This window comes from Peromyscus leucopus, chromosome 15, assembly GCF_004664715.2.
Source record: "Peromyscus leucopus breed LL Stock chromosome 15, UCI_PerLeu_2.1, whole genome shotgun sequence".
NCBI classification, from domain to species: domain Eukaryota; kingdom Metazoa; phylum Chordata; class Mammalia; order Rodentia; family Cricetidae; genus Peromyscus; species Peromyscus leucopus.
The window spans coordinates 31456024-31600202 of NC_051076.1; the positions used below are offsets into that span (position 1 = coordinate 31456024).

Here is a 144179-nt window from a genome sequence, read left to right on the forward strand (position 1 = left end):
AAATGTCTTGGATGTTTTTCACCCTCTGCAGTTAAAGCAATTTTTCACAGCTTTTTTCTCCCTATTTGCCTGCATTTCCGCAACCCCCCACCTCTTTTTTTATTCAAACAGACTTCAAGACATTTCTGTACGATCACTACTTCTGAATGCACACTACTTGGAGCATGTACCTGTGTGTCTGTGTGTGCCTTCAAAGCCTTCAGTCTTTGCTGTAGCCGGGAACACACATCAAATGGGGTTCTCCCTGTCCCTGGGCAGACAGAGAGCAAGCCCAGGTTGGCCATCTGGAGATTTTAGGGGACACATGGACCTTTCCCACCAGCCCATAAAACCAGTCCTCCACCTCTGAGCCTGGGATTGAGTAGGACAAGAGAACCCTTCCAGGTCGCCATGATTCTTCCAAATTATTCACAGGTGGGCTCGCACAGACTGTAATTGCTGGAAAATGTTCTAAGCACCACCACCCCTCAAAGAACCCTCAGCCCTGATGCTTGGGTCTGGTCTGTGGTATGCTGAGCATTCTTGCCTGATACTGACTTCTTTCGGATAGGTTTCATCGAGTAACATGTAAGGCAGCTCTCCATAATTACTTCCATTCACAAACAGGTCTCTATTGTTCCTCTAATTGACAGTGTGGCCCCGGAACACCCACATAAGCTAAGCCTGTCACTCGCCCATGCCACAATTCTCAACAGGGCTTCCACAGCACCGCACACCCCCCAGCCTCCACCCCCACCCCTGCCGGCTCGCCAGCCTAAAGCACATCTGTTTTATCATGGAACCCCTATTTCTGTGGTGAAAGCATATCTTTAGACCCTGCCTGAATCCAGCTAGGCCTGGCTGCTTCACAGGGTGCTAGAGGAAGTCCCTCATCACAGGACTTCCACATTCTAGGCCTGCAAACTGTGTCCAGAGTGGAGCTGAATCCAGTCCCAGATGGGTGCTCTCAATTGCCTCCAGAAGCCCATACATGCCTAAATGTAGGGACTGCTCTTTTCCAGAGCCCTCTGTCCTCCTGTGAAATGTCTATGTCCTATAGGGAACAAGATGCCATTGCCCTTTCTGTGGCAAAGGGAGCTAGCAGAGATGGAAAAGAGTCTGTCTGGCTTCCAGAGGTGAATGCCACCATGAACCCAAATCGTTCTGATCTCCAAATGACAGAGCCAAATGAAGTCTCATGTTTATATTTCACACACAGGTGAAGTTTGTACCACGTGACCTGCATCCAACACTGGCATGTGATACAGGTCACATCAAGTTAATGATCAAATTTTCACTAGGATGTCAGGGTGAACTCTTTTTCTCTTCCATTTACTTTTCAGTGAACACCAAATTTTCTCATATGTGCATGCTTGTCAGAGAGAAATTATTTAATAAAAGTAACGCATAGGTTTCAGGCTTGAAAGGAACAGATTCTTTATGCATTTTTTAAATTTAAATATTTTAATAATTTATTCCAAGTTTAAATTGCAGTAGCTATTCTTAACAAAGTGGTACCTCCCATCCAGGCCTTTTTCTATGTGTCTATACTCAGATATGTCTATCAGAGAGAAAGTGGAGTGAGGCCATCCTTCCCCTTCTTGACTGGCTGTCCATCAAAGGCAGAGTGGAAACACACAGACAGACCCAGCTTCTTCTCACCAAGTGCCTTCGAGAATTTTTTTTTGTATAAATTCCAACTTCCCTTACCCTGCAAGGGGCACAGAGGCCAGACACAGTAGTTCTGGTTTCGCAGGTGTGAAAGCCCAGCTGCTGGGAGTTAAAACCCGGTGGATTTCCCAGTTATGAGAACTGACAGTCTCATGATCTGTCCTTTAAGACTGATCCCTTGGGCTGTTAACCATCTGATAGATTTCCCAAACTCCCTTTCGAGCTTTCATGGGCGACTTCCAACCGGCCCCACAGGAAAGGAATTGAAAACACACTTCGCAGTTCTCAGTGTTAATCACCTTCCAAAAAGGAGTGCCCCTCCCCTCCAAATCCACTACAAGAGTTTCTCACTCCTCTGTAGCCCTTAACTGAAGAAGGGACCCCGTTCACTTGAGGTAAAAGATCCCCCCACCCTACTCCTCTAAAACCATGTTGGCCTCCAAGTGATCACCCTCCCCGCCCCCTTGCTCTGGCCACCTGAGCTCACTCAGCTATTTAGTAATTCAGTTGCTCTCCAGCACAGCCTGTGGTCCTAAAAGGTTGCCTAATGGGATGTACGGTTGCTTGGGATGAGCCCCACCCTTAAGTAGCTGGGATTCCAGGGCATTGTGACTGTGGTGTCAGGTAAAGCCAGGAATGACGGGAGCTAGCTCCACTCCTACTGAATGAGGCCCTTCACACTAGTCATGAGGTCCTGAAATCTTAAGCACTCTGAATACTAATAATTTATGCTACATATAAGCCCTTAGTTTATGAATATTAAATGCGGTCATTGCTGCATTTGCGACTGACAGCCAGCTAGCTAGTGAGTAGAGTGGGGGTCTATCAGTCACCTTTTACACATGAAGAAACTGAGACATGGCTAGGTGGGGCCATTAGTCTTTGGGCAGGCCAGCCCCGCCCACCTGCGCGCAAGGTAGGCGGAGTCGCCCCCTCAGCCCCGCCCAGTTTCTGGGACAGAGCCTGGTCCCTCAACCACACCCCAGGCCCTGGAGCGACCCAGCCTGGACCCAGGCGCTCCTGGCGCTGCAGCTGCAGCCAAGCACGTTCGATAAATATTCCCGGGACTGCCCAGGCGCTTTCTGTGCCAAACCACAGGGAGGGACGGGGGGCCCAGCACCGAGGGCGTTGAGAACTGTTTGTTGTTGCTTTTTCTGAATTACAAAGAAATCGGGGAATAAAGCGAGAACCAAAGTAAAGTTCAGGGGAGAATCTGGCGAGTCACCTTGGCAGACCCCAGGGCGGCCGCCAAGGCTCTCTCTTGGAAAGGGTAAGACTGCCGAGTGTGTGATGAGTGCCTGGTGAGGATTCATTGTGGATGATGGATGACTGGCTTGGAATCCGTCCACACCACAAATTTGTTCCTCCGTACACCCAGGCAACCAGGAAGCCAAAAGAGATGGGGGCGAGGGGGGCGCTTCAACTTGAGCTGCGCTGGACTGCTGGCACCAGCGGCAGCTCCGCAGCTCTCAGCCCGTCCCCACCCCATTGGCTCCGAGTCCCCTCCTTTTGGCTTCGCTGGTCCCCCAGAAGCAGAGCTCGGCCGAGGTACTGTTTCCCTGATGCACGCATTCTCAACCTCGGCCAAACGCGGTCTCTCCAGGCAGGGATTACTTACTGCAAAGCGTTTTGGCTGGAACTCGTGAGGGCAGTCTCCCCGCCTTCCCGCCTTCAACATCTTCCCCTCTGCCTCGCCTCTGACCCAACCATCTACCGGCACAGCTGCCAGAATCGCGTTTCCGTTCCATGGTTTTGATCATGTAACATCTCCCCCCTTGGAAGACCAAAGTGAGTCCCAGTGGCCTCGTATGTCAAATCTCAATTTCTAACCACGGAGCGTTAAGGTTCCTCCCATGGCCCCCCATCTTGCCGGCGGGATCAGTGGTCTTCTCCCAATACAAAAGATCTGCCGAAGGTGATGTGAAACTTTACAGCGCCCCCACCCTTTTAGTCATTCCACAAGTGTTTATTGAGCGGCTATAACGTGCCAGGCGTGGAGCTGTGGGCTGCAAATACAATCGCAAGCCCTTACTGACTTCACGCTCAAGTGAGGAAGACAGTTACATAGGAATGGAATTTCCTCGCTCTTATTTTAGACAGTTAAATAACAGAGCTCACATTTAAACCTGAACACACCCTTGTAGCATCAACCAAGGAACAGATAGATGAAAGACTGAACGGAAAGTTGCCAGAACAGTTATCCTGGGGCAACTGGGCAACAGAAATAGGGTTACTTCTTCATTTCTATTTTAAAGTAGTTGCCAAAATGTCTGACAAGGTATCAATTTTAGTGACAAAAAACAAATACTTAGAATACTTTTTTTTTTTTACTGGTTAACAAAAAGCAAGGCCATTTCTTCTAAGAAAATTCCAAAACTACAGAATGCATTAGTAAGAAAAATATCTACGAGCCAAATATTACTTTACTTCATGCCAACATTTTGTTTTATTAGCATCCAACCACTATATTTTAGGCTTACACTTTACATTTTTATGGATTGTTGTGAATAATTTTCCATGACACCGAAGTGTCCTACAACATTATTTTTCACACCTTTATGATATTTCACAGGGATGAGTCACCACCAGTTTAATCAGTGTTTATACATAAAATGTCATGCATATCCCTGAGAAGGAAGACAATTTTAAGAGTTAGGAAGAGACTATGGGATCACCTGGATTTAAATCTGACTCTACTACCCACTTGTTAGACACAGCTTGAGGCAAATTCACTACATTTCTCTAGGCCTTGCGGACAGGGCGATAATGATGTAAACCTGATAGGGTCATTAGGAGAATGAAATAAAGCAGCATAAATTATTTTTGTCATGCCTGGTTCACAGCCTTCAATCCGTGGTATTAGCCTTGATTACTTTCTGAGCATACATGTCTTTGGGGTAAAGAAATTCACCATTTTGAAAGGTGCTGCTGCTGCTACTGCTGCTGCTGCTGTTGTTGTTGTTGTTGTGAGGCACACTGCCAAGTCATACTGCCCAAAAAATATGTATGTTCCACTCAAAGGGGGACATCGAGTCAGGGGTTAACAGCCAAGCTCATTCTGGGTCCCATGTGGCCCAGGCTTATTCAGGAAAACAGGGTGAGACGATACCACCAATGTGGCCAGGCTATCATTTGCCTCTGCCTTCTGACTATAATACCCACCTCTTCACTCACTTCCACCCTCATCCCTCTGCCAACTGTGCCAGCCCCAGGGCTTCCTAAGAGTTTTCTCCTGGGTGGAGGCTCCCAGGTGGGTGCTCTGCACCTCCTTCAGGGAACCCCCCCCAAAGAGATTCTGAATACTTAAGTTGGACCTCCACATTGTGTCACCTGAAACACAATTGTGTGCCTGAGTACAGCAGGCCAGTACTTACAGATTCTCTTTCAGACTCAACCCCTCTGAACTCCAAGGGCTAAGACTGAGTAACAAAAATGAAGTGTGTGTGTGTGTGTGTGTGTGTGTGTGTGTGTGTGTGTGATAGATGTGGGTGCATGTGTGTGTGATAGATGGAGGTGCATGGGGGGTTGAGGTGTGTATGTGTGTATGGTGGATGTGGGTGCATGTGTGTGTGTGATAGATGTGGGTGCGTGTGTGTATGTGGTAGATGTGGATGCATGTGTGTGTAATAGATGTGTGTGTGTGTGTGTGTGTGTGTGTGGTAGATGTGGGTGCATGTGTGTGGTAGATGCGGGTACATGTATGTATGGTGGATGTGGGTGCATGTGTGTGTGGGTGGGTGGGTGCATGTGTGTGTGATAGATGTGGGTGCATGTGTGTGGGTGGGTACATGTGTGCATGGTGGATGTGCTGCATTCACCCATAGTGCATGTGTAAAGGACGGGGTGGATGTCACCTATTACTGACATTACTCTCCATCTTACTTTTTGAGACAGGGTCCCCCACTGAACCCCGAAGATGTCCCTTTTGAACAGATGAGCCGGCCATCCAACCCCTATGTCCTCCTGTTTCTGCCTCTGCCAGCGATGGGGTTACAGACAAGTGTCCATCCGACTTATATGGGTGTTGTGGACCCCGACCCAGGTCTACATGCTTACACTGCAAACACATTACCACTGGGCCGCTTCCCTCATTCCCCTTGACTCATTTTTAGTTGAATTGCTGGAGGTAGACTAAATCAAGTCGCAAGAATCCAGGGGAATCTAAAACGTGAAACACCGAGCAGACTTAGAGATGCCAGTCCCAGGAAGAGCGTGCAGACCTCAGAAGCCTTGTCCTTCCAGAAGGTCCTGCGTCAAGCACGCACTTCCCCGCCCCCACCCCTGCTGCACCCCGTCCCTCCACATCCCTTCTGTCTTATCAGGTCTCCTCCCCAACGCTGAATGCTTTATTGTCCTATCTAAGCCCTGTGTTATCCACCACGCTATCTCAACTTGAAAAATCTCACCCTTGACTCTTGCCTTTGTGCCGGCTGCTGCCCTATCAGTCCAGATCACTCCTGTGTTCGGACCCCACACTCCCACCCCACACTTCCGTGAACTGGGGGAGTCGGCGCCCACCCCAGCATTCCTCCACATCCTGGACATGAAAGCGATTGTGAAACCTGCGGATCCTCCCCGATTTATTTCTCTTTACCTTCCATCCCTTCCACTTTGATGTCAGCAGAATATTTGCAAGGAAAGAATCTAACCTGACCTACTACCCCAGGATGCCAAGAAAAACAATAACCGGGGTGATGGAGCACAGTGCGCAGATGCCGGCGCGGGTGAGCTCGGTTTGCAGTCTGAACTCCTGCTCCTCCACAGGTCCTGACCAGCAGGCCCTGCTTCTAGAAGCTGTTCAGCGCTCCCACTTACTGAATTAATCAGGGTCCCATGACTCATTCCTAAGAGGCAGGAGATCTTTCCCTTCCATCCCTTCCTTCAGGCTCCTAAAAGAGTTCAGTGGGAGCCCCAGACTCTTCCCAAGTCAGTGAATCCAAAACCATATAAAGGACTGGGTGGTGGTGTGGGCAGAAGTGAGTGGGGGTAGGACATGCAATCCGCCATCTTCCCAGGCCAGCTAGCCAGTGATGGTCTTAGAGAAGGACTCAGCTCCATCCTGCCCATCCCTCAGATCCCATGAGCACTAGGGTACCCAGCATCTCCTCTTACAACTTGCCCCTTTGTACAGCAGAATGGGAGTGTGGGCGATGAACATCACTAGGACAATGACTGAGACTGGTTACATCAGAATGTCCGTCCTACTGTACAGCTCGTGTCTCTGCCTTCTCCTCTTCTTGCGCACCAGGAACTAATTCCTCTTGCCTGCTCCTGGCTGCGCGTGCCTAGCTCTTTTCTGCCTCAGCAAAGAAGGAGAGGTGGAACAGGGGTTCAGAAAACAGTATGAAGTGTGTTACCTCGTTTATATGGCACGCTGGACTGAGCACTCCCAGTGTGTCCCAGCTTCACACCCATTGACTCTCTCTCTCTCTCTCTCTCTCTCTCTCTCTCTCTCTCTCTCTCTCTCTCTCCCTGCTATATTCTACATGCTCTATCACTGCGGACCTCATTTGGTTCATGCCACTCGTGAGTGGACTCCTCTTCAGAAACGTCTATCTAAAACAGCACCCCTCCCGCAGCCGGAGGCATCCTCTCCTCCCCCACCTTGCATTATTTTCCTCACCATTCGCTCTACCTAGAGAAGAATTCTCTCTCTATAGCGTGCCCTTGATTACTCTCTCCCTTCCCCACAATGTGTATGAAAGCAGGAGTGCTTTTATTGCCTGATCCCAAAGCCTGTACACCGCAGGTGAACATAGTATGTGTGTGTGTAATTAATCACCAGAAGTGCTCCAGGGCATGTTTTCCTAATTACATATAAAGGTGGTGTGTGTGTGTGTGTGTGTTTGTGTGTGTGTGGACTCACACGAGTGCACCACAGTGTGCAAGTGGAGGTCAAAGGGCAGCTCACGGGTTTCACTTCTCTCCTTCTACCCTGTGGGTCTCGGAGATTAACTCAGGTCACCAGGCTTAGAAGCAGGTGCCTTCACCTGCCACCTGCCGAGCTCTCTCCCTGGGTGGATACGTTTTGATTCCTAAGGCAGCATTTGGTGTGAGCTGAAGAGGTCTGCGGGCAAAGCCTTGCCCTCTTCCCACTGAGCTCCTCGACTTCATTACAGTGGGTAAGAGTTTCCGTGGACTTGCTGTCTAATGGGATACCCCCAAAAGCCAGGGCTCCCCCAGTGAAAATAATGAAGATGCTTCAGAAGGAGGTTGGTTGACAGACAGACTCTCTGCAAATGACACCACGGAGACCCACGAGGTAAACGTACACCCCCAAGTCACAGGCATGTATTGAAGAGCCATATATCTTCTGTAAGTCATGCCTCAGATTCCACTGTTTACAGAGGAAGTACTGCTGCTGACAAGCGTAAGCCACTTAGAAATATGACAGGCGTCATGAGCCCTGACCAAGGATCGATGCTCGGACTGGAAGGTTTTGATGTGGAATTCACTGTGAATGCTCAGACATTTTTAACCCATCAAAAAGGTTTCTTTTTCAGTATTTACCTAGAAAGGCAAATGACTCCAAAGGGAAAAGAGGCCATACAATCGAGAAGTGTCTCTTGGTAGTTGTGTAACTCGGGAGGTGAAACCTGTCCTCTGGTTTTACAGTGTGGATGTCCCTTGCTGCCACTTGTTTGGTGAGTCTTCACATACACTGTGATTTCTGGACCTCTTCTTCCCCTAAGCATATGTCTCTTGGAGTTATGAATGTCTAGTGATATGTGCATGGGATAAAGGGTGTCTTGGTGAGGGGCACATTTTAGAGCTGAGATGTGATGTGATTGTCTCTTCTTTCCTGTCACTGGAAACCTGGAGCCTGGTGTTGAGATGGTGGTAGTGACTGCAGCTTGAGCCTTAGAATGTCCTATCAGCAACCCTACCCTCCTCCTTTCTAATCCGTCCTTGATGATGTACTGTGGGGTTTCCATGATGTACTGAGACTGCCTGGCTTGTGTGTTACAGCAGTAAACCTAGCCTACCCTGACTGTACCACGCAGGCACTTTCCCCATCCATTCACACACTCCTGTGATCCCCACTGCAGCCATGCTTACTCTTGTGGGTGAAGACACATAGTCTGGGTTCACAGCTCAGACACAAAAGCAGATTCCAAAGCTCACATTCCTGGTTCCAAATCAGATTCTCGTTCTCACTCTACTGTGTTATCTTCCACTCTGGAAGATATTCAGCTCTTCTGTTTCCTACTCCTGCAAAGCCCACAGCCAGCCATCATTCTGAAACCATGGCTTGGAGTTTGATCTGTTGTGGTCCACAGCATCTAAGGCACGATGGTTTCATGAAAGATACAAAGAGATAAAAACACTTTACTTTTCCCCTGAAAAGAAGGCTAAAGAACAGGCCTGCTGTAGAGCTGGGAAGCTATGGAAGAATCAAACGTGTGTTTGATGATTGGTTGAGGTCAGGAGGGTTGACAGCACAGCCTGCTCAGCTAAGCCTAGTGCCAACAGGGTAAATGAGAGCGGGCCAGACCTTGTCAAACCTGGGTTCCAGTCTGGCTGGACCAACCTTGGTGAGTCACCTTTCCAGGCCTACCTCCCAGATATGGAGGCAGTATTGGGAATGTTGAGAGCTACTTTCTCATTACCTTCACCTTGGGAGCTTTAAAGAGACCGAGACCTGCCCGCCCACAGAGGTTCTGGTTCAACTGGCCAAGGGTAGGCACTCAGCCATTGAAAAGAACTGATACCGAGGCAGAGTTCTGTGCCATGTGCTACCACATCACAGGATACCCTTCTCTTGCTTCCATGTCTGATGCACACTGTCATGGTGGTCTGCTCCTTCCTGGAGTCCAGGAGAAATGTGTCTGAAGCCTCTGCCAAGACTGCGTGGCTCTGAAACAATAGATTCTGGGGGGGGGGCATCCTCTTCCTCCTCTCCAGCGATGCTATGAGAACCAGATCTTCCTCCCTAAGTATGAGGAGCTGGAGGAACTGGAAAGTCGTTGTGCTGAAGACCTCCCTAGGCATCAAGGCAGGCTGCACTTCCAGGCTGGGGGCGGGGGGTCTCATCACCCAGGGAGTCCTTATACTTCTGTGTTGGACCCTGTTCTTTCTCTCCATGATGCCACAAGACAGCATTCTTCTGGCTCCCACATACCTGTCCAGCCCATTGTCAAGGCTTCTTCTTAGCTCTCTCCATATAGACCTTCACTCCACAACCTCCCAGTCCTTTGGATCCATTCCCCTGCCATCAAAGGCATTATCCACAGTCTTGATGAGAAGAGAAACTGCAGCCACACAAGGAACCGGGAGAAAGACCTCCATCTTTCTCAGAAGCCTCCTGGCAGAACTCAGCTGGTGGGCTGTGGGCAGGCTGCTGGGTCCTTGCCCAGCCCGCATGCCAGACTCCACAGTAGAGGGGGTGTGGGGCTGTTTCATTTGGTGTGTGCATTCCAGTTCCTAGGAGTCTAATAAAATAGGTCGCAAATTAGCCACCCAATTAAAGCCATCAGAAAGCCCACCTTGTTACTAGGAGCACAGGGTGGCTTAACTGGGAATGACAAAGCCTCACCTGGTTATCACAAGATTCTGAGCCACACAGGGACATCCAGGGGAGTGGTAAGGCGGTGACCATTCTCTGCAGGCCTGAGGCTACTCAGTGTGTTCTCTGGCTGCCACTGCCCCTCTCACGGTGCAACCACTCCTCGAAGCCTCCAGGCTGTATCTTAATGCACAACGCCAGATGTTATGGTCCAAACTGAGATGTTCTCCACAGGCTCATGTGTTTGAACCCTTGGTCCTGTGCTGAGGGGACCATTTGGGAAGGCCACAGAAGCTGCAGGGATTGGAGCCACCTGGGGAAAGTGTCATGATGGACTGCATCCCTCGGGAACTGTAAGCCAGGATAAGCCCTTTCTCCCTTAAGTTGCGTTTGTCAGAGGATGTTCTCACAGCAATCAAAAAGTGACTAAGATAGCAAGGATGTTCAGTCTTGTGGAGCCCCACATCCGCACAGCCTTCCATGATCACCTCTCGCAGGAACTGTAGCCTTTCCCTTCATCCTTCAGTGTGTCTCTTTATTATGTCTTCTCATAGTTTGTTTTATAATATGCTTAAAAAATGTGAGTGTCTGGATTATATTAGGGCAGATCTCAATCATTAACGTTTCAATTTAAATTCATACAATAGGTATGTATCGCTGCTCCAGATACTCAAGAACTCCGATTGGAGCACAGATATTTTCCAAGTTTTTATTTGAGAACTAATTCACTCAATTAATCAACAGGTATCTATTGGACATTTACTCTGTGCCAGACACAAAGCATAAAATGATAAATAAAGCAGAAGCCCTGAGAATTTGATATCTCAAAAATAGTCCTCATCCTCATGGGCAATGCAGGAAATAAAAAAGGCTATCTACAATAACAAGTTGCCTGTGGGCCCTTCAGTTAACAATGAGGGTCCCATAAGACCATAACAGAGTAGAAAACTTCCCCCTGCCAACACTCCTTCACTGTTGGTGGGAGTGCAAAGAGCCACTTCGGAAATCAGTATGGCAGTTTCTCAGAAAATTGGGAATCAATCTACCTCAAGACCCAGCTATACCCCTTTTGGGCATATAACCAAGGCATGCTCAATCATACCACAAGGACACATGCTCAACTATGTTCATAGCAGCATTATTCATAATAACAGAACCTAGAAACAACCTAGATGCCCCTCAACCAAAGAGTGGATTAAGAAAATGTGATACATATACACAATGGAGTACTACTCAGCAGTAAAAAACAACGACATCATGAAATTTGCAGGTAAATGGATGGAACTAGAAAATATCATCCAGAAGGACAAACATGGTATGTACTCACTCATAAGTGGATACTAGATGTAAAGCAAAGGATAACTAGACTACAACCCACAGCTCCAGAGAAGCTAGCTCACAAGGAAGACCCAAAGAGGGATGAGAACTAATTCTTAAATAAAGGGGAAATAGATGAGATCTCCATGAGTAAACTAGGGATGAGGGGTGGGCAATGGAGGGTAAGGGATGAGGGATGAGAACATAAGGGAACGGGATGGTCAAGCTGGAACAGGGATGGAGTAGGAGAGCAATGAAAGAGATACTATGACAGAGGGAGACATCACAGGGATAGGGAGAAACTGGGTGGTAGGGAAGTTCTCAGGAATCCACAAGGATGACCCCAGCTTAGACTACTAGCCATAGTGGAGAGGGTGCCTGAACTGGCTTACCCCAGTAATCAGATCGGTGAATACATAGATCCTTTCTCCAGTAACTGATGGAAAGCAGATGCAGAGATCCACAGCCAAACATCAGGCCAAGCTCCAGGAGTCCAGTCGAAGAGAGAGAGAGAGGAGGGATTCTGTGAGCAAGGGCATCAAGATCATGCTGGGAAAACCTACAGAGACAACCAAACCAAATTAGTGGGAACTCATGAACTTCAGACCAACACCTGTGGAGCCTCCATGGGACTGGACTAGGCCCTCTGCATAAGCGAGACAGTTGTGTGGCTTGATCTGCTTAAGGGGCTTCCTCGCAGTAGGATCAGGATCCATCCCTGGTACATGAGCAGGCTTTTCGGAGCCCATTACCTATGGTGGGACACCTTGCATAGCCTTGGTGTATGGGGAGGGGCTTGAACCTGCCTCTACTGAATGTACCAGGCTCTGCTAACTCCCCATGGGAGGCCTTACCTGCTTGTAGGAGGGAATGGGGGTAGGTTGGGGGGGAAGGAGGCTGGAGGGGCGGGAGAAGGGAAGAGGGGGATCTGTGATTGGTATGTAAAATGAATAAAAAAAATTCTTAATTAAAAATAATTCCCCCTGCCCACATCATAGCCAGGTAATGTTGAAGCACAATGCATTTCTCACACATTTATGAAGGTGCTGGTGTGAACAAGCCCATGCATGGCCAGCTGTATAAAGGCACTGCGTATGCAGCTCCATGGTCATGCCACTGTTTGTGTATTTGCTACACTGCAGTTATTTACTAATGCTTTATTGTGTCCACTTCTACTTACAGAAAAGCTTCCTGCCTAGCAGCTTACATGTTACACTGGCAGCCTTGTGTGTTTACTGTGTGTCTGGATGGGATCACTTTCTCTGGTGCTTGGTTTAACCACCTGTTATTTGGTCCATCATGGTCCTAGCATGCATGATTTAGCAGCAGGCTAAATCATGGTTCTAACAGCAATGGAGGCTCACCATCTAGTCAGTGTGCGCACCAGGTCTGTGTAGTTGTCCTCTGTCATTGTTCACAGAACAACACAGTCACCCAAGGGTGCATTTCTCGGTGTATACCCTTTCGGTGCGTGCCTGTGTGTGATGATCAGAAGTGGTAGGTGTTTTAAAAGAGTCTCGAAATAATATATAAATATGTACTGTCCTGCTTATCTTTGTCAACTAGACATAAAGTCACCTGGAGGGATGGGGAAGAGTCTTATTTGAGTAACTGTCTTTATCAGGTTCGTCTGTGCACATGACTGTAAGTTGTCTTGATTGAAGCGATGGAGGAGGGCCCAACCCGCTGTAGGTGACACTTTCCTTCAGCAGGTGGTTCTGCACTGTGTAAGAATGCTAAGCTGGGCAGTAGTGGCGCACACCTTTAATCCCAGCACACAGAGGCAGAGGCAGGAGCTATCTGTGAATTCAAGGCCAGCCTGGTCTACAGAGTGAATTCCAGGACAGCCAGGGCTACACAGAGAAACCCTGTCTCAAAAAAAAAAAAAACACAAAACAAAACAAAACAAACAAACAAAAAAGCTAACTAAGTATGAGTCTGTGAATGAGCCAGCAAACAGTAGCCCTCCATGGTTTCTGCTTCACGATCCTGCTTGAGTTCCTTCCCAGACTCAATCAGTGATGAACTATGACCTGGGACATGTTAAGACAACACACCCTTTCCTCTCCAAATTGCTTCTGGTCAAGTGCTTTATCACAACAACAGAGATCAGATTAGGACACAGTCACTTTAAGAAGACAAAGAGAAGATGCTGGCGAACCGGTTCATCAATTAAGAGCACCTGCTCTGGCAGAGGACCTAGGTTCAGTTCCCAGCACCCACATGGCTGTTCACAAGCACTCACAACTCCGGTTCCAAGGAATCCACTGCTCACTTCTGGCCTCTGAGGGCACCAGGCACACACAGAGTGCACAGACATGCCAACGAGACCCTTAGACACATAAAATAAGTAAATAAGTCTTGGTTTAAAATTTTAAAAGACCGATAAGTAACAAGTGAAAGTACATTAGAGCACCAGCCTGAATTCCACTGCCCTCACAGAGATAACCATCACTAATAATGTATGTCCTCATATACTTTCCTAGGTGTTTATGTATATATGTAAATACCCCAGCAGCAGTTTTTTTTTTTTTTTTTGCAGAAATAAAGTCATACTTCATGTGTCCATTGACCTGTGACTCAGCATAGACTCTCAGCGTAATATCTGTTTTGCATGCGCAGTAAATGCTTGGTAACTGTTGAGTTTCTAGGCTTTCCTACAAAGCCCACCTCATGCTGAGCCCCAGGACAGGGGCAGGGGAGGGGAGTGGGGGGTGGGGGGCACACTCTCTGGCTCTCTCAGTTAATGCTTTGGTGCACTCCAGGTACAGAAAAGAGGTCTAAAAAAAAAAAAGCCCTGTTTGCCAGCAATGTGCCATTGTGAGTGTCCCCCTCCCCAGGGTACTGGGTATCCAATGTGTAGGTGACAGTCTTTATCCCCAGCTCTTGCATTTTATCACCTCCTCCTCTTTAGAGAGGCACACAGCTCCTTAGTGCCCAGAGCATGTATGTATTGAAGATTTGGTCAAGATCTGAGACAGTCTCAGGCTCTGTTCCTTATCCCTCATCTGAAAGGGAGTTTTAGCTCCTCGTGGGACGTAAGAGTAGACTCACATGCCAGACAGAAAGCCATGTCCCAGCCAGGTCCACCACCAGACTACTTCCAAGGGTGGAATAAAAACCAAGAGTCTGGCTCCCACCCACCATCTGGCTTTACCTGCCCTGGACACACTGTGATGTCCTAGGCTGCCTTGGTGGATGGATGCCTTGGTGGAGATTTCCTCTCTTCCCCAAGTCCAGCCCCTTCCCATGCTGTGAGAAATCCTATTTCCACCTTTGCCCCCTCTTCTTGCTTCTGCTGTATCCCAGCAGCCTCTTTGCCTCCAAAATCCCACGCTCTCCATATGTGCGAACACAGCCTCTCCATATGGTCCATGTTATCTCACCCATTGTAAGACCAAAGACAAAAGCCCCGAGAAACCACTGAGTAGACAGGGACACCCAAAAAGCTTGGTATCTGTCTCCAGGAAGCCCATGTCTCGGGCCTGGGCAATGGCTGGCTATTTTCCAGCTCTTAAATCTGTTTGAGGAAATTGGAAGATGACAGGTTTCCTTTTGCACCAAGTTTCAAAACATTTCTTTTCTTTTCTTTTCTTTTTTTTGGTTTTTGTTTTGTTTTGTTTTTCAGACAAAATGAACTTCCTAATTATGTCACCTGACTGACTCCTAAACCACACTGTCTCCTTCTATTGACTGTGTACTGTCCAAGAACAGATCGGGCCTGCTCGCCATTTATTATAAAGAGTTTGACTTTTCTTCCAGCTCCTTCCTCACACAAGAATTACTAATATTAGATATTAGACAATGAAGTTTGGAAAGAGAAATACAGTCACTTTAAAAACACACCTGACATGTTTTGTTGGGTTTTTATTTTTGCACGTTTCCAGCGTTTTCCTCCTGTTTCCCCCTTCTATACAGCAATGTTCCACAATGCGACGGACAGGCTCCTGAGTCCGCGTAGCTGTTTCTAATTACTGCACTTCTAGAAGCCGTTCCAGACAGCTGCTTAGCGTTGTGTTCCCACCACCAAAACCTGAGAGACGGAATTCTTGGTTGCAAAATGCTAAAAGTTAAGGGTTGAGAGACAACTTCCATTATAGCCTCCTGTTTTCACTCACTTATAATTGTCCAAAAATTGTCCTTTTGCTCCAAATCATTCCATGCTCTGTTTCCACCCCAGGGATGAAATTGCTTGGAAAGTTTGAACAAAAGTGGTTGAGCCAGCTTGAAATCAAGCAGCTTGGGGGAGAATATCCTTCTTCGGCTGAAAAACAAATAAGATGCATTTCTGTCTGTGGACACCCCAAAATAGACGCCCCCTTATTGTATCTGCCCCCCCCACACACACACCCATGTGGGTGGTCAGCTTCATCCGGGGAAGAAGGTATCAGTGCTGAGTGTGGAAATTGGGTTCAAGGACTAAGCCAGAGGCAATGGTAGCATTGGCGGTCCTGAGATGTCAGAGGGGGCGGAGGGACTCACATTGGAATAAAGTTCCCTTCCGGCACTAGCCATCGGATCTGTAACAGTGTGCTGTGGTTAAAAGTCAGTGAGTAACAAGAGGCATTTCCAAGTCTGACTGTGGGGTTTGCCTATGACTAGCTACGTGATCCTGAATAGCTAACTGAGTTAAACAGATGTCCGCATCATTGAAATGGGAATAGTAACAGTCCCCACCTCCCAGAAGGGTTTTGGGGTTAAAGTGGGATGTGCATACAGAACACTAGTCTCGGTGTGGGTAAGAGGTACAGCAGCATTGTCCACTGTGCCAGCCATCTTGGCGCTTTGTCTTCCACATCGGTCCTGTCTGTACTGGTGACCACACTTCTGATTCACTTTCAGGAAACCAGTCTCTCTCCACCTCAGCCTTGAGATTAAGTGTTCCCTCCCCACAGGTGTAGCTGGGATCTAATTCCAAGCAACTTGAGCTGTGATCGTGGCCAGTGGGTTCCTGCCAGAACTCAGGCACCTCTCCTTTTTTCCGGAGACGGTGACTGGCCCCACGATGTCAGCTCAGAGCTTGCGGTAGTTGGCAGGACTGTTTCCAACAGAGACAAAGCAGACCCAAGAAGTGGTAAAAACTAAGGGTGCTCACTCTAGCGTGGACCTGGCTTTGAACTTGGTGGGTTTTTTTTTTTGTTGTTGTTGTTGTTTGTTTGTTTGTTTGTTTGTTTTGTTTTGTTTTTTGTTTTTGAACTTCGTGGTTTTATAAGGCGGTGTGTTCCCTTTTTGGCCTGCGACCTTAGGGTTGCGTCTCTGCCTATCTGCACAGCTCCTTTCCAAACACCAGCTCAGAGTTCCACTCTGAAGCAGAAAATCAGGGCATGACGAGAAAGCACAGAGTCCTCACCTCTCACCTGCTGGCAGCTTTGAAGACCTCTGTTCTCTGGGTCTCTAGGACCTTAGCCGACAGCTCAGTCGGGTGCAAACTGTAGCCACTGAAGACCCTCGGGTGCAAACTGTAGCCACTGAAGACCCTCGGGTGCAAACTGTAGCCACTGAAGACCCTCGGGTGCAAACTGTAGCCACTGAAGACCCAGCATGTTGGGAGCCTTTGGGTTGAAGGAGAGAGAACACAGGTTGGTCTTTAGGTTTTAAGGGTGAGGAGTGTGAGTGAGGAACTTGTGTTAAGCAGAACTGTAGAGGCTGGTTATGAAATTTCATTGCACTACTTGCTCCATGACCATAGGAAAATGTCTCAACCTCTCTGAACCGTGTTCTTGTCACCTCTGATATGAAGCCACTGAGATAAGCTAATGGAAATAATTGTTACATTTTTCCTACTCTCACATTGCTATGTGAGTACAAAGTTGATGGACTCTGATCTTCCAAAGGAGTAAGAAGCACTTGGAGAAGCCCTCTGGCATCTCTGTCCAGTCTTCTACCTTGTAGAAGAGAGATGATTCATCTGGTTGGTGGTATGGGGAAAGAAAGGGACCATCTACTCCTGTGGTCAGCCAGATGAGTGAAGGTCAGGTATGCTGTGGGGACATGTGCGTGTCCCAGGTTAATAAGCTGGGGTTTCTGGAACCCACAGGATAGATCCTTGCCCAAGATGCCCCCTGCCACAGGAGGACCACAGCACACCTCGGGAGCATCATGGGAGCACATGCCACATACCAGGGAGGCCTTGCTATCAGGTCAGCATGCCTCAGACCCTGGCCATGTCTAAGTCCAGAAAGAAATGGCTCGAAGGCCTGTCCTGATCTCCAGCCTCAGATGTCTCTTAGAACTCCCATCACCGGGGCTCCTGAGTCTGTTGTTGGATTGATGAGAAAATGATTACGGGACATTGGGACATTATATGACTTCCCTCTAAGACTTCACAATCACAAACCACAAAGTGAGAAGTGAATGGATCTGACTGAATCAAAACAGAAGACCAAGCTCCAGCTGGTGGATGGTACTGGACTGGGAAAAGCTAATGCAGCATCTATTGCTTTGGGAGGTACAGTCTAGAGCCTGGTGGAGGAACCTCTGGCAGTTGGTGAGAATAAGTGGAAAAACACCACGGAACAACAGCACAGTCTTGTTCTTGTTAAATCCTTGTTTATGTGTGTGTGTGTGTGTGTGTGTGTGTGTGTGTGTGTGTGTGTGTGTACGTGAGTGTACACCACTTGCCTGCAGGCGCCTGTGGAAGCCAGAAGAGGGTGTGGGATTCCCTGGAGCTGGTGAGTTGTTTGCCATAGGTGCCAAGAACTAAACTCAAGTCTTCTACAAGAGCAACAAGCTCTTAACCTCTGAGCCATCTCCCCAGCTCCAAACGACAGTCTTTTTTTAAAAAGACTTTTTAACACAATATATTTTCATCATATTCTTTCCTCTCCCCCAACTCTTCCCATATCCTTCTCACCTCCCTTCCCGTCCAACTTCTCTTTCACTGTCTCTCTCAAAACAAGAAAAAAACAAACAAAAATCAAAACAGACGAAAGAATAAACACACACACACACACACACACACACACACACACAATTGGAGCCCATTTTGTATTCCTGGTCATGGAGCCTGTCCTGGAGTGAGATGATATACCCAGTGACACTCCTTTGGAGCAAAGTGAGGCTCCCTTTCCCATCAGATAGCAATTGCAAATAGCTTCCTGGTTGGGGGTGGGACTTTGTGTCCACTTCCTCTTCTCAAGTGCTGGGATTTTGTCTGGTCTGAACCTGCGCAGGTCTTGGGTGTGCTGTCACAGTCTCTGTGAGTTCATGTGTGCATCGGTCCAGTATCTGGAAGACGATGATGGAGTCGTCTATCATCTCTGGCTCTTACAGACTTTTTGCTTCCTCTTCTGCCTTGAGGGGAGGGGCTTGACAAAGACATCTCACTTATGGCTGAGCGTGGTAAAGAGTAGAGGACCGAGTGAGCAACCGCCATTTCATTCCCACGGCGTGTGAGCTGAAGGAGAATACCCCGTAGGCTCATATCTCTGCATGCTTAGTCCCTAGCTGGTGAACTGGTATAGGACTAGGGGAGTGGCCTTGTTGGAGGAGGTGTGGCCTTGTGAGGAGAGATGTGTCACTGGCCGTGGGCTTCAAAAGCCCATGACAGGCTGTGTCTCTCTCCCTCTCTGCCTGCTGCTTATGCATCAGGATGTAGAGCTCTCAGCTACTCCTCCACACCCGTGCCTATCTACTTGCCACCATAATGATTATGAACTAACTCTCTAAAACTGTAAGCAAGCCCCTAGGCAAATGCCTTCTTTTATAAGAGTTTCCGTGGTCATGGTGTCCCTTCACAGCAATGGAACAGTAACTAAGACATGTAGTTTTGGAGACTGAGAGGGCCATGAGCGACACTTTGACAGCCTCTGTATCTGGTGAAGGTTTCAAGGCTACTTCCTGCCTCTAGGTCCCATCTCACTGGTTCTCATGTGGCTTTAGGTTAGGTCTGGGAAGTCTCTGGAGTCTCCTTCCTAAGGGCAAAAATCCTACTCATGAGAGCAGAGCCGTCCTAAGGGCCCCAGGCAACCCCCAAAACCCCATATCCAAAACCAGCACTGTAGGAGTCAGGAAGTCCACACAGAGATCATTGAGGCTAGTCAGTGAGAATATTTAATGATTCACAAATATGTTATGTACTTACTCAGATAAGAAAATAATGGCTGGATAGCTCAATCAGTAGGGTGCTTGCCTGGCAAGCAGAAGGACCTATGTTCAATTGCTAGGACCCATGAAAAAGAAGGCAGGCCTGGTGGCACCCACTTGTAATCCCAGTTCTGGAGAGTAGGAGGCAGGTGGATTTCTTCGACTTGCTAGACAGCCAGCCCAACCTATTTTTAAGAAATCCTGTCTCAAAAAAAAAAAAAAAAAAAAAAGGACTGTGCCTGAGGAATGATACTGGAGGTTGTCCTTTGGCCTGCACAGGCATGTACACCACACACAACATGGGTACAGGAGAAGAAAAAAAAAGACCAATGCCCAGTTCCAGGCCATGTGTAATTCTTTAATCCTTTCAGGATAAGCAACCAAGAAGAAATGGCAATGGTGGCAAGGAGCCAAAAGGAGCTCAATGCTTCTAGAACTCATGGAAAGACACATCAGAGATGCAATTTTATATGTAGCACACAGACAAGATTAGGTGTTTGAATTACGTTCAGTGCTAAGAAGGTTGTGTATAAATGAAAGCTGGAGATGTAGATGTGTGTACACATATATAACACACTGTCTTAGTCACTGTTCTATTGCTGTGAAAAGACTCTGTAACCACGGCAATTCTTATAAAGAAAGGCGTTTAATTGGGGCTGGCTTATAGTTTCAGAGGGTGAATCCATGATCATCATGGCTGGCAGCATGGTGGCACACAGGCAGGCATGGTACTGGAGAAGTAGCTGAGAGCTTTACATCCTGATCTACAGGATCAGGCCTGACATGGATACAATCTCAAAGCTCACTCCCAATAACACACCTCTTCCAACAAGGCCACACCTCCAAACCCTTCTCAAACAGTTCATCAACTTGGGACTAAGCATGTAAATCTATGAACCCATAGGGGCCGTTTGTTAACATTGCCGCTCGAGTGGAGAGGTATCCTGGAGTCGGGAGCCTAGGGATACCACAAAGTCACTGTAAGCAAAGCACCTTACAGCCCTGCTCCAGGGAAAGGTTTCCCCAATGTAACAACTCTGCCCCAGCAGGGGTGGATTACCCCAGCGAAGTTGTTACAGATCTGCTGTACTATGGAGAAACGTTACAGCTCTGCTCTACTGAGGGAAAGTTTCCCCAGCTGAGAGCTTACAGCTCTGCTCCACTCCCCTCCGCTCTGGCTCCAGCAAAAGTTGTCACACCTGGCAAGAATGTCACACCACACTGCAAACTTCTCTCAAGAGATTTATTGGGAAGGAAGAATCCAGGAGGGTGGTGCTGTGGGATGTTCTGTATGTCCCGTGGGAGCCCATTCTCGGTTTCCTCATGGCTTTACCCAGCAGGTCCGCATAGAGGATGATTAGGACCACGGGCCTGAGTGCAGGTATCTGAGATGGTCTGCACTTGGCTGTGCTGGGGGATGGTCTGTATGTCAAGTTGCTCTGATTGGTCAATAAATAAAACTTGATTGGCCGTGGCTAGGCAGGAAGTATAGGTGGGACTAACAGAGAGGAGAAATAAAAGAACAGGAAGGCAGAAGGACTCACTGCCAGCCGCAACCCTGAGAAGCAGCACAAAAAGATGCCAGTAAGCCACGAGCCACATGGCAGGGTATAGATTTATAGAAATGGATTAATTTAAGCTATAAGAACAGTTAGCAAGAAGCCTGCCACAGCCATACAGTTTGTAAACAATATAAGTCTCTGTGTTTACTTGGTTGGGTCTGAGCGGCTGTGGAACTGGCGGGTGACAAAGATTTGTCCTGACTGTGGGCAAGGCAGGAAAACTCAAGCTACAGGGTGGCTTCCTCTAGGGTGAGAAACAGAACCACCCTGAACAAGGTACAGCGTTTATATAGGGTTTCTTGGCAGGTGGGGTGGAGGGTAGAACTTTCCAGGGTGGCTTGGGGTTTTTGTGGTCTGATTATGGGAGAAGCTCAGGAATTGGTGGGATTCTACAGTCTGATTCAGGGGCAAGCTCAGGGATTGGTGCACTTTCAAGCCCCCCACCCCGTCCTGGGGTCAAGTCAGGGTCAGGGTGTTTTTTTCCTTGGCCCTTTTCACCTACATCATTCTCAAACCACCACTCACAGAGAGGGAGAGATGTTTGGAGGACAGTGAGGTGATGATTGTGAGACTCTGTGGCTGTAGGCAAGGCCCGCTTCTTCCTGTGTGTCCCAAAGGAAAACCCATATAGGAAAGGAGGTTATCGGCAAGAATGTCTGCAAAGGCAAGGCACTGCGGGCCACCTACATGTACTATGCAAGCATAAAACCAATCAGCCAGTGCCACATACAGCGCCATTGATGGAACTCAAAGCACAGGACTGAGTCAAACAAAACCTCACTCCAGACAGATGACAAACTGTAGACAGATTTAAAATCACAAAGTTGTAGAAAGTGATTTCTACTCATGTCGTATATAGAGATAAATGTGTAAAGTACATTTTCAAGGACATACAAGAAAAAAAGTGAATACCTTAAGGGGATTTAAATATGAAACCGCAGGTGAGGAAGAAAGAGAAGAGGTGCCTTGAGTGTGCTGTATCATCAACACTGGCTCTCAACCTTCCTGATGTTGAGACCCTTTCATACAGTCCCTCATGTTGTGGTGACCCCAACCATAAAATTATTTCATTGCAATTTCATAACTATAATTTTACTACTGTTATGAATCATAATGTAAATATCTGATATGCAGGATATGTGATATGTGACCCCCAAAAGGGGTTGCTGATAGGTTTTTTTTTTTCTTTTTTGCATCCTAATAGGCCTCTGCTGCCAACGCAGCAATCCAAAGCAGGAAAAGCCCAAGTTTAAAGGGTAAAGCATTCCCAGGTGGTTCTCCTTGGCCCCTCAGAGAGGAGACCAGGAGGAGAGACCAGAAGAACCACGTGTCTGTTTTCCGGGATGCAGCTTATATACCCTGTGGGTGTGGTCTTGAGCCTCTCTGGGGGAGGAGCTGTGTTTGGGGGGCGTTGAAGGGGCAGGTTTGGGGAAAGAGATGGGGGAGGGGAGTTGAGGTGGATCTCCCACCAGAACATTCCAGACTCTTTGGGTATAGGGTTGCTGGGGTGCCAGGGGTTGAGGTGGAGCTCCCACCCAAACGGTCGCAACTGCTGGTTGAAAACCAGTGAACTAGAGGGATGCATTCAGTTCTTTTCTCCTGGGGCTAGCCAGCACTGTGATGCACATGGAGGCAGGAAGGCTGACTGGCCAGTGATGCTCCAGGATCTGCCCAGCTTGCTCCGTGCTGGGATTATAAGTGCCGACCACCACATCCTGATTTTACTTTTACATGGGTTCTGGGGATCAAGCTCAGGTCCTCATGTTCCCAAACAAACATTTTACTGATTGGGCTAACTCCCTAGCTCTAGGCGGCACCTTTAGAGCTGTGCCACTTAAAAGCATTGAACCCATAACATGTGTTCAATAATCTTATTTAATCTGTGTGTTTGATCTTTCAGAGTCTCTGCTAAGAAATGGGATCTTTCTGCTTTCTCCAGAACCAGTGTCCCAGGGCTGGGATTGGTCCCTTGCTTCCACGTGACATCATGGAACACAAACTCAGTTGATCTCTGGCAGACGTTATTGATTCACCAAGCTAACGATGTTTTAGGGGTGATTTGACCAGAATCTTCTATCATCCAACACAGGGCTCTCTGAAGCCTTGTGACATCCAGGACCTGTTCAAGGTGCCATCAGGCTGCCTATTTTCAGCATCTGCTCTTCCCGCCAGAACTCCGACCTTTGCTACCTGTTAGGTATGCTGTAAACGACTCCAGCTTCCTTGGAATTTCTGCCTTAGGCTCCTCAGAAGTGGGAAGCGCTGGTTCCGATACTTTTATACTCTGGTGGCTTCGGTTAAAGGGGGTGGGAGCTAAAGAAAACCGGATTCCCCTTGAAAATTAATTCAGCTACTCCCAAGTCCCCTGTTCTGGGAACAGCTTTGACTGTCAGTGACAATGGAGACATTTCTGTCAGAGTGGGATCCAGACTTGGAGAGCCAGGCTTACCTGTGAAGCACGGGTGGCTGGGCAGGTATAGTCTGTGTCCCCGTCAACTGCCCAGGAAGGGCTCACTCTCTCCCAACCTGCACTCATATTGCTGTGCCCGCTCCGTGGGCGTCTCCATGCTCTCGCCTTGGCTCCGCTTTGGGGCCCATTTCCGCAGAGTTTGAAAAAATATTCCACTGAATAACACAGGTTTCAAGAACTTCTGGTCAGGGTTGGAGACTCTGGAAGATGCTTTCCCGGACAAGCACGACTAATACCAAGAGCTAGCAGCAGAGGGAGCCCGTGCCTAACCATCACCATGCCGCAGCATCCAGCTGGGGGTGGGCAAGATCCTGGCTGCGCCGCAGCTGCACAGTCCAAGGAGTTTCCCTCGTGGGGATTCTGGGCCCAGGGCCAGTTCCTCTGTGGTCTATGGTCAGAGATGGCTGTGTGCGCCTAAATTGCCACGGAAGACATTTCCATGGAGTTTTCCAGGAGGGTCAGAGCGGCTCTCCTCTGGCTGGAGAAGTGTTGGGGGTTGGGGGGCAGGTCTCTTCTCAAGCTGGCAAAGGCCCTATACCCCTGATCGGCTTTTCCTGGGCACCTTAGGAAAAAGGGAAGAATTTAAGCTTCCCTTCCACTCCCCACTCAGCCCCTTCCAGCGACGCCCTAAATTAATCCTATGACAGGCCTGACTCTCCAAGTGAGACATTAGAGCCTAAAACTTTAGGTCAGTGTGAGGGAGGACCCTCCAGAAGCCGAACCGGCTGTTAGAAGCACAGTGATGGGGGCGTGATCACTCAGAGAAAAGATTTGATGTTTGGAAACAGTCAAACCCTACTCAATCCCAAATGTATTAAATACTGTAGGAAAGAAAGCTGGGAATATAAAAGAGCCAGCATGGTGCCAGTGGCGGCTGGGTAGGTGGGGATGCTAGGAAAATCTGGGTCACGTGGGGTTATTGTAGTTATTTGATGAGTTTTTAGTGGAGTATCATAAGATCACTTTTCTTCGGTGGCCTCTTAAGTGGTTTTAAAGACAAACGTCTAAAAGAGAATTAACCAAAGAAAATACCCTTAAGCAGAACGTTCTGAATATGTTGGCCAACTGTTGGTTTGTCTAAGTTCCACATTTATTTAAGAAGTGCCCTTCTTTTTCATGTTATATGTGCTCCTTGCATCTACTAGTGCCTCAATCCGCAGATCCTTCTTAGTCATAGAATAGAGATCTTGAAGATCAGCATCTGCAGTGGGAGTAGCCACACCCCTCATCCTGAGGTCCATGTGTGTGCCCTAGAATCAACACTGACCTCAGGAACCTTTGATTCTTCACATTTAGAATGAACAGATGTCTCATAAGTGCCGATATATATATCCAAGGCCAGGTTACAATCCCAGGTTTTTATGTGGGTTGTAAACTTAAGTGCTATAGACAAATCATTCTTTTTTTTAGGGGCTAGGGGTGGTGTGTGTGTGTGTGTGTGTGTGTGTGTGTGTGTGTGTGTGTGTGTTATGTGAATGAGTATGTGTGGGTGCACTTGTCCATGTGTGATGTGTGAAAGCCAGAGAGGTATCTTCCTCTATCCCAATTTACCTTTCTCTAGTCTATATCTATCTATCTATCTATCTATCTATCTATCTATCTATCTATCTATCTTTATCTCTCTCTCTCTGACTCTGTGTATCTCTCTCTCTGTTTCTCTCATCGTCACCCCCCCCCCCACACACACACACGCAAGAGACAGAGAGAGACAGAGACAGAGAGAGAGAGAGGGTCTCTTACTGAACCTGGAGCTACGCTGGCTGGCCTGTGAGCCCCTGGGATCCGCTGCCACACTCTGCATGGATTTATCTAACTAGGGCTATGAGAGAATGAAGAAAGGACAGACACACAGATGAACCTACAAAAAAGCTGGGGTCCAATGGGCCATGCGTGCTATGGTGGAGAATTAGCAACGGAGCACCCCAGAAATTCAACATGTTTATTTTATACATCTGAATCAAGGAGCTGGCTTGTATACAGTTGAATAAGAAGGTGGGTTCATCGTATCCAGCTGAACAAGGAGGCAAGTTTAGATAATCTTGGTAGGAAGTTTCTTGTAGGGGAGCAGTCTTGGGCTGCATTAATACTGGAGAGAAAGCTTTGTATACGGTTGAATAAGAAGGTGGGTTCATCATATCCAGCTGAACAAGGAAGCAAGTTTAGATAATCTTGGTAGGAAGAATCTTTTAGGGGAGCAGTCTTGGGCTGCATTAATACTGGAGAGAAAGCTTGGTTGACCATTTCCACACACTGTCATCATTTACATTGGGACCAGAGGAAGGCTTGGCCAGCTCCCTGAACCTGACCTGGGGAAGGCTTTGCCAGTTCCCACGGGTCTGAGATATTGGGGTCCTTAACATGGCATGTTACATATGTCAACAATATACATTCAGTCAGGACTTCATCTGCTCTCCACAATCCACTGGTATACCCCTCACCATGCTGGGGTCCAGAGGCACACTGCGGCCATGCCAGGCTTCTGTGTGGGTGCCGGGTGAGTAAAATCAGGTCTTCATGTTTGTGCAACAACCACTTCTTCCACCAAGTCATCTTCTGTTATTTCAGCCCCAGATAAGCAACTTTTCATTAGCTTTGATCTTAATGTTTCCTGCCTGTCTCGTGTATGAATTCCCCTAAGGCAAAGAACCTGCCTGAATTTATTCGGTCACAGCCCACCATGCCCCTGAATAGTAACTTGACTGCCAACGGTCTAGTTCTCTACCTCCTGGCCTGGTAATGGGGCTGCTCCATTTGCAGGGGAACGCCTTCTATTAAGAATGAAACCAGAGGTACCAACTGTGGGGGAAAAAAATATTGAATGCCGACTTTGAACTGGGTGCTTGGCTCCAGCCATTGCAGAAACACAGTTCAATCAGACATGATCTCTACTCAAGTTTACAAGTAAACAGAATATGTAAGTAGTTAATACACAATACACAGTATGGAGTGTGCTCAAATGGAGACACAAAATAATGTGTGAAACTACAGAGGTAGAGAGATCAGGAATGGTTGCATACAGATGTGGTGACAGCTGGCCTCAAAGGACAAACAGGTCTGGAATAGGAGTCACTAGAAAGAGTCATGCCAGACAGGGAAGAAAGGCAGAAACATGGGCAGCAGCTGATTGGTGGAAGGCTAGCCTGGCTGGAATGAGTGTACTGAGGATATATAAAGAAGAAAATTAGCGGGACATCGGTGGCACCTGCCTTTAATTCTCAGGAGGCAGGTGGATCTCTGAGATCAAAGCCAACCTGGTCTGTTGGGGATCTCTCTCTGGGGGTGGGGTTGGGGTATTCCACTCTCAGGATCTCACTCCTCCCATTCCAGACCCCGCCCCTCAGAAAGCCCACCAAGGGTCAGTCCTTCCCCCGAGGCTGCTCAAGACCACGCCTGCAGACAATTTAAGACCTGGTCGCAGGGCCTGCCAGGTGCTCTCTCTCTTTCTCGCCTTCCTGAGAGTCATCCGGAAGTAGCTCTGTTCTGCTCAGCTTAAACCTGGACTTATTAATTTGGCCTGATCTGGTTTACTGTGTTGGTAGAGTTACTCATTATCCGGGGATTTTTTCCCCCTATCATAGTCTACTTAGTGAATTCCAGGACAACCAGGGCTACACAGACAAACCCTGTCTTGCAAAAAAAAAAAAAAAAAAAAAAAAAAAAAAAAAAGAGAAGAGAGATATCCATGGACATTTTGACTGTCTTTGGCCTCCTATCAGAGGCAAAGCTAAGTCATTGTGCTGATGTTTTGGATAGAAGACTTCAGACAGGCCATCTGGGCTCCCTCAAGTGGGCAGTGGGAAGGATGTTGAGGTGAAAGGTGTGGAAGATACCCTAAGAAGGCCAAGTCAAGAGGTGGCTGCCTGGTATTTACTAGAGCAACTGATGTGGTGAGGCATCCAAAGCACACGGACTGTTGGGGGTCCCTGCCAACGTCACAGCTGGCAAGGACAGGATCCACGCGAGGTGAAGAACTGAACTCAGGTCAGCACCACTTTAGCAGGGGCTGGGTCAAAAACTTCCGGAGTCTGGCCAAGCGGTTAACGTTCCTTACATATTTAAACACAGTAAAACTTTGGGGAAAGGTTTCCACATGGCAATTATCACAATGCTTTAGACGGGGCTACGTAGAAACTCCCTTGCAAAGTCCATCTCTTTAGCTGAGCACCTGTGACCTTCACCATAAGAATGGGTCCTTATTTACAAAGAAACAGTGCTCAGGGTAAGGGCCTAGGAGCAAGGATTTGTAATACGCATAAAGATGGGTTCCATTGATTGAGAATGCGAAGTACGTGGGACCTTTCATAAGGATGGGTTCCAGTCACTGAGAGACAAAGCTCAGGATTAGGACCTGAACAACGCTCAGGATTTGGGTGGATTCAGGTGAAGGCTGGCTCCATAGAACAGCAAAGGATTGTTGTTGGACAACGTCCATGCCAGCCTTCAGGGTGAACAGGCATTAGTCACTTTCTCCCCTTGAAGAAAAATGCATGTTATACAATTCTGATTTTTCTAATTCTTTCTGTAAGTTGTGCCTCCTACGCATAGATTAAATTGGAAATTTTTTTTTTTTTTTTTTTACTTTGCCCTTCGGACAAGCTCTATTACATCCCTTCTCCTTGCCTGTTGACAGTACCCAGGATGATGCTCAAAATAGCTCGTATCATTCACTGAAGTGCCCAGTCCCATCCCAATTAGTGGTCCATTCTACTGATCTTTTCCCACTTCATTACATGCATCCTTTCTTTTTTGGCTCTTCCTTTCCTCTGTCCACTGGAGAACTGAGTGTTTGAGGAAGTGAGCTACATTCATTTCCTGCTGTTGTAATAAAACGCTCTCTGAGAAGAGAAACTTGAAGGAGAAAGGTTTATTTGGCTACAATTTAGGTTGCAGTCAGTCCATCACTGTGGGGAAGTCATAACAGGAACTTGAAGCAGCCAGTCGCATGGCAGTCAAGAGCAGAGAGAATAAATGCATGTCTACTATTCAGCTCACCTTCTCTATGCTTACACATTTCAGGACCCACAGTGGGCTGGGTCTTCCCACATCAGTTAGCACAATCAAGACAATCTCACCCACGAATGTGCCCACAGGTCAACCTGATCTAGACAATCCCTACTGAGACTCTGGTGACTCTGGATGGTGTCAAGTAGGCAACTGAAGTCAACCATCCCAACAGGGATGACAAGGAACAGGTTTAAGTGCATGGGCAGGTGACAACTTGTTCAGGAAGCCTCCAAAGACCTCTGCATCGCACAGAGGTTAAACAGTACTTGCTCAACATAGATGGGTGACATGTGCAATACTTCCCTCTTACCTAACCCCAAGGGCAAATTCAAGATGGAGCCCTGCCTTTGGAGGCCTCAAGAATGGCATCCGTCTCTGTGTTTAGATAGTTGAACCCCTCTCAAGAATTTCTTTCTGCCTGCTGTGTCTATGGGGGTCTGTGTTCCTGCTGCTTAGTGGGTAGCCAGCCCAGAAGGTCAGACCCCAGCCTCCTTATGCATAGGCAGGCACTCACTGAGTCTTTGCGTTCTCTCATTCAGCTTGGGGATAGACCCCTTTTTGCCCTCCTCCATCATAGGGGCCAGGAATCCCTAGCACTCCTCACCAGATGGTCCCCATTTCCTTTTCCATATCTGTGAATACAGGCTTGAGAAGGGTCAAAAGAGGAGGAGGATGAAGAGGAGGAGGGAGAGGGAGAAGAGGAGAGGCAAGCTGTCTGTAAAAGATGGTTTCTCCTCCTTCCCAGCAGCAACGTCCCAGCCAGCTGTGCCTCCAGCCCAACTCAGCTCCTAACTCCAGCCCCAGACCACAGAGGCCAGTGCTAGCTTATATCCTGGCCCCCATCCTCCACACTCCAGAGAACTTCCTTGCCACACAATAACACACCACACAGTCCAAGCAGTGCCAATATCATATTTATTTTCTTTTCCATTTGTTTGCTTTCCATGGCAAGTGAAAAAATAATTTAAACCAATTGTATGTACAGAGGCTGGGTTACTCTTCCCAAGAACTTCCAGAAAGACCACAGCCCCCTAAATAGCAAAGAAGGGTCACCTTTAACATCCATACAAAACTCCACCTAGAAAAGTCTCATGTGTAGAAAGGTTGTCTTTATTACAAGCATCACATTTTGGGGACAGAAAAGGGAGGTCAGAATGGGAGGTAAGGGACAGTGTGCAGGGTAGGGCTCCACACACATCAGCCCAGAGGTCACCCTGGGTGGGGAAGCTGCAGCTGAGCAGGTTCAGGTGATCTGCAGTGGGGTCTCCAACATCTCCATGAGGAAGGTGTCAATGGGGGTGTCCCCAATGAGCTTGAAGAAGAAGAGGTGCTCCAGGCATTTCAAGCCAATGGAGCGCAGAGCTGGGAGGCGCAGCAGCAGCTTGGCAAACCTGCAGGGAAGCCAAGGGGCATTGTGACTAGGGAATGGCAAGAAGAGGTGCCTAGTGGTGGTGGTAGAGACTGTCTGACCGGTCTCCGCCAAGCTGCCATAGAAAAGCCTAGAAGCAGAGACGAAGGAGTTGGAGGATTGCAACCCAGGGGGCCTCTAAGAACTTCAGAAATCAGCTAGAGGGCTGGTTCGTGTCAAAAGAAGAACTGGGATCCCACAGCACGTTGGCAGCCTTGAGTTCCAGGACATGTTCCAGAATAGCCCTTAGCCCTGCACAGATCACAGAACTGTATGGATGGCGTCGCCTACCTTGCCAGCCATTTCCCTGCATTCCTCAGGGTCCTCCAAGATTAGTGTGAGCCCTTGCAACAGCACGACACATGGGGTGTGCTGTTCCTGGGGCAGCTGCCACCACTACACCAACACAGGTGAGGACCTGCATGACCGCAGCCACGGCCCTGCTCTCAGGAGACCATGGCTCTCGCTTTTCCTCACCGTCTAGCTGGTCACTTAGGCTGTGTGACCTCAGTCTGCTTCCCAAAACCAAGTTTTCGCTTTCAATTAACCAGTCGCTGCTAACGTATATGGCCAGCTTCCTCCTCTGAGCTTCTCGCTAGCTAGGTTGGGAGGAGGGAGGAGCCTCTGAGGAGCCTCTGAGGAGCCAGTCTGTCTGGGGAGAAACCATACGCACACTCGCACACACTGGCCGGACATCCTCATGCACCCGAGATCCACATATGTGCTATCCCCACCCCCCTCACACATGCACACAACTCTCACGTCCACCATCCCCTCCCGCCACTGGGGGGTTGGAGTGTCTCCCATAGGCTCATGTATTTCACCTGCTGGTCCCCAGCTGGCAGCACTTGTCTGGAAAGTTGTGGAACTTTTAGGATGTGGAGCCTCACTAGATGAAATGAGTCATGGGGTGGGGGGGGGGCGGTGGGGGGCATGATAGGCTGGTCCCATTTCAGGTTTGCTCTCTGCTTCCTGAGCACGGTGCAGTGTGACCAGCTGCCCCCGGCTCCCACCACCAGGCTTCTCTGCCACCCACCGTGTCTTCACCGTGATAGACGGTATCTCTCAGGAACTGCCAGCCAAGGGAAATCCTTTTCCCCTAAGTTGCTTTTCCCAGAGTATTTCATCACAGCAACAAGAAAGACACCCCACACACACACATGGGCTTGCACGTACACCCTCACTTCCACATGCACACTTACATGCATACACGTGCACGCACACATGATTGCATATGCACACTCAGGCTGCCATACATGCACAATCTCGTGCGTGCGTGTGCGTGTGTGTGCGTGTGTGTGTGTGTGTGTGTGTGTGTGTGTGTGTGTGTGTACAAACATCCTTTCTCTTTCTCACACATACACTTTAACATTTGCCCATTCTTTCTATAATGGGGCTATTCACGGTGAGTCCAGAGAAAGGAGGAAGTGGCATGGGAAGAGTCTATGTGGCATCTGTGCAGTCCATTTGGTCCCCTGATTTGAAACGTCCTTCCGTTTCCCTATGGGACTTGAATTTTTCATTTCAAGGAAAAGTTCTGAATTGGAATTTCCATGTTCCTTGGAAGAGTGCACACTTCTATATTCGTGTCACATGACATTTAAAAATACAGCTGAGGAAATAGTTCCATTGGTAAACCATTCACCATATAAGCTCGAGGACATGAGTTTGATACTCAGTACTCACATTTTTAAAAAGCCAAACATTGTGGTGTGAGTTTATCATCACAGCTCTGAGGAGGAGGAGACAGGAGTGCCCCTGAGGCTCACTGGGCAGCTGGCCCCCCACATAATCAGTGAGGTTCAGAGCCATGAAAGGCCCTGTCTCAAAAAAAAAAAAAGGGAGAAAAGAAAAAATGGCCAGCACTTAGGGACTGACATCTGAGACTGACTTCTGGCTTCTACATGCACATGTATGCACATCTGGATACACAAACACACCTATACGGACATACACCCAAGTAAGACCAAAACAATCAGTGTAAGTATCAATATAAGAAAAACAAATTGGCGACATCTGAAAACACCAGGGAAAGCAGGGATCACTCTTTGCTCCATGAAAAAAAATTCAAGACCTATGCCACTGTGGACACAGACTTTAGAGCTCTTGTTGATAAAACACCTGTGTCCCCTGCAGCAAAGGGACAGTGAGGGGGAGGCTGCCCTCCTACCCAGCTGTCCTGGCAAAGGGCCAGCCTTTCAATGCAAGGCTAGACTGAGATTAATCCTAGCACCCTGTCAGTGTTCTCCAGTGGCTACCTATGCTGTCGGGGCTGGGCCTGGGAACTAAGGCCAGGGCTAATGGAATGAACCCATGCATCAACAGACGCTGTCACTGTATTGCTGGCTCACGTGTCAGCAGCAAGGCAGCCTTTGAAGGTGCTTGTTGTGTGTGCAAGATGAGTGTGAGTTCTGCACCCTGCTTCGATTTCCACTTCCAACTTTCTCACAGACCTTGGGCCTCATGACGGGCACTGCTTAACCCTATCCACAAGGTGGCAGCACTCCACCACTGTGACAAGTGCCCCGGCTGGGAGGTGCCAGCGCGCAAGTCAGAGGTGACCAGCCTACCTGCCTAACAAGCCAAGTGAGTCCCCTCATGCACTCCCCTCATGCACCTGACGAGCCACCTCCTGTGAGCTCAGACAGAGATATCACCCCTTGTTCAAGGTATGCTGCACAAGCCAGGACACACAGCGGACACAGCCTCTACCCGCTTCATGAACTCCCCAGTTGAGAGTTGGCTCCTCCTTCAGCTGCTAGAACAAGGGTTCTCACCCTGTGGGTCGTGACCCCCCTCAGATCCACTATTTGCATTATAATTCATAACAGTAGTAAAATTACAGCTATGAAGCAACAACAAAATAATTTTATGGTGGGGGGTCAGCACAACGTGGTGAGGACCTACATTAAAGGGCCACAGCATTAGGAAGGTTGAGAACCACTGGCCTAGAGGTAGCCAGGCCCTTGGCAGTCTCCTGCGGGAAAAACAGCAGTTCTAAAATGTTAAAGTGATATTTAGAAACAACTTAGATGCCAGCCACAGAGCAATGACTAAGCACCTGAAAATATGGGCCCACGGCAATATGACAAAACTATGGGAAATGATTTTTTTCTTTCAATCATCTGATAAAAATCCCTAGAATGGCAGAAAGGAGGAACACAGTGTAACAAAAGAAAGTGTCCCACATCTGTAGATAGAGCCTATGTGTGCACACAGGGGACCACATGGACACCGGAACAAAGCATACCCGAAACAGTTACAGTAAAAATTGGTCACCCGATTCTAACAACTATTTCTTCTAATAAAGCAGACGCTGCTGTTGTAATTGGGAGGAAAAGAGAGTCAGGTTATTCTGGGATATGCTTTTAGTCCTAATGATTAATAATAGGACCCAGAGTTAGTTCCGGAAAGAGGGCAGCATTGAGGACAGCAGGTCTAATAGTATCTGGGGGCTGGAAGCTTCGGTAGAAAACATCCTGCTCAGAGCTTCCTGTTAACGAGGCTTGCCCAGGGCTCGTAGCTGTCAGAGACAGAGCCAGGTCCCTTTCAACCTCTTCAATGGCTGGTGAAGAACAGGCTACCAAGTGGCCACTGAGCTCCCCTGGCTCTTTCTTGACGTTCCACAGTTGGCTAGATCGCAGGACTAAGTTTTAACCAATAGAAGTAAGACAGCAGAGGACCTGTGTCTAATCCACACAGCTCCTCTCTCCTCTCTGCCTTTCCCGCTCCATCACCTAGATGGCTCTGGAATGGAGCCACAATGAGGAATAAGCCGGGGTCCTTGAGTGTTGGCAAGGAAGAGCTGCTTCTGTATACTGGGTGTCCACCTAGACTGAGGGGTGAGAAAGAACTTCCACTGGGCTGAGTTACTGACTTTGATGGGTCTGTTATCACTACTGAATTTCCAATAATACAGTAGCCTGATTATGAATTGACCTAAGGGCTGAAACCCACCCACTTGATGTCTCTACAACCTCTGACAAAACAGTTTATTCTCTACTGAACATCTTGTAGATATCTGTGTATGATGCGGGATAAATGGAAATTTGACTTCACAGAGGAATAAGTCACTAGTGTGTGTTGGGGGGTATACAATGAATCCTAAAGACAAAACTAATGTGTCTTATGCAGTCTTCTGTTCTGTTTGTTTTTGAGATACAAGGATCACAGTTTCTCATTTTAGTGTGCAGAAAGGGGAAACTCTTTGCTTACCGTACTTTGGAGGGAACTTTTTAAACGGTTCGTTTAGACCAAAGAATAATGTTATAGATGGTATGACAAGGCCACACAGGTGGGTACCTGGGGACCAGCAGCTCTCAGAGCCTGTCCTTTGTACTGCATGAGAGTCCACGGGGCAGAGACTGTGAGAGAGATGCTGTCACTTCACAGAGACTGGGGTTCATATCTCACCTCCACCAGTGACCAGCTTCGCCAACTCGATTAAGTGACGTGTCCTTTCTGCGTCTGTTACTTGGTAGAATGGAGACCACACTCCCATAGCAATCCGTTCATTTCTCTGTTCATCCAATTTTTAAAAATATGCTCGCTAGTCCCCCTCCCCATCTGAGGAAGACCTGTCCCATTCCTGAAACTGAAGATACGACCAAATCTATACATAGATATAGAAAAATATGTATGCATGTGTACATATGTACACATGTACCAATGAAAAATTAAACCTACAAATTAGACACAGTAAGAGATGAACAGCAGTAACAAATCACAGCCATCATAACAATACATTGTAATAAAGACCACCGAAAGGTCATTAATTCACTTCTGGAACTTCCCATGTTCCATCTACAGCCATTGCTTTGCTCACTGATGCTCGGGGGGTGAAGGGTGATCTGGACAGCCCTTACCCTCACCCGAGCCTTTCTCTTCCTGTGCTGAGGTAAGGACAGCAGGTCTGTAGAGTCCCTGGGACACGGGCGGGCTCCTTCAACGGAATAAGAAGGAGTTGCACTGCTGTTCACACTGCCTTTCTCTCCTCACTCTCTCACCTGCCTGGTTGTTCCGGATACTTCTGCTTGGTGTAGGCCTCGAGCGTAGCATAAACCTTCTCTCGAAGAGTCTCTACCTCAGAGGGGTTGGACAAACCCTTGGCATCTGCAGAGGGCAACAGATTTAATTTCTGGTTAATGCCTCCCACAGGACACTCCTCCAGACAGCATCCCTGTCATACTGGCCACCTCCCCTAGCATTAGGAGAGACACATGGAACTAACTCAGGCCTGGTGACAGCTGGGAAGTAAGCAGATCACCTGTGCCCTTTCTGTGAATAACCCCCTCACAAACTCTCCATTTTAAGGATTTTCAACTGTTAATGGTGAAATGGACCCTCTGCAGACTTAAGGAGAGTTTAATTTTGTCCAAGCCTTTCTGGAAAAGTGCCATTCACACCCTTACCAGAAGCTAGTTCCATGTCGAGCATGGCTGAGTGATGACATGGGTATGAAAACTAAGCCTACCCATGGCCTGCGACAGAGCTACCCTCCCTAATCCCGGAGCTAAAGGGTGCACACATGTCACATGTCACATCACACTGCCCTGGAGGTGCACAGCAACATTCGATGAAGTTGGTCACTTCCTCCTCTTCAAGTACTTTGCACCTGGACCCCAAGATGCCACTCCCTTCCCGCTGACCACACGATAGGCTCCTTTGACAGTTCTGTCTTCCACCAGCTCGAGAGCGTCTCAGTCCCCAGCCCTCTTCTCTGGCCATCTTTGCTTACAACTGATCTCTCATCAGGTTTGTGGCTTCCTCCCAGTTCAGTGAGGTAGGCAGCTCTTGCCTTCGTCTTTATACATCTTTGGTCCTGGCTTCTCCTGAGAAGTCCCTTCTCTTGGATGTCTACTGTCCATCTCTAAGTTCATTGTCCAAAGACAACTCCTGGTTCCAACCCACTCACCCTTAGAACTTGCTTCCCCTGGAGTTTTACCCATGTCAGATGAATGGGAATTCCATTTCTGCAAGCGTTCTGGGGGAATGAAACACCCCTGAGACATAGTTGATGTCTGTCTTCCACACCCTACCTCTAATTCACCAGTAGATCCCAGCGACTTTACCTAGAGATGTACCCAGAATCTGACCACGTTTTACCTCCTCCTTCTCTGTCCCAGTGACCACTGTCACTTCTCACCTTGTCCAGCTGGAACCCCACACACGCACCTAATGAAACTCCACGCCCAGTTAAAATACTTTCAGGATGGCTCTGGAGAGCAAAGGTGATACAGAGAAGGCTCTATACTCTGATGGGTTCTGGGCTCCAGCTGCTCTGTTTCAGCTGAGCTGGGCGGTACGGGGTTCGGGCAACAACATCAGAGTTCTGAGGGTGAACCTTGGAAGAGGGGTGACCCCATACCTGGGTTGAAAAGCACAATGGCTCGCAGGCACCCCAGCTCCGACTTGTCCATCTGCATGTCTTTCATCTTGGAAACCAGCTCTGTGAGGACTCTGTTCGCAGGAAGCAAGGGCAGAGAAGGAGAGAAGAAGCATGAGTCCCAGGCCAAGGATCAGCAAAATGAATCCCACCCCTACTTGCGATGGCCTACGCTGTTTCTGGACACTGCTGAAGGTATTAGAGTACAGAGATGAAGACGATGAAGCCCCTCATCCTAAGGGACGTACAGTGCGGATGAAGAAACTGATGTGGGAACCACCAGCTACATGGCAAAGTCCAGTGAATAACTGCCTCCTGAGCTCACCGGGGAGGAAGGATGACCTCCCAGCAGGGAACAGAAAGGCATCTCAGCAGGGAACAGAAAGGCATCTCAAAGGAGGTGGAAAGGAGAATAGAGCAGGGAAAGCCAGCCCAGGGCACTGTGCATGTAGAAGAATCCACCAAAGGCAGGCCAGGTCAACTCCAGGTCAACCGGGAAGCATCTCCAGGAACTATGAGAGTGCTTGAGCACATCATGGAAAAGGACAGGGAAGAGGTAGACTCCTCTAAGGGGAGCATGTATGTCTCCCAAAGAGAACACTTATGGGGGAGGGTGGGGTCCTGGGTCCTGGAACTCAATAAAGCCTCTTCAGCTTCCTCTTCCTCTTTACCAGAAGACCAGTCTTTTAGCTCCAAGTCAGCAATCTACATATTACTTTATTTATTGCTTACTTTATATTATACATACTTTATACTGTATTTATATTATTATTTACTTTATTTTTTTAATGTACTTTAGTACATTTAAGGGAGAGAGTCTCTGTCATGATGTTACTTTCTGACTGAGCTCGTTTCTGCTGTAGCCTAGAGATCTGGGATCCAGAGAGAAAGAGTCCAGAAAAAAAAAAAAGCTTTAACCCAACATACCAGGCCTCTTGAAGATGCCATCTAGGCCCCTTCTCCATCCCTGGTGCCTGGGATATGCTATTCTCCTTCCTCACCTATGGCTTCCTAGCTGACATCAATGGTCCACCCAAGTTGAAAGCATGAGGGTAGGAGGCCCTTCCATCTGCCAGGCAATGATGCTGGCCTCTGACTGGCTCTATTTTATTGTAATCACCTTTGTCAAAACCCCTCTCTCAATCTCCAGATTTACATTTTCACCTACTCAATAGTCTGTGGAAACTGGGCTCACACCTATCATCCCAGCATTTGGGAGTCTGAGGCAGGAGGATTATCACGAGCTTGAGCCTGGCCCTTGAGCTATAGAATGAGACACTGTCTTGGTACAAAAAAAAATGGTTTTGATATAGTCATAGGCACCTCTATGAACTGCCTATTGTACATCAGCATTCTGCAGAAGGAGAGGAGGGAAGAAGAGGAGAGAGAGATATGTGTGTATACACAATGTGCATATATACGCCGTGTGCATATCCTGGAAGCGGAAGGGAATCACAACCTGTCAAAGATGGAGCCAACACCGGCACTGTGAGCACTGCTCCTGTGGACATGGAGGCCTGTGGCCAGCAGGATGCCATCTTGGACAGAAACCGAGCGGTGGGAGAAGGAGGCGATCAGCAATTCATTCCACCCTGCAAGCGGAGAGAGGAGACGTTGTGGGGAAAGCGACCACATTCCTACTTCCTCGACAGCCAGCAACGCACGGATTAATCTCCCTCGGAATGAGAGCAGAACTGAACATCCTGGGGGGGGGGGGTAAGACATAGCCCAAGGTGACACGTGTCATTAGTGACAGAAGAAAGAGCAGGGCTAGAGTTTCCTGACCTCATGGCTCGGCACAAACCCCTGCAGCTTCTTAGATGCACGCTAGAGTGACAGCTTGAGAATAGGGACTCTTTCCGTCACCCTTTGCCAGCAAATATGAATTAAAGCTTTCCGGACAGTCGTCACTATTGGCTGAATGACAGATACAGTGACTGTACCTCCTCGTCTCTGCCCCAGGACTTGACAACCTAAGTTGTATTTCTCTGGTGTCGCCTGTAGCAACGGCACAGTATGTAGCTCTCAGGGGACACTCGGTGACGGCTCAGTGTCTAACAGGGATGAGTGAGCGGACTGGTTCCCAACGCTCGGCCAGTCCTCGTGAAATCTCCCTGATGGCTCTGTGACAAAGAGGAGCTATGGCAGATGTCAACCAACTGCAGTGTCTCAGATATGGGCAGCGAGATTGTAGCGCGAAGAATCTTAAAATGGAAGAAACCTTGAACTCCAGGTAACACAGGCATAAATAAGCAGAGATTACTAGCTCGCTTGCTCTCTCTCTCTCTCTCTCTCTCTCTCTCTCTCTCTCTCTCTCTCTCTCTCTCTGTGTGTGTGTGTGTTGTGTGTGTGTGTGTGTGTGTGTGTGTGTGCGTGCGCGCGCGCGCGCAGGTGTGGAGGCCAGAGGAGGACACTTAGCGTTCCCATTCTATCCCTCTTTTCCCTTATTCTCAGGACACAGGGCCCCTCAGTGAACCTGCAGATTGCTATTTTTCAGCTAAGTGGACTGGACAGCAAGCTCCTGAAATCCTCCCCTCTCCATGCCACTCCTAACCCCTAGAGCTTGGGTGACATGCACACGCAACCTCATGCAGCTTTTCTGTTCACACATGTGTTGGGGATCCTGTCTCAGTTCCTTACGCTTGTCCAGCAAGCGCTTTCCCCTACCACGCCATCTCCTCAGCCCCCCCCCCCCCCCCCGCCAAATCTCTGCTTTTCTTACTTCACCTGTGAAGTGGGAAAAGTTTCACTTGCTAGTCTTATAGTTGTAAGATACTGCTTCAAATTATCCTCAATAAAGGTATTTGTGAGTCTCTGAAGTTAAATGTAAATTATAAAACTACAGAAACGTTTGTTTGCGTGGGGGGAAAGCCCTACTCCTCCATGAACGGGATTTCAGTTGGGAATGAAAATCCTACAGGAGGACCATTTAAATTTACAAGTCTGTACAGGGCATAGAATGAAGGCCAGCGCTTGGGAGCCAGAGGTAGGCGGATCTCTGTGAGTCCAGCCTGGTCTACACAGTGAGTTCAAGGAAAACATAGCAATTGTAAGTTGCTCCTTTTTGGGTCCCATGGGTCATTTCAAAATAGTAGCCCAGAGTGATTGTCTCAGGACAAGAGGAACCCCGATGTCTTACCTGCCCGGAGCAGAATGACCTGGTCCTCTAAACTGAGGTCTGAGAAGTGGGGGATGCGTTTGGCCCACTCAACAAGGGTGAAAAGTTGCTTGTCGGCAGCATGGCATATATTGGTAACGGGGTCATTTGTCTGAAAAGGGAACAATTTTCTATGAGGTCCTGGAACTCTAAATAACCCCTCTATGACCTCCAGCCCCAGCCAGGAAAATGGAAGCCGGGTGGAGAGCTAAGGCAGCGTACCGAGTTCTCCATGTTCATGTCACCGTAGGATTCTGTCTTTGGTTCCACAGCAAGTTCGGCTTCTAGAATCCTCTCCACGGGCATATCTTCGTGGCCACTGCTGGCACACTCTGCCTCACTCTCAGCTCGCTCCCGGCTCCTCTGCCTTTCTTCTTGCACAGCTGGCATGCGGCAAGACCAACAGAAGTTACCAAGTGCCGAGGTCCAGTGTGGGACAGTTACCTACCTCAAGTTTCTCCTGTATACAATGAGGGTCATCATGGTATTGGACCGGGGACATTGGAATGCTGACAGATGGAACCAATTCAGCAAAGCTGTTCCCTTGTCAGGGCAAAGATAGGTCTTTAGTCGTATTGTTCCCAAAGCACTGCAAAGACCCTCTCAATCGTGCTGTTTTAGCTTCACTAAGCTCCGGTTCCACCCTTCTTTGAAGGAGCTACCATCTCCCTGCTATCCCCATTGTGTCCATCACCCTTCCTATTCTGCTGCCTCTGGTAAGCTGTGAGCACGCAATGGTTAAGGAGCAAGGCCATTACTGCAAAAACTCCCCTTGTCAGATCCTATGCATCAGCCCTGGCATTCACGTCCCATTAGGTAGGCCCCCTGTGCACCAGCTTGAACACAACATCACCTGATCCGACTTGTCAGGGAAGATCTTCAGGGAGCCAGCTGTGGGGATTTAGTAAGTGAAGGGGTGGAGGGATGTCACCTAGAAGACATTTCAGAATGTGCACTGATTTCATGGGTGGGGGAGGGCACATGGGCAAAGGTGTAGGCTGGAGTTACTTCTGCATTCCCCAAACTTGGGATTTTCATCAAAGTTCACTCTAGCTCTCAGTACCCTTGGTCCACACATTGGGATGCAAGGCGGACCCCACACCTTACACTGCCCTCTCAAGGTGAAGAGTTTCTGTTGGGTTCCTTTCTATTACAAGGCTGCTGTTTCCAGTTTGGTCCCAGCAGCAATGAGCAGAATTCAACATTGGAAGATAGTTTGCATCTCCCAAAAGAGCAAATTCTAATCTAACTTGGTTGAACACCTTCACAAGAGCCTCCCGGTCTCTCCCTCACTGCTCCTAGCTTGTAGGCCCTGGAGCCCTTATCCTCTGAGGATATAACCAGCCACGGAGGCTGTCTGAAGGGCTGGAGCTGGGATGCTGCACACTGAGTCTCTCTTGTGAATGATGAGACTGATTTCTCAAGGCCAGAGAAGAGGCCTAAGAACAACTCGAATAATCCCCACCAGGGAGCCGTGTTATGTGGCCCAGAGAATTGGAGAGAGTATAGAAAGGAAGGAGAAAAGGGAGAATGGGAAGAGATAAGAAAACAAGGAAGTGGGAAGAGGAAATTGACACAGAACAGAGAGGAGGAAAGGCAGAGAAGAGCAAACACACAGCCAGAGTGTATCCCTGCCACGTGCATGAAGATGCTCTCAGATCTATCACTCAGCCTCCTCCCAAGCCTTGGTTTCCCCGTCCCTGGGGGCTGAAATTGCAGTGAATGACTGAGACGGATTTGTGGGGATTATCAAAACAACAGTAAAAGTTTCCACGGAGTATTTATTTCCCCTTTTCCTTTGTCTTCCTGCCCCGTGGGCTTGTGTCTCTCCTCCATTTCTCCTACCTGATCCCTTCCTCTCTCTGTTCCCTTCTCTCTCTTTCCCTCTCTCTGTTTCCCTCACTCTCTCATTCTTTTTCAGTTCACTCTGTCAGTCTTTTTGCTCAGTGACAACTGTGGGAACTATAGTGCATGGTTTTCTCTCAGTTGAATGCTCTTGTGCTTATCTTTAGGAAATTAATACATTTCTGTTTGTCCTGATTTTTAAAAACAGAGGCAAACTGAGTCAAGTTCTTTCTGTGATCGTCAATCATCTCTTCTAACGGACTTGTTAACACTTGAGGAAAATAACCCTGGAGCTTCAAAGGAAGCCTTGGCTTCAGGAAACTAGGTTCAATTCCAATTTGCCACTAATTGAGTAAGAATTGGCTACTCTCTCTGCTATTAGTACTGTAAACCTCAATGCTGTAATTGAAGCAACAGATTGCTATTGGAAGCTAATCTACACGACAGATAGCCTCAGCTCCCGCTACAACATACATCCCGATGTATCCGGGACACTAGCTGATCTAAAACAGTCCCAGACTCCAGCTTTTCAGGCTTCATCCGTCCACGTGGTAAATAGTTATTGCTTATTTCTCCGGCAGCCAATATTAATGGAGCACTTTCCAAGTCAGAAGCTATATTTTAAACTCAATACTTTACATAGATTATGATATCTCACTTAACCCCTTCCAATAACTCTCTGGGTTCCTATGAACCCCAGAGAAACTAGGTAACTTGTCTGAAGTCAAAAGCTAGGAAGTGGTGGCACCAGCGTAGGGACCCGGGCTAGCTGCCTCCAGAGCCCACCTACAGACCTTCCACACTGCCTCCAGGGCACTAAGACAGGCTGAGCTGAAGGGCGTGTATACCATATACAGCCTAGAAGCCATAGCAAGGATTTTATTCCTTTTTCTTAGCGAGATCTGGATGTGTGTGGGGGGAAATAGCTGGACTTGGCCATCTTGTTCACACTGGTGTCTCCCCTAAGGAAGCAGGGAGGCAGCTTGGGATGCCATTTGGCTCTCAGGGTCGTTTCCTCATCTGTGAGCTGATGCCTGTTGATTGGACGATTCTGAAACGTACCCTTATCCTGTCATTCCCTCTAAGCATGGGCTCAAGGGCCTGTTCCTTCTTTGGTTCTTTCTGGCAGACTTCCTCAATCCCACAACAAGAGGTGTTGAAGGAACCCACCCAGTGAGTTGTTCTACCTCTAAGGGGAGGACATCCTTCCTGCACAGCCGCAAAGATTCCCCAGGAACACCAGGCACCTGCACAAAGCCCTCTAGTTAATTAACCGCCTACTTCAATTTATTTGTGTTACTTAGCAGGATGACTTTCGATCTTTTAAAGCAAGAACACCAACAAGGAAAAAGCACTTTCAGATTTGTTACTCTCCGACGCAAGGATAGCCCACTAACTCACACTATAAATTAAAAGACGGGACCACCGAAATGCCCGGTGACACTCTCCGGGACTGAGAAGGCCAGTCGGCCAGGCCTGTAAACGCCAATAATCCACAAAGACGGAGGACTATGCCAACATGACAGGATTTATAGCGGGCCACGGTTATTAATCCTAGAGGACCTCAACCCACCCTCATCTTCCCCTGGAGTGAGACTAAGACTACAGCATGAAACCGGCTCCCCCTTGAAGGTAAGTCAGATGCTCCCTTGGGGCCACAGAGAACAAGGCCTCTCGCACCTCTGAGACCCACCTGTCCTGGGGCTCCCAGAGAAGAGGGATGACAGAGGGAGAGATGAACTCTGGAGGTAAGCCTTGAGAAGCTGTGGCACTTAGGCGTGTCTCAAGCGCCACATCAAACCTCCCCCTCCCACGGTGTCCAGGGCAGCCCGGCTCATGCGCATGCGTCTGTCTTCAGCGCTCTCTCAGCATGTGACCTGCTCTCCTTGGGTAGAGGGGAGCGGCGGGGCACCTCACCTTCCCTCTTCATGCCCATGACCAGGCACTTCTGGTAGCGGCAGTACTGGCAGCGGTTGCGCTGGCGCTTGTCGATGAGGCAGTCTTTGTTATCGCGACAGGTGTAGATGAGGTCTTTCCTTATGGTTCTTTTGAAGAAGCCTTTGCAGCCCTCACAGCTGTACACACCGTAATGCTTTCCTGGTGACAAGAGAACACTCCGTAGACTGTTCTTGTATCTGTTCAGGTTTCCCACCACAAAGAAGACCATGACTAACCGCCCCCCCCCCAAGGAAACATCTATAGCTCCTAAGCACAAATAAGGACTCCCAAAGAATGCAAGCTGTACCACAGGATCCAAAGGAAGCATAAAAAACCCCTTTTGTGTGTGTGTCTTCCCTCTGTATCTCCAACTCCAGACAGCAGCCTTAAAAAATTCCTGACCTCAGATTTTATTGACATTTATTTTATCGGAGCAACTCTTGGATTTGGATAAGGAAACACTCCACCTCATCTCAATATTTTAGTGTACATAACAAATAAAAAGATGTCTAATTGCTATGTATTATTCAGCAGGAGAAGAACCTTGGTTTATTTAACAGTTCTCAAAACTGAAGCCCAGGGTCTCAGGAAACCTACTAAAAAACTTAAAGTCTTGTACCATAAACTATGAACAATCCTGAGCTACTGCCTGTTATTGCAAAAAAAAAAAAAATGCTATAAAATCTTTACAGCATAACGTTATACTCAATCTTGAGCAGGGCATACAATTCTGATAGACAGTAATTTTGCTTCATCTAGAATAATTGGTTGTATGCTTCACTATCTCTGGGACCTATAGTTATCCCTGGCAAGAATGGTTAATTTGTGTCGAGAGAGCTGCCTGCCACACCTGTCTCCATACAGGTACCGTAAGTCAGTCACAGCGCTTGCTCTAAGGCAGTGATTCTCAGCCCGCGGGTCATGACCCCTTTGGAGGCCACAGGACTCTTTTACCAAGGCTATCAAATATCCTGCATATCAGATATTTACATTATAATTCACAACAGCACAATTACAGTTATAAAGTAGCAATGAAATCATTTTATGGTTGGGGGTCATCACAACATGAGGGTCACATTAAAGGGTCACAGCATTAGGAAGGTTGAAAACTACTGCCCTAAGGGAAGTCTCTATGCTGTACACTAGGCAGCTATGGTCACGTGGCTGGAGTCACAGAACTTAAAAATGTAACGAAGCAGATTGTTTAAAACACTTTTAGGTCTGATTCTAGAATGCAAAATGTGGTTCCTTGTCGCCACAGACCCAATTATCTAATTCTGTTTTATTTCCGTTGATGTGAAGTCCCTGAGAACTCACATCACCCCAGAGCTTACCTGTCAGTGGAGACCACCCTTTGAAGTGGTGGCTAGAGACAGCCTGCCTGAGAGTTGTGCCAAATTAGCTGGCTACACCCATTTTTGGAATTCACAGTAATGATAAATATGGCCTTCATCTTGGCCCCAGGTAACTTAGTACTTTCAGCTCTGAAATATTTAACTTTGAGAAGCAGGACCCTAATTTGACCATAGTGTGGTAGTCATCCCATGGCTTTACTATATATACAGGAAGGGACCAACCACCTTCCATTAAAACAACCAAAACAAGCCGGGCGGTGGTGGCGGCGCACGCCTTTAATCCCAGCACTCGGGAGGCAGAGCCAGGTGGATCTCTGTGAGTTCGAGGCCAGCCTGGGCTACCAAGTGAGTCCCAGGAAAGGCGCAAAGCTACACAGAGAAACCCTGTCTTGAAAAACAAAAAAACAAAACAAAAAAAAAAAAAAAAAAAAAAAAAAAAAAACAACCAAAACAAACCAAAGAACAAGCTTTGTCAGGCTGTGACTGACATTCTGTCATGGCAGCAGCCATGTCTTCGTGATTTGAAAACGAGTCATAAAAGCAAGTAACTGTTGGCCGCGAAGTGAAGAAGTCTGAGGCCCCTGTAGCCTTGATGAAAGGAAGGAGGAACATTCAGTCAGCCTTCGTGGTCCGCTATAGAAAGAACATGCTCTGTCTTCTCATTGTTTTAATTAATGGGGACACGGGGTCTCACTATGTAGCCCAGGCTCACTTCAAACTCACGATCCCCCTGCCTCAACATTGAGTGCTGCTATTACAAGCAGACACCTAGTAAACTTGCCATCCTCCTTCTCAGACTCAAATGTGTTAAAAACTGATGGAGGGAGAAGTCGGAGCAGAAAGAACGGAGAGGAAGGAAAAGAAGCAATTTTGGTAAACTGGAAGAGGATAAGCCAATGGAAACACACTTATGCCCATAAAAGCATGCTTTAAAAAACATCTAGCATGTTGTGAAAGGATAAAACAAAATATGCTCAAATATTAAAGAGCTTCTCTTTCATAGGGATACTATGGAAAAAATTTTATTCTCTCTTTGTACTTTTTATGGTTCTTCCAATTTTTTATTGGTTTTATAATTATGTATTTGGGACACTTTATGATCACAAGAAATAATTTTTTAAAAATTAAAGAAAATCTAGCATGGGACATTGGATCGTCACTTAAGGCCTCAGTCCCAGACATGTATGCATCTGTGTTGCTCCAGAGAGGAGTCGCCGAAACATTTCCACTGAAGCTGATCCTTCACATAGAAAATGTATTTTAGAATCATCAAGACTGCAAGCTTTGAACCCCACGAGCAAAATCTATAGGCGAGGCCTCCAGCTGGACCACTATCAAGGGTCTTTTGATTTCACTGGGTGCAGTATACACATGGAGCAGAGGGACCCCTTCTCTGGAACTCTGTCTCGTGGGACCCATCCATACCTGAGGATCTGTCCCCACAGATGGCACAGATGTGTTTCACCAGGGAACCGGGACTGGTGGATGGGTAGTTCATGTTTCCAATCCCAGGCAGACCTGGTAAGGGCTTGATGTCCTCAGAGCTGCTGACACTGTTGACCACATTTAGCTGCAAGAGATGCAAACAAAAACAAAGGCAGGGTAAGCCCAGCCTCAAGACCGTGCGCTTGAGATTAGCTCCATGTCAAGAATTAACTTCCAAGGACAGAGTTTCCCAACTGCTCCTCTGTGACCTGAATGCAAAGCCATGGGACAAGTGCACAAGACGGAAGCTAAAACACAAGCGGAGCACCACAGCCCACCTCTGTGGAGCTGTTTGTGTTCCTTCCTCTTACTCGTGTGTTTTACTTGAGCTAAACTGTACAGGACACACATACGATGACGACGTCAGAGGTGCAATTGTAAATCTTTTATCGACTACTGACAGCAGATTCAGCAGTGCACCAGGAGGAGCTGTAGCCCTAGGGCAAGACTTGCAGACTCTAAAAGCCAGCCACCTACCCCCAAATGCAAATCTATCCAAGTCAATCGCTGGACATTCCCCAGGGCTCTGAGACACAAAGGCAAATAAAAGTGCATATTTAGGGGTTCGTGAAAAAATGGAAGAGAAGGGCTGGTGTGCCGCTCCTCTCTAGGAGCTCACTGAAGATGCTAGTCCCAATGCTTTGTCTCTGCAGTGCCTAGTAAGCCCCTCCTCCCCCACCTCCCACAGCATGGAGCTGGTATATATGGATGTCTGAATAGGTCAGCTTGACTTCCCTGGTCCCCATCCCTTGTCAAAGGTCAACGTTTCCTCCCCACTTATCCTGATGCCCTTAAGGTGTCCAAGTAGTTGAAGCTCGGTGTTTGAGGTCACCAGAGAAAACAAGTTGAATAAATCTGAGGCAGTCATCCAGTCAGGGGTATGCAGCAGCATTCTCAGCTGGGCAAAGGGAGACACAAAACCTAAAAGGTCTGTCTCTTGGTCCTCAAAAATGTTTGGTGTCCTTGAGGAGTCAGAATATACACAAAAAGGGACTCGAGAGACAGCTCCGTCCGTGAAGGACTTCTTGTGCGAATGTGAGGCCTGAGGAGAAGCTATAGAATCTTCTTCTTTTTTAAAGCCAAAATGTAGTGGCATGTGCCCAGAATCCCAGCGCTTGGGAAGTGGAGACAAGTGGATCCCTGAGACTCTCTAAGATGGCCAGTCTAGACAAATCAATAGGTTCCAGGCCAGTGAACAACCAGCCTCAAAAAAAGGGAAGGAGGAGGAGGGGGAGGAGCGGGAGGAGGGAGGAAGAAGAATGCAAGGACAGACAGACATGTGAATGGCACTTAAAGAACCGAAGTTGTCCCCTGACCTCCGTAGGCAAGCTCACATGCATGTGCGTCTTCAAACACACACATACACAGGTGAACACACACACACACACACACACACACACACACACACACACACACAATGCACAAGCAGCTTGAAAGAAAGGGAAGTAGTATGAGGCTGTACCTGTGTTTCTGCTGGAACCATCAAGAAAATATCTGAGGGTTGACACTGATTTCCTGTGACCTTCATGAACTTTTAATAATGTTGTCTAACCATGTAGCTCTAAGTCCACACTGAAGCGGAGGTAGGATTTCTCTCCTATTCTGGGACTTTGGTGTAGGAAGAGAGACCAATAAAATGTAGCCTATAATAGCATCGAGTAAGGTTCCTCTTACAATCACTAGCCTTTCAATTCGCTAAGCAAATATTTATTGAGCATGGGAGACAGACAGAGGCTCTGGGCTAAAGGCTGTGAATATTTCATTAATTTGTATAAAGGATGAAAATGTGTGATGGAAGAAAGAATTCCTTTCCACTTTTTATGTGAGGTTAAGCCAGGCTCTCTGGAGCCCACGCCCAGTATCTCATCCTGCTTCTGCAGAGTATAGACAAGGTCTACACCTGGGAACTTCAAGAGAAAATGATGCCCACAGCCGGTGTCTGGAGGCTCTCACGCGGCGGGTCTAAGGACTGATCTTGCAGTAGGATTCCTATCACATCACTTATGACACTGATATACCTTTACAGGTAAGAATCACTGGCATAGGGCAGTGGTGGCACCCGCCTTTAATCCCAGCACTTGAGAGGCAGAGGCAGGCGGATCTCTGTGAGTTTGAGGCCAGCCTGGTCTACAGAAAAAGTTCTGGGACAGCCAGGGCTACACAGAGAAATTCTGCCTCCTAAAAAAAAAAGAAGAAGAAGAAGGTGCAGGGCTGGAGAGATGTCTCAGTTGTTATGAGCACTGGCTGCTCTTCCAGAGGACCCGGGTTCAATTCCTACCACCCAAATGGCAGCTCACAATTGTCTGCAGCTCCAGTTCCAGGGGATCCGACACCCCTCATACAAACACATATGCAGACAAAACACCTGTCGAGGATTGCTGTAGCACAGGTGTGTGGGTTCATGCAGATCCATGGAAAGAAGACTCAGAAGCACCTTAAGAATGATGCCGGGCGGTGGTGGCGCACGCCTTTAATCCCAGCACTCGGGAGGCAGAGCCAGGCAGATCTCTGTGAGTTCGAGGCCAGCCTGGGCTACCAAGTGAGTTCCAGGAAAGGCGCAAAGCTACACAGAGAAACCCTGTCTCGAAAAACAAAAAAAAAAAAAAAAAGAATGAATCTAGCCTTTCATGACTGCAGGGTGTCCAGCCTCTAAGGACTGAAGCACTTTCCCTTCACCCAGGGCATTTTTATTTTCTCTCTATTTACAGTTTAGCCAGTTAATTTCCATATCTTCAAAGCAACCTGAAAGGAGCTTCCTGAAGATGAAATGCCAAGTGCAAATTCCTCCATTTCCCAGGTACCACGGTTTTCCTGGTTTCCTGAACCAAGCTTTGTATAAGCCTTTGATCCTTGGGAGACTCTCAGACAAGATTCACAAGATTCACATAAGAGAAACAAAGGGTATTGGTTAAACAAAGGATGGATTAGGGCTAGGTGCTGCTCTCTGGAGCCAGGCCAGGAGAAGCTCAGCAAGATTGCAGCCACAAACACCAATGCACACAAAATAAAAATAAATAAAATTAAAAAAAAAAAGAATCACTGGCATGGAAAGAATCATGATAGCTTTTCCTAACTGCTTCAAGAGCGTATCAATCAACACTTGGATGCATAAAATGGAAGCTATTACATCAGATGAGCCCAAAGAGTGAGCCTTATAGCTGATCACAGCTCTGTCTTAAATCCTCAGGCGGACAAGAAAGATCCTAGGAGTAAGGATCATCCTCTCAAGAAGACACCACCATCCCTCTGCCTCCCACCTCATCCCTTAGCTCTGCAGCTGCATCCTGCAGTGACCACAGAAGAGTAATCAATGCACATGACCATCTCTGGGAAGCTAGATCAATGCTGACTACTACTGAAAGTCCTCACAACAACCCAAAGAGGTCTTCCTATTTTCATTCTGTGTAGGGATGAGAAGGTATACATATGTGAACTCTTCAGATGTGTACACCTGTGTGTATGTGTGTGTGTGTGTGTGTGTGTGTGTGTGTGTGTGTGTGTGTGTGTAGAGGCCAGAGAAAGATGCCAAGCATCCTGTCCTATTATTCACCTTTATTCTCTTGAGACAGGGTCTCTTGCTCAGCCTGGAGCTTGGCTGGTAGCAAGTAAGCCCCAGATCTCTTTCTTTCTCCATCTCACACAAGGCTGGGATTGCAGGCCCACGGGCAACCATACCTAGTTTTCATGTGGGTCCTGGGGATTTGAACTCAGATCCTCATGCTTGTCCATCCTGTGCCCTTACCCACTGAGTCACCTCCATAGCCCCCTATTTCTCATAGGAAGACAACAGCCTTGCTGTGGGTTTTCCTTTTGTTCAGAGGTTCTGTAAGCAAAAAGATGCAGTCACTGCCTCTAGGAATTGCCGAGTGAAATTGGGTGAGATAGGACAGGAAGGAAAGATTACACTCTGTGAGATCAGGGAGGACTTCCTGGAGGTGGCAGCACTTGGGGATAAAAACCTGCCCCCAAATTGGTAGAAGGTAGGTGGGCTGATGATGGGCAAAGACTTTGAGTGAAGGCCTGAAGGGAAACCCAAGAACCTGTGGGGTAACTGTGCCCATGGGGTAGACGTGGATGGTAGATAAGATTGAGAGGTGGGCACAGGCAGAGCCTTGGAGACTCGATGGCCCGGCTAGGAGGATGGCAAATAGGGGCCGCTAGAAATTTTGGGCAGAGGAATTATGGCCTTCAAACTCAGCCTCGGTGAAGCATGGGGTGCAGCAGACTGAGGAAGGATGGGAAAAGACACAGTTAGTACCTCACTAGGTCTAATACCCGGAGCTCGGTGCCTGGGCTCCTGGGTCCCAGGTCATCCTTCTTCACTACTGTGTACTTGGCTGGGGCTGGCAGGAGACACCGAGTCCTCACCTGCTCTTGCTGTTTCCTGCCCCGCCCTCCTGGACCGGGATCCCAGGAAGGAGCGGAGCCGTTCTACACATTCCCTCCCCATTCCGAGTCAGCAGCCCCTCTCTCTCCCACATCGCTTCTTCGTGAACCAATGGCGGTGGGACCAAGTGGTCAGGACAGGTGAGTTGACGTTCTCGCCTCCATCCACCCCCCTGACTGACCGGCTTGGGGTTTGTGTGGGTTGAGACAACGGTGCAGGGAATGGAAGGCAGCTGTTGTCAATACAGACCTATTAGCTGCCTGGCCCCCAAGTCCCTGAACCTTTGCTGTCTCATTCCATTAGAGGCAGCTCTGCTGAAGGAGGCACTTTAGAGCTGAAACTCAGCAGGCGGTCTGACCAGCCACTGCACGCAGGCTGGCTGTGTCCTCAGAATGGGACAGGCGCATACTGGCTCATCTTCTCCTTGCAGATTCGGCGAGTGGTCGATGCCTCCTGGATACATCTGGAGCCATTTCTGAGCCGCCTTCAGCCTCAGTTATTCCACCCAGGCCAGGCTCAGGGTTCAGTTCCTACTCCGGGGTGCAGACCCCACCTCTAATCCCGTAATGGGTCTGGCCCACCACCTGGATCCTGGTCTGCCCTTACTCTTCCTCACTATGGATTGACCAGGTCCTTTCACTCAGAAGAATTTGTTTTCCTCATCTCTGGACTAGATCAGTGCTTTTCAAATGGTGTGTGTGTGTGTGTGTGTGTGTGTGTGTGTGTGTGTGTGTGTGTCCTAGGTATGAAAAAGTTGAGGCTACTTATCTTCTGAACATGCTTTAGCCAAAACTGATTTGTTTCTTGAGACAGAGTCTCACTCTGGATCGCAGGCTAGCTCTGAAATAATCCTCCTGCCTCTACCTCCCAAGCACTGGTATTACAGGTGAGCACCACCATGCACAGCTAACCAGTCTTTTTTTAATTGATATGTGTATTAAACTTCCAAATACAATTTTGTTTGGAGACTTTATAGTTTGGTTTCTCTTTATCATCAGATTGGATAATCTTTAGACCTATTCCAACTATAATATTTGCAGTTTTATGAAAATATTTGTTATAAAAATGCAAACATTTGAGAGGTTAAGAACTCAATTGTCAATAAATTAGCAAGCCAAAGGAAAAAAGAAAAATCAATAGGGATAGCATCCAGGTCAGGCAGTAGGGATCAGTAGGGGAAAGAGAGGAGGGAGAGGCCAAATATCTGTAGGACCTTTTCAGAGTCTGTCCAACAGAATCATACTGACAAATATACAGCACTTAGCACACACGCATGAGCACGCACGCGAACACACACACATTGAAATCTGTAGCCTAAATGACTACATGAAAAGTGTTCAGATGCCCTCTCGGATCTAGATGTGGTATTTGAAAATTGTTCCCTCTCCTAAGATGCTCCCAAAAGAGACTGAATCATATAGCTATACATATATAAAATTCACATCTATGATTCATATCTATATGCATATATAATTTGTGTATAATTCATATGTAACATATATGTGTATATAATTCATGTGTATATGATTCACGTATATGTATGTATATATAATTAATATATGTATTTATAATTCATATATATGTATATATAACTCATATATATACGTGTGTGATTCAGTCATGTATATAAATTGTGTGTGTTAGTTTATGCATATATGTATATGTGTATATATATATATATATATATATACATATACATACAAATAATCTCTAGTGCCTGGAATTGGGCATGGTTCTGTGAATACTGGTTGGAACAAACTTCTCTAGAGCCTTTCAGCAACAGAGTACCTGAATCAAGGATCAGTTTGTAGAATATACATCATGGAGGAATAATAACAACAACAACAATAATAGTACCCTCTGGCTGCCACAGGGCATTACAGAACTCGAGAAGCATTTTTCAATTCCCTGTCTCCTTTGACATTCATTAAAATCCCCTTAGGAAAATCAGGGCAAGCATTTGTGCCCCACAGTAGAGAAAATGAAACTCAAACAGAGAAGAGCTAAAGTGGTTTGTGAAAGGTCACACGGTCCTTTCCAATCCATGCCAGCTCAGTTCTCCTTGGTCCTCAAGATCTAAAACCCAGAGCGCACTCAGAGGAGTTCAAAGAGAATAACAACTGAGCAGAGCAGGAGACCCTGTCTGCTTTCCTGCACCAAGCGCTTCCTCCCCCCAGCACTCCCGAGTTGTACTCACAGGTCACAGAAAGAGCATGCTTCAGGGGCGAGCTCCCACAGACCCAGGGCTGAGCAGAGAAGGCAGGATGTAGGAACAATCCCTACCGAAGGCCTCAGAGTCTACGTCTCTGTGGCTAGCACCAAGCCCTTTTGCCGTGTGTCACCTGGTTAACTGGGCAAAGTTCTGCTGCTGCGTGTGGTTCCGGAGCCCAAGCCCAGAGCGCTGCTCGCTGTCTGAGGCCGCTTCACCAGTGCTTGGCAAGCTTAATATAGCTACCAGAGCCAAACTTGGCCCAGCCTCTGCACACAGCCCAGTTGGCCAGGACCAAAGCTTTCAGCTGACCTTTCAACCCCGATCCCTCTGTACAGGCATAGGGTCCAGGAATAGCGGCCCTGACTGACACACGGCTCTGAAGATGAATTTATTGGCCAGGTTTGGCTTAGTTAGAAGTCTCCATTGTGATTACTAAGGGCAGCCTCAGAGAGACAGTGCCTGCCTGCTTCCTACCCACAGGTCCTGCCACTCTCCCGACTTACCCTGGTTTATATGTCTTCACAGATACGATGATTGTTATTTTTAACTGTCTTGTTTATTCCTTAGGTTTTTGTTTGTTTTGAATGTGCAGCTACATTTACTGCACTTTCATACCTCCAAACAGGGTGGAATCAAATAGTATTCATGCACTGTAGGTCTTCACAGTTTTTACTATGTATGCATTTATTCGTGAACTTACTAATTGTGTGTGTGTGTGTGTGTGTGTGTGTGTGTGTGTGTGTGTTTTCCTGTATGTGGAGACCAGAAGTCAACCTCAGATAGTCTCCCTCAGTAGCTATCTACCTCGTGTTTTGGGCCAGGAAAGAACTTTTTTCTAATTTGACCATCAGGTGATTGGATGATAACTGTCCAAAGCAGGGTAGGCACATTGGATTACTCATTCTACCCATGAGAAACCTATAAATGTCAGCCTCATCAAAAACACTGTCATAGAAATGTTCATAATAATGTTTATACAGACAAGCTGAGCATCATAAAGACTACCAGTGCTGCCCCTTGCCCTGCAAGTATGCAGACGGAGGGGGTGTGGTGTGGTGATATTTTGTTTGTGCTCTCACAGATAAAGCTTGCCTGGAGATCAGAGTGCGGAGCTAGCCATTGGAGGCCAGGCAGTGGTGGCTCACACCTGTAATCTCAGCACTTGGGAGGAGGAACCAGCAAGTGATATGGCTGGTTGGAGAGAGGAAGTGATAAGGTTGGGGTGGAAACAGGAGCTCCGCCCTTTCAGGCTGAGGATTCGGTAGAGGTAAGAAGTCTCTCTAGTGGCTGGCTGCTCGGTTTCTCTGATCTTTCAGTTTTCACCCTGCTATTGACTCTGGGTTTTTATCATTAAGATCAATTAGGATCCCTGCTACAGTGGGACGTGCTGGCTGTTTGCAGAGAGAAAGGAAGGTATAGTAAATGGGATTATTGCTCCTAAATCTCCACTTCTAAAATGCTCCATCTCCTTGGTGCATTGCCCTTGTAGTAATTCCTACTAGAACAGGCACAACCTATTTCCCCACCCACCAAAGATAAAATCATCTTTATGGTGTTCTTTGGCCATGATGTCTATGGGGGATGATCTTGATTGTGTTGAGATGAGAAGACCTGCCCACTATGGGTGGCACTGTCCCCTAGGCAGAGCACTATTACATGGTTACTGGACTGTGTAATGGCGGAGAAAGTGAGCCGAGCACTAGCTTGAAGGCAATGCCGTTCTCAGATTCTCGACTATGGCTATAATGTGACCCGCAAGCAGTCTCACCTCCCTACAATTTTGGACTGTCACCCAGAACGATGAGCCAGAACAGACCCTTCCTCCCCTAAGTTGTTTCTGTCAGGGAATTTTATCACAGTAACAGGAAAAGAAACTAAGAGAGCACTTTTGTGGACAGACCATGAAGAACTATCTCCTAGTCAGCTCTTGATCCTTTAGCCTAAGACACAAAGGACAAAGTCCTGCTAGCATGTTAGGCCCATATGAAGCAGGGGCATCTTCAAGTGGAAGGTAAATACTTGTTTTTGCAAGCTTTGATGACTTAGGGATTGCTTTTCTTTAAAGAATTTTATTAATTTTTATTTTTTGTGCATGTGTGTTCTGCCTGCATGTATGCTTGTTCTTCCATCTGTGAAGTGTCTGCAGAGGTCAGAGGAGGGCATTAAATCCCCTGAATGGGGAGTTACAGGCAATTGTGAGCCACCATAAGGGCACTGGTACCAAACCAAAGTCATTTGTAAGGGCAGTAAGTGCTCTTAATCACGGAGCACCCCAGCCTGGGGATTATATTTTTATACAGCACTATTACAGCAGTGGCCAACCACTCCAAGAGGGGAAAGCTGCCGATCTTAGAAGAAAGGCAAAGCCTGCTGGCCATCCTGGAAGCTCCACAGAGCGGTGATCCAGGTCTGCTGTGCCTACACCTTTTCTCCACTGCATCAGGAAACACCTAGAATTCAGGTTTTAGTTTCTCCTTGACTCCCCTTAGTCTCAGGCACAATATAGACGTATGTATACCTAGTTCTAGATTTGTCTATGCACTGTGCCTGCCTGTTTTCCCTCTCAGTTGAAAATGCTTAGCCAAGACTTGCCCTGATCGTTTCTATATTCCCTTTAACAAAAGCATATGGCATCTCATTCCTCATAGATACTCATTCCTGTGTGTGTACATAAGTACGCATGTATGTATGTATACACACATGTGTATTGAGGCCAGAGGTTGACATGAGTGGCCAGGAAGCCCTCATGGATCCTCCTGTCTCTACCTTCTCAGCACTAGGATCACAGGCGCATGCTGTGCCCTGCTTTTCTTGTGGGGGTTGGGGATCCGAACTTAGTTCCTCATGCCTGCGTGGCAAGCACTTTGCTGGGGGAGCCATTTCTCCAACCCGCTAGCTCAGAGGTTCTCAACCTTCCTAAGGCTGTGCCCTTTTAATACAGTTCCTCACGTTGTGGTGACTTCCAACCATAAAGTTATTGTTATTGCTGCTGTTAGGAATCATATCGTAAATATCTAATAGGCAGGATATATGATATGGGGCCCTCAAAGGGGTCGCAATCCTTAAGTTGAGAACCACTGCTCTAGATACTCATTATGAAATAAGAAAAATGGAAGGGGTCTACAAACACCCCAGAGAGATGATGAAATCACATCCAGGAAGCCCACGAGAGAAGCGCCCTTGTGGCCAGCCACAATCTCACGGACCACAAGCTTTGCTGTCAGGTCCACAGGCCTTCTCAGACTGAAGGCAGAGACAGTGAGGTCCTGAAGGAGAGCAGTCTACAGAGGTAATCCAATTGCTTCAGACACCTCACAGTGAGTGCCTGCCTATGGCTCCAGCTCAAGCTCTTGGTCTGGTCTGTGGTCTACCCTAGGAGCAGCCTCAGGCCTTGAAGATGGCTAAAGGAACCTTGGAGAGAAAGAACACCTACCTGAGAGCTGGGCGGGGCCACCAGGTTGATTCCCGGAGGGGCTGCCAATGCTCCTGAGGGTGGACCCATGGCCGAAGTGATGACTCGGTACGGGGAACCGAGGGCATTGAGGGGGGTTCCCACAGCACTCAGTGTCCGTGGGGCACTCACTGGGGTGTCCGTGTAGCTGGGGTGGCTGTCCATGGGCTTCCCTGTGGGCAAGGCTGCTGATGGGCTCATGGAGGTGGAGCCAGTGTGGCCAGGCGAGCCTGGGGAGGAAAAGCGTAGGTCATGACGGGTTAGGGAAGTAAAAACAGGGCTCCTGTGGAGACAGGGGCCTAACCCACCCCTGATTTTCTTTCCTGGATCCTTCCCCTCCTCTTGGCCACTCCTACAAATGCTAGTTGCTCGGACAAGCAAAGTGCACGGAGGAGAGAGCTCGGCCTAGAAGAGGGAGTCACTGATGCCTTAGTTCTCTGAGTTGCTCCCTGCATCCATCACAGCCTGAACGGGGTGCACAGCAAATACAACAAATGCATGGCTCACAAGTCCCCAGGCCTCTGTGACTGGGTCCCGGGCCAGTCAGTCAGGAAGGGTAAGCCAATGCCCATGTGAGGAACAGAGTGAGCAGGTGCCCAAGCTTTTCCAAGATCCGCTACCTCAAGTTCATATGGCTATGAGAACTGAGGCAAGACTAACACCCACTCCCTCCCCCAGATGCAAACTGGAATGACTGAAGTGGCTTTGTGGGTACTGGAGCCCAGTAAGCACAGCCAGACCAGTGCGCATGGGCTTGTAGACAGCACTCCCACCTCCGGGGGATAGGGTGTCATGCCATGAGTGCCTGTGGAAGAGGTTCTGAGAGCATGGGTGATCAGCGTTAACTATTTTTCTCAGCTCAGTTGAACCCATGTTTCCTGTAGCTAGTAACTAACACAAGACAAGAGATGGATGGGTGCTCTCCCATCACCTTGAGAGCCCACCCTGAACCACTCTCTCCAGCAGGGTTATAAACCCAGTCTCTGCAAAACAGTCTAGAAAACTTTTTTTTTTTTTTTTGGTTTTTCGAGACAGGGTTTCTCTGTGTAGCTGTGCGCCTTTCCTGGAACTCGCTTTGGAGACCAGGCTGGCCTCGAACTCACAGAGATCCGCCTGCCTCTGCCCCCCGAGTGCTGGGATTAAAGGCGTGCGCCACCACCGCCCAAGTCTAGAAAACTTAGCAAGGGCACCCCACCACCACCAAAACTGTGGCCCCGGGTTCCTGTGCAGCTGATATGAAGGGCCAGATGCAAAGAAAAGTGCAAAATTGCTGCCCTTAGTTCAGCAGAAGGAAAGCTGAGTGGTTAGTGAGTATGGCCGGCAGGAGAAGCTGCCCAATTCCAAACGCCTCCTGTGAATCACACTCTGTCCGAGGCAGAATCCTGAGCAGTAAGTGCTAATGTTAGGAGGTAAGGAAAAACTCTCTCCCTCAAAGTCCTGGGGTTGAACAGGGGGTTATCAGAAATTCACTGTGGAATTGGTCTTAAACGTGTCTGTCTGGAGTTTCTCTTGGCTCTTCCTCTTCCTCAGTTAAGGTTTGCCTAAGGAAAGGAGTTACTCCGGGACTGGCAAGATGGCTCAGTGGGTAAGGGCAGCAACCGCCAGGTCTAGAGACTGAAGTTCCAACCCTGGAACCCACACAGTGGAAGGAGAGGACCGGCCCCCACAAGCTGTCCTCTGACTCCCATACATGCACGGTGGCATGTGCATTCATGCATCTACACACACACACACACACACACACACACACACACACACACACACACATTCAATCAAGCAAGCAAGCAGGCAAGCAAGCAAGGCAAAAAATAAAGAGGAAACTATTGTTTCTTGAAGAGAACAATCTCAAGACCCCACACTCACTCACACCTGGGCCCAATGTCCCACTTTTATCTAAAGTTATCATTCGGAAGGGAATTATTCAAACTTTTTTTTTAAGCAATAAATTGATTTTAGGGAAATACCGAGTATAATGGCTAATCTTCATTGTCGACCTGACTGGATTTAGAATCACCTAGGAGACACACCTGGGCAAGTCTGTTTCCAGATAGGTTTAACTGAGGAGGGAAAACCCACCCTGAATGCAGGCATCTTAACCCTATGGATGGGGGCTCTGAACTGAATAAAAGGGGGCAAAGGACAATGGCAGATGGATGCTGGCCTTCCCCCTTCTCTGCTTCCTGATCTGCTTGGATATGTCCAAACAGCCCCACACCACAGAGAGAGGCTAGTCCTGCTATAACACCTCCCCCATCATGATGGACTGCATCCCCTGAACCCTGAGCCAAAATAAACCCTCATCCCTCAAGCTGCTTCCTTCCAGGTTCATTGCCATGGGAACCAGTCAAGGAAAAATACGCCAAATGCAAAGTATATTCTCCCTATAAAACTGAAAATCAGCATCAAATGATTTTTAAGGAACATTGACTCCTTCCCAAAAAGAGGGGGGGAAAAGCCAGATGCTAGCCTGGTGTGTACAAAGCAAGTTCCAGGACAGTCAGAGCTACACAGAGAAACCCTGTCTCAAAAAAAAAAAGAAGGAGGAGGAGGAGAAAGAAGAGGAGGAGGTAGGGAGAGAGGCAGGAAAGGAGGAAGGGATTGATTGACCTGCACAGCAACATAGAAATAAATATTAGAGACTGTATAAGTTGTTTCATAGACAACTGAGATGGTAACATGCAAACAATTTGAAAATCAAAGCCTATTGTTACTGCCACTAGTGAAAATGAAGGTGATTTGACTGTGAACTGCAGTGGTGGGAGAGCTTCTTTGTTGAGATGGACTGAAACAGTGTGCATGCCCAGTTATTGTCTTAGAGGTGCACAGGGCCAGCAAGGTGGCTCAGTGGGTAAGGGCACCTGCTGCCAAATCTGATGACCTGAGCATCTTGTCCAGGACTCACATAGTAGGAGAGAACTAACTCCGTAGGTCATGATCTCCCACATGCCATGTCACATGTATGCAACAGATAAGCACACACACACACACACACACACACACACACACACACACACACACACACTCACTCACTCACTCTCACGCAAGCAAATAAAAAAATTCAATTTTTACTTTTAGAAACCATTAATGTGGCTCACTTCTGATGCGTCAGTGAACCCAGAAGGGGTAGACGAGTCATAACCAGATTTTCCAAAATATAATCAAACTCAAAGAGACAAATGCATCTTGAACAAATGTTTTTTGGAACTCTGTCCCTCACAATGACCTAGTAAATCTGAGAAATGGTAGTTTTGCTTTGAGCAAAGATATTGAACTCTTCTGTGGGTTGAATATGTCCCTCCAAAACTCATCTGGGACTCAAACCCCAGGTTTGAGGAGGTGAAGAGCGCCTCAGGATGCACCCTCATGAATGGATCAATGCCCTTCTGAAAAAAGCTTCAGAATGCTATGAAGCCTTCCAAAATCTCTTCTGCATGTGAGGAAACAGCATTTGTCTCTTTTCCAATTCTTCCATCACAAGAGGATCAGAATTCATGGAGTGCATCATGATCGGAGTGGGAAAACCAGCGCTCACTAGACACTGAGTCTGTCAGGGCTTTGATCTTGGACTTTGAAGTCTCAGGAATCATAAGTAAAAAATGTCATTATTTATGAATTAGCCAGACTGAAGTACCTTGTTATAGCAGCAGGGATGAACAGCTGATTGCTTGGGTTCACTTTGAATGAGGACCCTGCCTCTGCATCCTGTCTACCTTGCTGGCTCCCTGCACCTTGAACTTATATCATTTGCAAAATGCTAACTGCCCAGAGGCCTAGAAATGCCCTTGAACTATTTTACTGGGTTCATTTTCTTTCTTGAATCAGCAGCTTTTTTTTTTTTTTTTTTTAATAAAATGACTTATCGGTTGGAAATTCCTAAAGAGGTCCCCTTCTTTCCTGACAATAGGCCAAGGAAAAGTGTCTCCTTTTCATGGGCCTCATTTCTCCCAGCAGGGAACTCGTACTTGGTAGCCTCTATGATCCTTCCAGCTAGCTCTGTTCTGTGAGTGATGCCCAGAGCACAGCCTTCAGGCATTGGAGAGAAAGGACAGGCGATGGTGGTCTGGAATGGTCTGTGGTTAGCCACTGGCTGAGGGGGGCCTGCCATCACCAGCTGGACTTGGTTAGGCCTTCAGGCTGTCTGGCAAGCATAGTTTGAAATGCTGAGTATTGTCAGGAACCCAAACCATGGCAAGAATATGTAGAATACAGAAAGAACACTATCGCTTTCAGAAGTGTGTTATAGCACTGTGGCCTCAGGTATAATCCTAAAGAGGCAGAGACACAAGCTTGGACGTGGAAAAAATGCCCAAGGGTGACCTCTGGGCTCCACTTTTTCAGCCATTGTAGACTTCCGTTTTCCTAAGCAACCAAAATTTACTTCATCAGAGTTCTGAGCATGGCAAGTTCAGCATCCATATGCTGTTGTGGTGTTGAGCCGGCTCGCCTCGGGTTGCAGGTACCTGTAGCATGAATCTTAAAAGTTCTTATTAATAAAATCAAACCTGAGGAGAATTATTGGGGTCCATGCTGGTAGATCAGAGAGACAGAACAAGCCACAGCTATCTCACCTTGCCAGTTCCTCAGCTGGTCCTGTTTCCTCAGACTGGAAGCTTCTATGTCCTCATCCCAATGGCTCTCAGCTGAACTGCTGCTCGAAAGCCTGAAGCTTAACCAGCCACATGCTCAACCAGCTAAATGCTTAACCAGGCCAAAATGCTTCTAGTTTCTGGTCCTCACGCCTTGTATATCTTTTTGCTATCTACCACCACTCCCTGGGATTAAAGGCTTGCTTCTTGGGATTAAAGGTGTGGTCACCATGCTTGGCTATTTCCAATGTGGCCTTGAACTCACAGAGATCCAGAGGGATTTCTATCTCTGGAATGCTAGGATTAAAGGTGTGAGTGCCACCATTTCCTAGCCTTTGTATCTAGTGGCTGTCTGTTCTCTGACCCCAGATATTTTTATTAGAGTACACAATATTTTGGTGAACACAATACCACCACATCTCCTCTCTTTTTGTCTAAAATTAAAAAAGCTTATAACTAATACAAGAAAAACTATCTTCAATAAGTATATGCAATAAAACAGTCAAGATTACATTAACAATGTCTAGTCCATTAACATTTGACAGATCAAGACAAAAAACTCCATTATATATATTAACAATGTCCAGTCCAGTAACATCTGATAAACTCAGACCAAAAAATTTTCATTACTTATCTTATTTAAAACAAGTAGTTCCTTTTAAAAAGTAGATTCCATAATCTCCCTTTTTATCTTATTATATCCATATTCTCTCTTTTTTCTATTCATAATACATTCAGTAGTCTACCTTTTGTCATTTTTATATCTTCCCCTTTTTCTTCAGTGTAGATTCAATGATCTACCTATTTATCCTATTATTTCTTTATCTTTTTTCTCAGAGTAGATTCGATGATCTATCTCATATCTATATTCTCTTTTTCTTTTTGCTTTCTAGGGGTGAAGATATCTTTAGGGAATCTTGAAAAGAAAAATTTTGGGTTAATCATCAAGTCCTGTATCATTTGTCTAGTTTCTGCATAATAGGAAAGTTCAGGGCTTGTTTCAAGTCCTTGTTCAAGTAGTCTGTCAGGCTGGATCATCTCAGCTAGCCATCTCGAAATTGTCCTGACCAGTTTGTAGTCCAAAGTCGATCTTTCGGTGTTAATCAGCTTAATGGTTTTACCATAGTCCTTTTGAAGATTTCAAAGCCACTGTTAGGCATGGTCATGGTTTCCTGCAGACTTTTTTTTTTTTTTTTGCCTCCTCTGTGGTTTGGAGCAATCATAGTCTGATAAATGTCTGTCTCTCGGAACCATGAACATTCTTCTCTAGAACAGAAAATCTTCACAACAATTTCTCCCCACCATTTGTCTTGCCAAACTTTTCCAAACTGACCTTTGCCGATGCTTTCTTGTAACATGATGGTCCTGGCAATTCTTCTCTGAACCAGCAGCAGTAAACCCTTCGTCCCTGGTAGCAGCAGCATCGCAGTCACCAACATGATGAGAAGGAGCTGGCAACGTGGAGCAGTAGCCACTGCCTCCATGGTCCCACCACTGTTTGTGGTTCATTCCGGGCCAAAGCTTCTCCCAAGCCTCCTAGGCCGGCCTCAAACTCGGGATCCTACTGCCTCTGTCTCCTTCAGCAAATCTTACCGGTGTGTGCCACCACAACTGACTGAGTGTAGCTTGGGCCTGAGCTGGGGCTCACAAGGCCACAGGCAAACAGCTTTTTCATGAATTCGTAACACGAACGTTGGGCGCCAGATGTAGCATGAATCTTAAAAGTTCTTATTAATAAAATCAAACCTGAGGAGAGTTATTGGGGTCCATGCTGGTAGATCAGAGAGACAGAACAAGCCACAGCTATCTCACCTTGCCAGTTCCTCAGCTGGTCCTGTTTCCTCAGACTGGAAGCTTCTATGTCCTCATCCCAATGGCTCTCAGCTGAACTGCTGCTCGAAAGCCTGAAGCTTAACCAGCCACATGCTCAACCAGCTAAATGCTTAACCAGGCCAAAATGCTTCTAGTTTCTGGTCCTCACGCCTTGTATATCTTTTTGCTATCTACCACCACTCCCTGGGATTAAAGGCTTGCTTCTTGGGATTAAAGGTGTGGTCACCATGCTTGGCTATTTCCAATGTGGCCTTGAACTCACAGAGATCCAGAGGGATTTCTATCTCTGGAATGCTAGGATTAAAGGTGTGAGTGCCACCATTTTCTAGCCTTTGTATCTAGTGGCTGTCTGTTCTCTGACCCCAGATATTTTTATTAGAGTACACAATATTTTGGTGAACACAATACCACCACAGGTACCCTCCTTGCTGTGTCCTCCATGTGTGCCTGCTCCCGGGTCTCTCCCTCTTCTTACGTCCCAAGATCTGTTGAACTTCTCTGTGGAACTGTGTGGACCGAGACAACCGTGCCTGCCTCAGCGAATGCGAGAGAATGCCTGAGATCCCTGGCCCAGTGGCAGCCGCTGGAAAGCTTACTACTCTGTAGGGAGTGTGGGGAACGGACTGTATGTGAGAGTCACAGAAGACTAGTCTGGGAAAGATCAAAGGGCCGTGGGGAGTGTGGCTCAGTGGCAGCACTTGTCTGCAGTGCATAAGGCCTTGGGTTCTGTATCTAGCACTAAAATGTGGATTCAAGTGAACAGTGAACGCTCAGGCAAGGGTTCATCTAGAAACACCTACACAGGCACACCGGGGTTTTTAATATTGGATTTTCTAAATGACTGGCTCAAAAACAGCCTAAAGTGCTCTTCTGTCACCCCAGCTACCCCAGTGCCATCCTTAGGTCCCCTCATATCATCTCATCATCCCGTCTGGCACACAGGTCCCCTGGATGACTTCCCTTCAGAATTCCTGGTGACCATTGGTCAGCCACCCCTTTGCTTGTCCAGCCAGCATGGGCCACATGCACCTGGACTAACCGTGAATGTGAACAAGCACATTTGTAGACCGTGACATCACGCCACCGTGTCGGAAGGTTGGACACCCCTGCTCTAAACAATCACCACGGTTCCTAGCACTGTGCTCAAAGTGGTATTTGTTGGCTAATTATTGACTAGTGGAGCATTTGTTCACTGTTATATATAACTAGATGTAGAATACAGCAACAGAAGTTATTTGCATAAGAAACAATGTTCCTGACAGTTATCAAAACCAAAACCTGTGGAATCTCTAAACAACAAATGAAGTGTGTGCGTATTACAAGAGGGGGGTGGGAGGAACAGAAAATAGAGAGAAGAAGAGAAAGAGACAGATACTTGTTGAGAAGTACTGAGATGTACAGAATTCTTACCAAGGTAAGGAGTTGCTTAGCAACCGATCCTCCGCCAATGAAAGTGAAATGTCAAGCCTGTAGTCTTTCTGACTGGCCAGACAAGGGAGCAAACGGCCTGGCGGGTCCACCCCTTTGCTGCTGTGCCAGGGTGGAGAGTTTGTTTTCCCACTGGCAACCCTCTTCAGGAGGGCAAGGAGACGTGTCACGAGCCATTGATAGTGGCTAATGCCCACCCGTGGGGAAGGGGACAGTTTCTCAGAACTGGAGTCTCCACAATAAGTTGGGGCGAGGGGGAGCATCCTGGGGCCCTGTCCCACCCTGGTTTCTCCCACGGTGGGGACCATCCCACACCCGAGTCTCCCTCCTTTCATCCAGTAGAAAGACGTTGTGCCTAAGCTGACAATCACAATAGTCGATGCCTGGCTTGTTCTTTGTTTAAGGAAAACTTACACATCCTTTCCCTACTTGGCTCTGAACACACTGGCAGGCTGCTGAGCCAGTTCGGCAGGGGACTGCCTTAGGAAGGGCTTTAACTGACACTTTTTGTGTTGTCTCCTCTCCTGAATAAAAATAATAGCTAATAGTATTGAGGGACTGCCATGAGCCAGACAGAGTTCGCAACACTTTACATATATTAACTCACCTCATGCCAACAACCCTTGGAGGCTGGTACTTTTAAAAAAAAAAAAAATTATTGGTACATATTCATTACAGGAACCGACGGGGGTCATTTGTGATACTCTCATGCACGTGGGTCGTATACTTTGAGGCTGGCACTCTTACTGTCCCTGCTTGTGCTGATGTGAAACCTGGGAGACTGGGATCAAACAACTTACATAAGGGGACAAGGCATTTGAGACCATGGAAGGCACCAGCACTCGACTCTAATCCCAGTGCCTCTGGTTGTACAACAGTAGCTCCTGGCAATTTCCTGAGACAGTCCTTCCCGCCTCTTTCTTCTTGATTTGGCTCTTAGCCTCTCTCAGGATCCTGACTCTGAATCCTTCTAACAGGACCTCCTAGTCCTGAGTCCAGCCCTTCATAGTCCAAACCCCAGCTATGGTTCCCTTCTGCAGGACTCCTGCCCCACACAACCTTCCATGGATAGCCATCCTGCACTAGGATTTGCTAAGCTATCTCTTCTATACTTGAATCATTATTGGCATTTTCCAAAGGACTTTCACATCAATATCTGGGCTGGATGGAATGATATATATTTTTATACCCATTAAACTGGAACAGAGCTGGATATCTTAACAGGTGTGGAAAACAAGGTATTAGAAACAAGACTCCCCGGATGGGGAGCCCACCTAGAAGCAAGTCCAGAGAGGGAGGGAGCCTCCTCTGCAGCCGAAGCCTTTCCTGGATTTTTTTTTTTTTTTTTTTTTAATGAGAAGAACTTGTCCAGAATGGAAAACATGGAGAAATGACCCTGCTTCTGCCTCTGGGGTTGCTCAGTCCTGTGCATGTCCACAATCACTGAGGGGGAAGTAAGGGCGAGGCCGGAATGATGCACTGGTGGTGATCTGCAGAGGCAGACAGCCTTTCCCAGCCACTGAGGGAGCTCTGCTAGCCCCGCACAGTTCAGGAAGAGGCTGTGTGGTGGCGTCTTCCAGGGCTTCAAAGGGGTGGTGGGGAGGTGTGTGCTTTTTTTTTTCATCTCTTCTTTTTCCTCCACTTTCCCTCCCCGTCCCCCATTCCTCCCGACTCCCTCCACTCCCACCCTAAAATCTGTGATGATGGAGTGGTGAAAAGCAGAGAAAGATTGATAATCAGCCTCATTATTACCAGCATTATATATAATTATAGCAAAACCTCACTCATTTGGATCAATTGAGAGGAAAATCAGTTTAAATTCCTGACAAGTTGGCAGATTACTTTTAAATTACAATTTTATTACTTCTAAGTAACACACGTGAATAGTTTGTGTTTCAAGTACCGTAAGCTAATGGTTACTAAGTGGGATTCTATAAAACCTGCTTTAAAAGACTCTTTTGTAATTAACACCCCGTTAATATGCTAATGACATTCCGACTATGCTTTTTAAATTGCTTGAAAACAGATGTATCCTAAATAGGCTCAGCGCTTCTCTCACCAGCTTATTTGCTTAGCAAACCTTCTTTAATTTTTTGTAAATCAGCAAATACAAACCAGTCCATACCGTGATTAGTTTTTTTCTAATGTTTATTACTTGTGAATGTATACAGATTCTCGTGTGTGGATGCAGGCATGAGTGTGCCAAGGCACATGTGTGTGGAGGCCAGACAACAACCTCAAGTGTTAGTCTTCAACTTCACCTTGTGTAGACAAGTTCTCTTTGGTGGTGGTGATAGTGGTGTTGGTTAAGTTAGTTTTGCTAGGCTGGCTCACCCAAGGGCTTCCTCTCCTGGCTCCGCCTCCCTCTCCTGGCTCCGCCTCCCTCTCCTGGCTCCGCCTCCCATCTCCAGGTAGAGACTCTCTGTGTTCCAGTGGCTTCTGAGGATTCCAGCTCACATCCTCACACTCATTCAGAAAGTGCTTTTACCCCCTGGGCCATCCTCCCAGCACCCTATCATCTTTCTTAATTTATTATCTCATAAATTAATAAGACTATATTGCTTTTGATTAGGAATCAGACTTACAAGATTTCAAGAACTACCTTGGTTTATTAAAGGGGGAATGAGCTCAGAGATGGCTCTGCTCAGGGCCACACCAGGCAAAGCCCCAGGTCTTCTGATCCTCAAACCAAGCATATCGTGCCCACTAAATGATGCCTATCACCGTGAGGTTCTTTGTGAATCTATGCTGCTATTTCCATAGCAACTATTGACTTTTTCAAAAACCATTTTTGAGTGCTCTGTGCTAGGCTCCATGACAAACCTTTGAGATGAAACCGTTCCCCCTTGAGGCCACTGTCTGTTTCTTTCCAGCTATAGTCTGGTACAGGGCTGTTTGTAAGGTGAGACTTATCCCCATTAGGCAGATCAGCAAACAGAGGTTCCTGATGACAACGTGGCTCTTTCAAGAGGGCTTGTTGTGAATTACTGTAGTCAGTGCTGTATATACCTTAGAGTTGGGGTCTAACCTCACACCGTGTTTGTCTGCCTCTCTTTGGATAGTTTTACTCACACACTGCTTTCCCACTCAGGACCAAATAAATATAAGCCTGGTTGGTCCAGGGGGTACCAGGGGATCCCACTAACAACAAAACTGTCTATCCCACAAGCCAGGTCCATATTCTGGTACCATGTATTCTATGAGCCCTTCTGACCGTGTACCAACGGGAGTCTGAGGCAGGTGCTGAGGGTGCCACCGAATAACTTTTCATCGCTGAGGTCTCTGAACATTAGTTCTGCCCATGGCCTTTAGCTCTCTGGGTTGTTCAGGTTCTCTCAGCCTCTGAATAAGGATAGCCTTCTCCAAAGACTGCAGTCATCTTACATTACAGGAAATATACTTCTATATAATGTTACCCTCGGCTTCATCTGTTCTTGGGTTCTAAATACCTGAATTTTTCAGATTTATACATTTAAACTCAGCCTAAGAGAAATTTCCAGAAACAATGGAGCCTCAAACATTTTCAAGGATTTGGAGCCCGTGTGTATACTCCAAGAGGCCATCGGGGGACAGGTCCTACACACACCAGGTTTTTAGCCCTTAAGTTGAATGAATGAATGAATGAATGAATGAACGAACGAACGAATGAGCAAGCATCCTCTCATCGGTCCAGGGAACTACTTCGCTGCTCTCTGACTTCTGCTCTGCTCTCTTCATTGCCGGAGCTGAGAGAACACAGGTACTCTGACCCCCAAGGCCTCCATGAGGCTGCTTCCCATTCACACTCATGACTAGTAAGATGCAAAAGAGAGACAAAGATCTTGAGTCCCAGAAATGAAACTCAAGCAAACAGCCTAAAATATTTATTAAGCACTTTGCTGGCCAGTCTTCTAACTTCTCGTAAATGTTCTTTTGATTTAAAGATCACAGTCTTTTCCATTTTTAGAGTTCAAATATTAATTCTGAAATCCTAACAGGAGCTTGAGTTGACCTTGAACCTGGAAACCCTTACTGTGCACACCCCCTGCCCTCTTCTAGACACAGCAGCTGACAAGGGCAACCGGGGGCTCTTTAATTCAAAGGTGAGAAAACAGGAGTGGGCAAGGTCCCTGCCCTGGTGCAAAGGGCTCTGGAAGAGCAGGGGTAGGAGGTCTCCGATCACAGCAGCCTCCTGAGCACCTGCCCTGGAATGACATGCTAACCTGTGACTGTCTGAAACCTGTGCTTTTCCAGGAATCAAATCCAGGTCATGTTTACTTCAGCATGTCCCAGTGCACAGTCTGATACTTTAAGACAGACATCCCCAGTGAGCACCCTGACTGTCATCATAGAGCCTTCATCCAGTAACTGATGGAAGCAGATGCAGAGATCCACAGCCAAGCACCAGGCCGAGCTCCAGGAGTCCAGTCGAAAAGAGAGAAGAGGGATTCTATGAGCAAAGGGGCATCAAGATCATGGTGGGGAAACCTACAGAAACAACCAAACCAAACTAGTGGGAACTCATGAACTTTAGACCAACAGCTGTGAAGACTGCATGGGACTGGACTAGGCCCTCTGCATAAGAGAGACAGTTGTGTAGCTGGACCTGCTTAAGGGGCCCCTGGCAGTAGGATCAGGACCCGTCCCTGGTGCATGAGCTGGCCTTTTGGAGCCCACTACCTATGACGTGGGACACCTCACACAGCCTTGATGAGGGGGGGCAGGGATGCACTTAGACTTGCCCCTACTGAATGGACCAGGCTCTGCTGACTCCTCATGGGAGACCTTGCCTTGTTGGAGGAGGGAATGGGGGGTAGGTTGAGGAGGAAGGCTGGAGGGGCAGGAGGAGGGAGGAGAGGGGGATCTGTGATTGATATGTAAAATGAAGACAGATATCCCTCTTATAAGAAGGGTGGGGGTGAGAGGGTACACAGAATTCCAGTCACATTTAATGCCAGCCTCCAAATGTTGTGTAGAAAGAGGAACCGACTTCTATAGAGCATTTATAATTTTCCATGCCCCACCCCAAAAAAAACAAAAAACCTAACCTACAACTGTAGGTCAATGTTCACCCATTCGAAGTGGATAGCAGGGAAGGGGAGGACCCTGCGGCTGAGCTGTATGCTCCTGTTCCTCTTCCTGCCTACTCAGGGTTGCTCCGATGGGACTGCGACAACGAGTCTGAAGGTGACATCCATCCCTACACCCTAGCCAAGCTACATGTGCTTTCCTAAGTATCTCCAACAGTCACTGGACCGTCGGGACAGATGACCTAAGGGATGCTGTCCGACTGTGAGAACTCAGCGTCCGTGACAGAGAAACCTCAGAAGAAACGTGTTTTACAGCCAGGGTGTTGGGAATCACAACTAACAGAAAGGACCATCAGAAATGGTAATAAAACTTCTCCCGAGAAATCCCCTAGGGACCAGCAGCCCTGCTGGAGCACAGCCACATCTGTAGCTGTCTCTCACCGCAAGGGTTCCCGTGAGCACCTCTCGCAGATGCAGTGTGGCCTGTAAAAGTGTACGCTGCTTACTGTCCGGCCAAGCCCGGCCCCAGAATGGGAAATTCCAGCACCTATTAAAATCAAATGTGATCCACCTAGGGGGAAATAAAAAGATTAACCTTTGTCTTGTCACCTGCCTCCTCCCAAAGATATTTTATTCTTTGGCTACAATGATTCAAAAGAGAAAAAGTAAGTGCTAGGAACCCTAAGTTCTAAACAATAAAAAATAGGGATGTAAGTTGTTCTTACAAGTAACTTACCCATTTCATTTCTGGGACTCCTTCCTACCTCCTACCCCACCCTCCCTCTGGCCCTGGGCGTGGCCACACAGTGGAAGGCTGAGCTCCTTAGCCCTGGCTTGAGCCACCTGGACTCCCATCCTGCCTGGCCTCTGCTCCTTACTGGCAGGATGACCTTGGACAGTTTGCTCAAGCTCTCTAGGTTTCTGCTTTCCTGTCTGCAAAATGGGGGAAAAATGATCGTAGTATCTTACCTCCAAGGATCCCAGAGAACACTAACATATACGTACATGTAGTACCCCAGAAAGTGCCTGGCACACAGTAAGTGCCTAGTAAATGCTCACTATTACCTCCACTCTTGTGAGGACGACTGAGCGAGGATTGGATCCATCTCATGAGAGCCACCCAAGCCCAGGAATTCTAGAAAAAAATAAATGTCTTGCATTTCCTGAACTCCGTGTCATGCACTTAAGCACCAGAAAGGAAAACAGCAGCTTCCTTTAGTAGCCTTGGCATCAAACACCCAGGGCTAAAGGCCCAGCTCTCAGCAGACTCAGACGCTATATACCTTGGGGGAAGTCAAAGATTTCTCTTTGTGTAGTTTCTTCTCTTGGTTGCTATTGATCCATCTACCTCTTTTTAATATTGTAAATGTTTCAGAAAATAGTTTATCCTAAATATATTCCTTCCTACATCTCATAAACAGTTATTTCTTCCTACACAAGCCCTAACCACTTACGCCCATGGTAGCGTTCAATTAGCCACCCACACATCGGCGGCGGAGGAAAAAATATGTTCTGGAAAATACACACATGTGTGTATGCATACATACACACACACTGCCAACATGACTCTCCTCTACGGCTATTCTCAAGTTGAAAGGGGGCAGTTTCTACGCCAAAGCCAGGTCAGGTGGGCAGGACTCTTAAAACTCAGGAAGTCCCTAAGAAGCCACCAGCTGATGCCCCAGAGGCCACTGCTGGTCATAAGCTATCCTGCAGTTTATTTCTCAAGGGCCAGGCCACTGTGATCAGCTCAAGGCTGGAGTGAGGTGGACTGCTGCCCCTATCTTTGCAAAGTAAGTGTGCTGCCAGCTTCAAAAGCTGTGCGCCGGCCGCTCTGCAGAGCACGCACCTGCAGCCTGACTTTAAGGGCCAGCTGTATCATTTCTAGCTGTGAGGGTCCTTTAGCTCCCCAAAGCCTTCAGTTACTCTTCTCTAAAAAAAATAGAAGAGCGGCCAGCGTCAGCGTCAGCGAGCCTGCTGGCTGCTGGGCTGGCCCCAGCCGAGCACTCACACTGACAGCTGGCCCCTGGCACCCTCTGCCCCTTCTCTTCCCTGGGATTACCGCACAATTAGATGGGGGTATCACAAGCTTTGTCTTGAATCTTCAATGGGAAGCATACTGGGATAATAAATCTTTTCCTGTTCAGTTGGCAAATCCAACACTTAGCCAAGAAGGAGAAAACCATTCTCCTACCATCCAGGGCAGAGTCCAAGCCCGAGAGTGGGCACTTTGCAGGTCCCTATGGGCACTGGCCTTCAGCCACATCATAAGCATGGCCCAGACAGGAGTGTTACTCTCCGACAGTGATATTGCTGCTGCCCTAGAGATTCTTACAGGACCCCAGAACCTTCTGTGGTTCCATTTGCTAATATGTGCACAGGCAGGAGTCATCCCGCACTGTCCTTAGGAAGTCAGAGGCATGGTGGCTGCAGGTGATGTCCCCAGGGTTCCCGGGCCTGCAGTCGGATCCCCCTCCTGCATAGCAGGTTCTTAGGACAGAAGAGCCAGAGTCCTTTGGCTCTGAGCGTAGACCTCCTCTTAACTGGCTCATGCAAAGAAAGTAGAAAACATGCACAGAACCAAGCAAAGTAAGTCGTTCCTTCCTTAGGGATGACAACAAAAAGCGTCATAAGAAGCAAGCATTCAAACAACCCTTTCCCGTGTTATATCAGATCTGATATAACAATTACACTAAATACTGCAGCCTCCACATTTATTAAAGTTGAAGTCAGCAAAATGTGTGGGTTTTTGCAGATTTAGCTGTACATTTTTTCCAGATCCCCAATTCATTCTTCTACAGTAATATCTGGTATTTAAATTGATTTGCATGTTGGCTTCTGAGCAAAATGGGAGGGATGGAAATATTAATTTGTATCTGGTACCAAATGTACAGACTATACTTTTTTTCATGGGCTAGCTATCTCATGAATTCTCAAAACAAAACTCTAAGAATGAGATTACAAATCCCACTTTAGAGATTGAAGATGAGAAGGTCTAGAGAGGTTCAGTAGCTTGCCAGAGATCACACGAATAAATGATGAAAAATTAAGGACCAAAGCCAAGAATCTCATTCTGTCTGTCTGTCTGTCTGTCTGTCTGTCTGTCTGTCTCTCTCTCTCTCTCTCTCTCTGTGTGTGTGTGTGTGTGTGTGTGTGTGTGTGTGTGTGTGTGTGTGTGTTTCTGTTTGTTACATCAAGTGAAAGCAATTCTACTATAAGTTTGAGTTAGAGACGTTTCTGGAAGCACTTTGCGACTCTACCCTTCATCCCCTTGGACTAATCTCGGCCTTCTTTTAGGCCTCAGCTTGGTATCTATCCAAATGAGACATCCTCGCCTCTCTAAGGTCCTTGAGTTGCTACCATTTCACAGTTCCAGCAATCAGCTCCCAAGGAATCTTAGACTAGTCCCTCTTTCTTCTTCCATTTTGAAGCCATCACCCCGCAGATCCTGAGGGTCTAAAGAATCAGGCTGAAGATAAACATGCCCCCCCAAAACAACCAAGCTCAAGTGCAAGGGGTAAAGCTCTTCTCAGCCCCAAAGGGCATTGAGATGGGCATGGAGAAGGGCCTGACCACAACCTGGAAGCCTCATGTCAGGTCATATTATTGGCCACCACGCTCAGCCATCAAACTGGCCCAAATAACTTGAGCTTTACCATGGGCTCATTCCCACGTTCCCTTGACCCCAGGCCCAATCTTCTAATGCTTCGGCCACTGTACACAGTACAGCATTACTGTGTCTATCTAAGGAGCCTCCCTCAGTGCAAAGGGTAGAGTGTCCTTTACATTCAATCTCCAGGTGCCTGGCCCCTGATTGGCTCGTACAGTCGCTGCATGCACTCTGAAGGAATGAGACCCCCCTCACCCAAAGCCTCCCAACAAGGGACAGTCGTATGTCACAATGCCTCACAGAGGGTACAGTCTAGCAAAGTGGCCAACTTTCTTCCCAGGCCTTTGGATAAATTGGCTCTTGTTCATAGAGGAGGTCAAGAGAGCAGGAACTTCCCTTCTTCAGACCTTGCAAATCAGTCTGCTTTTCCAGGCCTGCCAGAGTCCTTAGAGTAGAACCTCTGACTTTGGTTCCCAGGAATATGAACTCCCTGCCACCAAGCAGACACCTGAGAAGTCAGTTGGGTTGACGGCTGGTTGCATTTCCACATGGTTGTGTGTCTGGACTACTCCTGTCTCCGGAGGGAGGGGGTCCTCAGGACAGATGTGCCTGGGCAGGCAGCCCATGAACTCAGCCTCCTGGGGAGTGAGTGACTACCCTGCCTGGCCTTGGCTACTTAGAGTCTCAGTTTGCAGGTTCAGTCTCAGAGCCTGGCCTTCCCTCCCCCCCAGCCCTAGATCTCGACCCCCAGAGCGGAAATGATGACTGCAACCCTTGCTGTGGAATTGGGGGCAGCAGCAGGGGAGGAGAGAGGAGGCTATTAGCAAATCAAAAGGGGGAAACGCAGCGAGGAGAACGGGGTGGCAAATTAAAGGGGTATGTTTCCTTTTTGAAAATCCAATTGTAAAGAGATCAGCTTTTAAGTAAAAACAACCTTGCCCGCGTTGTAAAGTATTTCCAGCACTTTTTGCCCAAGCAAGACCCTTTACACCACTTTTCCCCTCTCATTACAAATTAAATAAAAGGTACGTCTTAGCGATTTCCCTCACTGTTTCACTTTTCACACCCACAGGACATGTGGGGTTGCAGCGAGCTCGTTATCTTTGTTTCAGACCCTCTCCAACACGCTGGTTTAGACTCTCGGAACACCCCAGGCCCTTCTTCTGATATGCAAACATGCCTTCACCTTGGGACCATTCTCTCTTCTGCACGGATAAGCACCCACGAAACACGCGGTACACGCACTGCACATGCATATGAACATACATGCCCGCCTTCCAATTCCAAGCTACGTTATCCTGTTTCCTCCCTGCCTCTCCCCGACAGGTTCCCACTCACACGGTGAAGCCCCAGTGAGGTCCTTACCACCAAAGCCGGTGGGAAACTTCATGAAGTGGGAATAATTTCCATACATGTTGGCTGCTCAGTTCATTCCTCTGCCGCGCTTCTGAAGAGTGTACAGCCTCTCCCCGCTCCCAGGCACAGCCCGGCTTCCTTCAACTTGGGCTAACAAGAGTGGCCATCGCTTGCTAGCAGCCGGGGGAGCGCAGGCTGGGCCAGCCCTCTGGGATTAGTCAGGAATCTGCCTCTAGATCCGAGAGTCCACATAGTGTTGAGAGGCTGTGGCGGCGGCAGCAGCTGGTGCCTGTCAGTAATCACGCATAATGCTGCCGCCGCTGCTACTCTTCTTGCCTCTTGCCGCCGCCGCCGCCGCCGTCGCTGCTGCTGCTGCTGCCGCCGCCGCCGCCGCCACCACCACCACCACCACCACCGCGCCTGAGATCCTGTTGCTAGTTTGATTAACTCTGGGTTGGGCTGCTGTGAGCGACTCTTCCAGCTCCCCCGCTAGTCCCCAGAGGTCCCTACCGGGTGGCACAATCTATTAGCTGGGAACCAATCGATGTGTGAGTGCCCTAGTAGGTCAGGAGAGAGGGGGAGGTGGCAGGCGATAGAAGACTCTTTAGGTGCCTTTTTCCTTGACTTGCACCCACAAAAATCAATGGGGTTTTATTAAAATGCATTTTCTCACTCTGGCTCCTCTCTGTCCAGTGCATTTGTTATTTGATCTGTGAAAGGGGGCGGGGGTGGGGGCCAAGAGAGAACAGAGCCCTTTCATAAGCACAAAATTAGAAAAGCATGAGACTAGATGCCCAAAGACGAAAAACTCAAATAGAGCAGCCTCTAGATTTGGGCTGGGCCCCTCCTGCTTGGGTGGCCAGCCACAGTGGTCCATGCTCTAACAATAGAAGCCTGATGGAGCAGGCAAGACCAGAGCTAATTCACAAGGAAGCCTACAGGTAGGAAGGGGATACTGCCTCCACAAAGTGGTACTCACACTGATAGTTCACTTGGGGGGGGGGGATAACTTCACGTTGAGCACCATCATTGCGCAGTTTGCTCAAGGGTCATCCCTGCTTCCTCACTGACACAGATCCCTTGAATAGATGGATAGAAGTCTAAGTCCCTTTGGTATTTGGGTCTGATGTATAGAAAGCACTGCTCAGCCTATATTTGAATATCTTCAGTGTCGGGGAACTCACTACCATCCCATTTCATCTCTAGGAAGCATTCGCCACCCTACAGTATTCTCCCTGCTGCTTCTGTGCTCAGGATCTCAGCTACCCTTTGAAGCCACAGAAGAGAAGACTATGGGGTTTGTCACTGGATCATCTGGAAGTTCTGACAAAGCTCTACCATGCCAAACACACTCTTGTCTAGATGTCCCTGGTTCTTCCAGACAGTTCATGTATCACTAAGAGTTCATGACTATTCAAAACATCCAGGGGCCTGGGGAGATGGTCCCGTGAGTAAGAACGCTTGGTGCACATGATTGAGGATCTGAGTTCAGATCCCCAGTGCCCATTGAACAAAGCTGAATGTGGCCAAGTGCACCTATAACCCCAACACTGGGGAGGGGGGTGGAGCCAGGAAGATTGATTGATGGGACTGGCTAGCCACTAGCCTAGTTGAAGAAGAAATGGTGAGCTTTGGGTTTGGAGAAAGACCTTGTCTCAAGAGAACAGAGTAGAAAGCGATAGAAGACATCTTTTTCTGATCTCTGCATTTGCATGCATGGGCATACACACTTGCATACAGACATAGATGAACCAACCAGCCAATCACTCAGAGAGAGAGAGAGAGAGAGAGAGAGAGAGAGAGAGAGAGAGAGAGAGCTTGTTTCTAATAATGTTGTTTCTATAAACACCCTCAAGGAAGAGAACAGTGTTGACCAGACTTGCATGATTACTCTAGTCTGGGCCACATTGTTCTTCAAGTGGTGGGCACTCTGTGAGCACTCCCCAAGGACCATTGTCATAGGATGAGAACTGAGGGGTTTCACAAAGGATGAAGGTTTCTCCTGATACTGCACAGGACATAGATGGCCAGAGAGGTAAATCGAACCAGAGTACTGTGGGACAAAATCAACATTTGAACTCTAGAAGAAACCAAAATGAAAACTAAGAAAAACGTGCCAGAGGGAAGAACAAAATCGAGAGGACGGAAGAGGAGGCTATGAAGGGGACCCAAGCAACAAGAGTCAAGGAGGAGGGTCACAGTGGGACAGTGAGGATGGACACTGAGTCTCAAAGCATTAATCCAGGGTGGGCTGATGTAAGCAGTGCAGTTCAGCTCCCAGGAGGCCCGCGTGCTCACATGGGTCAGCATCTGGATTCTACACGTTAATTCGCAAAAAACTAACTTGATTTAAAACAAAACAAAACAAAACCTCCCCACTCATGCTATGCTCACTTTTATGTACATCCCTCACCCAATTCCTGGATGATTGGTTTGGGGGCCTACTTGCATTGTTGACCCGTGTTCCCCTAAAATAAACATTTTTAGGGCATGCCTTCCTCATTCCAGCTATTTTGGAACATGTTTCTGTTAGCCAGTGTCTCTCTTATACATATCCCCATTTCATGACTTCTGAAAATGCAACAGATGGCCTCCCATGTCTTATCCAACCCATTAATCAAAGTGTTGAAAGGAATATATATCAAAGATAGCATCTTATACCACTAGAAAATCCATCCCTTGGTGCCAAGTCTGAGGCCAGTCTTGCTGCAAATCCCAACTCTATTGCTATAGCCCGGTGATATCTGTCAATTACTGAATCTCCCTGGGCTGTGAATATTCAGCGAACCCACAAATGCCCACCACTTAAACTATGACAGAGGCATGATGCATGTTCCACGGGTACAAGCTAATCTGACGATGGCCATGAAGATGGCATGACAATCTCAGTGAGGCACTTTAGTTCACTTTCCTTAAATAAGCTCCACCGCTATCCCCTTCTACGAGAAACAGGAACGCAGTCCAACTACCACCTGTTCCCAATTGTCTGTCTTCTCCGCTGTGGTGTCTGAAGCAAGTGTCTCAATCAAGAACAAACCACGTTTTCTATGATACGCCTGTCAGAAAGGAAACATGTTGTCTCAATTGGCTGTTGGATGATTCCATGCTTGCAAGGACTCTTTTAAGTATTCAGACACTCAAGAAACCACCCTTTAAAATGCTCCCTCGAGAGCCTAGCCCCGCGTTCATGTCGAGACGATCTGCTGGTGGTTTACTTCTCTTGCCACTGTTAGGAATCTTTTCAACTTCTTTTCTTCTCAGGATGAGCAAGTTCCTTTTAAAAATGTTTTTATTATTTTATGTGTCTGGGCGTTTTTATTGCATGTTATGTCTGTGTGCCATGTGTCTAGTACCTGATACCTGCAGAGATCAGAAGAGGACATAGCACCCCCATGGAACTGGAGATACAGATGGTTGTGAACCACCATGTGGGTGCTGGGGATTGAATGCAGGTTCTCTGGAAGAGCAGCCAGTGCTTTTAACCACTAAGCCATTTCTTTACCCCCACAATAAGCATGTTTCTTAACCCAGCATGGAGGCCTCACCATTGTATCTCAGCAGAATCTTTGAACTGTGCGTAGAGGAGAATGCTAACGGACAGTTGTCACAAAGCACTGGGTCCGTACAGCTCTGTCACTTTGGTGCTTTCTGGCCTGGGGCCAGCTGGACTCCAGGAAAAAAAAAATACACATGTTGTCTATCTCACTGAAGCCTCTGGACTTTGTTTTTGTTTTGTGGATCATGTATGATAAGAACTGGGCATGTGTTCACTTTTCTACTGTAAAGTAAATTCAAAGAATAGCTTTCGTGTGTGTGTGTGTGTGTGTGTGTGTGTGTGTGTGTGTGTGTGTTTCTCATTCCTATCCCTTTTTTTGTGGGGTCCTTCAGTAGGGTTTATTATTCATTTTTATTTAGTTTTCTCCATCTGCCAAATTCTTACCCATCACTCAAGCTCCAGCTCAGTCCCACACCTTTATAGGACAATCTCCCCCCAGCCCATGTCTGACAAAACTGGCATTCAGATGACATTTCCCAGGTGTGAGCTCACCACACCCAGCACAGTGGAGCTGAGTGGTTACTAACTTTCTTTCAAAAGTGCCTTGTGTTCACTGCCTAACTGTTAACTCTGCAAAGACAGTGCCCGTGGGTTTTGTGAGTGATTCCGACATAAATGCTCAGAGATACCCAATAAATACACTGCATCAAAAAGTGGTTGCCATGTTGTGATAGACCCAGTGTACCACTAACACATAAAAGCTCTTTCCCTGGGATTTCTTCCAAGAGGCTTACCATGCACTCAAAACTTCCTGCAAAGTTAAAAGAAGTGTGGTTTGGGGGTAAGACCATTAGTGATGTCACAACAGCATCCTGACTGTCCTGTAGTCTAACACAAGCCCTCCCCAGAGAGCCACACGGACCTCAGTTGCCCAGTGTTTCCATCTGTCAGTGAATTCTCATCAAGATGTTAAATGAATGACCAAATGCTCCTTGTTTGGAGAAGGAACTAGCTAATTCATTCCTTAAAAATTCTGAGCTTAATTCTTGCCAAGGTTAGATGTCCTTTTAAATGATGCATTGAACTTGTATTGACGAGCTCTGAGTAGAGCATTTGATTAAATGAGGACACGTATTCACACTATAACATTAAATGAGAACTCAGCCAACAAATCTTATATTTCAAAGCCTGATAATCAAAGGGTACAGCTTTATCTCCAGGTAGTTTTGTTTTTCTTTTGACCAATGGTGAGCTAAATAATATTCTGCAGCAAACACAGATGAAAACCTAGTCATTCACTTGATGATTACCAATAAACATTAGGTACAGAAACCAGATGTGCTGATCTCATACTGATGCAATAGGCTGGTGTTTTTATATTTTCTAGAACTTTACTTATATAACAGAATACAAAATTCCAATTTGTGTCCCCAAAGTACTAGAATTAAGTACAATGAGCTTTATTTTCTCAATTTTATAAATGAATAAATTGACATCAAGTTTGTGAAATGAGAGAAGAAAAGACAGTTACTCAAATATATATATTACACACACACACATGTTGAATGTGGTCTCATCACTATTAGTGACAGAGTGGATATGACATCAGGTTCCTGGTGCTGGAGAGATGGCTAAGGGTTAAGGATATTTGTTGCTCTTGCAGGAGACCCAGGTTGGGTTCCTAGCACCCACATGACAGCTCACAACCGTCTGTAATCCCAGTTCCAGAGGATCTGATGCCTTTTCTGGCCTCTTAGGCCACTATATACACAAGGTGCACAAACATTCAGGCAGATAAAACATCCATCAACATAAAATAAAACCAAGTAAATCTTTATTTTTTTTAAATCCATATCCCCAACTCTGACTCTTAGCCAGAGTGACCCTTCCAGACCATTGTCTTCCTCTCACTACTGATACATTCTGAGTTTCCTGGTGCTGTGATTAAATACCCTGGCAGAGGCGATTTCAGGGGAAAGTAGTTTACTTTGGCTTACAATTCAAGGGTGTAGTTCCAAAATGGCAGAAAGTCCTGGAGGCAGGAGCTTGCCCTGCTAGTCATTGCAGCCACAGTTGGGGGCAGAAGGTGATCAATGCCTAGTGCTCAGCTCACTTTCTTTTAGTCAGTTCAGAAACCCAGTCCATAGGATGGTACCACCTACTGTCAAGTTCTGTCTCTCATCTGAATTAATCTAGTGGAGATTATCTCCCACAGAAATGCCCAGAGGTTAGTCTCTTGGGTTATTCTAGATTCTGCCAAGCCAACCATCAGTGTGAACCATCACAGTATGTTTCTATTACACACGTGTGGTCCAAAAGTGGAAGTTCCTACATACTGTTTTAGCTCTTTTTCATTACTCATTCAACACTCATTGGCCTCTAATTATCAGGAAAGATATACGAATAGAAAAGATAGATGTAGTCCCTGACATCCTGGAACTTAAGCAGTTTGATGGAGGAGATACATATTAAACAAATAGCAATCCACCTGTCTCCACTCCTCCAGTGTTAGCAGTACAAAGCCATACAGGCACGTGTGTAATTATACACCATGATAAGGGCCAGGAAGGAAAATGAATTGGATGAGATGAGTGACCCTAGCAGAAGACTCGAAATTGAAAGGTCATAGCAAACTTCTGAGGCAACGGAAACTATGTCAGATCGGAACAATCGGCAGAATTCAACAGAACAACGAGCAGGAAGGCGGGGAGGAGTGTGCTAGGCAGAGAGAACAACAGGTCTGATGACCGAGTGGGGAGTGAACACACGGGATCCAGGGGCTGGGGCTAACATGTTCTTCCCCCATGCTGAATGGCCAGCATTCTAGAGCTCCATTTTCCCGCCGTCTCCCCCGGGGTTCTGGGCTGGATGGACCACCCCGTTGCTGGATGCTGTGCAGAATCTCATTTCCTGCCTTTGTCTCTCTCCACTGATGGTCAGATGGATGAATTGCCATTTCCCAATGACACCCCCCAAATCCCTCATGCATGGGTTCCTTCTGCTCCTCAGTTCAGAGCAGTCCCCCAGTTCTGCTCTCTGTTCAAAAACTGCTGTCCCTGATGGCCATTCACACAAGTCCTTTAGGTGATCCTGTGAGTCCCCCCCTCTCCCTCCCACCTCTCTCCTTCCCTCCCTCCCCCCTTCTAGACTGCCATAGCTGTGTCTGGCACCACCGTTGTATCGACATGCTTCTCCTTGTGTTATCATAAATGTCTCTGAAAACCCTTAATGAATGGTAAACCCTAGATGACTGGCACCTAAGTCTGAGTTATTTCTGTAGCTCCCTAAACCCCCATGACAGAATCTTACATATAGCAGAAACGTAGTAGCTATATGATAAATGGAACCATATGCTGAGTACAGCAAGATCTCCTGGTGTCAACTCCAGGATGCTGAGCATGAGGAACTGAGTGTGGCTGCGCCCAGAGTCCACAGTTCAATTTTTTTAATGGACACATACATGCTTGTTAGCACACATATGTATGTGCATGCTCATGTGGGGGCCAGTCATCGATAGCATGTAACTTTATCTCTTTGCACCTTTATTTTTAGAGATAGAGTCTCTCATTGAACACAAAGCTCACCAATTTGGCTCTGCTGGCTGGGCAGCAAGCTCTAGCAATCCACCTGTCTCCACTCTTCCAGTGTGAGCAGTGCAAACCAACGCACCACCTCACCCGGCTTTTTACCTAGGAGCTGGGGATCCGAACCCAGGTCCTCCTCCTTTCACTGTAGGCACTTTCCCAACCGAGCCTTTTCACCAGCCCTCCGCTGGATTTTAGAGCCCAGATTTCATTGTCCTGGAATTACAGGCTTCTATGGACAGTGCTACAGCACAGCAGTCCCAGTGACTGAGACCATCAGAAGACAGAGACACTAGGCACCTACAGCACAGTGTTGATCAGCTTTAAGTTAGAAGAGCTATCTCAGTTATCATAAAAAATGCAAATGGCCTAAATATGTCCAGGGAGAGAATTGCAGCTACAGTGTCTTTAGTGGCTTAGAAAGCAGCTATTAGTTTGTACCTCAGCCAATTGTCCCTGTCACCAGTGAAATGGGCTGACTGAGCTGTCCCCATGTAAAGAAGTTATTGGCACTTGTCTGACATTGGACTCACCCTACTGCACATGCTCACTACCAGAGATGATATGGTTGGTATGGGGTGAAGACCTGGGTTTTGGAGCTGTCCAAGAACCCAGGGGACTCTGCTGAGCTGAGTTTTGGGATCTACTCAGAAGAACCCATCAGCAGAAATGGCAAAGAGCATTCTGGATACTCCTGGGAAATCACTAAGATCGCTTTTGCCTATCTGCTACAGTGCATAGTGTGTGGGGGGGGACCTGAAGAACCCAAGAAGCTCCTGCTGATCCAAGATGTGGTTGGTTGTACCCACTGAGTGGGTAGACTTAGCAGGTTCTAACCTACAGTTTGTCAGCACTGTGACCCCAACCTGGCATGGTCCCATCTTACTCCTCCTACTGAGATTCATTAAAGGCCGGTTCCTCTGTCAGATCTTCCCTTAAAGTACTCAATGTTTCTGCTGCTTTAAAAAAAAAATGCTAAATGCCTTACAGCTCTAACTTTACACTTGAACCATAACTAGTTGTTAAACTGTAGTCTTCTTGCACACACGGACAATCTCATATTTATATTACCAAAGAATCTACCATTTTGCATTAGAAATTGCTAAATGCCTGTAGCATGTATGGTGGTAAGGTGATGGTGAGGATTATTATCATTAGGTGTGTGTGTGTGTGTGTGTGTGTAGGTGTGTGTGTGTGTGTGTGTAGGGGTGTGTGTGTGTGTGTGTGTGTGTGTGTGTGTGTGTGTGTTTGAGTGTTTCTGTACATATATGGGCAAGTGCCTATGTGGACCAGCAATTGATGCCATTCAATTGCTCTCTGCCTTGTTTATTTTTATTATCATCGCAACCGTTTTATTATTTTATGCCTCTCTGTGTGTGGTATATGGATGTGTAAATGTACATGTGTGTATATGCTCATGTGGAGGACAAAAGTTAACACTGAGTGTCTTCCTCTACTGCTCTCCACTTTAGTTTCTCAGATGGAATCACTCATTGAATATGGAACTCACTCACTGGGACACTGGCCGGCCTGAGAAACCTCAGGATCCTCCTGCCTCTGCCTCTCTAGCACTGGTATGACAGGCATGCACCACAGCACTCCACTTTGCGTGTGAGTGCTGGGGACATGAGCTCAGGCCCTCGCTCTTACAGGACAAGCATTTTACTGACTGAGCCATTTCCGTAGCCTGAGATGACAATTGTTAACAGAGCAGACTTTACTCTGCTGCTTCTTAGCCCTGAGTGCTAGGGAAACGTACTCCTAATGAAATGAGGTTGCCATAAATTCCTTAAAGTAGAAAGAACAGTTGCAAAGACTCCTATTTCTCTTGATTCCCAGCCATGTAATGATCACAAAGCCCTCCCGCCATAAACAACCCAACCACAGCTGCAATGCACATGGCAGCTCTGAGGATGCAGAACCACGGTGATCACGCTGGGAGGAGATGGAGCTGAGACCAGGGGAAGACATCTGGGCCCCCCCAAAGGGGAGCCATTGGTGCAAATATGGAACACTCTAATCCAGACGGGGTCCAGATGCAAGAAAACTCAGCCAAAGAGGGGCTGTCACATGCAAGTTCGGAGAAGCCTCTTCAAGTCCCTGAGATGGAGGAAGAAATTCTGAAGTGCAGCCTTGCTCTTCGGCTGAAGCCATTGGCACTCAGATTCCATTGAACTGCTTGCGCTGGCTACTGGCTGCGTGCATCCACATACTCAGGTGTAGGTTGGAGGCTGCAACCCAATCGCACACACAAGCAAAGCAGTCTATTTTCAGATCCCTCTTACTCTTGGGGAAGAGGCTCTAAATATACTATCCAGTGACTGCAGGAGACAGATTACCATGGCTGGCAGCTGAACAGGGTGTGGCAGACAGGGACGTCAGAAGCGCCACCATTAACCTCAGCACAGCCCAAAGATCCTACCACTTGTAGAGCTATATTTACACAGAGGCAAATGGCTATTACATGTGATTTGATTTCCATTTAGGAACTCGTAGAGATGAGCTCTGCGTGGCAGGAAAAGCTACTATGTGGTCCTCTAAAGAACCATTGAGCAAGTCAAGTAGATATCACAAGCTAGGATAGGGGCAAAGCCCATTTTGCTCTGTTTTGTGATATTTACACCATAAGAAGGTTTCCAAGTCTATAAACAGCTGTAATGAAACTACTCATGTGTCTAACACTTGATAGTATATACCACGCCCTTGTTGCCCATTCTTAGCAGGTTATGAACTGCTATTAAAAACAAAATCCAGCCGGGTGGTGGTGGTGCGCACCTTTAGTCCCAGCACTCAGGAGGCAGAGCCAGGCGGATGTCTGTGAGTTCGAGGCCAGCCTGGGCTACAGAGTGAGATCCAGGACAGGCATCAAAACTACACAGAGAAACCCTGTCTTGAAAAATAACAACAACAAAAACAAAATCCAAGATGGCTCTGTGGTAAAGTACTTATTTGCTGTGCAAGAGTGAGGACTCCCTACAGCCTACCTAAAGCCAGACATTGGCAGCACAAGTCTGCCATCCTCATGTTTCTACGGCAAGGACAGAAGCAGAGACTAGAGACTCCCCAGGAGCATGTCAACAAAAGAAAGACCCCCATTTCAAACAAGGTAGCCATGACCAACACCTGCGCCAGGAGCTCACTGTAGGATGCATGGCCAACATTCGCACATTGTAGGGGCCCCTCTGTCACCATCTATTTTCCATCAGGTCAATAACTCTGAAGGGATAAAAACCATTTGATTTTGCAAAGAGTTGAAGAAGGGATTTACTAATGACCAGCATTCAGCAGCAAAAGCAGAAATGGCCGTAGGAAGAGAAATCGTTGATTGGAGTAAGTAAAATCGGAACGTTTAGCACCATCAGAGTTTGAGAAAGCTCTGCGTTTATGTGCTAAATTAGCCTTAGGCTAAGGATATGCTTCGGGCTTAGAGCACTGGCCTGCCATGCAAGAGTTCCTGAGTTCAATCCCCTATGTCGTAAGTAAGTATGCTTTACAAAAGGGACTAGACCCAGTATAGCTAGTATCTTATGGGACACTGAAGAGATATAATAACATCTCCTAAGCAGGGCTGCACTCTGTGCACCAGAACTCCTGGGAAGCTTATAAACAGATTCCTGGACCCAGCCCTAAGTTTCTGAGTCAGATTCTTTGGGCCTGGAAGGTTCCTGCACACATGCATCTTTAACAAGCTCCATAGATGATGGCTATGGTCATGCAATGTGGAAACCCCACTCTTGAGAATATCTTCATATTATTAACTGAGTATGCTGCATTATGGGGTCAAAGGTAACTCCTTGCTCCTCCATAGTGCCGGTATTAATGCCTTGTTTAGTGTGATTTCATACTCACAATGGTTACGTTAGTTAGGTTCCCATGTTATGGCAAATAACCTGAGAGAAGCCATTTGAAGGAGGTATTTATTCGGGCACACAGTTTCAGAGGATTTAGTCCATGGTTGCTTTGCTCTGTTGCTTCTGAGCCCGAGGAGCTGAAAGAGAATAACCTGGTAGAGCAAAGGACAACAGGAGGCAGAGAGAAGAGGCTAGGGACAAGCAAAGGTGGTCTTCCAGGGAAGTTCCTGCTCCAGGTAATCCCTACCTCCCAAAGTCCCTACCACCTCCCAGTAATGCCACCAAATTATAAATCCATCAGTGGATTAATTACAGATGAGTCAGAGCACTCATGACCTGATCGCTCCCCCAAAGCCTTTCACTGGCACCCCAGCTTTTAACACATGAGCATTTGGGGGATACAGCATATCCCAAGTAAGATCAGAAGCCAATTCTTTGGACTTCAAATCCTGTGCTCCTTTCTCTACTCCTCATTCTACACAGGTAGTCCTTGAACTGTCCACACTCTAGTTCCTGGCACCAAGTGGCCCAGACTGTGGTCAGATGAAGGTTCTTCTAGATGAGTTAAGTGTAGGGGTGAGGTCGAACCAGTGTGCTCCTGGTCTACAATTCCTGCTACTGGAAAGTCTTCGTTGGAAAAAAAAAAAAAAGTGGGTGAAAAAGCACAGCTCGACAAGAGGAGTCCCAGAATATCTCCAATTAAGAGAACCGGAGGACTAACCAGCAAGGGAGGGGTAATCTAGAGACAGTTCCTGGTGCTTCTGTATGCAGAGACAAAGGTTTCTGACTGCCTGTGACTTCACCCATGAGCAGCTGTTGGGATGCTGTGCTATTTCTGAAATGACCCAAACATCACTGACTCTCACGGAGGAATTTCAGACATATCAGCAGGCTAGTATTTAGGGACCAGATATTTAGGGACTGGAGCCTTTCTGACGCCAAGTCCAAGTCCATGCGTAAGGCTGGTGTTGCTCCGACACTCTCCTCTAGGAGAGGCCTCTTGGTCTTCTCTGATGTGTTCTAGTTTCTCGGACTTCAGCACACCAAGCCTGGAAGGGCTGTGAAAGCCGAGGTCAGGGGGTAGTGGCAGCAGAGCCGATGTCACCTGATAAATGGAAAAGGCTTCCAAGGTCTTCAGGCCACCCAAAGCAAAAGCAAGCAGGGAAGAAATTGAATTCAGCCAACAAGTAGTTCTTGCGCAACCGTTGCTTCTGCGTCTGTTTGAGGGACAGGCTCACGCCATCTCTACACTCCAGTGAGGGATCACTCATTTCTGCTAATTAAGAAAAGCACTAATGATTAGTTCTGAGAATGAATGGCCCATTTCTCACTGGAGGAAGGGAAGAGGGCTGTTTTCAAGCTTCCACTTATTGATTAGTTTGCCCTCCGTAAGCCAGGGAGATGCTGTGAGTGAGGTGGAGGAGGCTACTACCCTCCCCCTCCCCTGCCCATCCTGAATACTCCAGATCCATTCACCCTTCTAATGTATAGCTTAGATGCAACTCCACAGACTAAACACCGTCCTTTGCTACAGAGAGATCCGCACTACATCCCATCCACCTCTCTGAGCCCTTTCGAGTCTTTGGTCTCACTTTTGCTTCAGCGGCTTCCCCTCCTGGATCACTCTCGTCCCCGCTACCACCGCCATCCGCTAAATCTCAGCCAGCCCTTCTCCAGCACCCTAAATGTCACCCACCTCCTTGATCCTTTCCAACCAGGCACTCTCTGTGTCTCTCCTCTTTCTATACCACCCTGAGCTTAAAAACCCCACTTCCTGCCACCTGCCAGCATCCTGGACCTGTGTTTCTGATCTGCAGCTAGCTCAGTTCCGTGGTCTTTGAACTTTCTGAATATGGTGCATACCCACAAACTGATGTCATTTAATCTTACTGCTGTTAAGACCTGCCCATCACATCCTTCGCCTTTAGTCCTTGCCTTCGCATCAAGGACTGTCTGATTAACTGTTACATGGCAGAGAGTTCCTGTCTCTTCTAGGGACAGGGCATGTTGTTCTGTGATTTTGTTTTGGTTTTGTTTTTATTTTGGTGCTAGGGATGGAACATCGGGGTTGGTGACAGCTAGCTGGGCAAGCACTTTGCCACTGAACCCTACATCCCTGGCCTTCTTTTTGTGATCTTTGTATTTGGGGACAGAGTCTCAGTACATATGCGGGTCTTGAACTCACTCTGAAAACTGTCCAGCCTCTAGAGTATCTGGTTATTGCAGACTTGCATTAACCAGGCTGGTTTGGAGTCTGGCTCTGAGTCCTAGCTTTAGCCTTGAATAACTATATGAATATGAGCAGTTAGCCCTTCAAATTCCATCCCTACAGCCCACTCAACCTTTAAAATTAGTATAAAATTCTCCTCAGCCTTTAAAATGAGCACAAAATTCAGAGTTCAAAGGTATGTTATGAGGATGGAGAGCCAGGCTGCATCTGAAAGCCTTTAGTACAATGCGAAGCATAATGACATGTACAATTATTCTGAATGTGTGAGGAAAAGGGAAGAAAACAGAGTGTCAAAACACAGATACCAAAATCTCAGCCATCTCTCAGCAATGGTGCTAGCCAGAAACAGGACATCAGCCCAACCACTCAGGACCTGTCTGTCCTGACCCTTGACAAATCCCTGAGCCTCCAAGACACAGGTTGATCATCTCCTCAAAAGGGCTCTAAGCGCCTGGCTCCCTGGGAGGAGCAGGCTTACTAATAAAGAGATTGTCTTAATAATGTGAAGTACCCGGGTGCTATGGTAACGGGCATTACACGATCTAGAGAAGAGGAGCAGCTTTTGATAAGAATAGGGAGGCTGCAGATGGGAAAAGGAGATGGGGAATGCACGTGGCGTGGGGGTGGGGGGAAGCGCAAATTGGATAGACACAGCATAAACACCGGACAGAGGGAATGAACAAGCGAGATGGCTGGTCCTTTCTCACAGGGTGACCCCTCCCATCGGGGACCTGCCAGCTGGAGGGCATCTTGAGCATCCCAGGTGCCCACGCAGTTGCAGATCCCTGGGCGAAAGATGGTAGCCCTACAGCTTTTCTTTTTAAGGATGGAAGAGCATGCAAATTCTACATAAACTCAAGAGTGTGGTTTCACCAATTAGAAGCCCAAGTTATTGCCGTTGTTTTCAATTTGCCGGAGAATGGCTTTAACAAGTTCTTTCATGAGTCAGTTTGGCACAGCCCCTTGACTGACAGTGTACTCTCTGGGTCTCATTGTTCTCACTTCCTTTCTGTCGCGATGCTAAAAAACGTCCTTACTACGAACGACTCGGGGAGGAAAGGGTTTATAGTTACAGTTCACGACTCATCCTTGAGGGAACTTACGGCAGGAACTCAAGGTAGGAAGGAGCTTGAAGCACAAAGCTTGAAGGAGCTTTGCTCACTGGCTGGCTCTCAGAGAGCTTTCTTATACAGAAAGTTTAGGCCCACCTACCTCAAGACGGCACCGCCCATAGTGGGCGGGGCCCTCCTGCATGGAGACAATGTCCCACAACACGCCCCCAGGGCAGTTTAATCGAGGCAGTTCTTCAGCTGAGGTTCCCTCTTCCCTTGTGACTCAATTGTATCGAACTGACCATTAAAACTAACCAGCACACCTGCCAAAGTGCTGAACCAGGACATTTGTGCACTGTGACTAGGTCAACGTCAAGGGCAGTGCCCATGGCACCACGGTTCCTTCTGTTAAAATGCTACCCGATAGCATGAGGGCACAGGAGCAGGGCAGTGTGGGGAGAAGCAGATTAGAGCTTGCCAGGGAAGGAATTGATGAGCTTGCCCCAGACATTGGCTTCAACACTCATGCTCATTCACTGCTGCCTGGGGGTCTGGCAGCTTGGTATCTGGACCCTGCTTGACAAGCCGTCTGTAAGATCTTCAGGTTTTCTTTAGAAGAAGCTCATCTGTTCACAGACAGCTTTAACAGTCCTGTTATTGAAAGAACTTCTTCACAGAGAACCCAATGCATCCTCATTGCCCTTTGCTTCTTAAAGTTCTACTTCCTGCTACCTGCTAGTTCCTCAGTCATCCACGAGGCCCTGGGCCAATCACAACCACCAAGAGTGTCTGGAGCCTTCTTAGGCCTGGCCTGGGCTCCTTTGGTGAAATATTAGTTGCCTCAAAAGCAAGTTGAAGGTAGTTAGCTTTTTAGTTTGTTGAATAACATGGGTGTTTCTTTCTCCTGCCAGGACCAGAGGAGAGTATTAAAAAGAGGAGGGGTTTCCACAAGGAACCTAGAGGAGCTTCTCGACTATCCAAGTCTGAGGGAATGTAGCACTACCAGCAACTCCAAGAATTCCTTCCCATAGATTTCCTTTTTTTAAAAAAAAGAACTAGACTTTTCTATACTCCATTAGCATAAGATTGTGTCTGTAGTGAGAAGAACTGACTGTAGTTCTTTTAATATTTCATATGAATTTAAAGTGAAACCAGAAGTGGATTTGTCCATCAAGAAAGCAAACAAACAAGGGAAAAAAAATGCTAGTGAGGAGAAATGTAAATTAGTGAAACTACTATGGAAAATGGGAGTCCTCAAGAAAATACATACAGAACTTTCAAATGACCCAGCTATATCACTGTGGATATATACTCAAAAAAAAAAAAAATCAAAGGTGGCCTATGAAAGAGACATATACATACTCATGGTTATTGTAGCGCTATTCACAATAGATGAGTTATGGAATCAGCCCAGGTGCCCATCAGCAAATGAATGGATAAATACACACACACACACACACACACACACACACACATGCACACACACACACACACAGTGGTACATACACAACAGAGTATTATTTAGCCATTAAAAATGAAATGTTCCCAGCAGCACAGACGATGAGATCGACATCTAATAAGTGGGACCTCATGAAACTGAAAAGCTTCTGTAAGGCAAAGGACACTGTCAATAGGACAAAATGGCAGCCTACTGAATAGGAAAAGATCTTCACCGACTCTCCATCTGACAGTCGGGTGATCTCCAAAATATATAAAGAACTCAAGAAACTAGACATCAAAAAACAAATGATCCAATTTTAAAAATTGGGTACAGACCTAAACAGAATTCTCAACAGAAGAATCTCAGAGAAACACTTAAAGAAACGTTCATCATCCTCATCCATCAGAGAAATACAAATCAAAACAACTCTGAGATTCCATCTTAGAACTGTCAGAATGACCAAGATCAAAAACACTGATGACAGCTTATGATGGAGAGGATGTAGAACAAGGGGAACACTCCTCCATTGCTGGTGGGAGTACAAACTTGTACAGTCACTTTGGAAATCAATATGCAGTTTCTCAGAAAATCGGGAATCAATCTTCCTCAAGGCCCAGCTATCCCACTCTTGGACATCTACCAAAAGAATGCTCAACCATACCACAAGGACACTTGCTCAACTATATTCAGAGCAGCTTTATTTGTAATAGCCAGAACCTGGAAACAACCTAAGTGCCCATCAACTGAAGAATGGATCAAGAAAATGTGGTACATTTACATAATGGAGTATTACTCAGCTGTTAAAAAAAACAATGACATCATCAGGCAGTGGTGGTGCACGTCTTTAATCCTAGCACTCGGGAGGCAGAACCAGGCAGATCTCTGTGAGTTCAAGGCCAGCCTAGTCTACAGAGCAAGATCCAGGACAGGCACCAAAGCTACACAGAGAAACCCTGTCTCAAGAAACAAAACAAAACAAAAATGACATCAGGAAATTTGAAGTTAAATGGATAGATCTAGAAAAATCATCCTGAGTGAGGTAACGCAGACCCAGAAAGATCAACATAGTGTGTAGTTTCTCATAAGTGAATATTAACTGTAAAGTAAATGATAACCATGCTACAATCCACAGACCCAGAGAGACTAGGTAACAAGAGGGATGCACAGATCTCCCTGGGAAGGGGAAATAAAAGAGATATTCTAGGAGTACTGGAGGCAGGTAGGCATAGACACTTGAAGGATTGGGTTGGAGGGGTGAGGAGGTAAATACTGAAGGAGATGACTGGAAATGGGGACATCTCTGGGTCAAGTAGAAACTAGATGCAAAGGAAACTCCCAGGAATCTACAAGGATGACCCCAGCTAAGACTCCTAGCAATAGTGGATACATAGCCTGAACTGGCCATCCCTGTGACCAAATTGGTGACTACCTCAATTGTCATCAGAGAGCCTTTATCCAGTAACTGGTGGAAACAGATGCAGAGACCCACAGCCAAACACTAGGCTTAGCTCAGGGAATACTGCTAAAGAGAGGGAGGGAGGATTGTAGGAGCCACAGGGGTCAAGAACATCATCAAAAAACCAACAGAAACAATTAACCCGACTCATAGGAACTCACAGAGTCTGAACCAACATCCAGGGAGCCCTACATAAGACCAACCTAAGACCTCTACATATATGTGACTGTTGTGTAGCTTGGTCTATTTATGGGACTCTCATATGGAAGCAGGGGCTGTCCCTAACACTTTGGCTGCCTCTTGGGAACCTATTCCTCATATTAGATTGCTTTGCCCAACCTAAGTACAAGGGGAGGTGCTTAGTCTTATGGCCACTTGATATGCTTTGCTGATACCCATGGGAGGCCTGCCCCTTTCTGAACAGAAACAGTGGAGGAGTGGATTGGAGGGGGTGGAGGGGAGATGGGGGGTAGGAATGGGAGGAGAGGAGGGAGGGGAAACTGTAGTCGGGATGTAAAATAAATAATTTAAAAAAAAGATGAAATGTTCCCAAGGAATTGAAGATCATGTTGAGTGAAATTAGACCCACTTGTAAGATAAGTAGCACAGATTTTCTCTCACTTGTAGACTCTAGAAACAAAAACAGCCAAGGAAGTAGAAGGGACATTACTGGAGATGAGGAAAGGGGTGAGGGGACGGGGAAGAAAGGATGAAGACGGTGAGGCGGGTGAACAGCGTGAAAATTGTTGCACACATGTATAACAGTGCTCTGAGGAAACTTATCATTTGTGTGATGAGACTATGCTAATAAAATGTTAACACAAAAGTGAATTTTCCCAAAACCAGGAGGGGAAGAGACACAATAAAATTTAAACAATCATTGACATAGGGTCGCTTGATTTTGATTTGATTCCCATTTTCTTCTGCAAAGCTATCAATAGTTTAAAAATTATATTTATCTACTACATGTATAGTATTTACTGTGTATCTCCATTATGTTTACATTACCTACTATATTTACAATAGCAATAATTAAACACTTGAAACTTTTAAACACAAACATTCTTCCATTTTCTGAATTGTCTGGATGTGCTATTACTATCACAGGTCACAGCTTATTTCTCCATATGTTTCATCTCACAAGCAAGTAGCTAGGGAACAGCAGAACAAACCAACAAAATGGCCTATGAGGTTCATAACCCAAAAACAAAAAAACAAAAACCCTGTAAGCCAAATGATACCCAAAGATAAAAGATAACCAATTCTGGTGAGTATGTGGCATGGCCATTATGGAAAACACTGTAAGAGCTTCTAGGAAAGATTACAAACAAAACCACCACACAGTCCAGCAACCACTCAGGCAATATTCCTCCCTCCCACCACTGTCCATGTGCCTCTTGATCCTGGGGCCCAGCCTGGACATCCAATGATCCCATGCCAGTCTCTCCAAGGTCGTCCTTTACTTTCAAATTTGAGTATACATGTCTGGCTGTCCCTTTTTGACACGGGTCCCTTGGTCCCCTTGACTCAGTTCTCTCCAGATCTAAGAATCCAAATTTTAGGATCTACACAAAAGGGTGGGTATACCTGGATGACTCCCAGTCAACATGGCCCATCTACACTTAGGGTGGGTATACTTGGATGACTCCTGGTTAATGTGGACCAACTAGGCTCAGGGGCTTCCATCCAAATCAGTCTTTCAGAGTTATCCACTCCATTTCTTTCTACTAGGTTGTTTAGGTCAGAAATCTAAGCTCGTCCCTGGAACCACTTTCCTTTTCGCTCCTCATTTTCCACTTCTCTTTTAACCATCTCTCCACCATTAATGAATCTACCTGCTTCTGCCTCCTATTTTCAACTCTGGCATCTATAAAAAACCTCCTAACTTTTTTCGGTGTTTCCACTGTCCATTGTAGTAGGCTTAAAATCCCTTAGTCATTGGTTGTTGCACTGAAATATAAACTTTCTTTCCATAACTTGATCTTCAAATGCTCCCATGTTGTGGCCTCTGGCTAGTCCGTTATCACCCACACTCCGTTATTAGCCCACACATACACTAAATGTGTGTATCTATGCCATTGGTCACAGCCTCATAGACACACAAGCCTCCCCTCAGTGCCTAGAACATGCCATGATCTTTCCTGCCCCAGGACCTTTGGATGTGCTATTTCTTCTGCTGGGAAGGCTTTTATATCCACTCTGCCAGGCAACTTCAGCCTACTATTTTAGCCACAGCATAAAACCAATGTCTACCACCTCTAAAAATAACATCAAAACTCCAATGTAAATTAGATCTCCAAGTTATATTTCCAACGATACTCTTTGTTATGTCCCCTCACAATAATTACCAATTGTATGTTTATTATTCCATAAAAAAATTCTTAGAATTACACATAATATACATACAGGGAGTTTGTAACTTTAACTGACTTCCATTTAGGAAAGAATCCTGTTAAGAAAATAAGACTGGGGGCTGGAGAAATGGCTCAGTAGTTTAGAGCACTTGTTGTTCTTGCAGAAGTCTCAGGTTTGATTCTCAACACCCACATGGTGGCTCACCACCATCCATAAGTCCAATTCCAAGGGACCTGATACCACACATGTGATATACATACATGCATGCAGGCAAAACACTCATACATATACAGTAAAATAAATAAATCTAAAAAAATTCTAAAGAAAGAAAACAGGACTACATACCCCCCCACCGCCCCACCCCCGCACACACACACACACACACAAACTCTGTGCTGAACTAAACAATGAATCAAAGCTGGAGGTTATGGCATGCCTTTAATTCCAGCACTTGGGAGGCAGAGGCAAGTGGATCTCTGAGTTTGAGACCAGCCTGGTTTACTAGGATAGCCAGGGTTACACGGAGAAGCCCTGTCAAAAAGAAAGAAAGAAAGAAAGAAAGAAAGAAAGAAAGAAAGAAAGAAAGAAAGAAAGAAAGAAAGGAAGGAAGGAAGGAAGGAAGGAAGGAAGGAAGGAAGGAAGGAAGGAAGGAAGGAAGGAAGGAAGAGAAAAAGAAAAGAAAGAAAGGAAAACTGAAGAAGAAAAAAAAGAAAGAAATGAATGAATCAATTTACTCTTCCAACCAAAACTTATGAATAGATGCCCAAGGACTGTTAGGTGTTTAGGACAACGCATCTTTACACACACACACACACACACACACACACACACACCACTCTAACAACAATGAAGCCTTTTTAAAGATTAGCTTTATTTTAGTTATGTGTGTATATGCATGCATGATTACATACACATGAGCACAGCTGTCAAAAGAGGTAAAAGAGTGTGTTGGATCCCCTGGAGCCAGAGTTACAGGCAGTCCTAAACTACCCAACATGGATACCGGGGACCAAACTCGGGTCCTTTGCAAGACCTGCTCTTCACCACTGAAGCATCTCTTTAGCAACCATTCAAAGTAAGACCTTTTTGAATAATTCTAACTGGTGTTAGAGATTCAAAGAGACATCACACACATAAAACAAAAACCACAGCTGTAAATATGTAACATTTAGACAGCAAGAAATGGTTATTACAAATTAAAGTCAAAGAGATCCTCCAGGTCCACAAATTAAAAAGAAAGAAAGAAAGAAAGAAAGAAAGAAAGGAAGGAAGGAAGGAAGGAAGGAAGGAAGGAAGGAAGGAAGGAAAGAAAGAAAGAAAGAAAGAAAGAAAGAAGAAAGAAAGAAAGAAGAAAGAAGAAAGAAAGAAGATAGAAAGAGAGAAGAAAGAAAAGGAGAGAGTCAGTTTGGCGTGGTGGCACATGCCTATAATTTCAGCACTTGAGCGGCTGAGGCAGAAGGATTGCCGTAAGTGAAGTTCAAGGCCAGCCTGTGCTATGACAAAGCAAGGTCCAAGGCACCTACCTCACAAAGGCCACCAACAAGAACAACAACAAAGAGGAGGAGGCAGAAAATATCGGGGGGTGGGGGGGGGGTGGGAGGGGCCAGAAAGGATCAGTCCAGTAGGTAGACCATCTATTTAGAGAGTCCAGAAAATCAGTATGCAGAATACGAAAAGGAGAAAACAATAAAAGAAAACAGGGAGAGACAAACATCTGGAACTTACAAAAACTGTAAATGAGGCCACTCATACCCCTACATATACATATATAACCCAGTTAAAGTTGGGAAACTAAGTCAATCCCCCCCCCCACACACACACACAGCTAAAGCTGAGAAACACTGAGGACTGAGGAAACACTAAGAGCTTCCAAAACAGAGAGAAAGAAACAAAGCTGGCCACCTACAAAGCCACTATGGCCGCACTGTCACCACCAAGACAGCATGTTCTGAGTCAACACTCAGGAAAAAATAACCCCAAACCTGGAATTTCAAATAAACCAATTGGGGATGGGGAGAAGCCCCTCCACACATACAAAAGACCCTGGGAGTCAGCCTTTTGTGACCCATCCTGTAGACATCTCAACACACAAAAAAGCAGGTGTCCTAGAGGAGAACATGGGACCACAAAAGACAGGAAGTGAACTGAGATCCCACAGAATTTCTCTAGCAAGCCAGAGCACAGAGCATTTGTAGGGATGGCTTCCAGAGCGGAGGAAAGCTCCTGAAACCAGAGTTTGCTGGGCGATTGCATTGATTCCCTTTCCTGTTGCTGAGATGGAAGGGAGGAAGGGTCTGTTTGGGTTTTGGTTTAAGGAGTTACAGCCCATAGTGCTAGGGAAGTCATAGCAGTAGGATCGAGAGGTGGCTGCTTACAGGAAGAAGCACATGATAAATGCTAGTGCCCAGTTCAAAAGCTCCTTTCTATTCAGTCCAGGAGCCCAGGCCATGGGATGGCGCCACCCACTGTTAAGGTGGGTCTTCCAAATCAATTAACCTAATCTAGACCATCACACATAGGCATAACCAGAGGCCTGTCTCCTAGGTGATTTTAGATCCCATACAGTTGACTGTATGAGTCATCACAGTGACTGTAGGGCTAAGATGAAAGAATAGCATTATATTATAAACAACCAGGAAAACTTAGCCAAGACCTATTAAAAAATGGCACAGTTAAAATATAAAAAAATGAAACTGCATCATAATTCTGAGCATGGATTACAGACTCTTCAAGGATTCTCCCTTGAATGGAACTTAATAGTATTGCAATCGTGTCTTTCCTATGAGTCTAATCACACTTTTTTTGGTTCTGAAGAGAATGGTTGCATAATCGTACTGTCAACACTCATTCAGTTCCAAGTTTAAAAATCAACTGAATAGAGCAGAGGACTTAATAATCATTAAGGGACAGAATGCAAATGGCACACCCTAAACATGAAAGTGATCAACAGGCCGGCAAGAAGCTGCTGTGGTAGTGGGGGAATCCCTGCTATAGCGTGGAAATTGTCTAAAATGGAGTTTTGTTTTGTTTTGTTTTATAAAAAGACCATCTTTAAAAAATATAAAGTGAATGGCTTAAAATCGTACGACTTGGGGCTGGGGTGTGTGGCTCAGCGGCAGAGCTTTGCATGGGTATGCAATGAAGGCACAAAAGGAGTGAGGAAGAGGATGCCATAAAGGAGTCGCATTCTTCCTCTCCTACAGGAAACAAAATGCCAGCCAACACAGCTTCAAATAGAAAAACTAAGGAGAAGATAGGTGAGTATTTAGGTGATTTGGGCTATGTGAGGGGGTAGAAAGGGACACTTTCAGAGTTTTGTTTTGTTTTTAATGGAGCGCCATGAATCCAAGACTAGCTTCAGTCTGACTAGGCAGCCCAAAGTGACTGACTTTCTAATCCTCCTGCCTCATCTCCCAGTGCCGGGATTACAGGTGTGTGCCACTGCACCTGGTTTATGTGGTGGTGAGGATCAAACCTGGAGCTTCCCACAAGCTAAGCAAGCACGCTACCAACTGAGCGCTACAGCCCCTGCCCAAGAACCTTCAGTCTGCGACAATTTCATGTGTGCGTATGCTGAGATTCTGCCCCCATTCCCTTCTTTTTCTCCCTGGACCTGCTCTCCCACTGAAACCTTCTCCCCAGGAAGCCCCCTCCCAATCTGATGTCATTTCTTTTGTCTGCTGATTTGAATTAGGATTGCTTGCATGGGCACCAGCTAAGAAGTGTTTGTTGGACTGTGACTGTGACACCCAAGAAGTTTTTACGTGACCCCTGGGATATATACAGAAATATAAAATCAGTATCAAGCATTTACTGATAAGAAAACGTAAGGAACCTTATAAAATCGGTATCAAGCACTTACTGATAAGAAAACTTAAGAAACCTTATTTTAAAGTTATTCTTTGGTATATATATATATATATATATATATATAGAGAGAGAGAGAGAGAGAGAAAATTTGCATGCTAATGAGATCTCTTTGTTTATTTTTACACAAACAATACATCTTGGCAGATTGACATGGCAGGATCTAGAGAATCTTCAACATTTTTTGGTGTTGGTTGATAATTTTATTTTATAAACCTCAGTGCTGGGAATATCACATAACATAATTATACAGCACAAAATGGCATAAGTCTGTTTAGGGCCATTTCAGAAGTTGTTGGACATCTTGTTCTAATCCCAAGCCAAAATCCCTTTAACCGGGTTTTATAAAACTCAAGCAGTAACTGCCAAAATCAAAATTCTAACACAGTACAATCCCAATACTGATCGGATGCCTTCATACTGAGGTATGATGATGGGAAAATATTTTTGAAAATCTTTGTTTTCCTAAATTATATCCTAATGTTTCTATGGGCGTAGAAAGACGTTGAGTGTACACTAAAAACACTACAGTCTGTAGCATACAACAGTCCTGAATCGGAGCCGAGCGTTGTGACCGCACGCCTGGTGCAGAGTACGTAGGTTGTGTGTTCAGGACGGAGACTATGGAGAAGTCACGATACAGCACGGGCGAGCACGGCTGGAAAGGCCTCCGATGCCTGTGCCTTTGACTCTGAGTTCGTTTTTTGTCATCTGTACTTCCAGAAAGCTCTTAAATGTTGCCACACTGTCCATGATCTCGACTCAACACCAGGGCCCAAACACATAGCTTAAGAAGCGGGGCCCTAGAGGGGACAGTCGTGACAGCTGAAGATAGAGCATATGACTCAGCGGCTGAAGAGTAACATACAGTCTCTGTGACACCAGGCAAGTGTGGAAAGTCATATCCATCCTCTAGGGGTTCCTTGGGCCTCCTGTGAAGTGGCTAGCTCCATAACTAAGTCTTGAGGCTCCATAACCAACAGAGACCACTGGTTTTAGTCTGGGAAATGAGACCACCAAGCTAGTGACCCATGCTAATATCCATATTAGTATCCACACTAATTGCAGTCACTAGCATATATTAAGCATCGTGCTAGAGGTGTGTAAAGTGGTTCGCACACATTATCTCATCCCATCTTCACCACCACCAGGTGAGACAGGCTCTATTATCCATTTCTATCTTGCAGAAGAGAAAACTTAGAGTATGTTAAACCACATGAGAAGATGTCACGCAGCCTCCCTTTTACCTGTAAACAAATGGCAATTTGGTGTAATTCTACTTCAGACCCAAGTAGCCCAATCTAGTTACCAGCAGAACCAGGTGTCGTGCTTGGCCCCATTGGATTTTGCAGGGATACGATGACTCCTGCAGAGCGTTCCAGAAGGTTCTTGGGATGAGGAGTAGGTCTACAGACAGAAGAAGGGCTACGGCGTACACATGCAGGTGGCTGGATTTTGTGGTGCTGTCCGGAGGAGGCACTGAATTGTCCTAAATCACTCCAGTGGGCTGACAGGGGAATCCAGACTTGTAAGACTTTGATGCTGTCTCAGTTTGAGGGATGCTGGGAAAAAGAGGAGACAGGGAGAGGGGAGAGGAGGGGAGGGGAAGGAAGAGAAAGGGGGAGGGGAAGGGAGCCAGGTGAGATGACTCGGTGGGTCATGTTTGCCTTGCTGAGGACCTGAGTTTGGAGTCCCAGCCCCTTTGTAAAAAGCCAGGTGTGGCCACGCGTGTCTGTCATGCATGTCTGTCACCCAGTGCTCTGAGGGGAGGGAGATGAGCAAATTCCTGGAAAGGCTGGCTGGCAGACGGGCTAGTCTTTCCAAATCAACGAGAGCGTCAGGTTCAGTGATGAGACCAGAAATCAACCTCTGACCTTTAACACACACACACATACACACACACACACACACACACACACACACACACACACACACACACACACACACTGGGGGGGGAGGGGTATTGAGGGAAGCATAAAAACTGGATCTTTTCCCATGGTTGCTTCCTGGGACTCTCTAGCTCCTGAGCCACCATGGGTGTCCTCAGACACACGCCAGCTCCAGTCAGTCTTCTGAGAGCAGGAAATGCCCCAGAAGGCAGAGGTGCAGAGACATCAGAGGCTGTCTGAGTTTCTGGGAGCACTCCTGCCTCACCCCGTGCAGACAGGTACAAAGACCAGCTCCACCCTGAAGGTTCAGCGCTGGCTCCAGCTGTATGGGGGGCGCGGGGGAGGGGGGAGTTCAGAGCTCCATGCGCCTTCGTTTAAAAGTCGGTGCTCCAGAAAGGTCCCCTTCCCCAGTACTCTTCACCCTAACCTGCGTTTTACCTGGCTGGCCTCACCTTGACTGGGCTCCCCCCCCCCCCCCCCGCCACTCTTTCATCACACATCTCTGCTCCCTGAACACTTGAGCACGCTCAGGCTTCCTCTTCTTATTACTTTGAGAAAATTCTGTAGGTGGAAAGAAATTTAATCGGTAATAATAATGCTTTCTATTTTTAGAGCCTCTGCCTTCTGTACAACCCGCGGAACACCACAGTTACATCGGAATCGGGTAAAGGGTTGAAAGAGTCGTCAAAAGGTCTTCTAGGAAAGTCTCCTGCAGTGAGGCAAAACTTTCCAGAAACTCCCCTTAAGCAAGTGATGGCCTCTGCTGCTCTGACTCTGAAATCAGACTTAACCCTGGTAAGCTCTATGGAGAGCCCCTCCCCTGGCCCTTGCAGATGCCTTCTTTGCAATCCTTCCCTCTTCCTGGTCCCTCTGGGACAGTTAGGGTAGGGAAACAGACTCCAGATGCTCTCCCACCCACCAGCCTCTACCCCCGGACACACAGATTGTCCTAACACTCCACTCTGATCCCATTTGAAATGAAGGGTCAGAAGTGCACGGCGTTATAGGAAAAGACGTGAGATGGTGTGAGAGAGATGTCACAAGGTGAGACTCAGAAGACCACAGGAAGTCATCCCAAAGCGTAGTGAGAAGGGACAGAGCAGCCAAGGGGCCTGGCTCACAAAGGCTTGAGTCCTCAGTGGGAGGAAATGTGTAACAGAGTGGACTGAGAGGGAGGCAGAGGAGGTGACACACAGGACCGGAGTAGTGTGGGGTCTGACTGAAGCCAGGACTTCTTCCTGCTGGACCTGGAGTGTGTTGAGCGGTGGCAGCCTCAGCAACAGCCTTGGGCAGTGTTAAGGTGAAAGACTGATTCCAAGGAGAAGATGCATCAGAGAGGAGGGTGCTAAAAGAGAATGCAAGAACGCTCCCCCCACCTCCATTACCAAGCTCCAGGTTCCTTACATTGACTACACAGTCCCTGCATGTGTGTCTATGCAGTCTCTGTGTACACAAGCATGTGCAAACCTCCTCCCTTCTGTAGGGTAAATAATCCTGGCTACTTACTACGGTTTCTAAACCACAGGGTAGTAAAGAGTCAGATCTTTGAGTCAAAAAGCCTACTTTCAAACCTACCACATGGCTGCACCACTTTGCCCCAGAGTATCCGTGTGTGTGTGTGTGTGTGTGTGTGTGTGTGTGTGTGTGTGTGTGTACATGTGAAGGTCAGAGTACAACCTAGCTTCATTACTTAACCGCTCACCACCATTTTTCTTTTTCCTTTTCTTTTTTAACAAACAAACAAAAAAAAAGTAAGGCTAGCCAGCCAGGGGCCCCAGGGATCTACCTGTCTCTGTTACACAGACCTCAGGGAGCTCCAGGGATCCCCCTGTCTCTGTCACACAGGCCCCAAACAACAAGCACAAGCCACTGTCCCTGTTTTTGTTTTGTTTTTTAACATTGGTTTTATGGATGAAAACTCAGGCGTTCAAGCTTCTGAGGCGAACGCTTTACCAAGTATTTAATACCGCCTTGGTTTCTTCAGCCTAAACTCACAGGGCAGTCAGCTCTCAACTGGAGTAGCCTGAAGCAACATTGGAAGTCACCTGCAGATACCCGGGACAGTTGTGTCCCACAGGCAGTGCTGAGACAGTGAAGTCTTGGGGAAAATTTTGTTCTGGAGTTTGAGATCCTTTCTCCATTTTCCATGAGTTCTGCAGCCCTAAACTTTTGGGGAGATGCTCTTGACAGGCAAGCCGCCGGTGTGGGCTCTAGCTAAAGGCAGTGCTGACATGGCTATGCTAGGCTTTGGCTGGATGTTTCTGGTCCCCAGTTAGAGCCATAGAAGGTTAACAAGAGAGGGCTGGATGGGTGAAGCAGGATGGGATGTGCCTGAGTGTGCACATCTGTGTGTGAATCTACACAAGGGGAGGGGGGAATGCAAAGGCAAAAGAATAAAAAGAAGAGAAAAAATAGAGATAGCTGTGCAAGCAGATGCCCGGGGCTGGAAAGAGGGGTCAAGGCCCAGCCTCCCCTGTCCTCCATGGACTGCCTGGGGAAGGCATCTAGAGACCACATTGGAGGGCAGCTCATCCACACTGACAGTGGGATCTCCCACCCAGGCCACACGAGCCTCAGTGGAGTCCTTCTCCGGGTGTCCTGTTTCCAAGATGGAGACATTTTCCCAGGGCCAGAGCTGAGGGGAAGCAACCCTACCAGCTTTCTGGAATCCACCGACACTTTCCAGGGCTGCTTCTGAGGACAGGCTCTCTTAACACATACTTTTCCGTGACATCACTGACAGTGACCTTTGGGGGCCAGCAGGGTGGAGTCTGAAGGGAACGGGACAGGCCATGATTCTTTGGTCATCACAAAGGTTGGGATTGTGAGCTGGCCAGAGTCGGGAGCAGCTTCAATGAGGACAATGTCTCTTGCTGGATTGGGAACCGTTTTCCTGCCCTAGGACACACTGTGGAACTATAGTAGACTGTTGTTTTGATGCTTTTCCTAAATTAAAAAGCACATTGTTGAGCAGAGGCGCTGTGTGTGTGTGTGTGTGTGTGTGTGTGTGTGTGTGTGTGTGTGTGTGTGTGTAGAAGTGTAAAGAGTCTTGGAAAATTGATTTTGCTCTTAGAACAAGGGGTGGTGATGTGGAGCGGAAAGCTTCTAGCTCATTTGGCAGAGAGAAGTGCATTTTTGCTTTGTTTTTTTTCAGAGACTTGGGGAATGGTGAGAAAAGGAGAGGAGGAAAGGGCAGGAGGAAGGAATGGAGGAGACAGAGACAACTTCTCCCAGTTCAAGGCAAACACCAAATGGTGTTGGAAGAGATCAATGTGCCCAGCGAGTCCAAAGCTGATTAAAGCTGAGCAAATACAGCCAACTGCCCTGTATTCACTTAAAGTAATAGCCTGAAACACTTCAAGGAAATAACTCAATTACCTTATTGATTTGGGAGTTCAGCTACCTCCCCACAAGCTGTGACAGATGTGAGCACAACCACAGACCCCTGTATATTATTTTTATCTTGCTTTTTAAAAAACTAAGGAACTACCATGCCCTGGCAGGCTAGTTTCAAAAATAAGTAAAATTATGCCCGTTTTTATATGCACATTAATCACTCAAACCCACCTCCTTGAATTGAAGAATGGCAGTGTCATCTCTTGGGATTCCCTCCCCCTAAAACTAAAGAGCCCCACTGCACACTCAGCCCTAATTGCTCAGCATAAAGAAAGAGTCCAGGGCTCCGGATGTAGTTCAGTTGAATGTAGTTCAGAGTGCTCACCAGGCAGGCAAGAAGCCCTAGCTTCTATCTCCAGCACTGGGTGTAGTGGTGCAGGCAGGAGGATCAGAAGTTCAAGGTCATCTTCATCAGCATAGGGAGTATGGGGCCAGCAGGGAATACAAATCTCAAGAAACGGCAATGAGGAGGAGTCTGGAAAGAGAGAGCTCAGTTGGTAAGGTGCTCGCTGTCAGAGCATGGGGCCAAAGTTCAGTCTCTAGCACACACATTTAAAAGGGAGGGGGATCATGGTGCTGCTGCTTGTAACCCCAGCAATGGGGAGGCAGAGAGAGATGGATCCTTGGGACTCACTAACCAGTCACTTAGCCTGATCAGCAGGCCCCAGATCCCAGCGAGAGTCTATCTCAAAACACAAGGTAGACAGACTAGACTGCTCCTGAAGAATGACTCCTCAGGTACATGCACGTACTCACACCAGGAAAGAAAAGATAAAGTCCAAGAAGGATGCGGCTGGGAACATCACCAGTTTACTAGCCCGCTCCTGAGGAATGACTCCACACAGACATGCACGTGTACACACCGGAAAGGGAAAGGTGGAGCTAAGAGCCTGACTAGTTCCCTGGCCCGTTCCCTGCTCCATTTCCTGCCGTTGCCACTCCCGGTCCCTGCCATGTGGTCAGCTGCTGAAGCCCCCCCAGATGGATGTCTCCTTACAGTTAGGCCGGTGTTTTGCAGCCCAGACCTCCCCTTAGGCTGCAGGGTTTGTCAGGGGATGACAAACCTCTTGTTTCACAGTCTCTCATCCACTTACACTCACATGACCGACCATGTCTTGTCTTCCCAAACTGGAGTCCTCCCCAAAGGGTCTCACTGGAGGCTCACGGGCTTTGTTCCTCTAGCTGACCCCAGGCAGAGGCATCAAGTACATCTCAAGTCACGTGTACCCTTCCTTAGCTTACGGAAAAACCACAGGAAGACTAGAAAGCCTCTCAGACATGATCCAACCCCGTATCCTTATTTTACAAACAAGGAAGACGGTGCCAGTCTTGCCACTAGTCTGCGTAATTCTATTTCTGGAGTGTGGATGTGACACCAGAGATTCTTGCTTCTGACCCTGGTGCTATTGTTTGAATATGGCTTGGCTCCTCTGAAATGCATGTTGAAATTTGACTCCTAGTCTAACGGTGTCGAGAAGTAATGAAGCCGTTAAGAGGTGACTAGTTCCTTAAGAGGGATTAATGCTGAGGACAAGATTAGCTACCACAAGAGCAGGTTGCTATACAGACAGGTCACGCCTGTGTCCTACCTCTCTAGCATGTACCCACCTGCTTTTCTACTTTCTGCCATGAGCTGAAACAGCACAAGAGCCTCCGGAGAAATGTGGCAGATGCTGGCACCAGAGTCTTGGGCTTCCCACTCTCCAGAACACTTACCCCAAATGGTCCTCTTTCCTTTATCAATTACCTAGTATCAGGTATGTTGCTATAGCAGCAGAGAATGGATGAAGATACCTTGAGAGCCTTAGAAGGTGCAAGATGGTTCTTTAGTTGTGCTAAAGTTAGGCTTCACTCGTCAACAACCCCATACCAAGTGTGTCCATCAGTTCTCCATCACTGTAAGGAAATAGCCTGAGACAAGTCATCAAGAGAGAAGATCTGCTGTGGTTCATGGTTTTGGAGTTTCCAAGACTGAAGAACCATTGCTTTAGTTCTCTGGTGAGACAGCACAGCCTGCTGGGAGCAAGAGACAGAGACAAAGCAAATGGCTCACTTCGGGAGCTGAAAGCAAAGTGAAAGAGAGGAAAAGACTGTGGCTCATGATCACCTTCAAGGGTGTGCCCCAATGACCTAAGGACCATGACCCCCTTCAAGGGTGTGCCCCAATGACCTAAGGACCATGACCCCCTTCAAGAGTGTGCCCCAATGACCTAAGGACCATAATCCCCTTCAAGGGTGTGCCCCAATGAAGGGCCATGACCCCCTTCAAGGGTGTGCCCCAATGACCTAAGGACCATGACCCCCTTCAAGAGTGTGCCCCAAAGACCTAAGGACCATAATCCCCTTCAAGGCTGTGCCCCAATGACCTAAGGACCATAATCCCCTTCAAGGCTGTGCCCCAATGACCTAAGGACCATGACCCCCTTCAAGAGTGTGCCCCAAAGACCTAAGGACCATAATCCCCTTCAAGGGTGTGCCCCAATGACCTAAGGACCATAATCCCCTTCAAGGGTGTGCCCCAATGAAGGGCCATGACCCCCTTCAAGGGTGTGCCCCAATGACCTAAGGACCATAATCCCCTTCAAGAGTGTGCCCCAATGAAGGGCCATGACCCCCTTCAAGGATGTGCCCCAATGAAGGGCCATGACCCCCTTCAAGGGTGTGCCCCAATGACCTAAGGACCATAATCCCCTTCAAGGCTGTGCCCCAATGACCTAAGGACCTCCACTAGGTCCCACCTCCTAAAGGTCCCAACTCCCATTAGTAACCAAGCCTTCAGCACATATCCCCTTGGGGAACACCCCTTCAAACCACAGTGCTCCTGCCAATGCGTAAGGCAGAGGAAGTGGTGAATGTTTGCTATGACACAGGAATTACCCCCCCCCCTTCCTGGAATGTCAGGATGACTATCTTCCTAAACTAGCATTTCTCTGTTCTCACTTCCCCCTTTCTCTGCCATTGTCCCTCTATTCCATTTGTTCTAGTGTGTCTTTCCCCCAGTTTTCTTCTCTCAAAATGCTTTTTAAATAAACACAAGCCCTCACCCACACATCTCTCTCATCATCTCTCACACATCACCAAGAAGGGTCACTGCCCTACATCCTCTTCTGAAGGTCACAAGTGAGTCAGACTCAGGGCACCCAGGCCTAGATCCACCCAAATACTAGGAAGCAGGACAGAGGATGCAGCCAGAAATGCCTGTGCACACAACTCTCCCAGGGGTCAGCTGGGAACAGCCCAGGCTCATCCCTGTAGCCTGGTGTTGTAGAATATTATTTTAACTAGGCAAAGATGTACTGCATTTGTTTATGCTGCAGAATATTCCTTTAACTGTGTAAAGGTGTGTTACTTTTGTTTATGCTACATTTGTTTAATGATGTAGGGATGTGTGTTTAATTATGTAAAGATGTGTTGCATTTGTTTCACCTTGCCTGCCTAAGGCACCTGATTGGTCTAATAAAGAGCTGAATGATCAAGGGTGAGGCAAGAGAAAGGCTAGGCAGGGCTGGCAGGCAGAGAGAATAAATAGGAGGAGAAATCTAGGCTAGAGAAGAGAAGAAAGAATGAAAGAAGGTGCAAGAGAGGAGGAGAGACATGCCCAGGGCAAAAAGCCAGGCAGACGCCAGACAGACAGACAGACAGACAGACACAGAGAAGTAGTGAAAGTAAGATATACAGAAGAAAGGTAATAATGCCCGAGGCAAAGGGTGGATAAAGAGAAACAGGTTAAGTTAAAAGCACTAGCCAGAAATGTGCCTAAGCTAGGCCTAGCATTCGAAACTAATAATAAATCTCTGTGTCATGATTTGGGAGCTGTCGGCGGCCTAAAAGGAAAAGCCCGGTCCAGCCTGGCGCCCCATGCCGAGGCAGATGACCCTGCAGACCAGTGCGCTGGGTGTGAGAGGGCTCACTCGCTCTGTCCTTCAGATGAAATTCTTGTTAGCACCTCACCTCCACCACTGATCAGCCCATCGGGCAACGCTTTGCAATGCTTGGCTCACGGGTCCTATGTACACAAGACCCTGTGAGGATAGTCAAAGACCCAGAGCCTCCTTGAAGAGAAGAGCTGGCTCTGTGGAACAGCCAAGAGAGTACCTGAAGCTACAGGAAGCGCATGAAGCTGCCAGACCCACCAACCAAGGAAGACTTCCAAGAGGAAGTGGGTCATGGCATCGGATCTTAAAGGGAAAAAGAGGCTGAGTGTGTTAGCCCACATCTTTTTTTTTTTTTAGTTGAAAATAGATTTTTTTTCATACAATACATTTTAATAATGGTTTGCCCTCCTCCCAGCCCCTCCCTATCTCCCCACCTACCTAAACCCATACTCTGTCTCGCTCACTAGAAAACAAACAGGCATCTAAAACAAACCAGAATAAGACAAACCAAACAAATGGGGGGAGGGAGGAGGGAACCAATGAATAAGCACAAGAAACACCAAGACACACACACATTTGCACAAACACATATTTAAGCAAAAGACCTATAAGGCTACAAAATGCCCAGACAATTCTTTGAGACAAAATAAATTTTTTAAGCCTCAAAAAAAATGCCATTGAGTTCATTGTGGGTTCAGCATCTATTGCTGGACACAAGGCCTGCCTTTAGTGTGGTTTGTATAGCCAGCGATACTCCCTTGGAGAGAGCTTTTCCCCTTCGCTAGCAGTTATCAGTCGGAGATTGGGAGTCCACATCTTTAATCCTAGTAGTTGGAAGGCAGAAACCGGTGGATCTCTGAGTTCTGAGCCAGCCTAGTCTATGCACAGAGTCTTTTCTCACTGTGAGGCAAGTAGCTAATGCACAAGGAAAGTGTGTGGATTTTGAAAGCAGATGTCTTCGCTCCAAGGCCAACGCTGCCAGTTTCCAATGAGCTAGAGCAGGTTGTTAACCTCTCTGACCCCCAGTTTTCTCATTTTTTAGCTAGGAATAATAAGATGTTGGAGACATGCATGTTGTGGAGAGGAAGAAGGTAATGATGGCTGGGGGCAGAGAACAGATCTGTTTCTACTGATAGCTACTCAGGTCCTGAACAAACCAAGTTATTGGCCCAATTTGCCCCTCCCTTCAGTGGCGCCAAAGATCCCAGCCTCAAGATTAAGTAGCAGGGTCTCAGGTCAGAGAAGGGTAGAACCCAAGTGAGGGTGCTCACCCAATCAGCATCCCCATCTCAGAGCAAGCTGGGTAGTTTATAGTATACTTCCTCTTGTTCTGGATAGAGCATCCCTGAGATCTCTCTCCCTTTCTCTCCCTCCCTCCCTCCCTCCCTCCCTCTCTCTCTCCCTCTCTCTCTTACACACACACACACACACACAGAGAGAGAGAGAGAGAGAGAGAGAGAGAGAGAGAGAGAGAGAGAGAGAGAGAGAGCGCAAAACAGGATTCAACAACAACCCACACAAACACACAAATGACTTCTTAGAAACCTCACCCCTGACATCATTTGGAATCAAAGCAACTTCTTATCCTGGCAAAGCTCTTTATTCTGTTGGGAACATTTTCATATACATTATTTCACTTGATCCTCAGAGTACTGAAAGTGAGACAGGACAGGCTTAACTGTTCCCTTTGGGCAGATGAAAACGTAGCTTAGAGGTGGGGTTGACAGGACAGGGATGAGCACCCGGTCCCCTGTTTATGGTGCTTCGTCTCCTGCAGGTTCAGCTCAGAGTCTAGAGCACCGACTGGCAAGATCAGCACCAAGGTCCAATCTCCTCTCTTCCACTCAGCCACTGCCTCATCAGAGATAAGCCTTCGAGGCGAGAATGACTGGGGTCAGCGTACAATGGGGAGAAAAGGGCTTTTATTATTATTGTTGTTGTTGTTGTTGTTGTTTGGTTTTTAGCCATTCTTTTTACTGTTTCTTGTTTGTGACACAGGATTTCGGGGCAGTCCAGGCTGACCTCAAACTCACTATATAATGGAGGATGGCCTTGAACTCTTGATCCTCCAGTCTCCACCTTCTGGCCTTATATTCTGCTGGGGATCAAACCTAGGGCTCCCTGCAGACACAATACCAACTGAGACACATTCTGACCTAGTAGTTTTGTTTGATTTGTGAGTGCGTTCTTGTGTGTGTGTGTGTGTGTGTGTGTGTGTGTGTGTGTGTGTGTGTGTACAAAGACCAGAAGAAGACATCAGGACCCCTGGACTGAAGTTACAGATGGTTGTGAGCCTGTGAGCCACACTAGATCCCTTGCATGAACAGCAAATGCTCTTAACCACTGAGTCATTCCTTTAGCCTTGAATCTGTATATTTTAATTAAAAAAAATATATGTGTATGGGTGTTTTGCCTGCATGTATGTCTGTGTACCATGGGTATGCCTGGTGTGTGCAGAGGCCAGAAGAGGATGTCGTTAGAGTCCCTGGAACTGGAGTTAAGTGTGAGCCACCATGTGGATGTTGAGAATCAAACACAAGTCCTCTGCAAGAACAGCCAGTGATCTTAGTGGCTGAGCTGCCTTTCCAGCCCCATTGGTTTTTAGATAGGCTCTGTAGCTCAGGCTAGCATCAAAATTACTATGTGGAATACTCTGACATAAAACAGAAGGCAATCCTCCAGCTTCATCCTCTCAAATTCTGGGGTTGCAGTTCAGGAGAAAGTTCTGAAAAAACACAGTTCCTCTGGCCCATCTCACAGGTATGCTCAACTCCCCAGCTCAGCCCAAAGTGGGGATCGACCCTGCCACCTGCCTTCCCAGCAGCCCTTCTTCATGCTCCAGTACCTTTTCTTAACCTGAGACCCTCAGAAAAGAAGACTCACCAGGAGTCAGCTTACCTGAGCTTTGTGCAAGGTTAAGACTCAACTTTCAGCTTGTGACTGGGGCTAAATTGCTTCAGCCCTAGCATGAACTCAGAGTCTACCTGGAAGCTGGCTGCCAACTGGACGATCATCACCAATGGGCAATAGACTCGCTTCATCCAACAGTCCAAATGAGCCAAGGCAAAACCAACTGACCAGTGGGTATTTCTGGGCAGCCACTAAGTGTTCTAAGCACTTAGGATACATTAGATCTACCGAAGTCCCTGCCTTCATGTGGCTTACCATCTAGTGAAGGGAGACAGAGAAAGATACAAGGAGCATACAAAGTAAATGAAGAAGTGAGCTGGGTGATAAACGCTTGTAGAAATGAGACTCGCGGGGTAACGGGGTTGCAGCGCGCTGGGGGAAGGGGGTGTGCAGTTACTATTTTTAAAAGGATTGACAGAAGCTTCCTTGAGAAGCTGACACTCGAGCAAAGATTTGAAGAAGTGAGGGAGTTGCATATGGATATCCTCAGGAAAGACGTTCCCGTCAGAGCAGAGGGTGCAGCCAGAGCAAAGGGAGGAGGCGGCAGAGCTGGAGAGGAGAGCAGCAGGAAACGGAGTCCGGCAGGAAACAAATACTGGTCCCCAGTGGCTCCTGGGGCCCTCGAGGATAAGACCTTCGCTTTCACTCTGAGGGCACTAGGGGCGCATGCAGGGTTTCAAGCAGAAGACTGGAGTGATCTCATCTTTTGAGGATCAGTTGGCGGCACCCTGTTGTGAAGAAGCTATAGATTTGGGGCAGGGGTTGAAGGGGAGCCGAGATGGGACTAACTGGCTAGGCAGCAGCGGCAAGATTTTAGGTGAGAGATAGTCAGCCCCAGCCGTGCAAGGCCCGTGAGAGAGGCTGAGTGCCAGCCCTGCTTAGTAACCAGAGTGGCCGGCTGTCCAAGCCCACAGGCTGCTCTGTCTATAAGGTGAACCAGAAGAGCCCAAAGTCATGGGATCAAACAGTCTTAAAGGAGCTTTAGGTCTAGTTCCTAGTGTCTGGTACTTTTTGCAAGATGGATCCATTTCTTAATCTCTTCCTTCCGATCCAAACCGTGTCCAGTAAAAATCCAGCCCACGTCTTATGACCATAGACCTTAGTCTCAGTCAGCAATAAAGGGAAGCATGTTCGCTCATGCTTTGCATTTTACTCAGGTCAAAATTAAAAGCATTACCATCCTTTCCTCTTGTATGGATGTGTACAAGCACACACATGCCTTAGCACATATGTGGCGGTCAGAGGACAGCCTCGGGGGTCAGTCCTCAGGTTCCACCTTGTTTGAGACACCGTCTCCTGTCATTTCAGTGTGCATATACCAGGTTAACTGGCCGGAGAGCTGCCAGCTCCCGTCGCTGCCTCCCATTTTGCTGTAGGAGTAGATGAATGCTGCCATATCTGACTTTATGTGGGTTCTGGGGATCCGAACTCAAGTTCTCACGCTTGCACACCATCCCCCATTCCCACCTCCTCCAGGGCAACCCCCCCCCCCACCAGACTGAGATCGACCTGGTAGACTCAGTCCAGGCAGGTCCAGTCCCCTCCTCCCAGACTGAGCCAAGTGTCCCTGCATAAGCCTCAGGTTTCAAACAGCCAACTCATGCCATGAGCCCAGGACCCGGTACCACTGCCTAGTTGTCTCCCAAACTGATCAGTTGCTGTGGTCATTGTGTCTCTTCACAGCAATAGAAACCCTAACTAAGACACCTCTAAATTGCTTTTGGCAGGTAATTTTGCACCTACGAAGAAAGAAAGAAATATACCTTCTAATCCTCAATGTGTTTACTATGACTGTAAAAGGTATACTGTCAAGACACGTATGCTGGCACAGGTCTGTAATCCCAGCACTCTTTAAAGACAGAGTCAGGAGGAGCACTGGAAGTTTGAGTCCAACCAGGACTATACAGCAAGTCCCTGTCCCCCGAAATTAATTAATTAATTAATTAATAACTGTGAGATTTTTTTTTTAAAGACTCTCATGTTGAGCAGTAGATTTAAGGTTCACCCAGCTGGTAAGTATGGATCACATAGGTACTATTAGCCTCATTAAGGTTGAGAGAATTGCCCAAGGCCACATGGCTGAGTGATGGAGTGAGAGCAAGATACCAAGCTCATGACACCAGTTGTACCAATAGATAGTCGGGACTGGTCTAAGTCCCCTAAACTCCTTGCCTTAGAAATTATTGTTCCCTCCCGTCCCTCCATCCTGGCTTCTTGTCCTTCTGTTCCTTATCACCACTTCCCCCCTCATCGTCTCTGTTTTTTTCCCATGTTGTCCATCGTCCTTTCTCTGCCCAGGGCTGAGGGGTCAGAAAAGCAAAAGGAAGTAAGCTCTCATCTAGACAGTAGCTCTGGGAGGTGGGCCTCACTGCTCCCCTGGGAAACAGGGTGACAGGTGACGCACTTCGTTCTCATCGCTGTTCACCCTGTTGGTGAAGGGTTTGAACCCTAGGGTTTAAGACAGCCTGTGCTGACATAAATGCACCAACCAGGAAAGGATGGTACCCTTGCCTACATGTGGGCTGCAAATGAGTAGTCAGAACCTATAGGATGTAAGCTTTCTAGTCTCAGGATGGTGGCGCGACTCTGGCTTCCCATGGGAGGATGTGATGGGGCTTGTTGGAATAATTCTGCAGTCAGACATGGAGATGAAGCCTGCTACTCAGGACAAACTGCTTGGTCCCTTCAGTAGGAGGGTTGTTTGTCTATGGGGGTCTTACCTGAGTGGGGAGCAGGTGGGGAGATGAGCTTTCAGATAGGGTATGCAGGATTCTCAAGTCCACTAGAAACCAAGGGAACATATAGTATTGGCTCTCCCCAAGGTTGCTAACCTGTGCTCAGTCATCCTTATTTTTAGCTAATTTTTATCTTGGAATTTTCAGGCTTACAAAATATGACAAAGACAATACAGAAAGTCCCTACACCCCTCACTCACTTCCCTACTGATGTTAGCATTTGATGTGGCATTGGTACAAACTGAGAAATCTGTGTGGACTTCACATGCATCCCTGGCTGCAGACCCTTTTCAGCTTCTTCAAGCTTTCCATCTGCGTTCTCTCTCTATTCCAGGATCCAACCCTGGGTACCACATTAAACTTAGTCATTGTGTCTCCTTGGTCTCATCCGGTCTAGGACAGTTTTCTGTCTTTCTTTGACACTTTTGAGGAATGCATGCCTTATATTTTGTAGACTGTGTAGCTTTGTTTGATAGATTTTCATGTCTAGGCTGGGGTTGGGGTGTTTGTGATGCCTTGTCCTCATCATATCAGAGGCATGTGACATCCATATGGCTACTGCAGGACATCTCTGGAGATACTAAGCCCCACGCTTGGCTCAGATCTGTCTGTCACATCCCTCCACAGAATAACTCTTTGTACCAGTGCCACTCTTTGGGAGGGAATCCCTAGACCAAGATTACCCAGGGAAGGAAACTTAAGCTCCACCTCCTGTGCCCCCCCCCAAAAAGTTCCTAGAGATGGCTTCAAATTCTTCTATAAGGAGTATCTGTCATAGCCTCCTATGGATTGGGTTTATTCATTCATTTGAATTATTGCAGATGTGTGGATAGTTCTTTTCTCCCTTATGTTGTACAGTAAGAGAATGTCCTTGGTTACTGTGTTGTCTGTATTGTGCCAGTTCTAGCCACCAGGAGGGGGCCCTCCCTGACTGGCACCCACGTCCTGTTGGCGTGCCCCCATTTCTGTTTCCTTCAGTACGTACTGACTTTCTAAATCCATAAGATGAGTCAAGCTGTGCTTGTATTTCTTTCTTGCCTTTCCTGGGATCTACTGTTTCTTCAGAGGCCCTACGTTTGTTTTATTGGTCAAACAATTGATTATTAGAGGTCAAAACTTTGGTTGCTGGTTGCGCTTGGTTCGGCTGGGTGTCACTGTGTTTAGACCCTTGCCAGAGGACAGGTAGGAAACACACCTACATGCTAGAATAAGTATACATCTTTATGGTCCCTGTCTGCTGCCTACAGATAGTGAGTGTTACGAGGTTGTACTGATTTTTCTGACTCTACTCAGTACCACTAAGGTTAATTCTAACCCCCAACCCCACTTATTTCTTACTAGTCTGCCTTTTCTCCCTTTCTTTGGGAGGGGTTACTTGCTAACATTCTACTGCTTTTTAAACTTGCTTTCAAGTTTAAAAATGCTTTCAGGTGGAACAGAGATTTCCACTATGTGTACAAGAATCCAGAGGGCCAGTTAAAAGACGAATTGCTGGGCCAGTGAGATGGCTCAGTGTGGTAAAGGTACTTGTCACCAAGCCTGACAACCGAGTTCAATCCCCAAGACCTACGGAAAACTGACTTCTCAAAGAAATTGTCCTCCCTCCCCACATGCATGCTGTGGCACACATGAGTGCACCTGCACACACACACACACACACACACACACACACACACACACACACACAAAACCATTTTTAAACAAGGATTGCTGGCTCAACCCGAGTTTTTGACTCAGTAGATCTGGCAGGGGTCAAGTAACCTATGTTTCTTTCTTTTTTTTTAAAGCATATATTAATTACACATAACGATTTGCTTCATTATGGTGTTTTCATACACATACATAATATATTTCAATCATATTCACCCCTTGATATTATCTCTTGTCCATTCTCCTAATCCTCTTCTCAATTAGCCTCCTTTTATCTTCATGTAGGGTTTTTTTTTTTTCTTTTTTCTTTTGACAAGATGAGTTTCAATGGGGTTTTTGTTACTAGAAGTAGGTAAAAGCTGCGTACAGGAGCATGAACACCTTACCAGTGGTCATACCATTGAAGAAAATCTCTCTCCTCCCTACATCAACCATTAAGTGTATATAAATCCTCAGGGAGGGGTGGGGTCCCGTGAGCCCTACCTGTCCATGACAGAGTGTTAGCAGGCCCAGTCTTATGGAAAACACGTGTAGGTGATCACAGCTGCTATGAGCTCATGACAGCCCGCCATGCCCGGAAAGTCTACGTCGCCCCTTACTCTGCCTGTTACATCCTTCTGCCACTTCTTCCAAGATACTCCCTGATCCTTGGAAGAGAAAAGTCAGATGATCCCAGTTATGGCGGAGCATTCAATAGTTTTTGTTATCTGAACTTTGACCAATCAGGAGTCTCTAAAGTTACCAATGGAAACTGCAAAAAGAAGCTGTTCTGGCCAAGGCTGACAGGCAGCACCATTTTATGGGCACAAGTATAGTCATGAGAAGCCAATCTGACAGGCACATCCTGTATGTGTAACAAAACAATAACAGTACCTTCCCCAACTAAGGCCTATGAAGCCCCACCCCCAGCCAGCCACAGGCTTCTGATTGAATTCACAGCACATTCCCTGGATTCCTTCTTGTGGACTGGGCATCAAATCCAATCAGAAAGCAGTTGGTTACCCTCTAACAGACCTGCCACTACTGTACTGGTGGTAGCCTGTGTTTCTAACACATTTCCAGGTGATGCCACTTGTTCAGGGGCTTCACTTGGAAAATCTTTGTCCTGGAAGAGCCCTGAAAGCTCTGGTGAGGAAGCCTTTGCATTTAGAAGGGAGGGGAATCTTTCCTGAAAGTGCTGAGGTGGAGACCTACTATGCGCCAGAGGGTTACCATGGTGACAGTTGAACTGAGACTACACTTAGTGGAGCTATGACCAGGGCTATCCTAAATGCCCTAAAACCATTTGAGGAAAAAAAAAAAATACAAATTCTGAGCAGGAAGACTCGGTCCTCAATTGCCAGCCCTTTTTAAAATGCGTCTGGACAGAGGCGCCAAGTAAGTTGCCGGATTGTCTGGTGTCTCTTTTTTATCTTCCTTTTTTCATCTACTAAGTGGGGAGAATAGTGCCTTCCTCCAGGTTCACTCTGAAGACTAAATATGTGCTTGTGTCTTCAAACCTTTAGAAAGAAGCTCTTTCTCTTTAAAATATTGCTCCAAAATCCCACTCTGGGGTAAGATAAATTACCCTTTAATTCAGGTAGACTATAAAGCTGCAGGCTTCTTAAAGATCACCGTCTGCTGCTAAGAACAGTACTATTGTTAGGCCACTGTGTGGAAATTTCCCAGAATGTACAACAAACTTGCATCTGTTGCGCTCCTGGGGAGGGGGAACTTAGAATTTTGAAAGTCAAGCTCAGTGGATGATCTGTCGGGTTCCTAGACTGTTATTGTTCCCCAAAGATGATGCAGGTTTTCATTCCTCAGACATTTAGACTATGCTATTTCCCCTCTCTCTAAAATACTTCTGTCCGGGGGAACTTGCCACCGTCATGGAAAATGTCTTTCTCTGGAATGCCAAGTGTGACAGCTACACATGGCCACCAGGCAGATGAAGTGTAGCCAGAGCAGCTGTTCACTTTTTTAAAAAATTTGTTCAATTTTAGTTCATTTAAATTTATATCACCACACGTGGGTTCATGGCTACCATATGAGATAGACGGTTCTAGGTGATCCTCCCCACACAGTTCTAGGTGATCCTCCCCACATGATTCTAGGTGATCCTCACCACATGATTCTAGGTGATCCTCCCCACATGATTCTGGGTGATCCTCCCCACACGGTTCTAGGTGATCCTCCCCACATGGTTCTAGGTGATCCTCCCCACATGGTTCTAGGTGATCCTCCCCACATGGTTCTAGGTGATCCTCCCCACATGGTTCTAGGTGATCCTCCCCACATCTCACCACTTAACAAAACTGTCCCCAGCCTTCAAGGCCTTGTTCCAACGTCTCCAGGATTCTTCTTTCCATGCTAGGAGAGAGATATCGCCTGAGAATCCCGTGGCTCTGTGTGTGTGTGTGTGTGTGTGTGTGTGTGTGTGTGTGGTATATATGGAAGGTGGAGTTACATTTCTATACCCCCAGCAGACTGAGCTTCTAGAAGGAAGGGACTGTGGCTTTCTTCTCTGTGTAGTGCCTGTACCTGGTAAAGATGTCTGGCTTACAGTAGGTCCCGTTGAAGACTTTGATGAAAGGATAAGCGGGGAGCACAGGTTCCACTCTGCACCTGATCTTTAGTCCCTAAGTCTACTGAGTGGAGAGCAGTGTAGGAAAGGATGGAGGTGGGCCATCCAGAGAAGCAGAGAAGAATTTGGGGGACGAGGAGACGATGGTTCCTTTGGTAAGATGCTTGCTATGCGAGCAAGAGTGCCCAAGTTTGACCCCCAGAACTCACATAGAAAAGCTGGGCATGGTAGCACAGGCTTGTAATGCCAGTCCTGGGGGGCAGAGCCAGGAGTAGCCCTGGGGCTTGGTGGCCAGCCAGTCTAGCTTATGATGAGCTGCTGTCATCAAAACTAAGATGCAAAGTGATTGAGGAAGATGCCCAAGGTTGTTATCTGGCCTCCAAACACACACTTCCACATATGCACATAATGCATGGACTGGCACACGCGCGCGCACGCACACACATACACACACACACACACACACACACACACACGTGCACGCACACACACATGTAAAGACAAGGATTGAATCCCACTATTTCAGAAAGCTTGAATATATTCATATCAATGAGACTTCAAGGATGTTCATATTAGAACATGTACTTAAAAGAGAATGTCAAAGTTCAGATTCTCAGAGGAAAGACAGTGTTTGAAAAACAACAGATAAATAGGACAAATTCATCCTTAGTAAGGTACTACACTTGCTCAGACATTCATGTTCATGTAAACTACTCTACATGATTATCTGCTTTATATTTTAGCATCAAAAGCAGCCATAGAGCTTTGCTCTTAAAATAAGCTATACCTATGGCTAGGCTCAGTTTCAAACCATGTCACCAGAGTAACTGGCAGCACACTGACTCCAGGACCTCTAGGGGTTTTCTCGATTTTCTTTAGAGCTAACAGTAGGTCCAAACCTATCGAAGAGTAATATTCTTTAGAGTTTAATTGCTTTCTTCAAAAAGTATTTGAGCATTTCCATGTATAAAGCATTGACCACAGAGGGTGGAGTAGGGTAACTTAGGAAATGAGCAAAGGGTAAAGAATGGAGAGGAGGGGAAGAGGGAGGGGAGGAGGGAAGGGGAAGAAGGAGGAGGAGGGAAGAAGGAGGGAGGAGGGAAGAGGGAAGAAGGAGGGAGAAGGGGAGAAGAGGCTAGGGGAAGTGTTTGGAACCCAGATGCCTCTAGCTATGGATACTCCCATGAGCCAGACAGCTGGCTGGGTGGTTGGCTCAGGCTGACTCATCGTGTAGGAAAGGCTGGGCAGGAAGGGAGAGGAAAACTACAGAGGAAGGGAACCCCCTCTGGTCCCTGGGGGAAGACCCTGGCATGTGTCCCATGCCTCACACATAGCTCACATTGCTCACTGGCTTCAGCACTCAGAAGCCACTTCATGGGGTAGCTTTGCTCCCGGATATCCAGGCAGCCAGCAGTGATGCATCCTTATGAATTTAAGCAACCTCAGGAAAAGGATCTGCCATGAACAGAGACGTGATTACTTACCAAAATGGAGATTTTACCTTCACTCTTTCTACTAGAAAGACGAAAATGAGTGAAGACAGCCCTTGAGCATAGACATCAATACTACCACCGAGGAGTTGGGGCTGGACTGAAGAGATACACTTGGCCATGTGACTGGGACACCCTGTGTAGCCTCAACAAGTTCCTGGGTGCAGTGGAGTGGATTCTGTCTCCCCATCCAAACCTACGACTTCCAAATATGACTATGGAGGTAGAGCCTGGTGGTGGTTTGGATGAGAACGGCCCCCATAGGTTCATATGTAATGAGTCCTTCTCTATCCCACCAGCCAGCTCCCAAATAATGACATGGAGACTTATTTTAATTATGAAAGCTCGGCCTATAGCTTAGGCTTGTTCCTAACTAGCTTTTATAACTTAAATTAACCCATATTTTTATGAATCTATGTTGTACCATGTGGCTTTTTACCACTATTTCATTCTGTGTGTCTGACTCATTCTCCATCTGGCTGGCTTCTCTGCCTCTCTTCTTCCCAGAATCCTGTCTGTGCCTGAAAATCCTGCCTATACCTCCTGCCTAGCTATTGGCCATTTAGTTTTTTTATTAAACCAGCAAGTAGGTGCCTTGGCACAGACACATCTTCACAGGGTACAAAAATATTATTCCACAGCACTCATATATTTGAGTGCTTGGTCTGAGGTTGGTGGAACTGCCCGCCTCATGGTTATGTCTCAAGATGTGAGCTCTCGGCTACTGCTCGGTTCTCATGTTTCCTGCTGCCATGCTCTCCGCCGTGATGATCATGGACCCTAACCCTCTGGAACCGTGAGCACCCAAACCAAAAGTTTCTTCTATAAGTTGCCTTGGTCATGCATCTCTTGACACCAATAGAAAAGAAGCTAAGACGGCGACTTTTTAAAGAAGTAATTGAGTTGGGGCTAGAGATGGCTCAGGGGTTCAGAGTGCTTGCTACTCTTGCGCAGGACCCAAGTTTGGTTCGCAGCGCCCACATCACAGTTAACAATCATCACTCACTCCAGTTCCAGAGGATCTGATGCCCTCTTCAGGTACTGCATGCACGTGGTGCACAGATATATACAGGCAAAACAAACAGACACATACAATAAGAAAATAAATCTTTTTTTTTTTTTTTTTAATGAGACCATTAGGAGAACTCCCTAATCCGGCCTGATTAGTGTCTTCACAAAAGAGGGGAGACACCAGTAGCAAATATGCACTGAGGGACGGCCATGTGAAGGGACAGCAAAGGGGTGGCCTCTGCGAGCCAATGAGAAAGGCCTTCTAGGGAACCAGTCCAGTTGACACCGCGACCTTGGTCTTCTAGAATGGGGCAGAAACAGATTCCTATTATTTAACCATCTAGTCTGTAGCACTGTGGTGTGGCAGCCCTGGGAGCGAACCCTGGCATGAAACTCCTCCCACGGTCTGAGTGGGGTGCCCTGGGGGCTCCCTGCTGCAGCACACGCCTGCTGTGTCTCTCTGCTTTGTGCTTCCCTTCACAGAGTCATTAAAAGAGAGTGGTAATTGAGGTCCCCCCACATGCCAGGAGCTATACGCAGCTTTATTGTCAATTACTTCATTGAATTGTTAATGTAAATGAGACTCAGAAGATATTAACTTGGCTAGGGATATAATTCAGTTGGTAGTGTGCTTGCCTGGGATGCGGGAAGCTTCAATTGCCCAGCACCACAGAAAACTGGGTGTGGTAGTATGGGCTTGTAGTACCTGCACTCTGGAGGCAGAGGCAGGAGATCAGGCATCTTTGATCACATGATGAATTTGAAGCCAGCCTGGGCTACAATGAGACCCTATGTCAAAAAACAAACAAACAAACAAAACCTTATCTGTGTCCTCAAGGTCACAGAGCATATAGCAACCAGAGTAGAAGAAGCCCAGGTCCTCCAAGTTCAGGGCCACAGCTCCCCAGCCACACCCCAGGGGTTCTAGGGGAGTTTTTAAGGACCAGGAATATTAAGTGTGTTTGCTCCCCTCCTTTCCAAAGTCAACTTAATCCTTCCAGCAGCACACACACCTCTGTGATTGGTGTGTATGTCCTTGGTACAGAAAGGCAAAAACAGATCCAGATCTGATTCCCTGTTTACTGAGCCCTTACCAATCAAATCCTTTATCCACCCAACATGACTGAGAAGCTGATGAAGAGGCAAATACGTCCCAAAGAGCCAACAGGGAAGTCATCTAAGACACTGTTACTGCTCAATGAGCAACAGGCCAGTTGGTCACTTCAGTTCAGCTTAAAGGGGGACCATACTGTCTGGAGAGCCTTGTCAATATCTATTTTTAATGAGATATATTTATAATTAGATTATTTATAACCTCCTCCTGAGCATTTGTTTTCTTTCCAGAATCACAGAAGTATTTTAATAGATTGGCTACGGCAGCAGAGAAACGAGTAGAAACAGCTGTGCCCAGTTGTCGATGGAACCCGAGAAGCCTGACTGCTCCATGCTGGGGAGCCTTGTTACACTTACGGAAGAAAGTAAGTGCACCCCTGGGCTTTGGCTCCTGTTTCTACCAGAGATTCAGCACTCCTGGGAGAGACGGGGTGTTGAGGTGACTAGGGGGCTTAGTGTATACCGAGAGGAACCTTCTCTGGAAATCCCTACGATTAAATCAAGTTGACTAGTATTTATTATCCACCTAGTACAAAGCACAGATTCCTTGTTTGAGATATGCCGTTTGTTTAAAATATTGTTGAACAATTTGTTTTAAATTTCCTCTTAAATCCCTTTCTTTGCTGGAAGAAATCTTAGCAATCTGTAGTCTGATCCTCTCCCTTCAGAGGTGAGAAATATGAAATGCAGACTTGCATGGGAAGGGATTTGCCCATGGCCCTCTTCCTGCATATTGATCCAGTGGTTCCAGTGTACTCTGTAGCAATCATGTCTTTATTAGAGTATCAGGTCAGAACTGGCTCACCATATTGTGAAAGGCATGTGCACATCTGGAACCCATGAACAATAACCAAAATTGATATGAGATGAAAAATAGATTTTTAGAAATCAAATAGCGAAGATCCTAGCTGAACAGAAGGGAGAATTTTTGTTTTTGAATGTGTCTGTGTGTCTGGTGTCTGTGTTTACATGTGTGTAGGCACATGTGTGTGCAGGTGCACATGCACATGTTGTTACTTTCTTATAAAAGCCTGAGGTTAATATCAGGTGTCCTCCTTGACTGCCACCATATGCTGAGGCACAGTCTTTCCCTGAACCTAGAGCTCACCTTTCTGCTAGTGTGGTTACCGAGCTTTTTGCAGGGATCTTCTACCTCTGCCCCTCACACTGGGATTACATGTAGGTGCCATGTCCACCTTCTAGCTCTGCCTCCCACATTGGAGTTACATGCAGGTGCAACGCCCACCTGGCTTTAATGTGAGTTCTGGGAATCCAAATCCCAGTCTTCCTCTTGATAGCCCAGCAAGCACTTTACACACTAAGTCATCTCCACTCCCAAACTCTACTCTTTTTTTTGAGTACCAAGGATAAAAAAATATCAAGATGAGCAAATCAAAAGAATGCATAACTAGAATTCTCATAGCACACAGAGATAAACACCTATCTTTGTTGGAGGGTCACTTGCTACAAACAGGGAGCTAGAACAGATAATACCTTCATTTCTCCCAACTCTATCACAACTCAGCTGATTCTAAGAACTTTCTAGAAGGCTCGGGCTAAACACATTGCTATGCCAAGTCCATCTGCGTCACTGTCTTAAGTTTGTAAATCTTGTTATTGCATTTTTAGGAGCTTTTGTTGTGGGCCAGAGGTGGGAATTTCTGAACCTTAGTCTTTGGGGATTAAAAAAAACAGTAATAATGTCAGAGGCGACATGCTAAAAGATTAGCATCCTGGCACCATCCAAAGGTCCTGGCAAAAGGTGAAGTGCATCCAGGGGTGCCTCGGACAGGTACCACAGTTGTGGAGCAGACAGTTCTGCAGAGCCAAGCAGCAGCCGCCAGCATGGCGGACTCCCTCCAGCCACTGTTTACACCATCTCCGACATCTAGGTCACTTGAAGTTAGATGCAAATCAGAAGCATAGTGAGGTCAGAGACTGAAAACCAGAGTTGGAGATGCTGAGATTACCCTGAAAGAGGCCCTCACTGGCAATCCACCCTGGCCTGTGAGCTGTAGTAACAAGCCCATCACCCTTCGTGCATCCAGAAAGAACGCTTTCAGCAGGAAAGGGGCCTCCGACCACAGCCATGAGATAAGCCCAGAACCCCAAGGCATCAAGAGATCCACTCCTGCTGTCTTGCTGTGTCTTTTCAAAGTATCTTTTTTAAAAAGGCAGCTTTGCAATGTCCCTAAGTAAATGCCAAGAACCAACTGGATCTGTCCCCAGACTCTCAGGAGTACCCTCCCCTCTTCTTCTGGACTCATCCGAGTCTCTGATTTGCACTGAGGTCAAGCAATGGCCAGATGCCTATTACTGGAGAATCTGTCTCCAGGGTGTCTTTCTTACCTCACCAAAGCCTAGAGCTGACCAGGTAGTTTTTCTTGAACCTGTACCTGTTAATCTATTCAAAATAAACTCCATAGCCATCAGATATAAGAGTGACAAACAGAGCCACACACTAACTAACCTCCTAGACCTCCTCGTAGTGGCAGACACTTGCTCCCTCCCAGGCTTTGATTTAACCATCTGTATTCAGAGACTTTAGCAAAAGTCCCAGCTGCTAGAAGAGCGAAGCTAATTGGAAACCCCAGAAGTTAAATCGATTTGACTCCGGCTCCCCCAGACCTGTTGGGAAACTCAGATGAGAGCATGTCCGTCCCTATTGCAAGGAGTCATGAGCTCAGTACATTTTACTGGACCCTAGCCTCATCTTGAAACTCCACAGCCTGTTGTCGTTTTGAGCCAAAAGAAAGCAGAGTTTAGACTCGATGAATTTCCCTTCCTTCACTGTTTGGGCTAGACTGAGTTTCTATCAGTGCACACGCTAACGCACACATGCGCACACATACACACTCGTTAAGGAAAAAAACCTACTGGTTTTCCCTCCTCTTCTCTGACTTCTGGGAAAATGAGTATATGAATACAAATGCACACAAATGTGCATGTCAGAAATGCTCAGGGTAGAATTAGGCAAATAATCAGATTCCCTTTTAAAATCAGCTGAGCATCGCTGAAGAGGGGATGGGAAGATTCTAAGTGCCAGAAGTTGCAGGTGACCACAACAGAACAGTGCCTTCGGGGCTCAACAGGGCAGTCGCACATGTGGACTTCACAGCAATTGTGATGATGTGCACAAGACCGGTGCACGCCCGTGTCAGCTAAAATCCCAGATTGGAAAGGGGAGGCGGGCCTCAAGTCCCACCCCTCAGCAAAGGCAACTTATGGAACTAAGCGTTTATTTTAGCTTGTGATTCCAGAGGGATATGAGTCCATCTTGGCGGGGAGCAAGGTAACAGACAGGCATGATGGCTGGAGCCAGAAGCCAAGAGATCTCATCCTTGGCTGCCCACACAAGCAGAGAGAGACCCTGTACTCCTAAACCCACCTCCAGTGACATCCTTCCTCCAGCAAGGACACACCTCCCAATAATGTCTCCATAAATATATGATCCTGGGGGCACATTTCTCATTTAAACTTCCATAGTACCCACATTGCATTTCTACGGTGCGGGGTGGGGGGCCGGACAACAGAGATTTCCAAAAGAACAATAGTCCAGTTGGTGTTAAAGCCATATTCGTATTCAAACAGTTAGACATTATTAAGTCCTTTCTCTTTATTATAGTTTATCATAAATGAAAAGCATTCTTTAAAATTTAGGCTTAGGTCTGGGGAGAAGGCTTAGTTGGGAAAGACCTTGTTCTACAAGCATGGTGATCTCTAAAGCCTATGTAAAGGCAAGCTTATCTACAATCCCAATGCTCCTACAGCAAATCAGAGGCAGGCAGGAGAATCCCAGGAAGCTCCTGGGTAGCTGGGAAATGGAGATGGAGTTGACAGCAGAGAGCAGATCCCCTGGTGATTTTCAAGAGATCTTTGACAGCTATGGCTCAGGGTAGTCAAGGGCTACTCGCCCTCCTTTGTTCTTCCAAGCCCATGTGGCAAGAAAGTGATCGCCAACTTTAAAAATTTGTTTCTGGGGTTTTCCTTTGACTATTTCTAAGCCGTGGTTAGTCATGTGCGACTGAGTGAATGGAAAGAGAAATTATGAACAAAGGGCCTCTGTGCTGTTTCGTGGTACAGTTGGGGTCTCTCGACCACTTCCTGCCTCTGTTCATCCACAGCCCAAATGTAGACTCTGCCACGTGTAGCTCACTGGAAACAGCCTCTGCATTACTCAGGGCTGCTGGCCACATGAGTCAGGAACTCAACGGAAACGTTCTTAGGCAAGAAGCGGTCCCTCCCCCGGGGCTGGCTGCTTCCTTTGGGAGCTCCCCGCTCTTGCCAGGGTGTCCTCTTGATGCAGCTCTTCTGGTGACACCCCACTCCTTCCCCTTCAGGCCTGGGGGTGAATGCTGTGCCTCTGAAGGTGCTTGGCCCAGCCAGACTCTGCAGCCGGTTGTTCCTCCAAGCCTTACCCACACACCATAAAGAGACCCTTTAAGAAGTCCTACTCGGCTCTGCACCTTCAGTGTGCCCTCTTCCTCCTGCTGGGACCCCAACTCTTGTCTCTGCCTTGGGCTCTCCTTTCTAGCCAGCAATAACCTGTTCTTACTCATTGCTTCTTTGCCTAGAGTGGTGCTTGGGAATACCAGTTAAGCCACACAATCATATTATCAATAACAAAGCTGGCCTCAATCTCAGCAGTAGCTGATTCTCCTTGAAATTTCAAATGTTTGTTTTAGAAGTAGCAAGATCTTGGGGAATAGAATTTCATTTTCATTTCAATTGACAAGCCAGTCCTTACCAGATCCATTGTTCTCCATATTAGCCGCATAATTAAAAAGTATTACACCTGGGGTACTTTAGTAGTGATCAGCCCCCCCCCACCCAAATTTTGACTTAATAAGTCTAGAGTGGATCTCAGATGTGTTTTATGGCTCCTGGTGATTCTAAAGACCACAGAAGGTTACAAATCACAGTCCTTAACTGTGCCCACCTTCTCAAGGTGATAAATCTCTGTGTTGGCTATAATAAGGCTGCAAAGTGGAGGGTGGGGGGAAGGATATGGATTATTGGGATTATTGGGAGGAAAGATGACCAGAGATGTATTTCAGAACATTTTCCCTCTTTGGATAAGTGAAATGAAATTGCTATAACATGGAGAGCATGGTGAAGTGTCCCAAGTTTGAGGCCCCAATTTACCCAGTGGTTTCCAGTGTGGAGTCCCAGCCAGGTGAGACTCAGCTGAAATGTGAATGCTGGACCCTCTCCAGGGGGTTCAGTTCTATCAGAGTCACCAGGGTGGGGCCTAGGAGGCAATATTTTTATTTGATTCCAGGTTGAACCTAATGTGGACAGGGTTGAGGATCACAGTATAAATATTTTTTTAAAATATCTCAAAGTTAGATCATTATTCCTTGTTTTTTTTTTTCTTAAACACTAAGAATGTAGAAATTTTTCATAAATATACCTGGACACCTTGTGAAATGGGACAAATGGTTATGTTTGAAAGCTTGGCTATGAATCTATTTGCAGTAAGACAAATATGGAGAGAGAAAGACTGGACAAAAACAGAGGAATTGTGTAGTGGGTAGCTATTCCAGCTTTGATCTGGAAGTTCCAACCCCCACTGAGGCTTCGGTAACTGTCACACCTACAAGGCGGGGCCGAGAGAGGACCCTGAAGACCTGAGATCCAGATGCGCCGGCTCTCTAGGTTCCTGGACCCTGGACGTTGGAGGTAGACCGAGCAGAGTTTTCCAGAGAACACCGCTGGACTGTGCTACACCTTTCCCAGACCCTGTAACCTATCTCTTCACTTGTAAGTTACCCACAAAATAAACCTCCCCTTTAACTATGTGGAGTGGCCTTAATAATTTCACCAATAGAATTGCTAACATCCAATGCTGTCATTTGGTGGGTAACCAGATGTCTGGTAGGGTAACATTGGCCCTTGCGCATGGATGCACTCTTTGCTCAAGTTGTGGCTTTCCTGGACACATGGGTCCCATATGAACTGAATTCTGTAAAATGTTTTTCTGGTCAAAATATGTGACCAGTTGAAAGTTTTGTAGAAGATGTTTTCCATTCACAAAGTGAGTGAGTGTAGTTCACAAGGGTTCTGGAGGAAAGCAGAATCCACCATGCTGGGTCAGCAGTAGGGAAGCAGCATGGGTATCTGTTGGTCTTCGACTATTGAGACACCAGGCCCCATTATCCCTGTATGTGTGTGTCTGAAGATCATATGGACATGCATCATTGTATTGGTTGATGAAATCACTAGAAATGAAATACACTTCTTACTGCTATTCTGTAAACCTCAAGCATATTTTGAAGTATGCTTTAATCTGGCAAAAAAAAAACCATCAATAAAGCATGGTGTGGACAAACATCTCTATGGGTAAAACATTTGCTTTGCAAGTGTGGGGGGACCTAAGCTTGACCCTCAGATTACTAACATAAAAATACCAGGCTTGGTGGGATGTGCTTGTGACCCCAGGGATACCAGCCAGTCGAACCTAATTTGTGCCCAGGATTACACACGTGCATGTGCAAACAGACACACATAAAGAAAAAATAAAGCAACTTATTATGACATACTAAGATCTGGCCATGGCACTAACTAGCTGCATCACTTGGGCAAAATACCTCCTCTCTCTGGGCTTATTTCTTCATATGCAAAGTTAGTTTAGTTTAATGATGTTCAACAGAATGCCTTGGTAGGTGATGCGACATCCCAATGTTTAGGTGTTTCCCCGGATACTCTGATCTAACTGGCCTGGAACTGGTCCTGGGCATTGGTGTTTCTACAACACTCCGAGTGATTTAATGTGGTAGGGAACTGAGAGCCACGGCACTGGACAGTCTCGAAGCTCCTTTCAGCTCTGACCTGCTTTGGACTGAGGAGTTCTCATTTCCCCAGAGCTGAGCTATCGGAAGAAATGAGTAATGAATGATGGGCATAATCGGGAAGAACATTCCAGGCAACGGCCTCGTCTCAGAAAAGACCTACCTTTTCTCCTTCTTTTAAAAACCGAGTGAGCCAGTCGGAGGTGGCATATGCCCTTTATCCCAGCACTCAGGAGGCAGAGCCAGGCGGATCTCTGTGAGTTCAAGGCCAGCCTGGTCTACAGAGTGAGATCTAGGACAGGCACCAAAACTACACAGATAAACTCTGTCTCAAAAGACAAAAACAAACAAACAAACTTACAAACTGAGTGCCTCTACCCCCCAAAAGGTGATGAAGTTAGGTTTGTAACATGCCGTGCCTATGATGCATACTCTCTGAGAAGATATTCAGCTGCTTCATAGCCCACCCTCCGTGTACCTCAAAAGCTACTAAGCTGGGGTTCGAGAGATGGTTCAGTGGGTAGTGTGCTTGCCATGAAACAATGAAGACCTGAGTCTGGATTCCCAGAAGTCCTGTAAAAAGCAGGCACGGTGGTGTCAACACCAGGTCTCGGCACCAGGGAGGCAGACAGGGAAGAACACCCGGGGCTTGCTGGCCAGCCAGTCTCGACAAAATGGAAAGATGTCAATGAATAACCTTGTCTCAAAAAATGATGTGAAAGCTGGGCATGGTGGCACACACCTTTAATCCCAGCCCTTGGGAGGCAGAAGCAGGTGGATCTCTGTGAGTTCAAGGTCAGCTTGGGCTACATAGCAAGTTCCAGACCAGTGGAGGCTGAATAGTAAGGCTGTGTCTCAAAAAGTAGAAAGTGATTAGAATAAGAGTCTTCAGCCGGGCGGTGGTGGCGCACGCCTTTAATCCCAGCACTTGGGAGGCAGAGGCAGGCGGATCTCTGTGAGTTCGAGGCCAGCCTGGGCTACCAAGTGAGCTCCAGGAAAGGCGCAAAGCTACACAGAGAAACCCTGTCTCGAAAAACCAAAAAAAAAAAAAAAAAAAAAAAAGTCTTCAGAGTGATCAGGCCTAAATAGATATATAGCTTGATCCTACTCTCAAGGCCCAAGGATCTATGCCAAAGAGGTGGAAAGATTGTAAAACTGAGAGGTGGTAGGTTACCTTAAGGAAACAGTGTTTTCTATACGCAACAAGTCAGATTCACTATGGACACACAGCAATTGGGACAACGTGCGTAAGACCATTGCAAGCTCAAGCCAGACAAAATGGCAGCATGGAGGGGGGGAAGGGGCACAAAGCCCCACCCCCTCAATAGGGAGCGCCTGGCATTTGACAATGCTGGGAGAGTGAAAATCAGCTTTAGTTAATGGTGTGAGACCTGGTACAAGGACCACACTCCATCATTCCCAGAAGTAGTCAGCCAATACAACTGAACACGATGAGTTGGAAAGAGAAAGAGAGAGAAAGAGAGAGAGAGAGAGAGAGAGAGAGAGAGAGAGAGAGAGAGAGAGAGAGAGAGAGAGAGAAAAGTTGGGTGGACAGGGAGGTAGAGGAGGATCTGGGACAAGTTGAGGAAGGGAAAGAATATGAACAAAATACACTGTATAAAATTCTCAAAGAATTAATGAAACACTATTTTAAAAACAGTAATATAAAGAAAGATTGAGGAAGACACCCAAAATCAATTTCTGTCTTCCATGTACATAAATACATATGCACCCTCACAATATGTACACACACACACACACACACACACACACACACACACACACACACACACAAAACCTGCCAAGTTAGCTAGAAGGTGATTTAAATGGCACCAATTTTTCTGCATTCTGCTTCAGCCATTCCCAACGTCATTTCAGCACGTAGACTGAATATGGGCCACATATAAGGGATGATTCCTAGATCTTTTTGAAAAAATTTGTATGTGCATGCATGCGTGCATGTGTGTGTGTGTGTGTGTATACATGTGTATGTGTGTGTGAATGTATGTGTAGTGTGTGTGCTTCTGAGGAGGGTGTCAGATCCCCAGGGGCTGGAGTTACATAAGGAGTTTGTGAGCTGCTTGATGTAGGTGCTGGGGATCTGAACTCGGGTCCTCTAGAAGAGCAGTATTTGCTCTTAAGTGCCAAGTCATCTCTCTGGCCCTGATTCCTAGTTCTTGTGGATTTTGGAGATAAGAGCCCAACAGTTTTGAAATCACAGTGCTCTGGCCTCAGCCTTCTGAGTGCAGTGATCACAAGAGGATGTCGCCATGCTTGGCTTGGTTTCTGTCCTGTGTTGGATTGTTGTCATCCTAAGTCCAGTCCCCCATATGCTGATCCTTCATCTCAGCAGCAAGAGAACACCCTGAGCCGGGAATCCTCCAGCCAGGCTTTGGAGAAGGACAACTGGGTCCACATTGGCCCCAAGATCACTGTATTCCCCCAGCCACAGGGCCACCCTGAGGCACATGAATAGATGGCCCCAGCGTCTCCTTTAAACATTAGCTAGTACAGTTGTGAAGAACAGACCAAAGGAGAAGAATAAACTTCAAAGTAATAATCCAAGACCATTACAAAACCACACGTTACCAGATAAAATTGATAGAAGTCGGGAACACAGCTAGACTTCAGGGCCGAGTGGCCAGCTGCACAATTAAGGCCACCATAAAGAAAGGCAGTGGTCAGTTCATGTCCATGCTTATTGACTCTATTGCCCAGTTCATTACTTCCACCTGCATCTCCTTTTGGCAATAAAGACGCAGCTTCTCTATGTTAAAACAGACAGTTGCCTTCCAACCCGCAGGTGAACGCGGTCACGGGAAACTACACCTGGCAGAAAGGGACACTTGGCTCAGGGGATCAGGCTGGTTCAAATGCAGCTCAAATGCAGCTCAATTTGGTTGCCTGAAACATGACTGTCAATTGTCCCAGGTGTGTAAAACTTCGTAAAAACTCTATCAAGGTTTCTTCAGTGCACACAGGAGTTCAGGGGACCACCAGGTCCTTATATGGGGTTTGACTAGTTTCAGCCGGTTGACACACTACTCATTCCCAAGACTTTTATAAAAATCATATTTAGGAAGACTGTTTCTCACTAGATTTGTTTCTTGAGTTTTATCATTATCCATCATGAAATTGACCTGGGTCCCTCAAATCCCAAGATAAGGAGCAATGTTTAGGCACAAGTCAGGGGCTGCTTTCAACATGTCCCACGGGGCTGGCCAGTGGTTGTTTTTATTTGTTTGTGTCGGGTGTTGTTGTTTTGCTAACTCTGCCGGCTGCCAATCACTACATCCTCCCCAAGCCTAAGAATGAGTCTATCTCCAGCCCCCTAGAACAGTGAACAAGTAGCAAGTTATCTCCAGGAAGAGTCTGCTCTCGTAACACGGGAATGGAATGTCCTCTGGAAACACTGAAGCCAGCCAGCAACGGGAACCTGACAGTATTTGGGAACACAGGCCGGTGTTCCACAGACACTGTGAATGTGAGTGACTGCAGACATAGTGTGTTCTCTGTACTACAAGGCTCATTGCTGAAGAGCAGGAGTGAATTGGTAAGGCTACCCTCGGCTTTTATTCCCCAAGACCTTTGTTCACTTATCCCAGAAAGATCTTGAGTAAGTTACACAATTCATGAGCTCGTTTCCTCCACTATAGGATGGAGGAAGTCAACACACTTGACTACCGTGGAGATGCTGAATCCCAAAACATAGGAGGATCTTAAGAAGTTAGTTGCCTACCCTTTCCAGTTACCTAGAAAACCAAAGCTATAGCTGAATCGATCCCTTTAACATAATGGTTCTCAACCTGTGGGCTGTGACCCTTTTGGGAGCCAAATGACCTTTTCAGAGGGGTCTCCAAAGACCACTGGAAAATGCAGATATTTACAATACAATTCATATCGGCAGCAAAATTACAGTTATGAAATAGCAATGAGAATCATTTTACCGTTGGGGGTCAACCCCAAGATGAGGAACTGCATTAAAGGGTCACAGCGTTAGGAAGACTGAGAACTGCTGCTCCTACAACCTTTCTCTGAACACGTTTTGTAGATGGCTTGGTTTTTCCGTGAGTGCTTTTAGCATTTCAAATTTTACATCAAAGCTTTGCAGAACAAAGCACCAGCATCGGCTAAGGCCAACACGGACATTGCCTGGGAAACGGGAAAGAGATGCGGCCTTGAGTGGCTCTTAAGTCCAGTCAGTCCGCACTAGAGGGCAAGGCCGACAGGGCTTTATCAGATGTCTTAAGGTGCTTCTAGAAGAAAATCAGCTTTTCTCCTTTTACATCCAAGCTTCAGCCAGACATCAGTTTAAGGAGACATCATGTAGGCTCGCTTTTCAGAGGTGGCTTTCGCAGTTAGGTTTGATTTGTGGTTAGCACACTAGCTCTCAGGGTAGGAGATCCTCCAATACGTTAGACTAGATGGAGAGCTTCACAAAACATGTGCTGGTTGTGAGTCTGAGCCCCACGGGCTTTTCCTTCCTATACAGGCGAAAGACGAACTCGGTCCCTTTCCTTGAAGGGCTGAGATGAAGTCTGGAAAGCATTCAGCAGAGTGCTCTGTGTGGTAAAAGTGCTCCCAGTAAGGTTAACTTGTGATTTTGTTGCTGTCGTTCGTGCATTCCACACTTGCATTAGCCATGGTGATGTCAAGAGAAACCCACTAGAGCTCCTGTCTAGAGCCAGACGACCCCAGTGGAGAACAGCCATGCCAGCATGGTCTCAAAATGATAACGTCTTGACTAAGAGCGGAATAAAATGTTGTGGGTACCCAGTGGTGAGCCAAAGCAAGCTTCCCAGAGAGATAGTGAAGTAAACTTTACAAAATGAGAAAAGTAGAGACAAGGGATTCATAAGGCAAAGGGGATGTGCAGAAGCCCGAGTTAGTGAGAAGCAGGGCAGACTGAGGGAGAGCTCACCCACACTGACAAGCCGAAGGAGCTGGTCAGAGGGCTGCAGGCAGACTGTGGAATACCTTAAACATCAAACCGGACCCCAGGAAAACATCTCCGTGGTCTGCCTGCACCTCTTCCTGCACGGCTCCTTAGGATAAGCGTGATTCTCACTCCTCACCAAAGAAACTTCTCTTTGCAGCAGACAGCATTGCAGAAAACGCAACAGGTCAAAATGCAGAGAGCAACCGACGGGGAGGTGCCCAGCCCCAGTGGGTATGTATACAGCACTCTTGCACCTAAGACTCAGGGAAGGAAAGACTGTAAGAGCCGGAGGACCAGGCAGTCTGCTGTGAGACTGTGTCTCCTAGAAACGGCAAAGAAGCTTCAAGCCGTGATACCTCAAAAAGATAGTTGCCTAAACAAGAGCTGAACAGTCCATCCCCAGGAGACGTGCTGACATGGAAGGGGGAGATCTCACAGCCCCCCCCTAGACCAAGAACTACAGGAAACTAAGAAATGCTGAGAGCAAGTCTCCCCAGAGATGACCCCCTAATCTGTTATCCTTATATAACAATAACAATTAAAGAAAAATAGGCCATGAACTTGAGAGGGAGCAGAAGGAATGAGGGGCATGGGAGCTGGAAAGAGAAGAAGGAAGGGGAGAAATGATGTGACTATATTTTAACTTCAAAAGAATTAAAAAAAAATACTGAGGGAGAAACAAAGAACTTTCCACAGAGAAATGAACTGAAAAAAAAGGAAAAAAAAAATAAGCCAGTGACTCAGCTCTGATCCAGTGGAACACCAGAATCAACAGACTTAGGCGGGGAAGTGATGTGGCCTGTTTTATTCTGAGGATGAAGGAATTGGAGTTCAGAAGGTGGACCTCAGAGCCACACACTGTTCAACGGTGGTTCTTAACCTGTGGGTGGCGACCCATCTGGGAGGTCACCCGACCCTTTCACAGGGGTTGCAGATCAGATATGCTGCAAATCAGATATTTACATTGCTATTAATAACAGTAGCAGAATGACAGTCAATGAAGTAGAAGCAAAAATAATTTTGTGGTTGGGGGTCACCACAACACGAGGAACTGTATTAAAAGGTTGCAGTGTTACAAAGGTCGAGACCCACTGGCTTAATAGAAATCAGCAGCCCCGCCGCTCACCCCTGCAAGTTGAGCTTTCTCGGCAATGGCTGTGCTCGGAACTGGTCACCTGCCACCAGAGGCTCCAGGTCCCTTCCAGCCCATCCAGAGAGGAAAAGACTTGGTGGAGAAGGGTAAGCAGGAGAGAGGTGCAGTGTTTGATAACAACGTCACATAGATTTAAAAATATATACACAGGACATTAAAGCACAAGGGGGAACTGTTGGTGGGGGAGGGGCAAAATGTCCCTACAAAGGGGACATTTTGATGGATAAGAAATAAAGGTCATCCATGAGGGCTCCCAAATAATGTCCCCAGCCTCACGTCATGAATTGGTATTTGGAAAAGGTGCTTCAGAAGGGCAGTTCCCGTCATAAATAAAGAGCAGAGTGGCTGCTGGGTGTGGAGGCACACGCCTTTAATCCCAGCACTGGGAGGCAGAAGCAGGCTGATCCCTGTGAGTTTGAGGCCAGTCTGGGCTACAGAGTGAGTTCCAGGACAGCCAAGAGCTACATAGTGAGACCTTGTCTTGAAAAAAACAAAAAACAAACAAAAGAGAGAGAGGGAGGGAGGGAGGGAGGGAGGGTGACAACTGTCCAGCTGTGGCCATGACTACCTGGAAGCCTTCCAGCTGAAAGTCATCCCTCTCAAATCCCTCATCCCTCCGTCCTGGGGGAACTTGGGTAGCCAGTCACTTTTAGAGCTGTCCTCAAACACTGTGAAAGACTGATACGAGTCCTCTATAAACGTTATATCCATGTGATTCTAGGATGTTCAAACCATGAATATTTCCTCTAACAACGCCTAAGGTACTGATCTACAAGAGACAGAAGGAAGAAGCCAAGCGTGGGGATGCACACCTTTAATCCCAGCACTCAGGAGGCAGAGGCAGGAGGATCTGAGTTGGAGGCCAGCCTGGTCTACAGAGTGAGATCCAGGACAGCCAGAGCTACATGGTGAGATACTGTCTCAAAAGAAAAGGGAAGGGGGTGGGGGAGGAAGGACACGAATAATAGCAGTGTCAACCAGCGTGTGGGACACTTGCTGTGTGCCCGGCCATGCTCCAAGCGCTCCACATAAATCCACTTCATCCTCACAACAGCCTTTGGGAATCCTCTACACTGTAGGGATGGTAAGTGGAGGCAGGGGGATTATATGTGCAGTAAGTGCACACAGGGAACTTGGGTTCGAACCCGGGCTGCCTAAGTCTGCTATGCCCTGTGTAGAATCCTGTTTATTGAGCTACTGCTGTGTGCCAATCACTGTGCTTAGTGCCTTTCTGTAAAGCATCCCACGTAAGCCTCCCAATAGGCTGCCTGGGTCTAGACGGGCCTGTGCACTCATGGCTTGTTGAACTTGCACCTGTTCAAGAGTTGTGATGCTGTGGCGCCTTTGTTTTGGTTTTGTTTTTGTTTTTATAGGTAAAGGAGGCTGAAGAGTTTGGACCACAGGAGTTGTAGTAAAAATGGAAGTGAGAGGCAGGATTTAAGAGCAATTTCCAAACTAAAAATGCCTAACGTTGCTGTGTGGTGGTGGCGCATGCCTTTAATTCCAGCACTCGAGAGGCAGAGCCAGGTAGATCTCTACAAGTTCGAGGCCAGCCTGGTCTACAGAGCACGATCCAGGAAAGGCGCAAAGCTACACAGAGAAACCCTGTCTTGAAAAAACAACAACAACAAAAAAAATGCCTAACATCGCAATTGATAGAATAAGAAGAACGAGGAAAGAGAGCTTCAGCATAACTTTGGGTTTTGTTTTTAACCTAAGGGACTGGGTAGATATTAAAAAAAAAAAAGTCAAAATCAAGACTGTAAGAGAGTTTAGATTGAGATGTGCTAAAGAATGTTTGTGGCCCCTTTCCTGAAATTCCTATGTTGAAATCCTAACTCTGCAAATGGTGATATCTGGACTCAGTGGATAATTAGGTCCTGAGGGTGGAGCCTTCAGGGATGGTATTAGTGCCAAGAGAGTTTCCTCGCCTTCCCACAGTGTGAGGGCATAGGGAGAAGACATCTGCCTGGGAACCAGAAAGCCAGTTCTGAGCAGACACCCAATCTGTCAGCATTTCATCCCGGGACCTCCCAGCCTAGAGAACAAGGAGAAAATGCACAGGCCTCTGTGCTTGGTCACAGCATCCCTATGGAACTTTAGCAAATGAACAGAAAGGGGAGGCGTCAGCACTGTGATGAGTTACGTTTCGTAGAAGGAACAGACACGTTGATAGACACGGTCAGAAAGCCCAGGAAACTGAGGTCTGGTGCTTAGGAGCCAGAAGTCTCAATGTAGTGATGAAGGCCACAAGTGTGTATAATCATCCAGAGGAGGGGAAAATGGCAGACAGAGTCCAGCAATGTGACATTTCAGGGGTGAGCATAAAAGAAGAGCCATGGAGGAGCTGGGCAGAACTGAGAGGGGATAATGAGAGGAAACAAGAGTCTACATGGAAATTACTGGATGAGCAGGTCTCAAACAGAGCCTATGCTACAGAGAGGACAAACGGGACACAGCACTGGAGACTTGCAAACAGGTCATGAGGACAAGGTCCAATTGGTGACTGACGGCACCAGCTCAGAGCACCCCGGGCAGCAGAAAGTGGTCTTGTGCCTCGTTTTATTCATCTTCTTTGTCCTGGGCCAAGAATAATGTCAAGCCCAAGTCCCAGATCAGGCTGGGTCTACCCTCTAGGGAGCTAAGGACCCCAACTCTCAGGCTGCAGGCAAATGAGGCAGGGATGTTTACAAGTTTGTCTCCAAGCTCTCACCACCACCACCACCACCCTGCTCCCCTACAAATCAGCTCTAAAAAGCTACAGAAATAAACTGCAAAGAAGAAGCAAAGGCTCAAGAGCAAACAAAACTGAAAGACCAAAAAGTCTTTCCATCTGTAGTGAGAGAGAAAGCAAAAGCCTTCTTGCTGTCCCGATGAAATTTCTGTGCAGGCTTAGAGCTGCGGCTGCTGGCAGCCTGGCCTCTGACCCAAGGCTGGAGAATGCCTGTGTCTTATTAAATGTCCACACAAGATGAGTGGCAAGAAGGACAAGAAGCCCAGAGAGTCCACAGTTGACCTTGAAACTGTGGGAGATATTTTTCCCATCAAGATGATAGAGAAAAGACAGAGTCGTGACAGGGTTCTGAATGGGAACCATCACATCCATGTGATACAGCTCTGGTTTTAATACCCCCTCGGGAGAAGACACAGAAAATTACGAGCTGAAGCAGAGAAACACATGAATGCAAATCCGACCCGAGTTGAATGCAATGCAACTTGGCTCAGGAAGAAAACACGCTGTCTGAAGTCAGACGTTTGACCTTTTGATGTGAGCTGCCCCATTATTTATCTCCACACCCTTTGAGTGGTATCGCCTGGGTCATTTCTTATATACTCTGCATCCACGTCTGTGTGATCATCCAAGCGTTCCAGGGTCGCCTTGCTAGTTCAGCACACTTCATTTTTCATGCAGGAGGATCAAGCCGAGCATTCCTGTGGGTGGAGACCCCAGCCAGGCCTCCCCCAAACTGCCTCTTTCAGTGTGATAAGTCCCCCCCATCATAAATTATGTCACAACTGGAGGCTTCAACCTGTTGCCATCAGCTTTTCTCTTGGCAACACACCAGCTATGTCCCCTGAGATAAATGAATTATTTTCAGAGTCCTAGAGGATTCCGGGGGGCAGGCAGAGAAGTAAAGAAAGCTCCTCCAGGCCCAGGCAAGTAAGCCTGCCTTGCTATTTCTAAGCCACGAGCTGACATCTCATTCTGGCAGTCTCCCCACAGACGGGATGCGGTGTTCTCCAGTCCTCCACCTCATCCTCGGCCCCTCCCCAGTTCTTCTCACCTGTTGCCAAAGCAACAACAGGCTAATTCACTGGAAAGTTCAATGAGAAGAGACCAAACAGCGAGGTGGGAGGGAAATGGATCGAGATAAGGAAAGCACTTGGTCGTTACAGAACACAGGGCTAAGGGACACTGTGTCTCCATGGCACAGGATTGAAGGACACTCTATCTCCGTGGCACAGGCTTCAACTGTGCTGCTGGAAGGGGACTTGGCTTCAGAATGCATTCTCCAGCCTCAAAAGCTTTTAGAGCTGGGAGTGGTGGCACATATCTATAGTCCTAGCACTTTGGAGCTGGGGGGAAGGGAGATCCAGAGTTCAAGGCCAGCCAGGACTAGATAGCAAACTCATAGCAAACGTAGACTACAAGAGGCTCTCAAACACAGAAACAAAAATAAAAAAAAAAAAAAAAAAAAAAAAACAAATAAGAGTTCTTTTCAGGCCTGCAACATGAGGAGAAAAGGGTGCAAGGATTCTGAGTTGGTCTCCAGGACACCGTCTTGCACCCGAGGACAGGAAGAGAGGCTGCCTGGGCCCCTTGGCTGCTGCGGTACAGCAAGGAACCTCTGAACTCCCGAGCTTAATCCCAGCCCTCTCTAGCTGCAGCCACTTTCCACAGATAAATTATTCCTTTTCAGTTACATCAGCAACTCCTTGTGTGTGATGGAATGGGTCAGCCATGCAGATGAGCCAGGCTGGCTGTTGGGGCTGCCAAAAGGAAAGGCCTGATTGATCTAGTGGTTTTCATCTCATTGACAGTCTAATTGAGTCAAGCTGCATGGTGTCTTGGGAAAGTTTCAAGCAGAGGAATCACAGCACTCGCCATCCCACTGGACACTGGGACCCCGCACTATGCTGTTAAGTGGTGCTTGGAGAAACTCTAGGGCACATCATGTATTTGGGTGTTACAACGGTGATTACTAAACTTGAGATAAAGGGTACAATATCAGCCACTTGGTTCTGTCTGGACTCTTCGCCTAAATGCAGTTTCAGAAAGTCCAGGGAGGCTGGAGTCTCTGGGGTAGGAAAACTGTTCAGTGGGTAAAGCACTTCCTATAGAAACGTGAGGGACTGAGTTCAGATCTCCAGCATAAATGTCACATGGGCAGGACAGCCGACCTGTAATCCGGGTACGCAGGATCCCTGGGGCAAGCTGGCTAGCTAAACTAGCTAAGCCAGTGAACTCTGAGTTCAGTTAGAGACCCTGTGCACAGCTGCATTTCTGTTACTGTAAGAAAACACCGTGGCCAAGGCAACTGATGGGAGGAATCGTTTCTTTAGGCTTACAGTTTCAGAGGGAGAAGTCCATTGCGGCGGGGAGGCGTGGCAGCAAGAGGCAGGCAGGGTGGCTGGCACAGGAAGCTAAGCGCTCACATCTTGAACCACAAGCAACAATGCAGAGAAAGTAAACTGGAAGTAGGCAAGGCTTTCTCATCTTCAGGCTGCTCCCACCAGTGTATTTCCTCCAGCAAGGCTGTACCACCTAAACCTCCCCAAACAGCGCCATCTACTGGGGACCAAGTGTTCAAATGCCCAAGACTATGGAGGACACTTATCATTCAAACCACTACACACTGACTCAGTATATAAGGTGGAGGATGATCAAGGGAGCCATCCAATGTCAACATCTAGCCTGCACATGCACATGCACATGCACGCATGCACATACATCCCATCCATATACACAGGCAAAAGTATTTTAGCTGTGAGTTGTGTTAGAGAATTTTCATGCAAAACTTCACAATGTCACACTGTCTTAGACACTTCCAGTTTGTCCATCTCAAGACAAGCAAGGAAGTGGTCTGATGTGGTGATGCTCAGAAGCAGAGCTAAGCTTTCCATGATTCAAGACTTCCTCGAGGGTGACTCATGTGACATGGACTTTGAATACACTCTTAGTTCTGGTCCTACCCCAGCAATGCCAACTTAGAGCTGCTCCCCAGAGAGGCTCACGGCATTCTTATATAAAAGGGGAGCTAGAGAGTGAAACTCCCCAAATTCTTCCACGGCAGTGTGTCTTCTGGTCATAAGGGGTCACATCTATTGAATTCTGACTGGACACTGCTCCAAGTGTATTAACCAATCCCTACAACAACATCCTGGAGGTGGTCCTATAGTTATTTCTATTTCATACACGGAGAACCTGCAGCTATCACCTTTCCTGTAGTCGGTCAGAACGGCCTGTCACAGTGGCTCTGAAACATTGCATAAACACCCATCACTGAACTGCACGCTCAGAGCTCCTGACTCAATAGCTCTGGGTGAGATGTGGGGATAGACATTTCTAGCCTGTTCCCTGGTGACACTGCTGGACCACATGTAGAAAACTGTCTCTGCTGCTCCTCCCTGGAGAAAACCTCCCCTTCCTCCTGCCCTCTCCTCTAACAGGGAAACAAAACTGAACAAAATCATCCCTTATTCTAAGCAATCAGAGAGTAGTCACCCAGACACATTTCAGGAGGCTTGGAGATCATCCCAGACAGCATCATGCTGAGACCTCAGTCAGACTTCTAGGAACAAATCTCAACCTTGCTCTGGAGTCCCGCATGGCCAATGGTTGGAAAGTAGGAGGCAGGCGCTTACCATCTCCTTCCTACCACCTACACTCACCATCTTTTTGCTAGGATGTTATTTCCAAACAATTGAATGTTATTAAACAAACAAGTCCCATGAGTTTGCTGAAAGTTCCTCTGCAAATGTTTGTAAAGTTGTATCTCCCCATGTTGATTCCTAAACACATTCCTTCATCTCTTCCCTTTGGTGTAACTTCCATGACAATAAGATACAAATATGCATACGTAAATTATAGGCAAAAAAAATCAAAGCAAAGATTTCAACTCAGAAGTTCTGTAAGACAAAGCAGGGTAACGCTTGTATACAGGAATGCAAGTACAAGAAAGAAAGACATCAGACTCTGAGGTGTGCAGTTTCTTAAAAGCTTGATGATACTGGAGATCTAAAAATACTTCCATCAAGAGCTATGTGGTGGTATACACCTGTACTCCCAGCACTTACAGGGCTAAGCCATGAAGATCAAAGGTTTGAATTACAGAACTCAAAAAAAGGAAAGGAGAGAGAGAAGAAGAAGAGAAGAAGGAGAGAGAGAGAGAGAGAGAGAGAGAGAGAGAGAGAGAGAGAGAGAGAGAGAGAGAGCTGAAAAGAGAGGGAGAGACAGAAATGTTTCTATTATTAAAAGGTAAACTACATGAAATGGCTGACAATGCTCTCCACAATATCTCCAAGTCAAATGCAATTATGTTTCCTGGGTCATTTATTAGAGTAGCCCTCCAGGCACACTTCAGACTATAAAGTTTATAAAATAGAGATACTTCAGGGGCCTATGTATCAACGTACTGCCTGCAGTACGTTGGCAGCATTTGAAGAGTGAAAACACCCTATTTTATATTTTATTAGCTCTTCAGTGTCTATACTTGAAAGTATACCTACAACAAACTACAACTAGACACACATACACACACACACACACACACACACACACACACACACACACACACACCATCCAAATAACCTGGAGAATTCTGATAGTTTTGCTAATGTCCACCTTAACTTGTCAATTTTGATGTTTTTTCTTGCTGTGAAGAGTGTCATTAGATTAGACTGTTATAGCCAAAGTCATCATCACTCATTCACTTTTCTAAAAGTCCAGTTTTTCTCAAAAGATTGTTCTTAGCAGGTTTCTCATCAAACACTCTACTCAAAGAACCCACTAGCTGCCCTTGGTCTGTGTCACCCTGTATTGTGACATTTCCCAGTTCCACTTATAATGAAAACCACTGAGACCCAGCATCATAAGACTCAGACTCTAACCCTTTCTACATAATTTAGGGGGGCTGCTGTTGTGCTTTGATGAAAATGGCCCCCTGAGGGTCGTATATTTGCACGCTTAGTCCCACTTGGTGAGCTGTTTGGGAAGAATTAGGAGGTGTGGTCTTGTTGATGTAGGTGTAGCCTTGTTGGAGGGGGTGTCACTGAGGGTAAGCTTTGAGGTTTCAAAAGCCCACACCAGCCCCAGTCTCCCTCCTCTCCCTCTGCCTGCCTCCTATAGAGAAGGCAGTGAAAACTCTCTGCTACTGCTCCAGTGCCATGCCTGTCTTCTTCCCACCGTGGAGATCACGGCTAACCCTCTGAATCTGTAGGCAAGCTCCCAATTAAACACTTTCTTTGTAAGAGTTGTCTTGGTCATAGTGTCTTTTCCCAGCAATAGAACAAACAGAAGTTGGTACTAGAGACGGGGGTATTGCTGTGACAGGCCTGACCACGCTGTGCTTTAGAGGAGTATGGAATACTTTGGGACTTCGGACTAGAAAACAGTTGAACATTTTAAGCAGGGCCTTTCTGTTTGTTTTGGTTGACTGGTTGGTTGGTTGGTTGATTGGTTGGTTGGTTGGTTGATTGGTTGGTTGGTTGGTTGGTTGGTTGGTTGGTTGGTTTGGTTTATCCAGATAGGGTTTCTCTGTCCTGGAACTCACACTGTAGACCAGACTAGCCATGAACTCAGAGATCTGCCTGCCTCTGCCTACCAAGTGCTGGGGTTAAAGGTGTGTGCCACCACCATCTTTTCTGGCTTTAAGTGGGGTTTATTTAGCCATGCTAGTAAAAGCACAGAAGACAATGCTGTGGGCCATTTGAACTATGCAGGCCTGGTTCAAGAGGTTTCAGAGGGGAAGAAAATTAGTAAGTGACCTAGAGACCATTCTTATGATATTGTAGCAAAGAATGTGGCTGTTTTCTTTCCCTTGTCAAAAAAAAAAGAAAAGAAAAGAAAAAGAAATCTGCCGGAGACTAAGTTGAAGAGTTTGGATTAACAGTTTGGGCAGAGGAGATTTCAAGTATTGACTGTGTCATGTGGTTACTAGTCATTACTCTTATGCAAATCTACAACGAAAAGGAGCAAAAAGACGAAGGAAAAAATGAAAAATGTACAGTTTGAGGAGAAAAGGAGTACCTGGAAATAGTTGTTGGGGCAAAGTTCTGTTTTCAAGGAGATTAAAAAGCTTAAAGAAAATCCTGATGCTAAGTAAAATAAAGGGAGTGGGTACCTCAGGGTAGACCCCACCCAGCTAAACTTGCCAGCTGTGAAAAGGAATTAAAGAAAAGCTTAAATAGCAAAGGAAACCATTAACAATGGAAAGAGTATGCAAATGTAATTCAAGGAAGGACAGGTTCCAGCTTCAGCAAGAAGAACCTGGCAGCTTCAGCCATGTGATTCTGGCTTTAGAGTCAAGAAGGATACAGGAAAGGGGTTATGCAGTCATCCTCTGAGATTAAGGGAAGCCACTGAGACCAGGCATCTGGCAGGGCAGTCCCTCCATGGAGGCCCAGAGAGGCCATTATGTGAAGCTGTGAAGACGAAGCTTGTACTGCACTGGAGCCCCCAAGACATGGGAAACATCAGAGATCTCTAGCCAAGAAAAGCTGCCAAAAGGGTGTGGAGCCAGCCCAAGAGAGAGGAATGTGTGGCAGTCAACAATGCCGACAGGAGTTGGAGATCTGAAGGGCACTTTGACATAGGACATGGGGATGAAAAATTTGGAGTTTGCTTGCTGATCTTCCTTCTTGTGTTGGCCCAGTATTTCCTCACTATGCTCCCTTTCCTCCCTTTTAGAATGGTAATGTATATTCCGTGCCATTATATGTTGGAAGTATGTGATTTGCCTTATGCTTTTGATTTTATAGGGGGTTACAGTTAAGAGATTGCCTTGAGTCTCAGAAGAGACTTTGGACTTTCAAATATTGTTCAGACTGTGAAGGACTATGGGGACTTTTGAAGTTGGATTGAATGCGTTTTTTTGCATTTACAATATAGCTACAAGCCTATGGGGACCTGGGAGTAGAACGTGGTGGTCTGATAAAAATGGCCCCCAATGGGGCCACATATTTGCATAGATAGCCCTCAGTTGATGAACCATTTGGAAAGAATTAGGAGGTGTGGCCTTCTTGAATGGAGGTGTGCCTTTGTTGGAGGAGGTGTGTCACTGGGGGTGGCCTACGAGGTTTCCGAAGCCCACACCAGACCCAGGCTCTTTTTCACTCTGCCTGTTGCATGGGGACCACGATGAAAACTCTCAGCTACAGCTACAGTGTCATGCCTGTCTCCTTCCCACCATGATGATCATGGACTCACCGTCTGAAACTGCAAGCAAGCCTCCAGTTAAATGTTTTTTGTTTTTGTTTTTTTTTTAGACAGGGTTTCTCTGTGTAGTTTTGGTGCCTGTCCTGGATCTCGCTCTGTAGACCAGGCTGGCTTCCAACTCACAGAGATCTGCCTGGTTCTGCCTCCTGAGTGCTGGGATCAAAGGCATGTGCCACTGCCACCTGGCTTAAATGCTCTCTTTATGATCGCCTTGGTTATGGAGTCTCTTCACAATAGTAGCTAAGACACCTGCAGTCTGTTTTTCCTAGCATGGCTTTTCCCATTCATCAGATAGGAGAGAAGCAAGGTGACTGGCTGTGTCTTTGTGAAGAAAGTTTGCCCCCAGTAGTCTTATTTATTAAGAAAAAACCAGCTGAGCATGGTGGCGGCACACCTTTACTCCCAGTACTCCTGAGGCAGAGCCAGGTGGATCTTTGTGAGTTTGAGGCTAGCCTGTTCCACATAGAAAGTTCCAGGCCAGCCAAAGCTAAATAGTGAGACCTTGTCTCAAACAAAAAAAGAAGAAAAAACCTGAAGGAACAAATGTTAACTCTTACAGTTCTTCACTGAAGGTACAGTAATGATCTTAACTCATGGCCAGTGGACTTTGTCTTCCCCTACCAGTAAGGATGGATGCATTTGTGTGGAATGAATAGTGTGATACCCACCTGCAGCTGCCGGGGCTCCAGGAGGCATGCGGACAGATTCCCACTGAGAGGGACAGTATACAAAGATGGAAGTGTGTCTGCACAGTCCAGCCGGTCTCGCTCCAATACAGAGACTGAATCCAGCAACAGTATCTCCAGATTCGTTTGACTATGAGATCTGGGGGTGTCAGGAGCCAGACTATAAAGAAAACAGTGGTGGAGAACATGGGGGTTTGAGAATAAAAGCAGAGTCGAACTGGAAATGCAGGAGACAGCCTGAAAGAAAAATCTGGAGGCAGCAAGCTAGTCGCTACAGCTGGGCTTGGAATACATCTCACAGCCCGTTTGTTTTGAGGATTGAGACCTGTTTCAATGGCAGAATCACAGGAATTCTCTTGCTCAGCTTGCTTTACAATTAGTGGCAGATGCTCCCAACTGGCCAAGAAGCCGAGTTTCAAATTTGAATACTCTAAATGGGTGCCCTGACTGGCCACTTCAGGGCCAAGAGACATGTTAGCAGTGGTGGCTGGTGGCTACAGGCTGAAGAAAATGCCTTATTTATACACATGCTCTACTTACTCTTCTCAGTACTGGTTTGAGTTGGTCCCTTTGTCAACTTCTGCTCACTGATATTCCTTTTTTATTCTTACATTAGAAAAGAAAGGAGGGCTGGGGGTGGCAAAGTGCTGGCTGCACAACTATGAAG

At 46.9% G+C, this 144179-nt stretch overlaps 1 protein-coding gene across 2 annotated transcripts; it reads right to left on the bottom strand.

Moving 5' to 3' along the window:
- Positions 1-29491: 29491 nt before the first annotated feature.
- Positions 29492-74407, bottom strand: Rxrg (retinoid X receptor gamma). 2 transcript variants are annotated; one of them, XM_028864356.2, is made up of 10 exons: positions 74049-74407; positions 56200-56447; positions 46108-46252; positions 43307-43486; positions 39767-39927; positions 39527-39656; positions 37847-37979; positions 36370-36461; positions 35009-35114; positions 29493-29985 (listed from the first exon to the last, which is right to left on the bottom strand). In XM_028864356.2, exons 1-10 carry the CDS (start codon positions 74095-74097, stop codon positions 29838-29840), a joined length of 1392 nt encoding a protein of 463 aa, XP_028720189.1. In that variant the 5' UTR covers positions 74098-74407; the 3' UTR covers positions 29493-29837. The 2 variants fall into 2 exon arrangements, with proteins under 2 accessions (XP_028720190.1, XP_028720189.1); XM_028864357.2 differs by lacking the exons at positions 56200-56447; positions 74049-74407 and adding an exon at positions 52752-52988 and having other exon boundaries at positions 29492-29985.
- Positions 74408-144179: the final 69772 nt, after the last annotated feature.

Bases quoted from the DNA above. Each gene is read 5' to 3' on its own strand.
- Rxrg (XM_028864356.2), bottom strand. From the start codon at position 74,097: ATGTATGGAAATTATTCCCACTTCATGAAGTTTCCCACCGGCTTTGGT. The intron at 56,448-74,048 runs GTAAGGACCTCA...TTTCCTCCCCAG, and splicing joins GTTTCCCACCGGCTTTGGTG to GCTCGCCTGGCCACACTGGC. The intron at 43,487-46,107 runs GTATGGATGGGT...TCTTGTCACCAG, and splicing joins CTGTGGGGACAGATCCTCAG to GAAAGCATTACGGTGTGTAC.